Consider the following 144,179-nt stretch of genomic DNA (forward strand, 5'->3'; position numbering starts at 1 on the left):
TAGCCTGCAGTGTTTTACAGATGAGAGCGTCGCTATTAATCCTGGTTAATGTGTCGGCTTTTTGTCGCTATCGGAAGCCCTGAAGAAGTCTTGTTCTTGTCCTGTTGCATCTTTAGTGAGCCACTCTGCTGCCAACTCCACGCAATGTTACCAAGGGACTTTTAGGGGTGGCAGATGGTAGCACACTTTTACTCTGCAGATTTAAATGGGTCACTGATTGTGCTTGGATCGGGATCAGTGTTTCAGAAAATTATTAAAAAAACTACAATAAAGTTATGTGAATCTTTGTATTTTTTTATCTCCGCTATTGTGCAAGTTATGTAATCGAAAATAAAGCTTACTAACTAAAAAAGTAATTCCATTGATTTACTAATTACTCAACAGCAAGATATGAACTAAGTGAGGGCTTATACCCGGCAAGTTGTATGCTCCATGATTGTAATGGATGAGGCGGGGGCTAAGAATTACAACTATTACCATTACAAACATGGAAAGTACAACTTGTCGCACTGGAGTAAAAATGAGACATTGTTCGAGACATTAGCATGAGCAACCTGCTAACAGTTCAGAGCTATATTAACTGACTAGCTAGCTTAACATTAGCTCTGGTGACTAGAAGCAACTATCCAGAAGTCTTCACAATAACCACAGCTTCACTGTGAGAACGTGACTTTGTAAGAAGACACAAGGTGTAATTAAGACAGTTTTGTAGTTACTGAAGTCACATTATCCATCTTATGGTAGAGGCTAACTGCCTCCCCACACCTCCAGTCTCCAACAAGCTGCCTTACTGCACAGCACTGTCCATCAACGTTTCTCGGAGCAGTGTAAATATGTTTTACCCCCTTGATAGGGGCCCATCCCTATGTTCCCAGGGTCCTCATTGTAAGAGATTGGCATGGGCTAATCTTCGCAGTTTGAATAGCAAAATAATGAAGGGAGATGGCCTTTGTAAATGACGTTTGAATGGTAAAAATCCATTCAACCACGCAGGAGATACAGAAGTATTACATTTGTAGCCTAGGCCATAAGCTGTAGATGGGTTATTATTGCATGTTAATCCAGGGAAACAGACATTGAACATTTGACCTAGGGGGGAAAAAAGAAACATTGTTGAGAACCCTCTGGAAAGTCTCCTTAATGTGTCATATTGAGAGGATGTGGAGCTGGGGAACAGGACCCTGAAAACGTAGAAACACTCCCCTGACAGCTTGCTAGCTAGCTAACTACGTTGACGTAACTTCAGGGATCCGCTGTGGAAGTGCCGAAAAGTTGCTGTTGGCTTCGGGGGCCGGTGGTTGGCAGGTCTAAATATTCGGAGCATAAAAATGTCTACATTCATGCCATGAAAGAGACTTATCCAAGTACTGCTGCAGTGAGGGATTAAGTGCTCCAGGAGTGGCTTGTTTACTTCAGTTAAAGCAATTTTCAAAACATAACGCTTATATGGTTAGACCGTTCAGCCTCAGGGGGTCTGGACTGTCTCAAGGTATTATGTACAAAGCAAAAAGGGATATATGGTGAGCGATATAGATCTTAGTCAACATTTAACAGTAAATTCAGAGTACAATTAAAGCTGAATGTTTGATGTATTTCACACCCGTCGAAGTGGGAAGTGAAATGGGAGCTGTCACAACTCTATATCTCAAACCCCAAAGTCACTTAACTGCGATTCCAGTCGGCCCTGAAACAAGTCTAACCTTTCTTTAGCCCACAACACTGTAGCTGTTGCAGATGTTCCTGTGAATAGACTGCGTGTGAAGTATATCCTGGTATTATTTGAATAGATTACCATGTTCGCATCCTCACGGATCACAGAACTGCAAATTTTTCAGTTCGCTCGTGGCAAAGTCAATTTGAAACAGTGTTGTGCGGACTCATTTGTTCTACAAAGACAAGGAGGTGTTCTGTGCACAGTTACTGAGCCATTCTCGAAACATTAACAAAGCACCCGAGACCATGACATATTATCAAGAGAAATGCACCCATTTTCCAATTAATCAGCCTTTTAGATTTTCTCAATTCAAGAATTGTAGGGGTTGTTTTCCCTCCGTTACAGAATATAATGTGAAGAGAATCTAATGCAATTAAGCTGGCAGGCAATAGAAAAATAAATATTGTGGTGTTTTGCATTCCATACGTGTATATCATTGATATTACATCCTCCGTTAGTGTTAAACAGGGATTTTTGACTTAATGTAATCCCTGGTGATTAGACCCTGATTCAATTTGTTTTAATAACCAATTCATATTCTGGACACAACATTCTGAGTCCATTTAACTTTAATATATCCACGCTGCATTGCGATGTAGCTGGCAAGGATGTCCAGAAACCGCTAAATGAACTAGGTTGATGTATAACTGTGTAACAGAAATCACCTGTTGCTTATTTGATGTTCATGGTTTTCCGTGCTTTGAGTTTTACTGTCTGAAACCTGCTTCATTCCTTTACTCATATGTTCACACTAGCCATACATATCACATTACATATTCTGAACATACTGTACATTCAACCTTGAAATAAAACATTTTAAATGAATGCAATAAATATCTGCAGAGGGAGAAATATGTGTGGCTATGCAGAGCACATACACATAACATCCCTCCAAGTGATCTCCTGAAATGTAATAATTTTTAACCCATGATGGATGACATGTTCTCGACTTCAGTTTCTGCTCCTTAACTTTTGTTAATGGCAGAGTTGTGCTGGCCCCTCTCAGCATATTAATCATTTTTGAGTGTTGCTAGTACAGGGACCACTTTGGAACTGGTTTTAAACAAGCTCTAGTTCTGGCAGAGGAAGTGCAAATAAACTGAAATAAACTGAGAGGAATGATAATCTGATGGCGGAGGAGTCGGTTTTGGCTTCAATTAGCAGTCTATCTCACTGGAACAAAAGATTCTATAAACAAAAACTAAAATCTCAGCATCCACCATGATTTTTTTCTCAGCAAATCCAGATTTGCAGATGCCGGTAGTTTAATGGAAAGTTTGTGAGCATGTTTGTTGTACATTCCTCTTCGTCCATTCTGCTCTGGACTATTTCATTCCCATAAACACATACAGACAATGGAAAAATCTGGATGTGTGTCTGGATGTTGAGATGTATTTCCTGTTTTTTGAAATCCTTTTTCGTGCACATTTTCCACAATGGAGTATACTGTTTATCATCAACCATCCTTCCCTAACATTCAAGAAATACTAATAGTTCATAATTGAAATAATATCTTTGAATGAGAATATCTGACTTTTTTTTCAAGCATTTCTTTGTTTAACGGCCGATTTGGTCATCATCGGCCTCATTCTTTGTCACGATGCTCATGTCCCAAAACATAACAAATAATAAACGTGGTATTAATTATTGTCTTTACAAGAATTAACTGCCATTTCTTCATTTTTGTCCATATTTCAACAGCTGACTAAAGGACTACATTGCCTAGAAAATACATTTTTGTTTCCTGCTTTGAAGAATAAATACAGCATAATCTGTCTCATTAACTTTTAAAAGCTAATATACTTTCAGACGCGTTAAAGTGATTGAGTGCGTGCATCTCCACATTGAGAGTGCTGTTTACAGATGATCGGAGGGCCTCGGGCAACTGCAAATTAGAAGTTGTTTCTCTTTAATTGGCACAACTTAAATCCCCAATGGGGCAAAAGTGATATACCTATCTTTTAACCTTTTAACCAAATTACTCCATCAATCACTTTATGACCACTACTTTTTTTAGATGAAGATTACATCATTCTCATCGCCTCAGTCATACAATGCACACATTGATTCAATAAATAAATTAAAAAGGCATTTGAAAACAAATGCTCTTTAGAGGCTGAATGGGGAGAGCGCAGCAGGTCATTTTGGTTTTGTTCCATCTCGCCATATGTTTCCACTTTTTATTGTTTTGGTTTTGAAAAGCAAAGGCCGCTGTCAGAAAAAAAAGATAAGAGCCATCAAGCTGAGCAAGAAACCATGAATCAAACCTCTTGTTTTCCAGCGTATGACGAAGTATTGTATGAATCTGCGCACCACATGGTCGGTAAATTCTCGGACTGTACCTGGATGAAAAGGCTCGGCATGCATGCAGTCCCTGTCTTCTATCTGTCAGCTAGATGAAGGATGTAGAATAAGATTTGTTGCCTGACTATCTTGCAAATAACAACAAAAAAAGGACATTCTTTAATGCTGGTATACTTTTTTGATGGTAAGTTCTCGTTTTGTTCTGCAGCACACAAATTAGTGTTTGTGGATTTGTTCCAGGCTCTCTGCTGTGTTATTGGCCTTAAATGTCCTCTGGAGAGTTGTTTTCTTTCTTTCTATGATGCGATGAGTTGTGCACATGGGTCACTGTTCTCAAAGAACATTAACATACAGTACAACATGGGAGCTAATTATCCCCCTGAGGATGATGGAGGAGTCAGGACTCATTGCCAGTATTCAATTTGATTCTGCATCACAGCAAACCAAAGTACAACTATCTGCTATTGCGGTCTGTTTATTGCATAAACAAGTCTTGAAAAAATACCAGATTGAGAACAAAAAGATGTACAATGTTTGCCAGACTAAACATGCTTCTGCCATGTAGTGAAAATTAAATTTATATTTGAAAGCCAGACATCAATCACACTGGAAGAATGTTTGTGTTCTCGTAGCAGGGATGCTTACAGCAACACTAGCTCAACATTACAGAATCCCTATTGATTTTATCATGCCAACCATCCTTACAGACACACAATTAAAGGCCTAACTTTGGTTAGTGGGAGCTTTGAATACAGGAAAATGTTCAAAAAGACTCCTCGCGGCTCTAAAAGGCGCATTAACTATTATTTCGAGAACATACTCTTAAATTCGGGATATTGTGTTGCAGCTACCACGCATGAGTTGATCATTAACTAAGTTTCGGGGGCTTACAAGTTTGAAACCCAATGACTTTCAGATGGCAACGCTAAGGCGATGTGGCTTTTCGTGAAGTCCCCGGAGAAGGGAATGTTCGGCTGACTGTGACGCTCCTGTGGGCTCACCATGCATGTGACAAGCAGTTGTTGTCTAACTCAAGGCTGTCATTACCATCAGAGTAGATAATTTGAAGTCTGACTGCACGTTGTTGTGACAGACTGTAAACGTGTATGATCCCTGTTTCAGACATGGAGATTAGAAAGAGAGGAACAGTAACAATATCTGACCAACATGCAAATAGCAGTTTCAGTTGAAAATCTTTTTGGGAAGAATGCAAGTGTTTTTTTGTTACTCAGAATGTAGATCTGAGAAAAGATCCGATAAATATCGTGTTGCTGAACAGAACCTGATGATTCAGATGTTTGTCATCGTCACAGTGACATATAGCTGTCACTTTATCAATATACTCTCTGATAAACCAAGATCCGTAGGGTGTTTTTAACTTTGAGAAATGCTGTGGTTGCAGGTTTCCCTCAATTTAATGCTATAGACACACATCTATGAGTCTATAGTGCTTTGCTTGAGATTAGATTAAAAGATTAAAAATATATATATATACAAAATATTTTAATATAATGTACAGTATATGAGTAATCTCTTTTTTATGTATTGGATTCTTGTTTTTGTGGAAAGCATGCAGTTTTAAAGTAGATTTAATATGGCTGCCGTATTTGAAGATGTAAGTAAGTATATTTTTATCTTTTATTATTTGAATGTCCTGCTCAGTGATGAGGATGGAATGCATCAGTATCAAAGCAAAGAGGAAAATATGGATTCTTTCAAGTTTCCCTTATCTGTCATCTGTTTAAATCTCAAAGCCAAAGTCCAGTGTTATAATGGATCACATATGAACGTTTTTGGTTTTTTTATGTTCCATGGCTAAAGTTTACGATAAGGGGACTGTTACGTGTAAACAGCAAGATAGATGACGAGAGTGGTTGATATGTGTTACATGTGGGTGTGTGGTAAAATAAAACTTGGCTCAGGAGACGCCCATCGGCTGAACTCTCCGACAAACAGACACACAGGGTGAGAAGGTAAATCATGTCTGGGAGTCTGCTTTGCTTTCCAAATAATTCACATGAATGCAGTGTTCACATGCAGTGTGGAGCTGTGCACAAATGATCCCTAGCATCTTTTGTTTAGTTTTTTTCTATTCACTAAACATGTGGATGATTTCCTGGACGCCCGGCTTTCATCAGACTTTGAAACAAAAGATGTTTAGGAAAAAGAGAATAAACACACTATAAACCCCCTCAAGGCTGTTACTTTGCAACGGTTTGGTGTGAAATTAAAATCTCCTTTAAACACAGGAAATTGTACCATTTGATCTAGATTAAATAATACGCAGTTCTACTTGTGATGTATTGCACATACAGCTAATGAGCGAGGGGGCTACTTATTATGAGTCATTACTTTCTCTAGTGCGCAATCATCTGAGCTCTGATCCGTTTGTCATACATAGAATCTTATGTAAATGGCTGCAAAAATCCTCTGCTATAGTGAGTTTAAAAATTCTGATGGGTAATTATAGTCTACTGCCATAATGAATCTATTACAATCAGTTAAATAGGTGAAATAGGAGGTGAAATGATTTTGTAACTATGCACCATTTCCTCTAAAATCCCATCTGAAATTAGACAAATTGTCTCATGAATGTGATTTGACGTTAGCTCATGCATGCGATTTTGAAGGGCTTTAATTTTGAAATGCTACATCAGAATGTCCTGGTTCTCTCTGAGTGACACCTTGAGGTGGTCTGCTATCAACCTGAGGTGAAATGCTTTTGTAACTATGCACCATTTCCTCTAAAATCCCATCTGAAAAACAACAGAGACGTTTGTTACTACTACCAGGCTTCTTGAATATATATATATATCTATCTATCTATAGATAGATATATATATATATATATATATTATTGTAATGTTCCGGACCTTTGCCCGGGGCGATTTTCTCAATCTGGACCTTTTGGAATGTTAATTGAATACCCCTGATATAGGCGCTTTACAGACGTTCTTTTCAAAATAAGACTAGCATCTTTGAGCTTTCTTAACGAAAAAAATCCACTTTCTTTTTTTTCTTATTTCATGAAAATCTTCAGACTTACTTAAGTTTAACATCCGGACTGCTCAGAATTGAGAGCGAGTGATGGGATGACTCACATGTGTCGTCGGTGGTTGAAAACTTCAAGGCATATTTTTTCACGCTGAGGTTGAAAGGGATTTGTCTATATCCCATCCAGACCTTCCTGCCACAACGCATCGACACTGACATCCTCTTTCTATCGATAACAGCATTTAAGCCATGTGGTTCACCCCCAAAATGTCACTGTCGAGTTAAGGCTCCTTCAAACAACTGCTTTTGAAATGCAAAGCAGACTCTTTTCGTATCACTCACTGACACTGTCATATCGAAAGTTATTAAAACTGCTGACAGCAGCTCATTTTCTTTGTTGCTGTTTGCATCACTCGCTCACAATGCTGTCTGGTCAGTGTGTTAAATGAAGGTGCAGCTCTGTGTTTATGACAGCAAACAGCTGGCTTTAAAGCAAACACCTTACAATGCTTTAATTGTCTTAATTGATCTTGCTCCTGTGGATCAGCCTTAGGGCAGCCTTTGGGTTATTTTTTGTGTAGATCATTGCATCGTTTTTTCCTTATTTCTCAATTTTTTTTCTCGTATAGTTAAGCACTACATGCCGTGAGCTCATGACCTCCACAAATTGTAACTTTGTTTTGAAAGATACGATATAAATAACATTATTATATTGTATGTGTGTTTGTTTATTGAAAATCATACATTTACCATTTACCTTTCTCTCAGGTAATCTACTGCATGGCTTACATTCTGGCACATACTTGTGTGGCAGCATATGGTACTTTTAACCCATCGGTACTTTTCCTCAGGGCATCCACATTGTGGCAGATCCATGGTACATAACCACAGGGTATGTGACACATTAGCACAGCATTTACTCTTAATGAGCTACTGAAACATTGTACCACAGGAGGTTTTATGACTCTAAACGGGTCACAAATTAACTCGCTAACGTTAAGTTTCGTTAGCTACGAAACAGATAGACGTTGCAGTTAAAGGTGGAAAGTAGAAATTTGCTGACTCGGAGCCACGATGGCCTCCGGCCGTTCCTGTAATCCCACACCCATGTATCCTGGTCGATGAGTGCATGGGGAGCTGTGGGAGTGGGCTGTAATCGACTTGTCAAATGAGTGAGGGAAGAGATCAGGTCCTCAGAACTGTTCTGTATGGGGAGAAAATGCTGCGTGTCCTCGTGGGAGGCTACCACGCTGCATATCATTAATTAAACTGATTTACCGACCTTTTGTAAGACATAAACAGACACAACTGCTAAAGCAGAAACCCTTCCTTTCATTGTGGAGGATGAATTCTAATTATAATAGTAGAGCTTGAGACAAATTGTCATCAATCAGAAACACGTGAGCCCCATATTGTAGATTATTTAGTGTGATTTAGCTTGTTTATGGTGTGGGGGCTCCGGCAGTACTCTACCAGATGTTGTTCTTTGATTCCATGAAGTGATTATTAAAACATACGTTTCCACCAGGGTTTGGTGGCTGCTGTCAAAAATGTGTCTAATGAAACTGAGGATCTGGGTTGTGTTATTATTATTTATGTCATGAGGTTTATGTTTCCCACCGAGAACACATGATTATCTGCACCAACGGCTCTGAGGTATTGTAGCCCGGGGACAGGAACAGCCACTTATTTTTCATTCATGCATCTTAGAGTTATTTCATGTACGCAATTAACATCAACGTGTTATTGTCAGATACATTTCAGTTCAGCAGATGGGATACATTCACTACTGGTGTTGATTATTTTTCTTTGTTTGTGCAAATTTCGATTCTTTATTCCTCAAGTCCCTCGTAAACGTCTTTTCTGGTGAAAAAAGTCTGCGAGTAGCTGCTGTGATTTGACAGTTGTTTCCTTTTTCCGATGACAATTGGTTTTCACATAGACAGTGACATAACATTTACTGGACGGATTGACACTAAACTTGGTACAGATATTCATTGTTCCCAGATGATGAATTGATCCCCTGACTTTACCTCATAAACTTCACATATATTGGATGTATTGTCATGAATTTTGGTTCAGGCTTTCATGATTTATGACAACTTTTGTGATCTTCTAACTTTTAATCTAGGGCCGTCATCAGAATGAAAATACCTGCAAAATAAGTGATTTTCCCATCTGCCTCAACTGCACTTTGTGTTAAGTGCTAATTAGCGAATGGTAGCATGCTAACAACTGAGAGTAAAGTGTAAACATGGGTAACAATAAACCTGCTAATCATCAGTATTTTAGCATCAATTGTGAGTGTTTTCGCGGGCTGACAGCTCAAAGGACCGCTGTGCCTAAGTGCAACCTCGCAAAGCCTCTTGCATGGCTGTAGACTGAACATCTACATAAAAAGTCAGTCGTGAGCTGCGTGTAAACACTTCTGAAGCGTTCTTCTGACTCCCACCTCTATTCGGCCATCTCTGTTGTCAAAGCCAGCTTTATCTTTGCCAGCATAGCGCCGCCAGGCTGACTGGTATTAGAAATTTACTGAACAAAAGCCGTTTTCCAGTAGGCTGCAGGAGGATTTTACAGGGAGTAAACAGCATTGTTTTTTCATGATTCATTGATTTTATTTCTGTCTACAGTAAAACCAGCAAGTTCAAAGCCACACTGGGAGTCACACCTTGATCAATCATTAAACATACTGTGAATACATTCACAACACACACAGCAGGAGAGTCGTATGATTTACACAGCTGTCTGTGGAGATAACGCTTCACGGAGCACACCAGAGATTAAGAAAAATGAATCGACTCGGAGCGTTAAAAAGACTCCACGGTGTCCCGGGGTGACGTGCATCCCACAGGCATGTCTGGGAGTCATTGTGGATACATTGATAAAATGGAAGTGTATCCGTTCTATAAGACAGGCGAGTGACGGACATCAAAAACACTATCATGAGTACAATGTCACTCACGGTTTTGGCCCTTTAAACCACTTTCATGTGGCTCAGCAAAACCACCATAGGCTTTATCGTTTCTCATTTAGGTACAGTACATTCAGACCAGATTCGTTTTTTTGCAGGTCAGATCAGATGTTTCTCAATATGTACAGTATCTATCCTTCACTTTTACGGCTGATGGTCTCATGGATTTCATTGTGTGGAATTTCCTGGAGGCTAATGCATTAAAGATGGCTAAGCTGCAATAAATCAACTCCACAGCTGAAACTTTAATAGGCAGAACTTTTTCATGTTACAAAGGCAGAATCACGATTCATCAATTGCTGTTCCGACCTTTCACGATCCAATAAGGCTAAATATTCATGTTGGAGAGATATATTGATGGCTCATGGTTGTGACAAGACACAACAGCCACCTGCCATTTTTCTGAATACATAATGCAGCCAGACGCTTTTCCTGACTACAGCCTAAATCACGAGGGAACGGCACACATCACAAGCGAACCCATTACTGTTTAAAGCTTGCTGTTCTCCAGGCCACTATGACAGTGCCTCTGACACTAAGGGACTTCACTCTGTCACATAATAAACACGCTCACACCTGGGACATTGGTGTTTCCAAACCCGCTGTGAGGGAAGCTGAACCTCCCCTCGTGTATTGAAGTTCATACATTATCTCATATGCTCTTAGAAGGACATTCGATTGCTGTGTGGGAGTATGAGTGGTGAGTTATGGACATGATGCAATGCCACGGAGAGGCGATGGCTCCCACATGGCCTCTGATTTAAAGTCCCTCCTCAGCCTGCTGCATTGTTTGCATGTCCTCGGGACTGAGTTCTTGGCTACGAACCGTAGGTTGGTCTGAATAAAAGAAGTCGAGGAATGTTGATTCCGTCCCCCCAAGGCTTGAATCTTGTGAATCGGTCCATCACAAATAATGACAACGGAGCTGTTATTGATTTTCAGTGTGTATGGTTCTCTCTGGATAGATGTAACAACACCACAATGGGTCACTACTACTATAGATGTATCTTTCTGTAGCGGCAATAAAGCCTGACAGAAAGGAACTTCTTTGCACAGTGCAGCAAACCTTTCAAACACAGCTGAAATGTGTTTGTGATTTCTCTTTACTTCGTACTCAAGCACTGCACTTACTCACTACTGCTGTACTCAAGGCAGCTCCTTTATACTTCTACTCCACTACATTTCAGGAGGAATTGGTTTAGTTTCACTTAATTCATTTGAGAGCTTCAGTCACCATATCGTCATTATGACGATATGGTGAGGTTTGGGCTGCCTGTCACATTTCAGAAGTCTATGAGTTGTTCATGCGGTCTCATTTAAATGAGCGTTCACTGCCCAAAGAGGTCAATTCATCTATTATTTCCCCAAACAAAGCAGAAATTCTATCCAAAAAATGAATACAAATTTATTTACCAAAACTTGTTTTTTGCTTTTTTCCTCTCTCTATAATCATTCTATGACCTCAGATTTATCGTGTGACCCTTTGGAGGGGTCTTGACCCCCATGTTTGGAACCACTGGACTAAACTACCTTGCTGTGTATCAAGAAAGTTAAAACTATAGCTACTAGCTCTTTGACCCGCTGCAAATGAAGCTCTAGCGTAAGTTCAGACAGGAAGACTATAGTCTTGCATGCCTAAGCCCATAGTTACGCAACCCTCCACCTCCCCATCTCTGCCCAGTCTTCGCAGATTCATCAACTTCATCATTCTATCAACCTCATCAGCCACCATCACCACCAGTGGCTGGACTCCACGGGGGGATTTATATTGTTTGACGCTCAGGGCAATCACAACTCGATCACAAATCTCCTCGTCGAGTTCAAGCACCAAAGAATTTCTGTGTGACTCACTAACGCAGCATCTGTCATAGTAAATGTGAACTACTAATCATTCACTTGTCTCTCCTGATAGAACTGTGACTACGCTACCTACAGTACACACTGATGCGTCAGTATTAACAGCTGAGTATTGTCATACATCATCCCGCTCTCACTGCGTATGAATGACGCAACAATACATAAGTCAGTTTACATGCAATAAGAACATCTTTCTTACTTTTCACAGTTCATTTTGTACACCATGTAGTCTATGTTGACTGCAGTGTAAATGCATCCGTGTGAATATGCTATACTCTATGTTTGTGAGTTAAGTTGTTACTGTACATGTTTACTTAATTTACGCCCCTTATTTTTTAGTGTATCTTAAACCTAACTAAGTGGTTTTGTTGCCTTAACCTAACTACGGCCATAGCTTTGTTATTCATACGCCTTCCTTTTACTTTATAATTTATTTATAAATTATAAAGTAAATATTATTATTTATTTTTTGCCAGAACTTTACTATACTTAAGTAGGATTTCTCATGCACAGAACTTTTACTTTACATTGCCGTATTGGTACTTTTACGGATGTGAAGGATCAGAGTACTTCTTCCACCACTGCGAGCCAGGGAACACACTGGAGCATTTAACAGCTAAAGAGCCTCATGCACACACACACACACACACACACACACACACACACACACACACACACACACACACACACAGACATAAAGGAGAGGTGATACATCAGTCACTATAACATTCACATTAATTACAGAACCCATTGTAAAGGCGTATTTACTGCAGAGAAGACATTCATCTTTACGTGTCCTTTAAATGTCACTGCGTCTGTTCTGTCTGCGAGATACAACCTCGTACCTCAGGTGCTGAATCCTGAAGGTTTTGTTCCAAATGCGGATCAGCTCACTTCAGATGGGTACCATTTTGTCAGCGCATTAGCATATCATTTACATTCATTTACATCAGTGTTCATCATCCCCTGGGTCTCGTTGATCAATAGCGCTCTAATGACAATACTAGCGAATAACTAAAAGGGAAAAGGTGCACCTGTCCATCAAATGTGTCACATGACCTGTTGCTTGATTTTAATGAACAACATTAACATGCTTCCATTGTACAATTTTGTCTGTATTTTTGTGCTTTTCATTTTTGTCTTTCAAAGAGTCTGTTTATCCAAAATTACAAAAAAAAAGTCTCCCTTGTGCCTACAGGCTGTTTCTTAGATAGAAAGTAGTTCCAATGAAAGCTGTCTGATGTACTGCTTTTATTAATTGTGGTAAACTTTAAAAAGTGTGTTACCGTTCAACATTATGGCAATCAGTAATGAAGGATATTGAAAAAGTTACATATGAAGGATATATAGCAGTGTGATTGTTTTGATTCCTGTATATTTTTCACTCTAATTATTTAATTGAACACTTAAATCTCTTTTAAAACAGGTTGTTCGAAATGTGTTATTTTATGAATAATAATGATATTGTATTATAATGCTTTAAATAAATAGGCCTGATGTCATTTGACTTTGTTTGCAGATTAATGTGTGAATTTCTACGTTCTGCTAGAAACACTAAACAGTTTCTCCAGTTGCCCAGTTACACCATAGAGACCATTAATGTTTACTCTTATTGTAGATGTCCTAGAGACCGGAGAGGTCAGGTGAAAGTGAACGCCGAATGTTTTGTCCTTCACTGAGCACTGCAAAAACATCATGAAACAGCTTTTCGGTGCCCGCTCCAGCATCCCTACATCCATTTGTAACACTGTGGGCACCTTCTGATGTTCATCTGTTAACACAGCTCTGCTTTCACATAAACTCCTGTCTTCGATAGGTTTTTTTAAAAATGATTTATATGGCAGTTCAGAGGCTTTATTTTGAGCAACACTCTAACATTCCTGCATGTTTTTCCGTTTTGGTGTACCGCCAGGACCGGCACCTGTTGGCTTTACTTGACAATATGAAACATTGATCTGCGAAACCGTCAAAGTAAAATGCAGCTCGCTAGCAGGAGACTTTGAAACTGAGATAAGCGAATAGCTGCCTGACACACGTCAAGCTAAGCGTTCCTCAAACCCAAAAGCCATCGTCGAACCCGACTTACTGAGTCAAACTCTTCTTTGAAGCGTAGAAATGCGATGCTTGACTTTCCACTCTGAAGTCATCTCACTGTTTGCTGCACGAACCCTCCCCTCTGCTCCACTGTCTGCAGTGCACGTGGATGCATGTGTGCATTGTACATGTATCTTATAATGTAGAATGTCCATGTGTGTGCACAGATGAGCCTATGTTTGTACTGTGAGATAAACCGGAGTGATATCATTCTGAGTCTCTTGTACATGGGACTTGTGCGATTGAGGTCAATGCCTGTGAGAGGGAGTGTGAAGATGTGCTCCAGATGGCTGGATGGTGGAGATTTATGGACGAACGGTGGCTTTGTAATGTGAGCGTGTGGGACGGGGGAGAGATCTGAGATCTCAGTGCTGCTGCTTACACACTGCGACGAGTCTGTCTCCAGGTTTGCTCTGCCTGGGACTCCTTGTGATTGCCCGTCCCTAAGCTCTTCTCTGGGACACTGGGAGCAGGAAAAAGAAACACTTCTGGCAGTGATTATGAAGCCAGTGAGAAATAAATCCACCGTATTCTACAGCCTCGCTTCAGTTTTTGTGGAGTGAATTTTACTGTGGAGCACTTTTTTCTCTGCAGTCCTAATTCATCCATCCAAAACACTACACCTGCATTCACTCTCTTTTTCCTCACTACATTTCTCCTGCAGGAGGTGCTGTTTTCTATCTTCCAGAACAGCTCCTCCGCTATGTTCCTACCATAGTGCTTATCATCAAAAGGACTTAGCCAGAGGCTAATTGGTTTCTCACCGGCCTCGCTTCACACTTTCTGGGAATGCCGCATATGGGTGGAGTGTGTTGAGTCCAGCCGGCCCGCCACTTCTAAAGGAGAGCGGCTGCATGAGGAGAAAAAGAAATGAAGCCTTGATGAGATTAAGCGCTTCAAGATGTTCGCATGTTGGTTTAAAGCCGAGAAGGAGAGAGAGAGAGAGAGAGAGAGAGAGAGAGAGAGAGGGGGGGGGGGGGGGGGGGGGGGCACTTGGGGCATTGCATTGTCACACATCCTGTTGATTGTAGTGTTGTGCACTCTCCCGCTCTCCGATACTCACTCAAAGCATGCAGATATACAATGGCAACACTGTCTTCGTGTGAGTCTGGCAGTAGTAATCAATCTCCATCAATCTCCAGAGACATGAACGAAAGAAAAAGTATGAATATTGGAAGAGATGCACTTGACAACTTTAGCTGGGACCCTTTATGGGAAGTGGAAAGTGGGGAACTTATTGCACAAATAGAGTGGAAAATGTGTCCGATTGGCTGTCGGAGGAGGTCTTTAACAACTTAAACACATTAGCTACCTGCTCCAAAGACATAAAAAGTTTCCGTGTCATATTAGTACATGGCAGGATTTTCACATTCAGTCATGGTTTCAAAGCAAAGAGTCATAGTCCAAAACAAATGCGGTCGGGTGAGTTAATTTATAGGCACGCATAGCAGCGCACTGCACACATATTGACACAGCCTGAGGCGAGGCTTTGTGTCCTGATTTCTGTCCTGCCAAAGCTTTTTAAAATAGCATGCGTTTCGTTTCACTCTGCAAAAGTTCATTACCCCTCTTCGTTCCAGTAGAAGAAGGGGAACTAGAATGACTTCTTTGTGCTTGGCACTTGTGGCGTTATTGCATGCTGAGAGTGAAAATGACCGCTTTTAGAGCATGAGGCTCAGACGCACACACTTACAGAAGCCCAGGACAGCAACCACAGCTAACAGAGAGCTGGAAGCAGCAGTGATGAAAGGGCTTCTTTGCAAACACTATTCACTCATTATATACTATAAGGATTGTTATATTATTTACATAGCTTTTTAATATAATCTCTCAACTTTCTTTATGTTTGCTTTTATCCATTTCATTCCTATTATCTTATTTTAATAGGAGGAAAAGGGACTAGCCCAAACCATATACAAAAGTGTCTACATATCCTTGGCCAAATACTGTGTGTGTGTGTGTGTGTGTGTGTGTGTGTGTGTGTGTGTGTGTGTGTACTGAAAAGTACATATTGTCCAGTTTGAGTGGAAAAAAGTTTTCCATTTTTTTTTCTTCATTAAAGTTTGTCTTTTGTTCTTCTTCCATTATGAACACAATTTGTTAACCTGAACTTTGTGTAACCCGCTCTAAATTATTACAGCAAGGACAGAAAATTGCTTCGAAGATTTAATGTATAATCATCAATGAAAAATTCAAGGCTGATCCACCCACTGATCATCATCATTAACCTGATAATTCTTCCACGCATGCAAAGTCTGGATTTCCCAGCCTGCCATTAGTATTCATAGCATCAATCCCAGTGATGAATTGGTGACACTCCGACTTTAACAGCAAACTAAACCTGGCCAATTTCAAATGGAAAAAACATTAACAATCTACCTGTAAAGGGCAGCTTATACTAAATGACAATCAATATGACTGATACTAGTTCAATCTAATCAGGTGTGTCTGCTTTGTTGCTATTGGCTTAATGGTTTAGGTTGCATTCATCACCACTGTGACCTTTGTTACTAATCTGAATCACAGCCTCCAGGGTAGCTCTCAGAAACACTGGAGAGAATGTAATTGTCAGATCTTGAAGTTCAGTTAACCTATTCATGTGAAAGGGTTTTTTCCAATGATTTTGCATTGCACTTGCATAGAGTTGGGACAGAGAGACAGAAAAATGGTCCTGATATCCTGGCTGTTTGCCAGGATATCAACCACCTGACAGGCCATCAATGGAACTTTAAAAAAAAATACTTGGCAGGTGATTGGATGGATCATCTGTCAATCAAACTCTTACCAAAGCGAAAAAACCTCTGCTCTGGCTTCCTGGACACAAATGCATTATTGAAGCCTGACAAGATCGATTTTTGTTTGATATGTGAAACCCGCGATTCCCGTTTGATCTTGTGACATTGTGAGAATCCAGCTGCCGCGCAACCTAATACAATTTCCGTAATGCAACAAAATAGTGTCTTTCATTTAACCCTTGTGACATCATCAGAGCACATTTTTTAACACAATTCATATGCCATCAACGGCAACAGATGGTTAATGCGTGGCAAGTCATTGTCAGTGCATCAGTGTGTACTTATCGACAGACAAGCATCATCATAACACAGGGCATGAAAGCTAATTTTACATAGTGGTCAAACGGTCACATGATGCCATGGGGCCCAATATGACTTGCATCATAGACTTGCATTGGGAAAGAGACGTCTGTAACGCAGCGTACATTTTTTTTTATAGGTAAATCAATTTCCCAGTACGAACACATGAATAGCCCTTATTTAAATCATTAGATCCTAAAAGTTGTAAAATGCACTGCTAGCTGAATCCAGAGCTATTTTCCTTCCTCTGTTCAAGTCAATGAGTCCGAGAACGTAGCTGGACCGAGGGCTGGGAGGCGGGGTTAAAGGAAATGCTAGTGGGCATGCTCTATGGGCCCCAGAGATGCAGATGGTTGCCAGAAGGACTCGGTATTTTCATCTGAATTTCAGTCGGAAGTCAAACTTTTTTTGCTTCATGCGACAGTAAAGCCTCCAGAGGACAAATGGTAAAGAACTGTCAGAGGCTTAGAACATGTTATTGATCAACATATAGAGTTTTGACCCGACAAGGATCCATTGAAAATTGGTGCCTTTGAGTCTATAAGGGTGCTGGATGTATGATCCCCATTGTTACCTCAGTGGGCCATTCACTTAGGTGAGTCAAAATGTGCAATCAGGCTGCATGTTGATATTGTTTTCATGGAATGTAACCTTTAAAAGAAAGTTGTAAGGTGATGTTTGTGCGAACAAATCGCACATTTTATTGACCGCATTAAAACTCTGGAAAAAGTAGAACCAGTTGATCTCTGTACATAAAATTCTTCCTTGAATCACTTCCAGATGTCCAGGACAGAAACGAAGTCAAACAAACGCATAGACCTGCACAACCCAATCTCCTTCAAAATTGAAATGTTGCAGAAAATGTCCAAACATTATCAAGCCACTGTTTATCACCAGTCAAAATATTTTCCTCCACATCCTCCACATCTGTCCCCACCCATGGCTGCGCTGTTGAAAGGATGTGCAGATTAAAGAGCCCGTTAGAGCCTCAGTGACACCGTATCCTATATCACAGGGGAGTGCGGTGGAATTGCAGAGCAAAGGGTCTGCGTAATCCTAGTTGACGATACAAACAGTTTGAAATATCTCGGGCGCCCGAAGCGCAGCGAGGACAAAAGACATCATTATGCGTGTGGAGGAATTTCACTCACGGTCATTATTTGTGATATGAGGCTGCAGAGCTGTGGTATCAGAGCACTCTCTGTAATTTCATATGGGAGTTGGAACCATTTTTCTCTGCTCATTATCTCCCAGGCTTTGGCGATGGGGTAGTCTGTGTATGGCCTGTTTACTTTTAAACGCTCTCTCTCTCTCTCTTACAATGATACTGACTGTCACTGACTGTCACTGATTCAGTCCTGATTAACAATAATGGGCTACTGCACTTATCACACCAGTATGCTGGAAGTACACCACAAAACAGTCTAATATCTGCTCAAGGGGAACATACAAAGCAGATTTTAATTTTTAAACACTGGGCTCGAGATGGACTGCTTGCCGGCTTTGGGCACTGGGAGTAATGGCAATCAGTGGCAAACAGCATCTGCTGCACCCCATTCTTTTTCCCTGAAAACCAGAAATTATAATGGTGGAAAATAGCCTTCAGTGAGAGTCATGTGATTTGCCAAAATAGCAAGGGACTGAGTTGAAAAACTCGTTCTTAGTTTACTGAAAAAAAAACATAGATTAGGCTGAATCACATGATATCGAGTCCAAGTGCGTTGGGCACGTTTCTGTCCACGCAACATTTAAATCCAATTTCATTACATTTGACGGAAAATATGTAGAGACTGCTTGTGGTATTGTGGTATTCTGAGCGCTCAGGCTTTGTTTAGGATATGTCATCTCTTCTGCTCGCATTTTGTGAGCTGGTAAACATGACTGCACTGAGAACCCCATGTGCTGTTCTCAGTGTCCTCGGCTTGTTTTACAAAATGTTCCGTGGAACTCAGACTTGTCAGATAACATTTGATCACCTCACGTTGAAGACATCTTCAGTGAATGCAAACAGGCCTGGTTATATCCTGTTACATCTTTCAGCATTGATCTCATTTTCAGTCTCTCAAGATGCAAAGGTCACATTTCTTTTCATTCTGCTGTGGATTCTTAAAGTATGCATGTTAGAAGCCCAACACAACTCCACTGTGACTGAGACCTGTCATCATGGTCCACAAGAGATAAGTTCTAGTGGAGCGCTGTTATGTCACTTCCATTCAGTTCAATTTGGCTCTGCTATTTCCTTTGATCATTGAGCAACAAATTGAAATGGTATTACAGTGAGTTATGTTTGATCAGGGTCCTGAGTAGTGGCCGTAATAATGTACGTTCATGGCAACAAGGAAAGGACAAAATCATTGCAATATGTCGCTAAATCCCAGAATTAAAGCAATGACACATGAAACTTATTAAGTATTTAGGAAAACAGCTGACTTTTGAAAAGGTTTCTGCTTGATGTGTTTTATCCCACTTGTTTGTCTCTGATGGCACTGGTCTCTGTTCTGTCATACGTGTAATGACATTATTACCAGTGTAAATGATGTGGGTTCCCTCTGATGTATAATAACACATAATCACCTAGACCACATTATATGGACAAATTGCAGCCTGAGTGCAGTGTCTGTTCGCCCCCCAAACTGAGTTTACTGTGTGTCTCCTCCATATCTCTCCAGTCTGAAACCCTGGTGTGTGGCTCCACTTCAACACTGAGGCACCATGCGAATATATTGGCACAGAACACGACTGCAGCTGAGGGGAAAAGAAAGCAGGAGGAGAACAAAGGAAAAATTTGGAGCCCGCTTGCTTTTCCTTGCTTGCGTGTTGTCTTCAACCCCTGAAACTGTTCCACTACGTAGAAAGCACGAGAGCGGCCCAACAACAATTTGTCAACTGAGTGTTGTGTCCCTAGAGAGAGCGGAAATGTAAGTCAGAGCGACAGCAAGAGGAGGAGAGCGGGCACAAAAAAAAGAGAAAAGGCAAAGAAAGAAAGAAATAGTGCGAGAAGTGTGTTGGCAAAGGCGAGAGGGGGAAGACATTTGTATGCAGGGCTTAACTTTGGCACATTAGCATTCAGTGACTAGTCACTCTCCACCATGTGCTCACCCCACTATAAATCAAACAGCATGTTTACTGCGTAGGAGTGCACCGACGGAGGAGTTATTGCTGATGCAAGGCACACCATGAGAACACTCTGAGCGCTTCACATTTGATTTTGATTTTATGTGCAAAGCCTGCAGTCTAAGCTGGTTTCTCTATGCAAATTACATTCAGCAGAACATCTTGATAAAAATTGATTTGACTGAAAATTGGCATCCGACAGACAATAAAACCTCCTTTTGCCAGGAACGACTTCCAGTAATTTATGCAATTCAATCAACTTTCTGGGAGTTCTCTGCGATAGCATCTATGGCTGCTCTTAGCAAATATCAACTCATTCACAAGTTTAACAGGATCTCACTGTTCGTCACGCAGGGCTCCCAGTCTGTCCCACTGTCCCTTTAAGCCACTGAGTGGATTTTAACAGAACATCGGAGAGTCATTGATCATAGTTGGATTTCCAAAGTAGCATTAGCTGGCCCGAGGTGTGGTGAATGACTATATGATGTGCTAACTCAATAGAATACCTAAACCTGCAATAACCTTCTCTTGGGGTCGTGGAAAGAAGCTGTTATCACAACAAACTTCTCCAGACTTCAGCTACTTCAGCAGGAGTAGTGTTTCTGGTTGAATATTTACTCTGTTTTTAGTCTCCACCAACTCCTGAGGGAAATACCTGTCTCTTTAGCTGCTAAACGCTCCACTATGTTCACCAGCTAGACCCCAACTGTGTCTGTATGCTGCTCGGTATTGAGCAGATAGTGTACATTGGGTTTTTAGAGTTTATTTGTTTTTTATTGAAAACATCTGTGGATGAAAAAGGACGCTATGAGAGCAGTGAGAATGAACCAAAACCGCGAAGTTGAGGGTCAGAAAATCTAAACTAAGAGCTGAAAGACGCTATAAAACTCTGTAAAGCTTTGGTGAAACCACACAGGTGTTTCCACTTAATTTGACTGACTGCACCTCCTCAGAACGTCGTGGATGTGAAGAGACTTTGCAACTGTTATTGGTGAATTTGGCGACTTCGACCAACTTCAACCTGAGCAGAAGTCTAATCAGCCAAAGTCATTCAAAACACCTGTGTGCATTACATGTGCAGGACCTTAAACACGTTTCAGAAATGACTAATTGTCTTTCTCATGGAAGATAGTTTACTGAACTATGTCACAGTAGGTACAAGTAATATGATAGCAGCATTCTATTGAGCTGCTTTAGTTTCAGGGTGCTGGTGTTGTGCTTGCTCACTCTCACACTGTCATGACTGGGAGACGTCGTTAATGTCATTAGTAACACCTGGGCTTTTCCCGCTACGACAAGTCAAAATGTCTGCTGTAAAAAAAAACAGGCCTGTCGTAAAAAAAATGTTATTTTTTCCTTGATGGTAATTTCAGTAACTGGTAATTCATGAACATGTTCCCTCATTTCCTTCCTCTGGATGTCTATCTATGTCATCTTCAGAAAATACGGCTCCTTCAAACATCTGCCAAACTGCAGCTGAGCCAAGAGACCGGCGACCATGTAATTCTGTCTAACTCCGTCTCGAGACATGACATCAAAAAATACACAATTCCTTAACATCAATGAAACCTTTATTTGTAGTCAGCCCTCCTCTGGTGTGCACTTACCAGAAGGAGTGCAGGCCGAGAGCAAGAGGAGCAGGCGGAGGAGACCTGAGCTGACGTCTAAAGGATCCCTGGACTCGGCTCTCCTCGCCAATCCTCTGCAGAACACATTAAGTCCAGATCAGCTGCGGTTCTCATCAGAGACGGGCTGAGGACCAAATGTCGCACATCAAAAATGACTGGGATGGACGTATAAACACACACACACGCTGGTTCATGTGTGTGTGCAAAACAGACGCACACAACCTGTCTTCCTAGCGCACACCGCACCGTATTCCAGCTCTTTTAAACACACACTCACACAGCTGCAGCTCTGGGAATCACAGCCTGCTCAAGTTGCAGGAACAGATTCGGCGAGTGTTCATTAAAGTGGTTGTAAACATCATCTCATTGAACACATTCATGGTGTTTAGGAGAGAGATGCGCTAGCCCGTTGGGTCCCATTAAAATGATCATTTATGTTGCAGGTTGTTGCTAAAGATCAACTTTTTACAGATAATCATCGTTTACTCTCATTTCGTGTATCACTGGAAATCTTCCTTTATTGCTTGTGTTTCGGCAATTTCTCTGATTTATTTCACTTATTCACACAGCGAGGCACAATATAATCGACTCTTAGAGCATAAAATGGGAAGTCTACTACCAAGAAAAGCCTCGTGTGTGACTGCATCCAATATCTGCAGGATATGTTGAAGGAAAAACAAATGTCACTGCAGCAGAAAGAGGGTAAGATAAACGTCCCTTTGTCCGAGAAGTGTCCTTCTCGTTGTTCTATAAAGGTTACACAAGGATCTAATGTGAAGGGGAGAGGCAGAGGTTAGGAATAACAGAGATTTCAGCGATTGTCTCTGGAGTGGGTAGCTTGATTCATCCGTGGAAAGACCTTGCTCCGGGTAATTTCATTATGCAGATGACTATGAGTGCTCCTGTGTCCGTGACCGCGCCGAAAAGGACACGGGCGGCGTGCGGCTGGCAGGAACACGAATGGGCTGGCAGAGTTATCCATACACCACAGTGATCGCCTGATCAGTTGCAGTTATCCCCTTACCTTGATTTAACGAGGGGGGGAATGGCATTCTGAAAAAAAGAAAGCCACAGCATTCCTCTGACAATGCCTATGTCTGTATAGCATAAACAGATGGGAGCTCTTGGCTTTGCTGAGCCCCCGCTTAACTTTAACTCTAAGATCTATTGTTGTCATTTATTGCAGGCTGCTGCTGTGTTGGCATTTTCATCCTGTGGAGACTTTGGTGCTCAATCAAAAAGAATTGGAAGGAACTGAGACCTTCGTTGCTAATGATAACAAAAATGAAAGTGGACGTTTAATATAACAGGTTTCATACGACGCGTTGAAATGCACCATGGAAACTTTTCATTTTGTTGATTATTGGTTGGTTTTCTGTTCTTGCAGGCAGTTTTTATTGTTCTCTTTCCTTTTTTGTCTTTGTGTCATAAATAATCACCCTCCTCCCTCTTGCTATTAAATCTTTTGTGCCGCTGTGAAATGTGTGCACTGATCCTTCTGAGCTTTCCTTTGCATGTGTTTGGTTAACTGCGCAAACGTATGCTGAATTCTCTCCTACTCATCAGTTGAAGTGGCGGGTGATGTGTGGGTAAAATAAGGTGAAAAATCAAAGTCAGTCGTCTGTGGCTTACCCACTCCAGCTTGCTTTCGTTTGGGTTAATAGCAAGAATCCGAGAACTTATGACTTAAAATAGAAGAGCAGGGTTGGTTCCCTTCCACGCCAGAGATCAAGACTTTCCCTCTCTGCTTCGACTGGTGAGACGGACAGCAGCGAGGCTCAAAGCAAGACGCAGACTGTGCTGATGGACTCCTAAAAAGGTGGTGGTTACTTGAAGAGAAGGAGAAAAAAAAGCAGTGCAGCCAGAGAGCCTTGAACTGATTTAGACAATATAATAGAAGATTCTCCTTTGTGGAGAAGCTCAGTTTTACCGATCTCTCGGTTAAACAGCCCTAGATAGTAGCAAGCTGCAGTTGGGCGCTTCGATGACACAGTTGATTCTTTGATTTAATTGCTTTTTAAATTGGAAGTGTAGTTCTCAACGCACCATCGCACACTGATGTGGGAAGATAAATGTGTGAGAGTGCACGTGTTGGCACGTTATCTCCATATATATTTAGAGGGACCAGGTTCAATCTAGTCTCCCTAACGCCACACCACCAGGCAGTTTGAATCTCCTTTCTCCCAACAGCAGAAGTCCATCAAAGTCTCGTCACAGTTAATGGACCTGCCACGCGGATAGACTCGCATGCTCTCTAATGAAAAGGAGACAAATTATATTAATGGAAATGCCCACAGCGTCCTGTTTGACGGACACACGCTCAGCGCTACGTTTTCTCCGACTGCGTCATCAACTCAGGAGTGGAAAGTAATTTACTGATGATGGTTTAGTGCTGAGTAAGCTGCGTCGAGATGAATATACGGAGCCTCAAACTAACGATCTTGTGTTTTTTCCTGGTTGCTGAAGTGTCTCTTTTGCAGTAGCCTAATGGTTGAAAAGCAGAAGTGAGAGCGGACTCACATCACATCTCACTTGATATTCTGCTGAATGGCTGTCCCTCCGAATCGCCCACAAAGTCGATTAAGCCTCATGGCTTCGTGCGAAGCCGTACTTAAGAGAGCCTGCGTTAAGCATCACTTTCTGTTTTACCACACTCGCGTTTCTTCTTCTTCGTTTTTTTTTTTTTTTTACCCATGCAGAAGTGATTTGGCCCTCAGACGCGGGTTTGAACCTGTAATTATCTAACAGCCAGAGCAGTGTCCCTGTAATTCTTTCAAACCGTCCAGGATCCCAAGACATTCAGGGAGGTCTTCCTCTGTCACACACATCAGGCTAAAGGCCCCCAGCGCCCACTCTTCACCCACCCACACCCACACACACACACACACACACACACACACACACACACACACACACGTGTTTTCACTTTGGTCGACACTTTACATGCGTGAAGCTGTGAACTTATCGTCATAAAGTACAGTCACCGGGATTCCTGCACACAGAAGCTCCAGTATGAATACCTTTTACGATACTTTAATCTAACGGATGTATATTTAACACAGTTAACACAAGGATCCAGGTGAAAGTAGTGTAAAAAGTATTCAGATTGTTTATCTAAGTAAAAGTAGCAATCACATAATGTAAATATGATATATATTACACCTTCTGAATATCCTAAGTAAAAGTATTATTGTGCAGCACAAAGGGTGTTATTATAATATATATTATATTTTTGCAAATGCATCAACATGTAGGCAGCATTTTAATGTAGTAGTTAATCAAGGTGGACCTAATATTAAAAATAAGTACTTTACTTCATACATGATTATTGCCACATTGACTCCCACAGTTCAGAAATATTCCACTACATTTATTTGACAGCCGTTGTTACTTTTTAGATTACGGTTTTACAAAACAAATGATGAGCTTGTTGAGTGTTATGGTCATATGATATTCATGAAAGATTGGCTGATTAATCCGTTTGTTGATTGACAGAAAACACATCAGCTATCATAACTGGATGAGTTTGTTTTATTTTTCATTCAACATTTCATGGTTCCAGCCTCTCAAATGTCAGGATGTGCTGCTGACTGGAATGAATCGGACTTTTGTTTGGACAACAGCAGCGCAAATGCATCAGTAAGAATAATCGAATGAGATCATATTTAATAATATAACAGTGACTAAATCCATGTTGGCAACCAGTACTTTCTACGCTTCAAGTACATTGTTCTAATACTACATCACATAATTTTACTTGAGTAAGATTTTTAATGCAAGTGCATGTGGTATTTTTTACTTAAGTAAAGTATCTGAATTCTTCCTCCACGACTGACGTGTTTTAAGCTCATGTTTTTAATGTGACGTCTAAAGTATAGGACTGCAACAGACACTTATTTTCATTATTGATTATGTTCATTTTCAATCAAATAATAAAAAAAAAAAGATTTATTGCTCAATGAACTGTTTGTTGTATGAAATGTAAAAAAACTAAACAAAGGCCAGATATATTTATTTCACCATCACACATGACAAAGATAAGATGAAACCATCGAATATTTTGCTTGGAAAATGACTTAAATGAAGAATTGATTATCAGAAGAGTCGCCATTTTTCTGAATGAATGTGGTGGAATGTCCCTCAGAAATGGATTGGAGAAATAAAGATACTCAAGCAAAGTAAAGCCTACACGTCCCTCTAAATGATACTTCGGTGCAGTGCTGGATTAAATGTATTTAAGTTACTTGCCACCTCTGCCACTGGTAGATAATAAAGCACAAAAACAATGTTTCGCAGCGTAAAACAGTGAGACAGCGTAGCACCTGTGCACATGCTTTGAACCTGCAGGGTGGGGTCGTTCATGTTTGGATATCTAATCAGTCTAGTGAATCGTAGACCAGAAGCAAAAACCTGGTGCCGGTCGCTCTGATCAGTCTAATTAATTCCTGAAATGTGTTCCATCGTAGTGTCCTGCTGCTGTCCTGCTGAAAGGCTGCATTGAGGTCTGCTCCGACAGATGGGGTCGGCCTATTGAAACAAGTCTGAATCAATATGCAGTGGGTCAGGCGACATGCTTTGTCTGTGGAACACTTTTACTATTATTCTTTTTTTTTTTCCTTCTTTGCTGCTGTCCTCTTACCTCTTTATATGCAATATGGAAGCCAGTCAAAGACCATTTCAACAGTCGTGAACAGTGGAACACTTTGATTTTAATATACGATGTATTGCTTTTTGGAAATCCAAACAGGCTGTTCCTGCTGAAATTGATGAAACAAGATCCAATCTAGAAAAGTGTAACAGGCCTACTAACCAGACAGCGAAGCTACACATCATATGAATGAACACTCACTACTGTTATTTTACTCCATCAGTGTTTTAAATGGGTCATTTTGGAACAATGAGAAATCATTGTTTTTATGTTTGTTTTTTTATTGAAGGATAATGCATGTAGTTTTACGACAGGGACTGTAGTATTAAGTATTTTAGTTGTACTGTCTCCCCTCAGACATCATGCACTGTGAGCCCTCTACTGGTCACACAGCTTCTCATTGTAAGCCTGGTCACACCTAAAGCAATAAAAAGCAATTACTGGAATGACTTTGACAAGACGTTTAGTGGCCAGTGTGATAAACATGTCACATATTCTTCACATCAGCTAAAGGGAAAGTCCCCCCCCCCCCCACATTATGATTTAATCAGACAACCAGTCGTTTTGATCGAGTGGTCTCTATACTCAGACAGAATCTAGTCAGTGGACTGACATAAGTCCAACGACAAAACTGATGATGATTTGAATTATTTAAAAAAAACTAAAAACAGACTATTAAGTAGCTTTAGATAAGCAATTGAGAATCTTCCACCTTTTTACAGATGCCACATCACTTACAATGTTCTTTTCATATTTGTTTTCTGCAGCTGTGATCATGTAGTTTATTGAAGCAAGATCAGTGTTAGAATAAAATACTAAAATCATTTTACAACACTTTTATAGCTGTTGCTGTTGTATTTTACATAACCTCAGTGCTTTTTCTTATTCATATAATTCAATACAGATCATTTCGATAATTACCTATATCTTAATTCACTCATTAGACGGTGTATGGTAGATGAGAAGAGTGACACCTCTGATGGAGATACTATTCCATTCATTCAGGTGGTAAGCCTCAGGGAATAAAATGAAAGTCGAATGAAATGAAATATTCATGATTATACTCTGAGAATTCATGGAACCCACCTGCAATAACTCCTAGATGTCCCAGAACGTCACTCCGAGGACCACCTCCCTATTATTGACTACTGTTAGCGCTAGGAAATGACCCTTACCAACGGGTCTCGGTATCATGTAGTGTGATTTATTCCCGTCTCCGGAGCAGGGGCAGTGCGCATGCGCTCGAGTTCTCCCAACCACATGCGTTTGAATAACGCCTGCGTCAATTTACCAGAGACACGAGGAGAAGGAGCGGAAGTGAAGCAGATTTATCTCAGTATTAAGGCATGGGATCGATTATGGAATAAGAGACCAGTACTATATATGTAGAAGCTATAGTATAAATATATTTATATGAATAATCTTTAATCTATGTGCTTTGGCCCAAACTGTTTTAGGTGAGAATAAAACGACATGACACACATCAACGACCAGATAATGCCGAAATGGATGATTGGCTGAAAATGGGCAGCAACGTGATGCATTCAGGTACAAATGGCATGAATAAGTCCAGTCACAAGTAATTGAAAAAATACATGCTGTCATTGCATGCAACGTGGGCAAGTACCACTCTCTTTATTCTTAATTTTGTGTCCAAAAAAAAAGGCTCCATGTTATTCATGTTAAAGCTTACAGTGAGCAGAACACTTCCTCATATATCATTTCTGATATGCACTTATATACGGTCTATTATTGCGCGTGAACGATAACGCTAATCAGCGAGCTTTATTTTGGAAAGCCTAACCGGAATTCGTATGTGACGTTGCGGCTGACTTGAGAGCGGTCCGTCCAGCATCGGCCGCCGAGCATCAGAGCGCTGATCCTCTGCTCTGTGTCGGGGAGGCGTGCAGCAGACGCTGTCAAGAGATCCACTGAACGCGCTGCTCGTATTTTATTTCCTGCCCAACTCTCAGCCGGAGATATATAAAGCTCTCCAGCTCGGCCCCAACATGGGTTAGAGGGAAAGCGACCTATGGATTAGCCACTTTGTGCACTTCGCCGAGGATGATGGGGGGGGGGAAAGAGACTTGTTTTCGCTGAGACATCCTGACAAAGACGCAGACTGAGAGGGAACACAGATCGGGATTTCGCTGCTCCTCTCTGTCTCGCTTTGCATCTTTGTCTTCTTTTGATTTTCCTGTTTTTGCATTTTTTTGTAATTTTATTTCATTTTATTTATTTCATTTTTTTTCCCGCGTGTGTGCGAGGCAGAGCAATGTTTGCAGAATTGCTGTGCGGCGCCGTGGCTCTGGTCCTGTATGTCAACACTCTGGACGCCGATTTCTGCTACGATGACAGGTACTTTGGGTGAATGAATGAATGACGTGCCGCTAACCTCTCCTGTCTCCGCTGCTCTCCTCTCCTGTACCTTTTTCATCGATTCTGGATATGAATGAAGGGGCTTCATTCATCATGTTTGCAATAACTCCGAATGAGCAGTAGGCTATGTCACTGCAGCAGCAGCAGCAGCACTGGCAGTTGACCCGTGTGAGCTTTTTCATTAACACGAGCAGTCTGCCCTCAGGAAAGTATCACTTCATCAATAGAGTGTGGTGCTTTACCCATCTGTAGTAGCTACAGTGTGTACGGAACTTTTAAATCAGTGTAGCATTCCAACAGACACGTGTGTGTGTGTGTGTTTAGGGATCATGATCATACAGTATTCCCCCCCCCCCCCGTCATATCCCTGCAGCAGCTATCTTTCTAGGATGAACACGGTGAAACCGGGACTAAACAGGCAGTGTGCTCGGATGACTCAGTGCAAAGTGTTGCAGTCTCCAGAGTCTGGACTTGCTCTTAAGTCTTGAGTTGTGCTGAAGAAATAATTGATCTCAGGAGGACAACTGTGTCTCCTCACACCCCGGCAGCAGAATCCCCCCCCTGAAAACAGATCCGACTGTGCAGCCTTACTGAAACTTTGAGCAAAGTATCTTTTTTTAATCTTTTATATTGAATTTATCTAGGAGTTAGTCGTCACCCTGCACTCGGGAACCATCAGTTGGAGGAGGCGAGCGCGGTGCTCTGTTCAATGCGGAGTAATGCATTACTCATAGCTGGCCATTTGGTATTTGACGGCTGAATGGTTGTCGGTGCCTCAGGCTCATTTGTGCAGCATCCACGCTCGCATGTAGGTCAGAGGCACCGTCGTAGTCCTGCCCCCCCCCCATGCTGCGTCTTGCTGTCGTACATGTTTGTTCATAATGAGCTCACGTTTATAGATATCAGGAGTGAGTAGACCTCTTCTCATTAGAACATTGTGCAGTTTGTGATCTTATGTATGTGCCTTGCCCCCCCCTTCCCCCCCCCCCCCCCCCCCCCCCCCCCTATGTTTGTGTCTGTAAAACAGGTGCAGCTTTTCAAAGCGCACCCAGAGGATACATCTCAGTGAACCAGCACTACGTTAACACCCTCCACATCAGCCGGTGGTGCATTTCCTTTACAGCTTAGCTCTGTACATGGAACACTTCCTGCTCAGCACGTCCCCCAAAGGCCTCTTTAAAACTTATTTCACTGAAAGTCTGATACTTTTCTTGTGTTAAAGTCGCTTTTGTGTCTTTGCACTTTGTGTTATGGTCAGGTGGTTCAGGGGCAAAGAGGGATGGTGTTCCGTGTCCATAAAGCTGTCAGGGAGTGGCCGTGCTGTGCAGAGGTGAGAGGTCACCTACCGCCGCCGCCGCTGTCAGCCGCTGTGTGGCTGCTGGAGAGCCTCGAGCCTCCGAGCTTTAATGCAAGACAGAAAGCCTAACCCTGAATTCTGTGAAGAGATGTTAAAACATAGTGTTATTTATTACCGCTTGACTTTTTTTTTGGCCCAAGTCACTGCAGGCTTCCTATGAAACAGATGAGTCCTCCAGTCCAGGCTCTCTGACGTGTTCCGTCCCTGACATGCTTTTTCATTGAGGCCTATATATCTCGTCCGGCGTTATCTGTTTTTAACACCATGTGTTTGGTTCGGGCTTGCAATTAGCAGCCGTCTCCTGTCCCCTTGGGCTCCACTGAGGGAGGGAGGGAGGTTTGCGACAGCGATAATATTGCGAGGGGGGGGGGGGAGCAGCCCTGGACACACAGACTGATCTAACTTGCTAATGCTGCGTTCTCGTGTAGGAAATGCTGAATGTGTGAGAGACGATAAATCAAACCGCACGCTTGCCATCACCCCGACGCCCTGCAGCTCGTATCGGCGGGATTTATTTTAACTGCGAGTCCGGCGGTAATTTATGGATTGTTCAGATAATGTTTTTCAAAGGACGTCAGTATTACAGAATGTAAAGGCCTCTAGCTCCAAAATAACGCCCGGTGGTTGATGTTTTCTTCGTTGTGCATTTAAAAGTGAAAGTAAACTCCTCTTTTGGAGTGTTCGTGATGAATAGCTGCAGAAGTGTTAAATATGGATGTTTTGTCTCAGTGCAACATTGATTCTTCTCTGTGAGAAGACAGATTGTGCTACTTTTTTCTTTTTGCTCCTGGCTGTGAAACCAATGCTTTGACTTAACTCGGCGAGTGATTAAAAGTTAGGATCCAGAATTGTGGAGTGTGTGTGTGTGTGTGTGTGTGTGTGTGTGTGTGTGTGTGTGTGTGTGTGTGTGTGTGTGTGTGTGTGTGTGTGTGTGTGTGTGTGTGTGTTTGTTTGGGTGCGTGTAAAATGACTAAGAGCCACAGAGCCTCAGAAGAGACATCTGAGGATTTTTGCCATCGATTGGCTGGTAGTCTCGAACGGCGGCGGAATACGTAATGTCTCCTTCTCTTTGTGTATTCTTCTCATGGTGAAAGGAGTGTTTGAGAAACATAAAACTGTTAAGGGCTTCTTATCACTGACTCGGCTGGTCACACATTCATTTGAGCAAACAGTCGGCCACGAGGAGGTCACAGTTAAAGGTAATTAAAGTTTACGTGTGTTACAAGAAATGCCCTCCAAGCTGTTAAAAAAAAAAAAAAAGAAAAAGAAATCTCATGTGTGACAGTTTCTTGACCCTGCAGCCTGCGCTTGGAAAATGGGAATCATACGTCACGCAGTTCATATCTCTGCAGCTATATAATCCACAGTTAGGGCCGAGTGAAGGAATGGGAGAGCCCAGATGAATGTCAGAGGAGAAATACTGCCGCAATAGTGTGTGACTGGTCGTGAGCCTGCACACCTGCGGCACAACAGCGAAAAACCTCGGTGAAGGCATCGGGCCGTTATTTGCTTGATTGCAGGTGGCGGAATTTATGTCGCAGCCCTTTTAGAGTTTAATGGTGAAGCTTCCTGTGCCTCAGGTTAACCAAGGGGAACAAGGAACGAGTAGTGAAGTAAAAAAAAAAAAAAAAAAAAAAAAAAAAAGGCCACTTTTTCCATTGAACAGCAGAAAACATTGAGCTGTTTTCAAGGTATCTTTCAGCCTACACACACACACACACACACACACACACACACACACCGGCTCTATGGATTATCGTTCCCTGTCAGGAGCTTTGACGGATGTGGTGAACTGCGCCCCGCCCCGCTGTGATGTCTTCAGGTTTCAACTGTGTGAGGATGTGTGAAGGTTGCGGAGGGTCGCGCCGAAGGACGCAGCCTCCCTGGCCATGGGCGATGATTTATAATGCTCTGACAGTCGGTGAGAAGGCGAGCTGCCGCTTCTGCTCCGTGCCCCGAGAGCTTTATTTAGAGAAGTCGTGAATCGGGGGCACAACCGAACGCTTCGCGCTGATGCGGTTTGATGTGAGCTTCGAGTCGATGACTGCAAAGAAGCCACACAGCGCTCTGGGAAGTGACTCATGTTGCTTTAATGATCTACCAACCGGGTTATGGAAAAAAAAACAACAGTAGGGGATCTTTATTAATGTATTTTTGGTACTTTTTTTCCCATTTTTTTCCATTTCTGCTTCTTTTTATTCCATATTCTATCATAGCGGTTTCCTCAAAGATGCGCACACAAACAAAAGTAGGCCGGATACTTAAACTTATAAGAAGGTCTTTGCAGGATCTTCCTATAGGGCTCTGTGTGGTCCTGCCGGCCAGTTGACCTACCTGGTCTTGACGTGGACTGTGCCCATGGCCGCCTCCTCCTCCTCCTCCTCCTCCTCCTCCTCCTCCTTGGCGCTGTGTGTCAGTGCACTGATCTGGAACCCTTCTCTCGTGGCCTATACTGTAGGATGGGCTGTCTGCGGTCATGTTGAGGGCCCAAGGGCGGCAACCCAGCAGTTTGAGTATCTCCGCTTTTTTCCCCCCTCCCATTCAGGCTCTCTCTGTCTGCTCCCTGTAATTACCGTCCTGCCTGCAGAGAGGGACTCACGGCATGGTTTGGTAGACGTAGCTGCTCCGCTCTCTCCCCCTCTCTCTCCCTCTCCCTCTCCCTCCCAAAACCTTTTAGTCCTCCAGCTCCCATCATCCAGCGACTGCCTCCAGATGGTCCCGTTTGGTAAGCAGTTCAGGGTTTTTCTCCCTTCTGCAGTTTGACGGGGACGGTTTTGAAATGGATTCAAATGGAGGATGTCGTGTTTGCTTGTAGTTGCCAGGGTGCACACATCAAAGTGCCCAACGACACAGACGGTGCGTTACGGAGCCAGTGAAGAGGGCCTCATGGCAAAATCACATGCAGCCATATTGTCGGATGTCAAAGGAGCAATGAGTAGTATGAAAGGGGTCACTCATAATAGACGAAGAAGAAACTACGGAGAATTCGCTTTTTTATCATCTTTCACCTAATTGGTTTTTAGACCAGCATGGTTCACGCTCACCTCTCTCATAGCGTTTTTAGGCCACAACAAGTAGGTGTTTTCAGTGAAGTACCCACTGTACACTACCTTCCCTGCACCAAACGCCTACTACTCCAATGAATGCTAGTGTCGCTCTGTATCTGCTTAATGTGTTAACAAGTTAGCCTTAGCAACTAATAAGGCGATACTGTAGCTAGTGTTTGATAGCTTGTTTCTGCACGCAAGCGGCTAATTGAATCAAGGTCCGCGGATTAATTTAATATTAATTATCAAATACAAATGCCAACAAATTATGAAAATGACTGATGACCAGTGTGGTGGTAGTGGCTATTTTTAAAGTGCAATGGATTTGTTGTCTTGAGGAGGAAACTTTGGAGTTCCTGCATTTCCTTCCCTTAAATCACCCGGGAGTACGATCTGTTGGCAGGAGAGGAAGGAGTCTGATAGAGTCTGTCAGATGAGGGGGAAGACGGGGTTTGTGGAATTCCAAACACCCAAATTCCATTCGCCAACTTTAGACTGTTCACATACCAGGCACACTAGTAGATTTAAAAAGTTCTTTTCATCCCAGTTCCTTTTTAATTTTTCTCTCAATATGATTAAATGTCACAGAAACAATAACTAATCTCCGGCCATCCAGTCATTCACAGAAATGGATTCATCTCTTTTAATGTGCCGCCACTGTGACCATCTTTAGTTTAGCTCCAGCAGCCCGGAAAGATCGGCTCAGTGTCTAACCACAGACGGATCGGATCTTCTTTTTTCCTAAGCTCTCATCCTCCAACAGACAGCCGATGAGGGTAGAAATTGTTATTTTCACCCTTGCCACCAATGCAAGATAAGCTGTCCTGGCAGAATTTCATTTGTTTCTAAAAATACCATTAATGAGGGGTTCTGATATGTTTGTGAGTCGCTTCCCTTGCCCCCAAAACCCTACAGAATTACTTAAGCATCTGAGTCTTGGGTAGAGCGAGTTCATATTTAGGTCAATAGGAAACAGCTGACTAGATATGATGCTCCCTTTTCTCCCTCACTGTCATCAGACCCAGAATAGGGCTTCATTAAACTATATCTTAGTTGTTGAATTTTCCTTCATAAAGTTCATTAAAATGCTGGCCTTTTTGTACTGCGTTCCTTGTGGTGTGGCCAAAAAAGGAAAAGTACCTGCAAATTTGGAAAATGTGCAATAGCGATTCAATTTGAGAAAGTGTTTTATTGGTGCACTTCTAACAGGTAAAAACGTGTGGAAACACACGCATTGCAGCAGAACACTGAAATCCTGTTGCCTGACTGTGGACTTCCTTTTCCCCACCTTTACCTTTCCGTTCTGGGTCGCCACAGGTTTCTCAGTGATTGTCAAAACAGTGAAATTAGCTCCTCAGACTGCTGTGGGGCCGCAGCCTCCACTGTGTGAGTATTGGCGGGTGTGACTTTCTCCTTCCAGCACCTCTCTCTATGTCAAGGCTTGAACTTTTTCTTCTTTTTTTTATTTTTTTTTATTTATTTTTTTTATACAAGAAACTGAAAAAATATGTTGGTTTGCAATGCTTGCAATATTTTGTATCACATTCTGTGATTCAGCTGGGCCAATATCTTGGCAATTATATAGCTGCTGTACAGAAATGCTTGAGATACGTTTAAATAAACAATAAGAAAGACGAGGGCGGGATCTTATAGTAATGGAACACAAAGCAGGTGCTTCTGATGCGGAGGCATAATACTGTCCCTAAAGGGAATAGAGACACCAAAGAGCACTGAAGCTACACCGAAGTAGAGCAATTATAATCTTTATGATCACGATTACATGATGAAACAAGGCTAATGCATATTCATCCATACTAACGACACTTTTACTCTAACAAGGTTATTAGCCTCGCTAGCAGCATGGCTCTACGGCAGGTTCAGTAGGTCAGTTCAGCACTTTAGTCCAGACACGCCCACCGATGGATTTCCATTAAGCTTTGTACAGACATTCATGGTCCCCATAGGATGAATACTACTTGCTTTGACTTTTCCTCTAATGTCATTATCAGGTAAAAATGGAACTTTTGCCAATGGTTTGGTTTATGGCCAAATACCTGCAGAAATAATGATATTACCAACACCTGAAAACTGTAAAGTGCCCCCATTTGGTCACGATTTTGATGATAAATAAGTTATGTTGTGCATTTAAGTAAAAAAGAAATCTGTCAGGCTAACAGGAAAACTCTTAACAAATCTGCCAAACCTTTTCACAGGGTTCAATTCCAAGTTCAAAAGCCCTCATCCATAAATCGTGAGAAGAGTGAATTTGTGTTGGTAAATGAAAGTTCCTGATCATTAATGTTATTAGTAGGCTTCAGTTACCAGGTGGTTAAAAGGTTTAGCAAAATCTGCAAATACATTTGGTGACTTTAATAAAATCTCCTGGGCCCCTCCAGTGGGTCCTGACCCAGTCTTTGGGAATGACTGATATGGTTTATATACACTAGGCTGCAACTGAAAGACACGTTTTAAACAACTGCATTCAAATCTGATTAGCGTGTGAACAGAAGCAGGTTGAACAAAGTAGCACCACTAAGCCGCAGTTCAAGTTTTTCACCTCGTCACAGTAATCCTGAATGAGACTTTACAAAAGTAAACACACCACCGGACACCCATAATCTCCAGGTCCAGAGGATTTCTAGACTCTTTGACTACTGGCAGTTGATTGAAACTGAATATGTGCTGAATCTCTCCGCTGATTGCCCGCTTCGGCTGATTGTCATTTGTGATACTCCGCTGCGTAGGTCACTTTTCTCACTGTGGGATTGAGAGCTGCTTCATGGTTTTATGAAAGCCCTCGCTGTGCTCCAGCCTGGCCAAGGCAAGCTGCTTCAAAGCTGCATTAATCAGGCTCTAATGCTTTATAATCACCCGACTGGTATGCGGTGGGATGAGAAATGTAGCCATATGTAGATGTCGGGTTGGCTGCCTGGTGGTGGATTGAAGCATTAGAGATTGTCTTCGCTGCCCTGCACAAGACGTTGACCTTAGTCCTATTTGGTATTCTCAGTGCTGCTTGCCTGGCCATTTAATTAAAAGCCAGCAGATTATCTCTTCTAATACATCATGCGGTTATAGCAGCACACGCACATACAGTATAAAGCACACAGACAGACAGACAGACAGGACAATAATCGCCTTAAAATGGGAATGATGTTTAATACCGGACTGAATCAACCAATAAGAAAATCCCTCACATGGTCAGTATTGCGTGGCAGACGTTCAACACAGCTACTCAATAATTTGAGAAAGGCGTTTGAAGCTGCCAAGGAACGCACCAAGTCAAAATGATGGATCAAATGTGCCGTTGGACCAACCGAACGAGATTAGTGGGATTTAGAATCAAATAACATGATGCATCTGGTGTGTGAAAACAATGTTTTGATCGTGTGCGATGATGGGTAAATGCTCGCTGTAGGTTATGCTCCCATCATTAGACGTGGGTCTCAAATGATTTGACTCTGCCAGGCTAAATTCTTAATGGGTCTAGACAAGGGTTTGGATTTCGAGGGCTAATGCTGGCTGATGGCTCTTAAGCCATGGCCATTCTCAGGCTCTTGGCCCTCTTCATATTAATGGGATTAACAGGACTGTGGATGAGAGGGGGCACGACGTGTAAGCAGAGAACCCCAAGCCACTAGAAACAAAAACTCTCCTGTCCCCCATATCCAACAGGGATGCTATAGTTCCCCCTTTTCAGTAAGGAAGAGGAGAAGACTACCCCTCTTCCCCGGGCCTCTCCATCTCGGTGGCCTTATTCTCTGACAAGGAGCACTGGCTCGTTTCGATAGGGTTATGACACAAGTTGGCCAGTTCGGGGGCAATGCCTTTGTCCATTGTGAGAAGAAGGGGGGCTGTGTGGTCCCTCTGTTCTCCCTGGACCCAATGAAGGGGGCCATTTGTCCCTAAATAGAGGGGAATTAAGCCCTGGTTGTGTTGCTCTGTTGTTTATGAAGGACAAAGAAGCAAGACCTCAGTGTTCCCTGTTTGGACAGGGAGACGAAAACTGCTTACAAACCAAACCTGTCAGAACCAATCGGGTGAACTCATTACGGTCGTACGCGCTCTGGTTGGGGTTTTTCAAGTGGCAAGACAGAAGACAGCGGGCAAAGGATTCCCAGTTGGTGAGCTAAACAGAGGCTTCTTTGTGTTATGAATATGCCAGCTCAACTTGTTAGCTTTGGGTGGCATGGATGGAAAGATGATGCGACGGTCCATGCACTTGGAGAAATGCGGCACAACAACTTTTAGGAGCTGGTTGTCCAGCTGGAAAGCAGCCATCAGCTTTTGTTTGCCAAAGCTGCCAGAATGGTTGCCATATTTAATTTAGGATTGGAGTAATTAAATTGCTTTTTAATTAAACGCCATATTTTAATCATGAAAAAGTGAAATCAAGAATGCTTAAACCTATTTTACGTAACCCCAAAACCACTTGTTGGTGCTCTCACTGTGAATGGTTTTGGTGTTTTGGAGAACGGATTTAACGGTTGTGAAGCTTTTGTGAAAAAGCTGACTTGCCGCATTCATATTCATAAGCACGGTCGTGCACTGCTGCCTCTCAGTATTTGAGGTTGTTTCTCTTTCATTCAGCTGCTGACAGTACTGGCTTATGGGTTAAATCAGTGCAACAGCAGCACTCACTCGCCTCTTTGGAAAATTCCCCACAGAGGGCTTTTGAGACTGTCCTCCCAAGAAGAATGACAGAAAAACTTGTTTCAGCAAGTTCCCCCTTAACCTTAACCATATTTTTTTTTATTGTAACATGACAACGAAGCTCCCCTAACCGTAGTTTTTGTGCCAAATCCTTCAACCATGATTTTTTTTTTTCATGCTGTCCTGCTGATATTGGGCATCACATCAGAAAACGACACAACTATGTGTCTTACTAAAGGACAGTTACACACAACGTATTTCGTTGCTTCATTTGGAGGACTTATTTGGACTTTATTTACCAAAGTAGCAGTGGCACCCAAACCAAATGGCTAAACGTGGCATTCGTTCAAAAAAACGTACAACTCAGTCTTGTAGCGCTGTATAGCGGGCCATCACTGAATATACAGTGTGTTGTGCTACATCTTCTATTAATTTGACAATATCATCTGGTAGGACTTTTTCCTCTTTCTTCTGAGGTTCAGGTTCAATCCTTAAAGGACACAAGTGTTGGAATGTCTCTGACTTGTGTTATTATTGTGGTTAAAGCGGTTTTCAAGTATGATTACAGTATCTGGTGTTTCCTAAGTGTGGTAAGTGAGTCAAATGCAGCACAGAAGGGCCTGTGGTCTGCACAGTTTAGCCACTGTGGCTAACCTGTTGCTCCCCTCAGGCTTGTAACACCAGGACACAAGAAGACTTGTGCCCCTTGTGGCCTTTATTCTGATGCAGAGTGCTCTCTCAAGTCACCGAGTTGATGTGTCTTTAGAGAGGGAACAATATTGTACACTTCAGATGAGAGAAACAGGTGTGTTGTAGTACAGTTGTCTTTATTTGTGGACTTGTGAACAGAGCGAACTGGAAGACTGAAATCTTGTGGACCCCAACGGTCCCAGCTATAGGACACGCCTCCTCCCTCTCTCCCCCCTCACTTCCTACCTCTGACCAGACCACAGCAACGGAGGAAGCACATCTTTTTCACAAGCTGCCTCTAATTGATACTGTCGAGCCCTGGGAACCCAGTGTGTGGTTTTAATACTTTGCAAAATGCGTGCAAAGCACAACAGCCTGCAGTATGCCACCCTCTGGGACACCACAGGTTATTTACAACCAGACGACCGGTCTGGCCCAGGTCTTCGCATAGTTTCATTTAAGTAAGTTTAAAAAACAAAAATACCCACCGCACTTGGATGTGACCCTTGCCAAGCCTTTCATCAAATAGCTACACTGAGAGAGGGTAAGAGTTGAATCCAATCCAGAGCTGTAATTTCAGCCTTAGGGGGCTTTTCACTAAATGGCTGTGTGGGTTATGAACGATTGAAACCAGTTCTATCTGTAGGTTAAGTTCCTACTGTTGGTGCTGACTTTATGCTGCTGTCTCCGTTAGTACTTTTGCGTTTCCTTACCAGCTACACCTGCAGAGCTCTTAATATCAAATGATTTTACTTCTAGTTAGTGATGCAGAAGTAAGGGCCATATATTTTGTTAGTGTTTTGATACATTCATGTGGCTTTACCAAATTCAATCAAATGGGGTGTAAATTCACTAGTTCTAATGTAGCTTTTCATGGCTCGGTGAGACAGACGTGTCTGACATCTCTCCAGATGGAGAACAGCTTGTGTTGTATTGTGTTTCACAGACGGAGCCAAATCTCCCGTTCGCTCTCTTTCTCCCTCTCTCTCTCTCTCTCTCTCTCTCTCTGTCTCTCTCTCTCTCTCTCTCTCTCTCTGTCTCTGTCTCTGTCTCTCTCTCTCTCTCTCTCTCTCTCTCTCTCTCTCTGTCTCTCTGTCTCTCTCTCTCTCCGTCACCATGAATAAAATCACGCTGGCGACAGATTGATGGAATCATGACGGTTTACAGGGTTGATTTCATGGTTTATTTTGGCTGAGCGCTGACCCTCAGTATCTCTGGCCGAGGTGTTTCCCCTCATCTTTGACCTTCTGGATGTTTTGCCGAGGGAGGTCTTCCTCTATGGCTGGAGATGGACACACACAATTGGAGTTTATTTTTGATCCGAGGAGGAAGTTTGGATTAGGAGAAAAGTGTGCGCAACTGTTTTCCCGTTACCAACCGCTGAGGTTTGAGGATCTGGAGAGAAGCACTCAGACAGAATAACGAGTCTCCTTTAAGGCGCTCTCAAGAAAAATACATTTATAATCTGAGAGGGATTGAGGTTTTGCAACAAAAAAAGAGAAAAGAGCAGAGCTGGCAAGAACGAATGACTGATGGAGCATTATGGAATTAGATGGAAGGTCTGATCCTCGATTGTTTAAGTGTGACTGTGAAGGCCTCGGGGCTGATCTCTTTCATTCTGCGGTGAGCACGTGTTGTCCTGACTGTGAACTCCGGACGCTTTTGGGGTCTTACAGCATCTACCTGATGAGATGTTAAGGGGGCTCAAAACCACACCGGGTCCCCCAGGCGGCCCGTCCAAACGTGTCCGGCCTGTAGTAGACGCATATCTCCGTATCACATGGTGGAAACATCAGCGGCTGCTTTAATTACATAGCAGTTCAAGGGAAATCCGTCCACGGCCTTGCTGGCTCACAAGCTTTGTTTTCATACGTGTGAGTGACTGCCGGGTTCCCCGATGAAGACCCTAACCTTCAGACACAAGAGGCTCACGACTGTTCAAACAAGCTGTCACTCAAGCCTGCTTTTTCAGCCAAAACAGTGTTGGGCTTAGCAAGTGTCTTAGCCTCATGCTCAGGCTTAATGTTTTATTTTATGAAAACAAGCACCATTATTTTGGAAAAAAGACGCCGTGAGGAGAATGACACTTTTTTTCCCCCAAGAAACATCTAGAGGCGGGTCGATTTCTGTGTATGAAGGGGTGAAATGACGTTAGCCTGCTGGCGGATTTCCATTGCTTGTGTAAAGAAAAAGATCAGCACTATAAACCCAAGATTAAAGGACTTGCTCTCCCTGCCTCCGCTTCTCCTTTAGCGCTACCCAGTCTGAAACATTTGCTAACGCAGTGCGCCCATCACTCCACCTGATTGATGGAGCTGATGGCTCTCCCCCACGGCAGCCGACGCAGAGCAGAGCAGGCCTGGGTAGGGGGGGGGCTGCCATGTGGGCTCCTACGGTCCCCGGGGACCCGGCCCTTTTGTTGGGAGACGATGGACCTTGATTGCCGCTGTGATTATGGCACCTCCTAAACCACATGTCCCACAGCTCATATTCTCATTCTCCCCAGTAGCTAGCAAACTAACACCGGCAGCTCATTCAGAGGTTATTGATTTCTAGCGATGGAACAATCCACCATCGTTTCCCCGTGAACACGCAGCTGGCTGGACCTTATTAGGTGAATAAGAATTTCATTAAGTTCTTCCTGCAGCTGTTGCAAAGCCCATTCATTCAATGAAATATGAATCAATACAGGGAAAAAAAAGAATGACTTGTGTGTCTATTGCCTGCAGCAGTTTCACAGCAGTATACATTTTTATGTAAAATATATTCTCTCTTGGGTTAAGTTTAGTATTGAGTCGTAGTAACGCGAGGAAGTAAAAAGCGTGCATGTGGCCAACGAGTACAGTTCAGATTTATGTGGGAGATTATGGTGCATCTCACACTCCACCGGTGGAGGCGTTTGGCTGTAAGTCATGTGGACGAGTGATGGATATGGGTTGTCACAATGAACAGATGAGTTGTCAGGACGCACGCTGGCATGTTTGCCTGCTCAATGAGCTTTTAATTTGCGGTAACAACATGACGTAAGCGTAGGAATGAAAATCTGACTAGGACATGTTTCTAAGATGCACCTGTTTTCCAGATGATCTGAGCTGCACACATTATGACTTTTTGGAAGAAAGGCACAGAAACGGTGTTTCGTGGGACTTTTCATGCAAAGTACAGACATTACAGAGGGAATGTTCAACAGAAGAGTGTTTTAGCTGCATTTGGGAGAAAGCTCTTTGGCACAAGGCATAAGTGAAATGATCCTTTTGTCTGTTGTGCCAGTGTTGTGAAACCCTTTGACTTATGTCAAGACAATTTGCAGTTGCACCCATGGCTACTTTATTAATATTTAACACACAAATGATCGCTCAGTTCTCAGTTTGGCTTTTGGTCACTAGTTTGCTGTCATTCAGCTATGCTTGGTCTCCACAACCTGCTCAACACAAGGCCTCCTGTAGTTAGTCAAAAGTCCGTTTTAGAAATGGAATTAATAATATTAAATGTAAAAATTTGAAATGATGTGTTGTAAAGCACTTCCTCAATCTTTCCGATTTGTGTCTTGAGAGTCTGCGTAATACCAAAGCCTAATAGTTTTACAATACACCGTCTGACAGAGTATATTGTTGGAAAGGACACTATTGTAGCTTTGCCATAAACACATAATCATCATTATGAATGATCTCATGGCAATTAGACCAGCTAAGCTCCCATCATGTCCAGCATCTGATCGACGGAGGCAATTGCTTAATGAAATATAGCTTATTACATCTTGGAAGCCATCGGTGGTCATGTTTTTCCCAGTGTTCAACCTAGCCGACATGTCTCCATTCAAATGTCCTTGATCATTATGAGCAGGGGAATCCTTGGCCTGGGAATGAATGGCAGTGAGTGGGAACCTGAGCAGAGCTGAAGAAGAGCCGCGGGTCTTTTTAACTGCTGGTTTTTATATGTGTCCTGCACAATAATCAAAAACAGACCCCCACACATAATACTGTTATTAGCAAAGTACCTTAAACAATTTAACAGATGGATACTGCATGGTTTTTCTCACCCAAACTGCTGCATCCTCAAAAAAAAGATTTAGAATGAATTAATTAATAAAACAGAGGATTCTCCCAAAAGCTTTAATTACTTGCAGATTTGTCTGATTTTGGAGGCTTTTCTGTGTAACCGTCAGTGGACTCCCAAGGGTGAGTCAGCTGCTGCAGACCATGCCTATAGTCTAAACCAGATTAAGGATTTAAACCTTTGAGTCCCCTGTCGAGAGGATGCTAAACGTGACTTAATTGAAGTCCATTCCTTTTCTTTCTGCATGCAAAAGTTAACATAATGGTTACTAGATGATTCATGACTGAACTGAAAGGTGTCAAAAGATGAAAAAAGAAGAACTTTGAAGGCGATGTGCATTTGATCTTGATCAGAGAATTCGTGAAAAAAAAAGAAGGAAGATTACTCAGATGAAAGTGCATCAAAACTGGTCAAACACCTTGATCTTATTTCAAACGTTGGTCAAAGAATCAACGTGTTGCAGATAAAACCCAGTTCTCCCCCGCGAGTGCGTGCACAATGTTTTCACCTCAGCACTTTTACACTTTCTGACAGCTCTAAACCTTGAAGCGAGAGGTCACTTGCATATTCATAAACCCTGTGCCGTTGACTTGACGTCTACCGGGATGCTCGTCTCTAAACATTCTCTCATGTCTGCAGATAATGCAGTGCGGTTGTTGCGTTGCTGAGGACAAACTGCTCTCTACTTATAAATGTATACATCCTGCTGCTGTACATTGTGCGCCATAATGAGTCCGGAGCTGTAGGTCTCGGCACACTAAGTAAACTCTGAATGACAAGGCCCTGATGTAAAATGTGGAGCAGCTAAGCGTTTTGACCTCGTTGATCCAATAAAGCCACTGTGATGCAAGTTTAGCTGTGTGCGGTGCAACCTTTGGCTGATCTAAGAGTCCCTCTCCCTGCCAGCTTTGTGCAGTAGCCAACATCAGCTTTACTGGAACAATGTTGAGCGGCCTTCCTCATTTTCTTGCACTTTTATTTCTTTTTAAGGAATACAAATGCTCTTTTGCTAAAGCCCTCATTAGCAAATACTCTGAAGGTCAACCACACGTTATTCCCAGAGAAATGAAATATGAAATAACACCTGATGCCTTACGGTGTTTACTGCAAATGATGCAGGATAATGAGGCAGTCCAGCAATGCCAAATCAACATGTACTGACTCTTATATAAATCATTCATAACTGGATCCTGTGCAATGGACAAACATCCTGGCATATCTCCAGCATCAGTCGACCAAAAGGCAGAAGTAAACACGGTTTCCTCATTCTGTATACGTCTGCTAGGATTGACAGCATGTACTTTCATTATTTTCAGCAGCTTCGGTTTGGGTTATTACCTCCATTGCGGATGTGTTTATGGCTGCTGGAGCTGTGTTTATTTGAGCAGGATTTAAGGCTGTTTATTTGGGACCAGCTTCTGCAGTGTACAGTAGGCCCAGTCAGATAATTGTGAGACTTATGAGCTGAATACAACACCAGCTCAGTGTTCAGCAGTGTTTACCTCAATAGTTTCGGTACAGCTAAAACATCTGCTACCTTTATGGAAAACCATGAGATGATTATGCCTGGTTCAGAATGAACAGAAAGTACCTGCTGATTTTTCCCTGAATGATCTCTGATTGTGAGGAACTGCAAGTGTGGCTGACTTAGTGCAGAGTAATTATCCTGCAGCTTTTTTAACCCAGCTTGCTCTGTAAAAAGATTGAAACTGAACAAATATATGTGCAATATCATGCATTTTTTTAAATAAAATTGCCCAAGGTGTTCTTCATGTTGCATTCCAAGCATCCACATTAATGCCTTACTTACTTTTGCATCCATTGAAGTCCTAAACATGATCCACATTATCTTTTTAAGCGTTTATAGTCGTATCCCTGATCCTTATGATATAATTAAGAATAAGGAAACCCTGTGGCACTCAGCCCTAAGTCCATTCTTTATTTCTGTAGACGTACATCTTAAAAAGTGGTCACAAATATACCCTTTTTATTTACCTCATTAAACAGCTGAGCATAGTTTCTAGTAAGTTACCTAAGCACGAGTAAATAGGGCTCTTTTTGATGACTACTTTCAGTCGAGGATTAATATGCATTTGTGCTGCTCTAGCGAGCGTCAACGCCAGCTGGACGATGTACGTGTAATTGAAACTAAACTACAGTGCCGAGTCGACACTAATGGTGATGATGGAACGTGTCACCCAGTGCAACGGTGTGGCTCATTTACGTGTTTTTAATAGCGTTTGGACAACGACAGCATTCTATGGCACAGAGAAGTAATCTATATCTGGCTTTGACTACACAGACAATACTTGTCTGCTGCATCAATTCATTATTGGTTTTGGTCTGTTGGTGGGATTTGGGAGAACAATATCGTTGCCTGCCTCGTTCTGAGATGAGATAATATGAACTGTAAAAAGTATTTTGGCAGCCAGCACTGGTGGAGTTCCATGGGTTTGAATGACTCAAACATAGAGCAGTATTGGCTGGTAGAACATTGTGTTTTGCCCAAAAACCAGAGGCCGGTGGTAACCAGCGTTAGACTGGTAATTGATTTGTTTCAGCCCCCCTACTGGCCTGCTGAAATGAGATGGCAAGTACAGTCCTGAGGCGTAGCTGCGTGGGGAGGGAGGGATGAGGGGGGGGGAAGAGGTCCATGACCCACAGGGAGATCAATACTACATGATGAGGCCATGGAAATGGTGCCGCAGCCTTTTGTTCTCATCCAGGCCTTGGCTATAAACCAACCATTTTGCCACACTACACTGATGTTATTAGAAAAAAACATATCTAAGTGACACAGGCCATTTGTTTTTACTGGCCATATGTTTGACCATGTGTGTTTTCCACGCTGCAGGCAGAGAATAATTCTTTTTAACTGCCTATCATTGTAAGCGATATCAAGGACATAAAATGCAATGTGAATCCCAGATAAAAGGCTCTTGGTATCCCATAGTCCCACTACAAAGGAATGGACACATCACTCACTTACTTATGCTGTGTTTCGTGTTTCAAATCCCACATTTGAAGACGTTGCAAAGATTAATAACCACAGTACTGCTCTTTTGGAAAAAGATGAGCTCACGTCTTTGGGATGTGCTTGATTGCAGCGTACGATGCCTGCCTGATGTGTGGGGGAAAATGGTCTCCATTAATCCCACCAAATACTGGCATTTGCTCGGGGCAAGGCCTAAATAATTTGTTGGTATAACATCAATAATGCAATCGGAGGACACTACTGCAGAGATGATGTGAGCCTGGTTCTTCTTCCTGGGTTGTGGATCTGACTTTGAAACCAGCTGTAGTGCTTCATCCATCTGTTTGCATTTACAGTATAGAGTCCATGCAGTGCAGCATTTGGCGGCATTGCCTTTCCCCAGCCAAAAGAGGGGATAGGTCAATTGCAAGTACACTTTTCGAGTCATAAAAATCCATATACAAGTATTTTTCTTTGGGGTTTAGACAGAATTCATCGCCCTCAGGAAAGACGGCTGAAGGGTTGGAGGGAATAATAGCTCACTTTGCACCTCGTAAAAAAAACCTGTGAGCGCACCTCGAGTGCTGCTGCTGCTGAAGGCCCCTTGCTGAAAGTCCCAAGCTTGTAGTCCTCAAAGCGGTCCCTGAGGATAATAGAAGTGATGGGGAGCGCAGTGGAGAGGAGAGGATGATATCTGCCTTCACACCACTGACGTATGTGTTTAGCCCTCTTCCCACCATCCCTCACCATAAACCACCAAGTGTCGCACAAGAATGACAGGGCATCATGAATACCTTCTTGGCTTCACTTTTTTTTTTTTTTTTTTGTAGTTGAGCAGCTTTTTATGCCCCCGCTGGCTCCTCTGGACGGCCACAGCTTCCAGTCGACACTCCAAAGTGCTGAAAGTGTGTTTCTTTGCCACAAGATGCAAGAGTCTGGCCTGAACCCTTGGCTGTTGAGCTGTGCTAAATGTGTGCACTATGTGGCGTTTTAACCCAGTTTGCGTGACTTGAATTTTTAATATCTGCTAAGCTCCAGGAATGCACTCTGTGGCGCTGGCATGGCAGAGAGCGGCAGGTCTCCATTGCATCCACTACTTTTGGGCAACGATAGGAGACTGAGCTGGAACTGAACCGCAGTGGATGAATTACAAGAGGATGAACGGACAGATATGTACCTGCTGTATTGGCCCTAGCTGTGCGGTCGGAGTCATTTTATTACACTGGCAGAAATAGTTGTCAGAGGACAATGGTCATATTGATTATCTGTGCTCTGATGAACAAAACCAAGAAATGACATTTGATTCTTTGTACTGAAACATAAAAGACCACAACTAGCACAGATGTGTGAGCTCTGATGGCAGTGGCTTGGTGTCATTGTAGTGAAGTAGTTTGCCTTCATTGCTACAATAATAAGTCATTTTATTGGTTAATTGATTGGCGAAAATGTTGAAAGCTAACCTTTTTAAACATAGAGTAATTTATTAAGCAACCAGACTAAGAGTCTACAGCCATGCTAGCAACTCTGTGAAGCTGTCATTAGCAGCAGTGCTATGAGCTGAATGCTAACTGCAGTGTGCTAACATGCTCACAGTGACAATGCTAATCATTTTATGATATTATTAATCTAAGTCACCTTAATCTCAGTCTAGCCTGTTAGCATGCTAGCGTTTGCTAACCAGCACCTTGTGCTGAGGCTGAAGGGCTATAGTTGTGCTTGTTTAATGGCAAAGGGTGGAAAGTTTGGGAGAACCACTAAAGTCTCAGCATTAATCCTCTAGGGACTTTGGATATTTGTAGCAGTTATCATTGCAACCCATCCAGTCATAGATCAGGGGAGCAGAAAAATCAGTTGTAGGAGTCATCCACTGGGGACCATGCATGTCTGTACAAAATGTCATAGCAACCCACTGATTTGTTATACTTCAGTCTGGACCAAAGTGGCAGACGACCAAGAAACATTGCCATCCATCGAGCCAAACCGCTATAGCGTGGCAAATAAAAGATTGTAATATTGTTAAGATGAATGTATTGCTCTGCAGCTGAGCCGTAAATAATCAAAAGCTAAAGGGGAGATGGACTAGGGTATGCAGTACGTAGCCAAAAATGTTTGACTGAACAGTAATTCTGGATTGTATTTGGCTCACTAGGTAGGAGTCTGAAATGAATCCTGACTCCCACTCTTAATTCACAGACTTCTTCTAGGTCAAACAGGGCGGTAAATCTCTCCTCTGAGAAGGCCCGTCCTCCTCTGAACTCTGTTATCTGGGATCCGACATGCTAGCAGGTTCTTGTAATTAAAGCCCGCTGCTTTGCTCACATCTGCATGCAGCTGTGTCTCACATGATCCGTCTTTGTCTCTCTTTCGCCTCAACACGTTTTGGCCTCCCTTGTGTCCCTCGTTCGCTCATAATTAAGCACATCAGTGAATTGAGGGCTCACCGGTGCTGATTTGTTTTCGGGGGTGCGCTGGAGATGTGTCGCACGCTCATGCACGGATATGTAAACACAAACCCACGCCAACCCATGCAGCTTTCTGAGGCTGATTAAACTGATGGCCTAGGATTTAGGAGAGCACCTGAGCAGCAGGTGTTCTCGAAGAATTCATGTCACATTTATCTATTATGACTGTTTTGTAAGGACAAAGCCGTGTTTACCAGTTAGTTATTATTTTTCTTTGTTGCTAGTCTGAATTTCATTATTTACCTTTTCAGTGTTTTGGTGGAATTCACCTGATTTCTGTCATTTCTTTTGCTGATTGCACTTCTTAAGCGAGAGGCTTGAATCACCATGTTTTATGCTGTTCTGCATTTAGCTCCTTACAAATCAATTGCTCTGATGCTTTTTGGCCGTGCTAACCTCATGACTCTGTGGATATCGAAGTCCGTCGGTCCACCACTTTGGTCCAGACTGAAATAACGCAACAACTATTGGATAATTTGCTTTTTAAATTCGGTACAGAAATTCAGCTTCCCCTCAGGCTGAAAGGTAGTCATTTCTATGATCCTTTGACTTTTCTCTTAGCCCCAAACACCTTATCTTGTGCATTGTGTTGCTTTTGTTGACTATCAGCTACTACATCAGGTGAATAGGGTTGGCAGTTTATTCACAGTAGTCTTGTACATTTTTTCCTCATTACTAATCTGCCCCTGTGAGTCAGAGGATTGCAAATCGAGGCCAATGTAATTCATCGCCACCTCGCTGTTTTTGGTCATCGCCACAGAACTAGTAAGAAGCTGAACACACCTTCTGTCAACATGTAATTTTTTTTTTTTGAGATTATGGCTTCCTTGCTCCCTCATGAGGAAATTGGGTTGACACAGTGAAATTCTTTCCATTTAAGCAGCCTTAATACTTAATGCTGTTTTGTCTGCCCCTGGGGCCCGCTGAGTGCGCTTTGCACTTTTCTGGGCTGGCACAGATTCTCATTACCTCTGGAAAAACTTCCTGTGTTCATGTAAAACAGTGTAACCTGATATCCCGAGACTGGAAATAGTTTGCGGGAGACACGATGTGGTGGAGGCGATGCTGGCTCCCAAGACGAGTCACACAAATAGAAAACGGTAGCGCAGGCGATGTAAAGAAACAGTGTGTGCTTGTTTAACACCTATAAATACCTGAGGCGAGGTAAGCATTATCTGTTCGCTCTAGTGAGAGGAATTAGGGGTAATTAAAAAAAGACAAAGGGGTTTGCAGAGTGATGCTATCTCAGCTATTTTTATTTGTGCTCTTTCTTACACTGTAATGTCTTTAATTGGAGTTAAATCTTGTGGGGTATGGCATGACTTATGGTGGTTAAAAAAAACCTGACATCTTTAGAAGTTATGTCTTTGGTTTATAGATTTCTGTCTGATGGATGTGTTCCCACACAGTCGTACAGTTACTGTAGTGCTGGAAACCAGTAAACGCTGACAACATCTACTCCATCAGAAGAATGGGATCGCTAAATGTCTACAAGACGTCATCTGTTTTGTGCCGGAGGACATTATTTCTTACTCCCCGGCGAGATGGTCTATTTTCACCAGCAACTTTCCACACCGGAGCCACCCGAAGAGAAAATCAAATCCCAACCCGCTGGATAATGATTCTTTGAGTCCTTCAGGACTGTTGATAGTGATTGCCTCTGCATTCATTGGAACGCAACTCAAATTCTGCAATGCGTGTTTGTTTGGGACGTCGGGGCTGTGTGTGTGTGTGTGTGCGTGTGCGTGTGCGTGTGTGTGTGTGTGTGTGTGTGTGTGTGTGTGTGTGTGTGTGTGTGTGTGAGAGTGAGCTTGTGTGAGTGAGCTTGTGTGGGTAAACGCTTGTCTCTGTGTGTGTGTGTGTGTGTGTGTGTGTGTGTGAGTGAGCTTGTGTGAGTGAGCTTGTGTGGGTAAACGCTTGTCTCTGTGTGTGTGTGTGTGTGTGTGTGTGTGTGTGTGTGTGTGTGTGTGTGTGTGTGTGTGTGTGTGTGTCTTTTTATGAGCTTGTCTGAGTGATTTCCCAGTGAGAGTGCGTTTAACAGCCGGATTCCTCCAGGATGAGTCTGACTGTTTGATAGAAAAGCCCCATGGTGGCCTCCCAGTATCCTGCCTAATGAGCATCGCGTCTAACAGGTGGTCCATCAGAGCACTGAGAACAAGAGGAATTAGGCTGTTTGCATGTAAGTTGCTTTATTTTACACCGGTAGTGCTACTCTTTTCTCCATCCAGAGAGGAAATTGAATTCTAAACACTTTCCTTGGATCAGCGATTGGCAGCCTGAGATACTCTGTGGTTTGTGGTTGTAAATGACCAAACAATGTCAGAAAAGCTGTGAGTTCATCCCAGTTTATTGAATGGTTTCAGGATGATGTCTGAGTCGTACTGTGAAAAAGCTGCTTTGTTTTATGATCCTGAACTTATAAAACGGGGGCACAATTTAAACAGCCGGAATGAAAATAGCTGTAATAGTGTTAATTGTTTCCAGTTGCACTTCCAGGTTATGTTATATACACTACATGGGTTTATTATATACTTTGTGAAAGTCATTCGCATGATATTAAGCAGTAGTTGCCGAACGAAATTCTTCCGAAACCCAGTGGTCTATAAGTGAAGCCTGTACATTATTGGCAGCCATCCATTGTACTTGTATGTACATTTTTTTTTTTACTTTTAATGGCAATTTTACTAACATACAGAAAGCTGAATTTCTTACAATTGTAATGTGCTACAACCAGACTAGCTTCCCTTTTACTGTTAATGAAAGTCACAATAATATAACTATACTTTTGAAGTGCTTAACTAGCTGAGTTTACAAAGTCATTTTATCTGCTAGCAACGTGGGCGTGTCAATGTTGGTCGATCCATCACTTTGGTCCAGAGTGAAATGCAATGGGGTTTTAGTACAGACATTCCTGTTCCCCAGAGGATGAATCCTAATGTCTTCCGAAATCCCCTGACTTATTTCTGGCACCACTACAAGGTTCATATTTGTAGTTGTGAATGTAACATCTAGTGCTATCAACAGGTCACAATTTAATTTTGTCCGATACACAAAAGGTGCTTCTCTCCATTACATGTCCATGACTAAAATGCATGAGACAGAAAATGTTATTTTCTACCATTTGACACATTTAAATGTTTCTTTCTTTCAATGTTCTTGCTGAATTCATTAAGTTTCTAGAATTACAAATCTTGAAAGGATATGAAAAAGATGACAGGAGGTTTAGCTCCACTCCCAGCTGTATTTACTGCTTTGGGAAATGTCTCATTCATGATGAATCATTTTATTCTTCATTAGCCTTCACCACAGTCTACTGATTCATCTGCTTTATGTGCAACTGTGGGGTTTTTTTCAGCAAGGTCCTTATCTCAAATTACACTCATTACACAGTATTAATTGGGTTTAGTTAGGTTAATTACTTATATCATACGTACATCTAATCATAATAAGATCTATTTTTATGCTAATTACTCAGCCAGAAGGAAAGTGAATATGGTAGAAAGAAAAATATCACGTCATCTGCCATTAATGCTAATGTTTTTTGCTGCTACAACTTTTCTGATTCCCCTTTTTATTGATTTATATTTGTATCTGTGTTGTTCTCCCTCCACTGGATGAACAATGTACAGTTATTCTGGAAACAAAGCAGCATCGTTTAGCATGACCCCCCCCCCCCCCCCTTTCTCCTGCTTTGCTGCTGCAGCTGACTTTTAATGAAATCTGATTTAAAAGCTTGTGAATAATTCCTGTGGGGTTGTGGTTTGTAGGTCATTGTGCCATTATGGTTTGTTCCTGGTCTGTCTGAGGGAATATATATATATATATATATATATATATATATATATATATATATATATATATATATATATATATATATATATATATATATATATGCATGTGTGTGTGTGTGTGTGTGTGTGTGTGTTGGTGGGGGAGGGGGAGCGAGACACGGAGGCTTGTCTTCTGCTTGTCTGGTTGAAGCATCCTAGCTTCTCTCCCCACACTGCTGTAGATGGTCACAGACTGAATCCATCCACCCCCTTCAGGCTTCCCCCACAAATCCCTTCCTCTGGGCAACAAAAGGGATTATGGGAAAAATAGACAAATCTACTTCTGCGTATTTACTTATGCAAAGTGTTTGCCACACAAGCCCTGACATCAGCCTGATCTGGGAAATCAACAAAAAAATTCAAGAACATTTAATTACATTTTTTTTTTTTATTACTTAATCATCCAAAGCTGCACTTTTTCTATTTTATGCTTTCTGTGCAGAGCAAAGAAAGAAAGCGCTGCATTTCCAATCTGAGAGCCTTTTGTTTTCTTTATTTGGGATACTTGAGAAGGAACACTGGGCTCATAAGGGGCCACCTGCGATAACAAATGACTCCCCAGTGTGTAGGAGAAACATCCAAAAGCCGCAGTCTGGATGATTTTTTTTGTTTTTTTGATTTATTGATATACTGCATATGCCTGAGGGTTGTGCCTGAAATATAGCTGGAGGTGTTGCGAGATGAAAAATACGACTTTGCGAAGGGCTTTCCAGCCAGTCGCATTCAGTAGCACATACCAGAAATGACAGTTTGGTACCTGGACAAATGCTTGGAGAGCAACTTTCACCTCCGAATGGTATTTCTGGCCCGGATCAACTCCAAACATCTTTGATCTCCTCCCTTCGGTTTATATCTGGATGTCGTGTCTTTATCTGCCGGCGAGGTGGGAGTGGAGTGGAGAAGGCTGAATGAGGATGAACTTATCACCTTTGTGTGAAGGATTTCACCATAGCTGGTTCTGTTTCACATGTTTAAATGTTCCTGTCTTGATGGTGTGATACGGCGTATCTCAGGATAATTCAAACAGTCCGGGGAGAAATAAGCCGAGGGATTTTCTGCAGTGAAGGTTTGATCGCTGGAGTGGCTGGAAGCAGATAGAGTAAAAGCTTTTTGGCAGTGATCGCATTATAGTCCCACCTCAGACTTCCCTAGATGTTCTGAAATTAGCCTTTATGTTTGCACATTCTGTAAAACGATTGTTTCCCTGCCACATTTGGCCCGGCAATGAAAAGAGCGTGTGATATTCTTTGTTGGGCGATATTTATCTTAGAAGGAAGAGCTTTGATTTTTTGCACCACAGGAAGAACATGTGGGTTAGTCTTTGTTTTGCACAGCGCTGGACTGTGTTTGACTCATTTCCAGACTCGATCCCAGATGCTGGACCTGGGTGGTCACACCCATCGCGATGTTGCACAATGCCTGTTTGCTGCCTTTTGTTTGCTAACCAACCGTTGTCTCTGCGTGTCCATGGGTCTTGGAAAAATCAGCCCCACCCATCAGAGGCGTTTAACTGGTTGACCAAACCGTTTAACAGGCAAAGCCACTCAACTGTCAAAATGATGTTTCCTTTACAGATGTTCTCATGATAGTCTCATCAGCTCTCACCACCTCTGTGTGTTCACAATGTGAGCCAGATGGGGTTGCTCTCTTCTGAGGGTGGAGCTGGTCCAGCCGCATTGGATGTGGGGACACCCTGTGTTATTATACTGGCCAGAATATGAAACGATTTTTGATTATAAGACATCACCGCTTTTCCAACTCATGTTTTTGACGATTAGACTCCTCTTGGAAGTTTCCCTGAGATATAGTTAAACACTGTTAAATACCTCCTAAGCAGGACCTAAATCTGCATGTGTGTTCTTGTCTGTAAGACGAACTATAAACAGACTTGAAGAAACTAGCTGGCAACAGTGCGTAAACGTCCTCAAATATAATATGAGGAAAAACACCTTTTTAAAATAAGGAGAGCATGAAAATCTGTTTGCCGTTAATGGTCGATGTCCTTGAAAGTTTCCGACGTGGCGACTTCTCTCAGCCTGCCAGGCTTCTCGCACAAGCTTCAGTTTCGCTTCTCTCTCGGCTCCCTGTAAGTAATAAATGGCCCTCTGGTGACTTGTTGATCTTGTTACTCACTGTGTGATCGCACGGTTAGACTGACTTGTTCATTTTATCACTTAAAAGCTACCATGGGAGCAGCCTGGTTCCCCCCCCCCCCCCTCTAAAAAAATCTTGCTTTTACAGCTTCGTAACATTAACTATCATATTTCACAACAGTGAGACACGCCACTCTGTCCGGGAGCGAAAAGCATATTCTGTATTGCAGCTCATTTAACCTTATCTGAGCTGATTACTAAACATGGCCCGTTGCGTGGAAACAAGAGCACATCGCGGCCGCTCCCAGGCATCCATCACAGGCTGTAACGAGCTGCAGAGTGCCGTGCGTGTTTATCTGCCATACGTGCTCGGCGCTGACGGATATGCAGTGACAGCTGTGAGGTATGGCCTGCTGGACATCCAGGACAGGGATCGTGGTGTCTGATCTCTCTGAACCCTCCTCCTTCTCATCTGCTGTTAGCAGCGGATAATGCAGCTCTAAAGCCTCTTGTGTAAGGGACCTGGTCACCGAAGACGGGGGCGGGAGGGGGACAGGGATTGACGTAAGTGTCCTCCCGTTCTCCCTTCCTTTCTCCACCTCGATCTCTGATCCTGAGTTCTGGGGAGGTCAGCGGAAGCAGAGCCACTGACCCTAATTCCTTAAGGAAAGGTTTCCTGAGAAAAGTCGCCGCCTGCTCCCCTGATCCCTTCTGGTGGCTGACCTGGAAAAGGCGCAAAAGGCGACTGACGCAGACGGAGGCTGCGTGTTTGTAGAGGCTTCAAACAAGACCCTGAAGGGCCTGAACTGCCTCCCTGGCTTCTTTTTTTTGATCTGATGAAGGACACGGCTCCATCTGTTTCCTGCTCCCAAGGGCTGCGGCATTCGCATCGGATGAAAACAAATGAACAAACGGGAAGGATGAGTCACGGCTTTTTTTTCCCCCGTGTTATGACAAGCACTTCTGCTTGAGTGCCTGAGCCTGGAAATATTGGCATGTTTGTTAAATGACTGCGAGGTTGGTCAGGGATCAGGCGATAAGCAGATGAGCACGAACAGTAGACGGTTCCGCTGACAACGCTTCGGTCTCTAGCTGTTTACCAATTCAACATCGGCACGTTTACTCGGCAAGCTTCCATTGTTCGCTCCGTCAATAAACAAGCCAACTCAAGATGTAGGACATAAATGCTCGTTGTGCGCTCCACAGGAAGCCAGTGTCTCCCCTTCATCCACCACCACACTCAAACCCACCAGTCTCCTTTCTCTGTGCTCCGTCCTCTTGTCTGTCTTCCTCCAGCACCTGTCAGCTCCATTGTCCTCCCCTGAAGACGAGTAAACCCATCCAGGCATGCTCCTGCGACCTTTTTCAATGGCTCTCTCCCAACGGGGCCGGTGCCTTTTGTTCCTGGAGCCTTTTTTTACCAGGTTTTGGGGGCAATCAGCGAGGGCATCCGTCTTCCCATTGAGGGAGGCGTGGTGCTTGCTGGTTGCGATAATGGACCACACATGGTCGTGCTCCAGCGGCTCACCAAGACCCACGGCCTCGGTGCGTGGGCACAGGCCCCCGGCTCCGCGGCCTCTCCCTCCAGCCGGCCCATAAAGCACTCTTCTTCTCAACCTTTTGTCAGGGCCCTTTTCACTTAGCCTGAGCTCTGCCTTTGTCCTCCTATCTGGGGGCCCGGTGCCTCAGCGTCCACTCCCTCCGCTTTGTTCACTCCACCTACAATATGCCACCAACAAGTATTCCAGAAATGCAATGAATGCAAGTCTTTCTGTCAGTGTGAATGTGCCTAAGTAAAGACCGAGAAAGGGTTTTTTGATTTCATGTTGCTCAGGAGGATTCGCTGACGATTTGGGCATTTTATTGAGCTGATGATGTGGATAAATTCATTGGGGGGGGGGGGGGGGGGGGGGGGGATCCTTGCATGCTTTTTCTATTTCCCTATTGTAATAGAAAATTAAACGAGATTCTTGCTTTTAAGGAGTTAATTCACATTTTTCCTATATGAGCTGTTTACGTGGTACAGTTTCTAGGATTTAGAGTGGTATCAGTGAATTAAAGCCTCATGTACGGTTTTAATGGCAGTGAACTCAGCAATACAGAGCAGACCGCAGTCCCAGGAGTCCCCAACGGTTGAGTTACCACCATCACAGACCACATGAATCCCAGAAAGGGCTTTTTTTGATCAGACCTGAAGACATATTTATCATACTTGACCGAATTACAGAGCCAAAAAGCCGGGCGTCAGAAGTCTGGATACCACACTAAAAACTTAATATATGTCCCTCTGTCTCCACGTCCACCAACGGGTCTGACTTTGCATCAATAAATCTTTATATGCGGGGCTTATTAAGTTTCCTTTTTATCTGTAGAATGGAGCTTTTTGATGTTTGACACACATGTCAGGGAGGTTCCTTTCTTCTTTCTTTCATTATACTGGAGGCCTCGCTAATTTAGAAAACTTCTGTCAAGGCCCGTGGCGACGGTACCACCCTGACACTTTATTAACATGGGGCACGTCAGATGGTAATGATGCAAATTTAATGAAATCCCCATCCTTCTTGGATTAGGATTTCATAGTCACCATTTTAAACTATAAACGGGATGTCATTTTATATACCTCATGAATTCACTCGGCTCTGGTTTACCAGACGGATGGCATTGATTTGTTGGTGCTGCGTGCACAGATCTGCAAGACCGAAGCGTAACGTTCAGTTGTTAATGCCGGTCCGCTCAAGTAATAAGTCCTCTGCACCACATGGTCCTTTGTTGTTTTGCTGCTAACCAGGAAAACAGTATGGGGAAACATCAAAGGGAAACCGCTACCTCTTGGGTAGCCTTACCAGAGGCCTTGAATTATTATTTTTTCCCCTGTTTCACTCATTCAGGTCAGCGTACTGCCTGTAGTATTTAAAATAGTTATTTCAGTCCAAGTTTTTGAGGTATCGCTGGGTTGAAAAGTTTCCATCTGCAGAGCTGGCTTGGATTCTTTTCATAATATCTATGTGACCCGTGTAAAATTTTCAACCGTCTTTACTGAGCGTCATTTTACTGCCACTAACTCTCTGTAACATCAGATCTCAGCCGTGCCAAACTTTTACAACCCTTCATCAAAAAAATACGAGCTTCAAAACCTCTGAGGCCAGTGTTGCTGCCCATGCTTCCACATTTGAATTTTAAACAATGTGTTTGCTACTCACAGCACCGGCTAAATTTGAAATGTCAGCGTGCGCTCGGTATCACCACCTGGGACTGTTTCTCACTTTCAACACCAGCCTCTCAGGGAAATATAGAAATTGAGCTGCTCTCCCTGTGGAGTCACATGACCGTGATCATTTAGGCCCGGCCAGTTAGGAACGAGAAAACAAGCAGCTGTCTGTTTAACAACCAGGACTGCCCTCAGGACCCAGAAACTATGGATCGCTGCTGTTGTGTGATACCAACTCTCAGACGAGGAGACTCGACCGAACGCATCGATCGCCGCCCACTTTATCCAATTGATTCTGTTCACCTCATCCTACAGTAGTTCAAAGCTGATGCTACAGCCTCATCAACATGTACAGTTCATCTGAATGTTGTTATTATTTGATTTCTTGCATTGTGTATAGTGTACAATGTGTCATTTTGTGAGCCCAGAATGGTATTAGAAAAATCCAATAGTGCTGACTGTTGCAGTACATGTTGTGTCTTAGTTTGGAATTCAATTTAGCTCCACAATGGGAACCTTAGGAAATTGCCTCCGTCTCTGAGTCAATAACAGTCAGAGATTAGCTTGGGGGAAGTCTTTTGTGGTGCACTGACGTCGCTGACAATACAATAGAGAGAAGACATGAAGACACAGGAGGAAACATGTTCCTCCTGTGTCTCCATTTTTCCATTTTTGACCATTTCAGGGCACAAAGACTTATTGGATGCAATACGAGCTGAGTAAAATGACTGATTTCTATGCATTTTTTTCAGATTGGTGTTGTAGTTTTTCTTTCTCTTTGTCATCAGTTCACTTTGCTGAATACTTGAATATTCTGTTCATACCGTATGTGTTACAGTTGGGTTGAACAGTTTTGCTCTCATCTGAAATGGAGGGCAAAGAGTTTGCGTGACGTAAAAGAGGAGCTGTGTGTGAAGATAGCGAGCACTTAAAAAGCTCTCTGGTAATTATTTGGACACATGGAATCAACTTCTGTGTTTACGTGTGTTAGTTTATGTATTTCAGAGATTCTACACTTTCTAAATGGAAAACTAGGAGAGCAAATCCAGAGAAAAGAGCACAGGCACTGGTTACGGAGGAGGTGCGGTTTAGTGCGATTTGGCGGCCATAAACTTTCAAATGCGTAAATGAACTCCTTCTCAAAAATATAAATTGACACCATGTGGAAGACGAGGCATTTAAAAACACGTAATAGGCTATTTGGGTTCCTCTTGGACATGTTTATAGGTCTACAAGTCAGTGTCTCACGCAAGGATATTTAAGGTTCTTTCACTTTAATAGTAGGCTCATTGTTACTCTCCTTTTCTTGGATCGTCTGTTCAAAGTTCAACTTTTTCAGTTGCACATTTAAACACTGTGTTCCAAAGGGTAGCCGGAAGTAAAGATGATCTTTCATCTCATTTTGTAATATATAAGCATCAACCCCCTAAAGCCTTGTTTTCCGGTTCCAGTTTAAGGTAAAATGAATGCCTGATTAGCATCGCGCCTTAGCCTGATTTCCTCTCTGTGTACCAGCTCACATTGGCCCTGACTATCTGAGATCAAGCAAAAGGTAATGAGGCGGCAACATCAGCTATCGGAGGTGCATCAGTCCAGTTTGTCACGGAACAACCTCGCTGATCCCCCGAGGGAGCGCCGACCCCCCCCCCCTTCTCGTCCTTCCACTGACGACCACCACACACCCACGTGGCTGTCGATGGGGGCCCTCGATCTCTGTGTGAGCAGACTACATGTGCCTTCAATTAGGGCCTGGAACTGGAGCCCAAATGGGAGAGCGAAAAAGAAAAAGAAAAAGGCCGGGCTGAGAGCCGTGTGAGAACACTGGCCTGTTGTGATAGCATCTAATGAGATCACTCAGAGCTGCATCCTTGAACGCTGCCATTCATTAATGTAATGATTCTCTATGTATGCGCGCGTGTCCCAATTCATCCAAGGGGTCTTTCATGCTGTGTTGTGGTTGCTGCCTTGTGGTGAGCAGAGAGAAGCAACAATAAGCCTGCATTAGAGGTTTATATTTAGCTAATGACGATAGGATCCGAGCAAAGTAATCAATTGATCTCTTTTTTCCTGGTCTCCATCTGCCTCTCTCCTGTGCCGTTAGTGCCTGTAGCTCTCATACTTGTTTGTTTGATTGATTGCACAGTGCTTCTAGAAAATAGCCACTAATCGCACCGCCTGTAGGGAGATGAGCTCCTGGAGTCCTCCTGCACTCCGGCAGCATCTTCATATTTAAACAGAAGAGCCTCAAAGCTGTGAGGAGAACTGAGACGACACACAGCTGTTTCAAATGCTGCAGATATAAGATGGTCGGGGCACTAAAGATGTCTTCTCCTTTCTGCACCACTGGCATTCTCAAAGGCTCTTCCTGCACTTAAGCCCCCATGCAATAAACATCAGTGAGCGGAGGCCTCTGCGTTGACTTGCCATGATTCAGGCTCATCCTTCAGGGCTGCTGTGCCTCGTAAAGCCCCTCCATGCAGAAAGATTTGGGAAGAAAGATGGCAAAGTGTTGGGCGATCCTGTTCGCTCATTCGTCGAGCTCTGGCTCGCGAAAAGATGTTTCCATCTCACTCTGCCGGTCCTCTCTATCTGGCGAGGGTCTCGCCGAACCGCTCCATGGGTCAACATCTTCCGAGCCCAAATCCGAAACGCTTAAACGGCCCAGTGGTTGGCCAGGCCGGATGGGTCTTGCGTGCTACATGGCCACAAGCCCAGGAAGGGTAGCCTCCCCCTGCATTGATCTCCCACTCCATGTGGAAGAGAAGCACTCTAAAGAGGAGAGGAGGAACAAATCAAACACATTTATTACCACATGGCTGAAAAGGTCAGAGCGTGACAAAAGCCCCCCTGTTGTGAGGATGAGTGCTGTGGAGTGGCCCCCTCCGAGCAGAGCCTGGTGACCGCCGCGGCATTAGCCATGGGTCAGGCTGAGGGGAAACACGGAGGTACAACTAGCTAGAGAACAAAGACCTTGTTCTTCATTCCTGTTGAGTTGTGACGTTCATTTAATAACAACCTGTGTGGTTACATTTTCCACTTAAGTGTTAAAGCGGATAAAAACACACAAATTAAATCAATCAATTTGGTGACCATAATTTGACCATTTTGAGAAATTCAACAAATAGTAAACGGGTAAGAATATTTAAGTTTGTAAGAAATGTAGTGCTATGTTATTGTAATAAAGCGTTCTCAAGTGATTACTTTTCATCAGGTTGGCAGATCCTTATTTAATAGCATATATAGCTTTTATTCTAGGAATTATCAAAAGGGGATTTGGCAGTTCTGTTTCCTTTATTTTTAATCAAACTTTTTTTCGTTGGCTACAGTGCCTATGTGTGGGTCGGATTTTCCCCCTCTTTTAGTTCAGACTGAGATATCTCAAAAAAAGTTTGGATTAATTGCTTCGAAAGCATACAGGCGCGTACTTGCGTGCATGAAATATGTGCAGGTGCAGGGCTTCCATTAATATTTCACCTAACTCTTGTGATAATCATTTGATTAAAAGTTCTGAACTCTGACTGCTCACCACACTTTCCCAACGAGGCAGCCTGTTGAAGATGGAAGTAGTGACAGATACAAAAGACAGAAGAAAAGCGAAGAGTTAGTGCCCGAGAAAGAGGTGTGTGTGTGTGTGTGTGCGTGTGTGTGTGTGTGTGTGTGTGTGTGTGTGTGTGTGTGTGTGTGCGTGTGCGTGTGCGTGTGTGTGTATGTGTGAGAGAGAGAGGCCTACAGGAGTGACCAGCAGCCCCGCACATGCTGACAGATTTACTGGATACAATAATCTGAGTATATCACCCTGCTGTGCGGTGCACATGCAGCTCCTGTAATTGGCTCTTACAGCTGGAATGGCCCATAAACATCAGACGCCTTTACACTTCGACATGTGTGTGATTTGCTCACAACACTCCTGGTTTGGACTGTGATCAACAGGCTTTTCTCAAAGTTTGCTTTAACATGGGGAGCCTTAATAACATTTTCGATTGTTGAAATATAGTTTAAGGATTCTTTATCCTTTTCAAAATGTTATTTAAGTGTTGGTGAGTTGTTTTGATGTCTGGTTGGTCAGGAAGTAATGGAAACAGACCTCCAGACAGCTTCATCAAAGAGAGCAGTGGCCCTCAGGCCTTTTTGCTGGACATCAGAGGTTTGAGCAGGACTCATTCGCGCCCCTGGCAACTTTACACCGTGCGATTCAATGCCGGGCTGCCAGGATTCCTGCTCTGCCAGCCCGGGGTTGGCTGGATAGAAGTGTGGCTCACTGGTTGGTTGGTTCGTCGGCTGGCTGGTTAGCTCTCGGGGATCAGCATTCAGGTCGTGCCCTACTGTGCCCATCCCGCGCCGCACAAAAGGCTGATCAGGGATGCTAGACAGCAGGCACGGGCATTCACCGAGCTAATGCACACTGCGGTGCTGGACGGGCCGGCCCCCCGCTCCAGACTCCGAGTCTCAGTGTCGCAGTGTTTGCTTGTCTACTGTGCCTTGAAATGGAGCGAGTGTGTATGACTGTGCCAGTGGAGCAATGCAAATACCCTCCCTGAGGGGAAGACTTATTCCACTTAGTTAGGGAACGCTGCTGGATGAATTGGACACGGTGTTGCATGTTGCTCTCTGAACGAAACACTTTGATCCTTTTTTACTCTTTAGAGTCTTTAGTGAGATCCCTTGTTGTGCATTTTATGCGGCAGCAGGTTTGCAATATGGTAATGATGCTCAACACTTCAAATAATGTTTTATTGTTAGGAAGTGTGTTTATCTTGATTGAATGGACGAGTTACAACCTGAGAAAAAGGTGCACCCATACACAATCAAGCATGTTTAACATAGTGTACAGACTACTTATTATTTTAGTATTTTCATTCTGTAAAAGTCGCCAGAATGCAGGAAACAAAGTCTCTGAAACTTTTTTTTTTGAGAGATCCTGCTTTGTTTTCAACATTTTTGAGGTCTCAAGATTGGCAGTTTTGCCTGACCACGCTACACCACATCGTACTGTATAAAGATACACATTTAAAAGAAGAAGGTAGAGGAAAACCTGCTGCTGTGCACACACAAACGAGCTGTCTATAATGCAGCAATGACAAAAAGATTTTGAAGAATATTGAAGTGAAGAATTGTTCCATTCGGAGTACAGAATAAATTCAGTGTAGATCCACAATTAATTAATGACCTTTATCCTGATTGTCCATCGCAACGAGCTCATCCGTCTTTACTCTGCTGCCTTTCATCAATTACAATGATGGAGGGGAGGCGTCACACAGCCAGGGGTAATATTGTAACAGCCTCCGCTTCATTTGCTCTAAGGAAAGGTGAAGAGGATATTTGATTTTTTTTTTCTCCTTGTACTGTAAATTAATATAACATTGGTTTGTCTGACGGGTAAAAAACATAAATGTTATATTTCTCACTCAGACATTTGCAGAACAGGTTATATTTAGGATAGTAAATTAAGATGTAATAGCATGAGATATTTCCTCTGCCTAGCAAATTGTAAATTGTAAAAGAAAAATATGCTCTTCGACGCTTCCCTGAGGCCGTTTTCTTTTATTAAGAGCTTTTATTATAGGCTTACTAATCACATGTCAAAAGGAAGAAAGCAGCCATTAATTCTTGACAATAGGGATTTTACGGCGGCCTCAGTGGTGGTGTGGTGGCTACAGTGAGCGACCCCACAACCACTTTCTCTCTTTGTCCTCTCTAGCCTCCCTCATCTTTCATTCACTGCTTGCCCTCTTGTTCAAGCCAGGGTGTCAAAACATTCAGTGACGCTGTGCTGCTGGAGTTATTAATCACATTTTAGCTGGAAAATACAAAAACAGATAGTTTTGAATACAAGCCTAAAAATAATGTTCACTTTTTCTCCATGTTGAATGGGACCCAGGTCCTTTTTTTCCTCCCTGGCGGAGCTAGTCTTAAAATGTTAACGCTTGATTACATTTTATCTTGCTTGGCGTCCATCGCCGTTGGCTGGTGGGACTCATCCATATCCCCGAGCTTTAGCAGGCTATTAGTAACAATGCCCCAAAATAGTCATGTTTCCTTTTCTCTCATATCAACCCATCTTTGTCCATTTCATCTTCATCACCCTCTGCATTAATAATATGTATTAAAATGAGCTTATTGAGAGTTGGGTTGCTTTTCCGATGACATTGAACACATAAATCACAGCAGCCTTATTTATCTTTCATTTCCTGAAAAGACAATATTTCGTTAAATAAGCTGTTACAATTTTGTTAAGACATTATTTTAACTGTATTTCCTTAGTTGTACAACTTTTTAGGAAAGAAAACCGATTGAATATATGCTCTTAGGCATAGGAAAAAACTTTTTTTAATTTATTAGGTACCATATAAGTGCGGTGGAGGTATGCCATTAATGGACTGCTAGCACGCCCATGGGAAGAAACATTAGACAAAAGAGCTTGCCGGAAACACTGAGCGGACTACCCCGGTGTCTCTGTGGGTAGACTAAAAATACTACTGTGCCTCTTTCAGATATTGAAGCCAGGCGATGACATATAGTTGGCAGACCTTCGATCACTTTCTCCCAAACTCCCACCAGAGTTGATTTTCTTTTCATACGCTGTCACAAATGGAAATCTTCATATGGCGTGTGTTTTAAAGGGCTGACTTTCTCCTCAGCGTTTCAATATCCAAACAAGTTAGTCTCGTACCACTGTGTGATTTGCGGATAGACGCCCCCAGCATCTGCATTCTTTGTTGAGAATAGTTTGCCTATTCTTTTGGAAGGATCTCTGAAATGTGTTATTCTGGTCATGGGTCCATTTCACTCACAGCTTCATCTCAAATTCATGGAGTAGTTGTGTCGGGGAGAATCCTGAAGACAATGTCCTTGGTTTTCAATCTCCGTTCTAATATCCCATCTCATCTCCTGTGTGTGTGTGTGTGTGTGTGTGTGTGTGTGTGTGTGTGTGTGTGTGTGTGTGTGTGTGTGTGTGTGCGCACCCACTGCATAGACGCCGATCAATCTCCAATTTTAGATGGCCTCTTCTTTCCGTGGGATCCTGTAGTCTTTGCGTTTCTCTCCGCCCTGCTGGTGCATTCACATTATACATGAATCTGTTCCAGGGGGTGAAGAGGTTGCCTCTCACGTGATTATTCCTAATCTAAGGAGATAAGGAGGTAGCGGGGAGCATTTTTCATGGAAATGCTTTTGAACTCCGCAAAAAGGGTTCAAGGTACGCCCACTCAGGAAATTGTTTTACTCTGGCTTTATGATTACATGGTCGACAGCTCTGCGTGAGCAATTGTCCCTCATTAGAGACTCATTTATGCAAATACTTTCATCGCAGAGTATTCAAAGCAAGGCTTTCTTATAAAGCGAGGCATGGCAATGTTTTGATACAAAAAAATATAATAATTTTATCCCGAACAAAGAATTTACACGTGACAGTAAAAACAGTAGGAGGAATGGGAGATTTTCAGTGTGCTTGCTTTCTGAAGAGGCGTTAGAGCAAAAGTGATCTGTTTTGTGAAGTTAGTCAGGCCTCTGATATGAGCAACAGACACCATGTTGCCTTTGTTGCCTCTGTACTCATGTCTAGGGTCTCTGGGGTTATTCCAATTAGTGGTATTGTCTACGGTGTAATGCATGGGCACAGAAGGCTAACTTAGCATTATGCTCCTTGCATATTCCATTCGGTATCTACATAAGTAAATAAGCCTTTACTTGTATTATTTCAAACAAGGGTAAAACTTTAGCTTGTGATTCCAACCCCCCCCAGTTTCAGTCCACATCGTGACAGATTGAGATCCAGACGAGCTGTGGAGGAATAGAGGCCGGCAGCAAGAGGTAGATGGTTTTCAGGGGCTCCTCTCTTGTTAGCGGCCACACGATTCCCCTCGCTCCCCTGGGAGTCGGCGTACGGGCGCGCGGCCGGGGAAGGAATGTGCTCCCGGCCTGGAAAAGGTTTTTCAGTGCACAGAGAGGTCCTCCTCTGCTGAGAAATGGGCCCGGCCAGCCGCAGAAACTCAATCCACCACTCCTGGCCCCTTAGCTGGGTCCGATGACGGCGATCGAGACCTGCAGTGGATTAATGATTTGCCATAGATTGGGAAGATTGCCCACGACCCGTTGGACTACGACGCAAATGTGTTAATTCACTTGTGGGTGTTTCCCATTCAACCGCTCTGAGCAGTTGTCGCAGAGCGATTAAGAGGTTGCACCCCCCCGCACACACACACACACACACACACACACACACTCTTTTTCTGCATCCCTCCATTGTCTGCTTGTCAAACCCCGGTGCGGGACATATAGGCAGGAGACCATCTGAGAGGTGAACCTCGTGCACGGCGACTTAGGGAACCACGGCTGTAAACGCAGAGGGCCTCTGAGTGAGTGGCACTGGCTTTTGTCTGTGCTTCGCTGCCAGAAAACCCTTGTGTGGTTTTGAAGGCAATATATAATGTATCTGCCCTCGCTGGCTGTGTGTGTGCGCAGTGGAAAAAGAGCGCACTTGTCTCCAAAACGGCTTTTGAGACGTAATTGAACCATAATGCCTCTTATGTGAGCATCTTGCAGCGCAATGAAGATCTCGCTTGACAAATGGGCCAGAGAAAACAAACCGGCATGTCTGAGTCATGAAGTGGAGAGTTGGGCTACCGACTCTTAAGCCGGGCTGGTGGAGAGCTGGAGCCTCCGTCAGTCTGACCAGAGACGCTGTAGAGAAACCCAATCATCTGTGCGCTGACATCCAAGGCATTTCTATGATGTCCCAGCTGACTGTTTGTCTTCCAACATCCCGAGGCCAGGTAGTATTTATTTCCCTTAGATCCATCATAATATGGGCTATTTCTGCTCACCTTTTTATGGCAGTGCCAGCACCTCTGCGCTGCTATTGCAAACCACCGTGGCTCATTCCGTTGCCCTCAAATCATCAACACGCCCCGGTTTAACGGCCTGACGCCTCAGATCGTGAGGCGTCAGAAGGGAAAAACATTTTAACATTTAGGGACTTGAAACACGCCTCCTCTTTTGCCCCTCCCTTGACCCCTGTTGTCCGTCCCCCTCAGCCACTGACACGCACAGCTTGTGGCTGATGTAGCGGCATTAGGTTAGGTCACGCAGGTTCATCCCTGACAGAGAGGAGGTCAAACTGGCCTCTTACTTAGTGGCCATTCCTGCCAAGAAAGCCTGGTAGTACACATTTGTAAATGGTTTTAACAATGGACATGGCTCTCTGTTTCTACCACTGCTGCTTCTTCCCCAGACAGATTCTGAGCTGCCATGTCGATTGTCACCACCGGTCACCTTCTCTCCAAGCTGCATTTTGTCAACATGGCGTTTCCCCCTATTGCGTGCCCGTTGTTGTTTGGGGCTCAGGGTGTGGTGCTCTTGCTTAAGCCCCACAGATTCCGCAGCTGTAAGAGCTGCGGTGGCAAAGCTGCCCAGAGCTTGAAGCTCGCCCTCTGATTTCCTGTTAGTGAATGCCACATGACCACACTCTGGGGGTAAAGCTGTGAGCAAATGCAAAGTTTCATTTCGCAGCAAGTATTTTGTGCTTAGTCCGCACTGGTGAAGAATAGCTATACGTCCTCAGGGAAGCAGCAGTGCGTTGCCAGTGGAAATACTGTATACCATAAACACTGTATTCACACGTAGTAATTTTATTGAATGTGGCAGGGCGGTGGTGGTCAGGCAGTGAAGCAGTGTGACAGTAATTGAATTGACATAAATTCAGCAAAGTATCCAAAAGTCCTTTTCTAACCGTTTTTTTTTTTTTTTCTCTCTCTCTTTCCAGCCGTGCAATCAAGACCAATCAGGATCTGCTTCCAGAGACCCCTTGGACAAATATCTTCTACGATGACTTTTGGGGTACTTTACTCACACACAGTGGCAGCCACAAGTCCTACAGGCCCCTCTGCACCCTCTCCTTCCGCCTCAACCATGCTGTGGGTGGGCTGGAGCCCTGGGGTTACCACCTGGTCAACGTGGCCCTCCACGGGGCCGTGACGGGCCTGTTTACCTCCCTGGCTCGCCTGCTGCTCGGAGGAGGCCTGTGGAGCCTGCTCGCCGGCCTGCTCTTCGCCTCTCACCCCATCCACACCGAGGCGGTGGCGGGCGTCGTGGGCCGGGCCGACGAAGGGGCCGCCCTGTTCTTCTTGCTGTCCCTGCTGTGCTACATGCGTCACTGCGAGCTGCGCGGCCACGCCGGGCCCTGCCGACTCGTGGCCTGGTTCCTGGGCAGCCTGGGCTGCGCTGCGTGCAGCATGCTGTGGAAGGAGCTCGGGGTGACCGTCCTGGCTGTGTCGGCGCTGTACGACGTCTGCGTTTTCCACAAGCTCAAGTTGAGACAGGTCATCATGCTCCTCTACAAGGTAAACAGTTTGCTCTCGCCCCCCCGTGGTGCTGCTTTTCCCACTTCTATCATTTCCTGCAAGAATATGACAAACAGCAGTGGAAAGTTGTGTATATATAGGTGTGTGTGTGCGCCTGTGTGGGCACTACATGTGTTTTTTTTATGTGTTTTTTTGTTCACTTTTCATCACAATATGATTTGAAAAACATTTGCGAGTGTATGCACAGCTGTGACATTCAGGTCCGATTATTGTGTTTCTCATTAAGTACAAGGAAACACATTTGAGACAGGAAAGCGACCAGAACAGAGAGAACAACCACTACTGCTGTTTTATAGCCATGCCCATGTGTATTTAATTATGCATATAGGTAATCTGAGAGGAATCTCATTGATCATTATCATCATGGAAAATCATTATAGCAGTCGGTAGGAGGGAGTTTATTGCTTAAATTTAAAAATGCATAATCTTAATCTGTTCAGCCTCAGGACTAAAGGCAAACCCGTGTGTGTGTGTGTGTGTGTGTGTGTGTGTGTGTGTGTGTGTGTGTGCATTTGCTTGTATATTCACACTGCACACTGCTAAAGAAAGCAAGAAAACAAGCTGAGATAGCAAAAAGTGATGGTCATTTTATATTTTCTTGTTGCTTTTGAAGCATTCAGCTATTAAGTAGCCTTTCCCCCCCCCCAACAGCTCCTGTCACAAGTCTTTACTGTTTGCTGTCTAGTCAATATGACATCCACACTCTCCACCCATCAAAACAAATTCAACAAGACGTGTGCACCAACGTGACAAAAGGGCTCCAGAGCAGCCAATGAGAGGGTGGCTATCCGGCACGCCCCGGCAAAGAACAGCACTTTGAGATATGTTGTGTGGCGGGTGGGGTGGTGGTGGTGGGGGAGGCTAAAACCAAGAGGGACACACACAGAGATGGAAACAAAGAGAAAATGGTTTAATTGAAGAGCAAATCCAGGCCGTCCCTTTCTTTGCTCAGCATAGTGTGGAAATGAAGAGTGAGGTCTTCTCTACACTGTCCTCTCTTGATTCAAGCCTTATCTGACTCCCTGTGTCCTCTGGGACCAGGCCCATCCACTGCTGCAGGCAGACAGGCCTTCTAATGGCTTGTCAGGCATGGCTAGACTAAAGAGGAAACAGGCCCAAAAAGGGCCGAGGGAGATGACGCCTCATAGCTGACAGTTTTTCAACTTTTTGATCAAAATTCCACAAAGTTTGCTGATCCAAATGTTTTTTTGGGGGAACCAAACGGACTGGCAGATAGTTACACTTCTGGCGTGGAGCAAGCCGTACAGTTTTCTCTCATGGCTTGCCATCGTGGTTAACTGAATTGGTAAGTTCAGTTTCAGTAAAATTAGTGAGGCAACAAGACACTACATAAAAGCAAGATTCAAAAGTCTAAATGTAAAGGAATTTTTTGCAGTTGCATGTGAAATGTTACTTAGTCAGTTCACTAAGTAAACCGTTTCGAGCTGGTTAACTTGTAAGCTACGGTGAAAAGATTTTGTCACTCCAAAGTGATTTGTAAGATGAACAATGTCGATGATTTAATTGTTAATGTGGAAGCATTACAAAAAAAAGAAGTATGAAGGTGAACCTTTCACAAAACCCCCGAAAGTGGCAGTTTTACTTAAACAAAATGTTACATTCAGCATAACATAGAAGGCTGAAGGTACATTTCCAACACTGCACACTGCAACTGTCAAATATTTATATTTGCACACTTAAATCTCAAAGAAAAATGAAAAAGCCAATATCACGTTCCAACGAGTTTTAAGTGAATTGGCCACAATCCCTGGTGTACTGACACATTCAATTCAATTCTAACACACTAGATAGAGTCTAGGAAAAGAGGAAGAGGAAAACACACAATGGGTTTCTGTACTTTGCATTGAGAAGACAAATATGGAACTGCGTGGTTTGCCAGGCACTTTTTTCTTTCTGTGGAGAGAAGACAGTAAAGCAGGATATTTTCTCACTGGAAGAGAGACTGCCGTATATGGCACCATATTACACATGTGACTTTAATCTGACAATTGTCTTTTTCCTAGCGTGTCATTTACTCGCACCACAGACGACATGAAAGGCAGCACAAACGGAGAGCTGTCATCATCGCGTCAGTCATGTTTACTTGGGAGGTTTCTTGCGGTGTGATGGCGCTCTGTCATCATAGATCCGTGTGTGTGAGAGTGGTGAGACCTGATCTGTTATCGTCATCGGTAAACAGTCCTCTTCGGCAGCGTGCACATTCGTCTCCCTTTTTGTCTCCATTGAGGGAGGCGGTCACTTTGACTGACGGTAAGCAGAGGGAGTTATTCCTGCAGGCCGAGTTGAGCCTTCGACGGCCTGCATGAACAATTAGTCGTGTGGGAAGCTGAAAACGATCACAGTGAAAATAAATGCAGTTCCCTCCCTTTAGGTTCGGGTTTGAGATCCATCTGGTGCTGAAAAAACATTGTTCATGAATGGGAAAGCAGCATAAGAGGGAGACGCATGAAAGCCGTGTCCAGCCTTTCCTTTGTTGGAGTACATAAAACCCATTGTTCAGACGGACTAATGAGCCCGGCTTGTTGCATGATTGACGGGCCACAGTGGGGGGCCGGCGCAACGTTTTTTATCACCGGGCTCTCCACTCAGCCGCAGGCATTTGACATTTAACATTGGAAACGGTGAAATGGGGGCCTGCTTATCTGATCGTGGCGCACAGTCAATTACATTACAGTTTTATATCTGCTGCAAATCTCCCGTTGTGTCATTACGGCTTCTGTGTGCGGTTTGAAGGAGACTGGGAGCTTCAATGTAATTCCATGTCGGTTCATAACTCATTTCATCAAGACTTTAAGTGTAGGCTCTCTGCATGCAAATTTGAGGGAGGAGGTAATGCATGGATATTATCTGGATTTATTGGTTATAACGGATCTTGGAACAGGAGAAGCACTCGCTACAATTAATCATATGCAGAAATAAACCGAGGAACTAATAGCTTTTAAAGAGCAAAATCAAAGGTTACGTGCTGTATTTGAAGTAGGTCACTGTGAATAGGCTGTCATTTGTTTGTGTACTGTGCACGAGTCTCCACTCGCAGGCTTTTGTCTGTGTGATGCCAGCTTCAGAGCTGACATGGATCCAATTCATCCTTTCATCAAATTTAATAGTCACTGGGTAATATACAATTCTGAAAAGGATTAGACAAATGCATGTCAACTTTATATTCTCCAATAGATTATACAATGCATTCAGCTAATACAAGTTTAGGGCTGCTTCTGCTCTGGCTCATGTTAGTGGTACAGGATCCTCTCTAGCTGAGAGAATTAAAGAGAGGCGGTGAGAGGGAAACAATGGTGCCCGGGCAGTAAGTGAATAAGCACACGTTGGGTTTACGGGTGGCGCTGGAGTCAAAGCTCTTGACATCCTCTGACATCTCCGGGGAAAGCTTTTATTAAGAGATCTGGTGCAACCTTTGCATGCTCGAATAACCTTTCTAAGAAAAACATAGTGCCCTTTAGATAAATCCATGTCAGCCATCTGCACGTTTTAGATGATGTTTTTATGAATACATACACATAAAACACCTGGTTCTTACAGAATCTGCCTGCACTAACTTGCAACTTAACTTTTTATGACCTCTAATCTCCTATATACCTTTCAACAATCATTACCCCCTTCCCTTTTTCCTTCCTCCAGTCTGTATGTTTAGCATTGAGCCCAGCACATACAGTGCTGATAACCAGTGTAAGTCTACAGCTACAGTCATGTGCTGTCTTCAAATGTGGAGGAAAAACAAGCATCATTAAATTGTTTACTCAAGCTGACCTTTGCAGCGGTGATATTCTCAAGTTGCCTTTGCGTCTGATTAAAGCATTTATGGCCATGTGTTCTACTCCTAAGCGATGAGTTTACGACATACAAATGTGACATAGTTGGCGATGGTGAGGGTGCGGCGTTACCGCGATTAATGTGGAAAAAACATGCTTTTTACAAGACCGTTTCCTGCACAGTAATAGCCTCGTTTTCAATAAGAGATACCGCAACACAGTTAGAGCTCCTAATTTAGGATAGGAAGGAATGCTTTTTAATAAGATCTCACAGTGTTTATTCCATAGCATGCTGCAATAAACTGTCTGTCCTGAGGACTGAGGTGTTCTTTCTATTGTTAGTTTCTCATTAAAATAAATGTTTGGACAGTTGAAGACAGTGTAATTGGCCTGAACACAGACTCTAGCGATGGGAAAAACAAGACCTGTTTGGGCCTAAACTTCAACGTAAACATTTTCACCCCATCTTGACCACATAATGCTACTCTCCGTGTCCATATTTTTACCCAGAGAGAGAAAATGTCGGCGAGTTCTTTTCACACTGCAGAGACAATGCTGTGAACGTACAGGTGCCGTGTGACACGCAGTCCCAAAGGGGCTGACATGACGATGACGAGTACGACCCTTTGAAAACACAATGCAGAAATCTGATGCTTTGAAAGTGTAAACTGGACACGGAGGAATAATCTCGGTGATGTAACGCCAAGGCTGTACATCCATCAGTACACAAGGGCTCAGATGTGTCTTCAGAGAAACTTGAGGTGATCACTCTTTGTTCACGTCCGGTGACGCTGCCGCTGGAAAATGATTTCCGAATCTGGGACAGGACCCAGCTGGCCCTTGGTGAATGTCAAGCTTACACAGTTTATCTTTTCACACCTCCCATTTTCTGTTCACACTTTGGCTATTAGTGCAAGGTCACTGCTTTTGACGTGTGTGTGTGTGTGTGTGTGTGTGTGTGTGTGTGTGTGTGTGTGTGTGTGTGTGTGTCTGGAGGGTGAGAGAGCTCAGGTGTCGTGGAGCTGGTGAGGCCGGCGAGTTCTGAACTCAGGGAGGGAAGATGTGAGAAGTGAGTTCCCTCAGAACATACGTATGTGTGCCAGTGCTAGGTTACACTCCAAGGTGTGTTTGTGTGTGTGTGTGTGTGTGTGTGTGTGTGTGTGTGTGTGTGTGTGTGTGAGAGAGAGAGAGAGAGATATGCACCCTGCATACGTAATATGACGCCCATACATACCCTTGCTGTGTATTAGATGAGGTAAAAGGAAACGCAGTTCTTACCTGGGGCTCCACAGATGCTCCTCCGTGCTCTAATGGCTCCCGTCACCGTGTGATGGATTGGGCCTGGTGGGCTCAGCTTGTGCCCCCTGCCCTCACCCACCTGCCTCTCACATGGGGATACACACCACCGCTTCTGGTTTGGACATGGAAATAGGCGGTGGGAGGCATGCATAATGGAACGACATTCATAGGAAAACAAAAAGGTCACGCAGGTCGATGTTTAGGTTGTATAACTTTAGGGAATAGCAAGCAGTTGTATAACTTTAGGGAATAGTAAGCAGTTTGCTTAGCGCAAAGAATGGAAACGGGGGGGGGGGATAGCTAGCCTGGTGTCTTGTATTCACTGTGAGCTTGAAAAGAAACCAGCGGAGAGCGTCCGGGACAAAACTACAACGTTTTTTTATTCTTAGGTTATTGTACGGATAAAACAAAAGAGATATGACTTCTTTATTGAGCTTTAGAGTCACTGGGATGCAGATGTTGGTACCTTTTGGACTGGGCAAGGGTTAGCTGTTTCCAGTCGTTTTGCTAAGCTAACCATGTCAAGCATCAGCTGCACATTTAGCAGACAGCCGTTCGAGTTGTACCGATCTCCTCATCTTCCACACATCATTCCAAAATGTCCAAAAGTACTCCCTTAAATATGTTTTGAAACTCACTTCACGTCTCTCATTCTGAAGAACATCACGCACAGAAGCAGGCCCATAGTGAAGACATTCCAAACACAGATGATTGGGCAGGTCTTTTTTTCGACCCCTGAATGTCTACGCTGTGGGGTAAAATGAGGCAAGTGCAACCGCGGTGATAGAAAGTGACTCGAGCTGGGTTCGCTCCGGCCGACCGCTCGTCATGTCTAAGTGAACCTGACAGGCAGGGTGCCAGCGACAGCCAGCACAGTGACCCTGACTTTGCCTGCTGTGAGACGATGGAAGCGGAGAGAAAGAATGAAAAATCCCTGAAACAAAGCCTCACGTCGGTATCAGAAACAAACGTGAAATACAGCACACGGCCTGAATATATGTAGCACGGTGCCCTTGCTTCGCTTCCCGCTGAAAATGAGTGCACTCCCCGTTCTTTTTATAGCCAGCGTGTCTGTGAATCTATAGTGGCATGTTGCGTAAGATGTCGGTCCAGGAAAGGAACGTCCCACAGCACCGCTGTCCTGCAGCATCGGGGTTGTCTTAATGGAGACGCGTATAGATTTGCTGGTTTTCCCTGAATCATTAAGCTTTCACAAGGGATAATCGATTCACCCAGAGGTATTACAGTAAATAACACACTCGCAGAGAAGAAAACCCACTCATTTTAATTACTGAGACATGCTGCCAGTGTGTTTTTTATTCTTTAGTCTTGATCCACATTGGACCAACTCTTCCATAGAAATTTTACATTTCAAGATTTGCAAACTATAGTTTAGAGCTTCAACACAAGTGAAATATAATGTGGGCCTTTGTTTCCGTTGCTGAGCGTAGTTCCTATTTATGGCTCCTATTGTATGGTCTCAGCAAAGAAACATGTAAAATCATTCAGCCAGAACTGCATTGATTAAGACTTCCAGCGACTGTACCAGTGTAAAAAAAAAAAAAAAAAAAAAAAAAAAAGGACCAGTGAATGCCTTTGTTAGGCCCCGTGTGGACATGTCGTGTAATTTCTAATTAAATCTGTTTAATTTTCTTTCTTTTTTATGTAGTTTTCTTACTCTAATTAGTATTTATTTTGTCTTGTTTTAATACCTAATTGTACACACAGTGCAAAATCACAAACTCATTTTGTTTTTAGATGTTTTGTGAGTTACTGTTATGTCAACAAAAAGATGCAAATGAAAACTGGAACAGCTGAAAGCCATATGACAGGTTTACAGAACTCTTGGGAATCCTCTCATGCTCGTTGTTTGTCTTTTTAGAACAGTAAATATGTCTTTTAGGAATCCTTTTCAAAGCAAACATAACCAGACAGCCAATAAACTATAAACTGCTGGCAAAACCTTCCTGATTGATAAGAGAACTGAAATCATTCACATGTGGACTGGGCAAACTGCCACTTTCAACAAACAAAGTCAAGGGAACCAAATGCAAATTCTCTCCTGCATCATCTCATCGCGTCCTGTATTCACGAAGGCTCCTGAAGGCAGAGCGCTCCAGTCTGTTACCCGAATAAGTCGAGTCCCAGCAGACATCCCCCTTGTGCGTGCTGCTACAAAGGACCGCTGCGTTTTCCAGCAGAGGTCCTGTCATCGCCGTGGGCGCCCCCACCTCAGAGGGCGAGAACTGAGGAGGGATGGTCTATGTGTCTATGTCTATGAGACGCCGCAAGAATGTGTTGAAGAGGAGGAACGTTAATGGATGAGGGTCCCAGGGACAGACAGACAGGGAGAGAGTCTGCTGTAGACCTTTTCAGTGTGATCACATGATCCATGATCACATGGCCTGTTAGTCACCGGATGCTCTATTTTAGGATATACAGACAGGGAATGGAATGGTCTCTGAGCACCCGTGGAAGTTTTTACTGATTTATTTGTTCCGACATTAATTCTTTGTTGAAGTGTAGTGTATAAAATGTTATGGTATGTTGAAGAGGCGTACAAAATTGGGAAAATATATACATATGTATATGAAAATGGTATTTCAAAAGAGTAAATATACTGATTATAGGCCTGTAATATTAATAGAAAGTTAGTTTTGGTATTGATGTCTGTCATGTTCCCCATCTGTGTTCAATATGCATTCACGAGGAACACCTCAACCTAAGAATTAAACAAAGGCAAGTTGCTGTGACAAAAAAAAGTCACATGATGTAGTCTTAAAGAAGACAAATTCAGGACACTGTCCAGGGATTATTGAAAGTCAGCAACCACTTTGGTGCCTGTGGCTGGTAGGGACATGTTGTTCTGTATTTAATGGCTATTTTATTCACTATATCCAGACATGATGTTATGATCAAGAATGTGTTTCTTCTCTGAGATGAACACAAAGAAGCCACTGTGAATCTTGAATAACTAAGCGGTGAAGCAAACTTTTCCAAAATTCTCTTCCAGTCAAAATTCTTAACTTGTCTATTTCTTTTTTTTCTCCCAATTTCTCAACCCATAGCGCATGCGAGCCATGAAAGACAGAGTGCCGCTCTTCAGCTATTTTCCCCTCATTTCTGCTCCTACAGTACTTTTTAATTGTTTTCAAATGCCTTCTTGTTTTGCTGCTGAGTTGCAGTTTTTGTCTTCAAACATTCAGTCGACCGTGTGGACTAAATAGACTCTGGCCCACGCCCAACTCTAATTTCTCCTTTGTGACACATTGGAGCAATTATCACAGCGGTAAAGCGAAGCCACACGGGACGATCTACCGGTTGTAAACATGGATGCCAAATTGTGGAAAGAATCCGTCTCAACAATAGGATCTGTAAAAGTAAATTCAGTCGTACTGAGAGTCGTTACGTGTGACCAGGTCTTGGCTTTGTGAGCAATAACATATTAATTTAGCCCAAAGGACACATAATATAACTAATATTCACAGAAATTCACAGTTTGTTTTACCTCAGGATTAACAATGAATTAATATTCTGCCTGTGAAAACCTGTCACCGTCATGTCACAGAAGGATTGAGTGTTGCACATAAAGGAGACATGCAGGTGCTTGATTTCTGCATCAGCACATCTGGGAGATTCTCCTCTCGATCCCCAGATTCATTGGTAATCTCAGGGCGCACCGGTGTAGAATTGAGTTATCGCTCTCTCTCTCTCTCTCTCTCTCTCTCTCTCTCTCTCTCGCTCTCGCTCTCTCGCTATTTTTGATTTACCGTCTGTGCTGAAAACTACAAATTAAAGTAATCTCATGACTTTTATGATTCTATGATGATTTTATGAGTTTGATCCATGGCTCCATCCCTAAACAATTCAAGCCGTGCCCTTTTGGTATTCAAAGTGAATTCTACCTGGTGGATATTCTGTGAAAGCTTCATGTTTTTAATTGGATTTGGGATAAAGAACAGCACCACCTGTATGTGCGTATTCTCTTTATTTCTGTCTGAACAGGTAGTGTACTGTGGGGTTTTGAGGCATTTCTGCCTCACGCAATGAGAAAGGTGAAAGTGAAACAAAACAGTAAAGTTAGGTGCCGGACAGCTAAACAATGAAGCTGTAACTCTCTTTAAAAAGCTCTGTAAAGCTGAGCGGAGCTAGGATGTGAGTAGCATTACAAATGAACCCTTTCACGTCGTAACTTTCCCATTTTGGCATTGTTATAGTAAAAATGTGGATTACAGCAGCTTTGCAGCCTTGTGGCTTGTTTCTCACAGAGACGCTCCCTCTGTCTTTAGATTGCTTTTCAATTATCCGTGAAAAAACATTCAAGGTTCCAATGGTAAAAAAATTTGGAACGCTATCATGTGATGATGAATCTCGAACCTGACTGCTTTATGGTTGACGGCTGTTTCTGCAGTTTGTCATTATCCCACACCACAAGTCATCTTTTTTAACGTTTCCTGAGTCCCCATCGTGCTTGTTACTAGCCAGTATAAACATCAACAACAAAAAGGGCATGCTGTCACTGAGACGTGGTGGTCAACGTAATGTGACACACCAGAGAGCTATTTTCAAAAAGCGGTTCGGAGGAAATATGCAATCGGAGCAATTCTTCTACTTCCAGCTTCTGACATTTCTCTGACAGTTCATCCGCTTAGTTTTGGACTCTGGCTTTGTGCGTCTCATTCATGCATGCTCCGCAGTAGCTTACCGCCTCTCTAAACCCTGCAAATACAATGGCTCTGATCTCCCAAATGCACAGTAATGACTGTGAATCCATGCATGGACAGGACTAATCTAGTTTGGTTACAACTGGCAAAATGCTTCAGAAAAGCTACAGAGTCCGTGAGCAGCACGGAGCATAAAGCGCATCTCTCCAGCCCACATTTCATCCCCCTCCGTAGAGCCTGAATCAGCATCGTGTCACAGCGAATTTGCAGTAGTGGTCACGCAGTGTAGTTGGCCCTCTCAGTCCAAATAAATACGGGGAACGAAAGACCCGATATAAGGAACACTCGGTTTATTTTTCAAACCATTACTGTGGTTTCTCTCAATAAATACGTTTTATGAAATGTTAAGGGTTTTCAGTTGACTTTGGTTTTTCCATTGTCATTATGTCCTTATTGTTTGGTCTGCCTTTCCCAAATGTGACAGTTTGTGTTGAGTGCTAATGAAGATGGATTTAGAGTCGTTTCATCTTCCGGACTTTTCAGTTCCTCGGCTAAATCGCGATGCATGACCTTGATGAGGCCGTGTGAGCTGGCAAACGCACTTTGAAAAATAACAGAAAACAAAATGGCACGTGCTTTTTTTTTTTTTTTTTTTTACGGCTCAAGTTGGAGCTTGAGTTGAATTTGGAGAGGGCAAACCGGAAAATATAGTGCAAAGTTTTGTTGCTTTTCTATACATTTGATCAACTCAAGTCTCGGCAACCGCTGAGAACTTGGCAAAGTGTAAGAATTTCCATTGATTAGCTGTTTATGTTCCTTGCCTCAGGCCCTCCTTCATCTTCCTCCTGCCTACCTATAACACACTTCTCCATTTAAACTCAACCAGAAGTTTGGATTTCATCCCCTGAAGAGGCACCCTCTGGTTGACAGAATGAGATATGTTTTTCCTGTGCCGTTATGAATCTATAGATGCCTGATTGCCACTGATGACAAAATAAATGTACTCCGATTATGGCATCGGGAGAGGGAGACCCTTTCTGACCCCTAAACAAGGATCATCTGGCTTCAGCATGAAACGAAGAGCATTTTGCAGCGTGATTGGGACATCTTAAATAAGTGTGTGTTAAAGTGAGACGGGGTGAGACGAGCTGGAATGTCGAGTGAAGGTTTAAAAAGACGAGCTGGAATGTCGAGTGAAGGTTTAAAAAGAAATGGATCCCGTGTTGGTTCAATGATTATGGTTAATAAAAGCTGACCAAGAGAGCATGAGCTGGCGTGTTTTTACGGCGTTTTGATCGGAAATGTTCTTGCTTCGATTTATTTGCTTTTGCCATGCACGTTTGAATTCCAACTTTCTTCTTTTTTTTTCACAGTCGGCCTTTGGAGAAATGTTGCTCTTTTTCACATTGAGCACAGAAACGTAACCTGTCACTGGCTTTCATCCAGCACCACACAATGTTGTGCGTTGCTCTTCTCGCTCTCTTTCCCACTTTCTCCGACCTCCTTGTAGTCCCACACCTATATCTCCCTCACCACTGGTTTTTAAGTTCTCCTATCGTTAATGCTTCACAGTCAATAAAAGTCTGTTTCTTATCTCCAACGGATTCCTTCATTGGGCTTTTTTTTTCTTTCCGGGGCTTTGCTGTTTCTGAGACAGATCCTCTCCCTCTCCCGTCTTTGTGCTCCGTCTATCTGCCAGACCAGCTGACTCTGTGGGTTTTCCGATGGGTTCACACGGGTTAAAAGCTTTGATCATGAGCAGTGTGAGGCAGGTCCGCTGTGGGGTTTGACTCCATGACCTTTCGCACCATGCGGACCGAGACCCAGCAGTTGTCCTCTTGCCTTTTAAGTAAACTATATACTCCACCCACACACAGTCATTTAGAGAGGGTTATCTATCCTAAAGTGATGACAGCAAAGATGTAGCTTATCTTAGCTGCGTGACAAATTGAGGAATGGGAACTTAAAACATGTTTTTTGAGATGACTCGAGGTCTGATTTGCTCCACTCCTTACCTCTGTTCATAAAGCAGATTGTGAAAAGAAATAAAAATAAAAATAAACACTTCTTGGGTCAAACTCTCTGAGTCAAGTGAGTGCACCTGTCGCCCTTTTAGCTTTAAATTCATCAAAACTCTGTGTTACTTATTCAAATGAATAGTTACACATTTTGGGAAATACACTTATTCACTTACTTGCTTGGTGTTAGTTAGCTTAGCCTAGCTAGAGGCTCCACTCGCCCAGCCAAGAAATAACACTAATAAACCACTTGTTTTTACACTTCATATTTTGCACAGATTAAACAAATGAGATACAGCATGTTACATTATGAGCTTTAGACTTGTTGGTCGGCTGGTTTTCTTACTTTCTTAAAGAGCCAGGCTAGCTGTTTCCCCCGCGTCTTTATGCTAAGCTAACTGGCTGCTGGCTTTGGTTTCACTACCATCTTACTCCTCTCATCTAACTCACTAAAAAACAGCAAAGTGCATTTTTCAGTCATTATATTGAGCCAGAAATGTTACCCAATTCATTTCTGTTATTGTGACATAAATGGCTATGAAATGGGCCAAAACTAAATGAGGCAGCTTACACGTTCTGTGCGTGGGAGTAAATTGTCAGGCATCAGCTTAATCACATTTTGAAAACATGAGCCAGCTGTTGGTAATCCATAACACGTTGTTAGGAAGTGCAATAGTCGGGTTCTTATCTTGTCTTGCCTGCTAACAATCAGGATTTTACAACCAAAGGTTCTTTACTGTCTCATAGGAGGGGATCACAACAGCTGTAGCGGATAAGGAGAAAAGATCGGTGGTTCATCAACCACAAGCTCGATTAGTTGGTCCAGCGGTCAAGGAACAAGGACACAGAGTGTATATCCATCCATCAAACCCGTAGAAAGATTTATGCAGAATGTTTAAGGGGATCCAGTGTTCATATCAAATTTGAGCTTTCTGTATGTGTGAGTGTGAAGGCTTTGAAGGTGGTTATTCTCTCTGATTGGTACCCGGAGCTCATTTTCACTTCCATTACAAGTCCATCAATGTGAGCCGGATCTTGATGAAAAGCCCTCTGCAGACAATTGATCTCAGTAATGATGAAGAGGAGGGGATAGGTCAGACATGCCACTTCTTCTTTCACAGGATTCTCTCGGAGGAGCTCGCTGGAGTGTGATGAGCCAGTCACAGCGTTTCAGTTTGATGGGCTAGTTAGATGTGTCGTGTGATGGATTGTTCTTAAAATGCTCTTGAAAAATGGTATGGTGTGCATCAGCCAATTATGCAAAAAAAGCCTGTGTGTAGGGAGTACTTTCTCCAAAATAATTAATTAACTTTGTCTCTGAGCTCTTTTGTACTTTATTTTCCTACAAACCTTTTTTCACATCACTCTAGCGGATGCAAAAAAAAAAGAAGAAGAAGAAAAAGAAACGGTTTAGATTGAGTTTTCTTCTCAGTCAATTCAACTTAATGTCTATTTGTGGGAAAAAGGCAGGCGCAGGCACAAATAGGGATTCCGTAATTGGCCTGTTTTGCATTTCATCTCCAAGGATATTTTATTCACATGCCTGGTTTATAAAAGCTAAATTGTTTCAATTCTGGACTGATTGCGCCTGAAACACAAAAGGGAAGGGAAAAAAAAACACCCACCTCAAGCCTCCTACGGGTTTGTGCTAAACCACTTATTTCAAACTAAACTGGATTATAGACAAAAGACAGAGCTGGAATCCCCTGGTTTTCCCTTCATAAGAGAGCTACAGCAACCAGGGAGCCGTTGCCCGGCTAGTAATTGAACTTGTGCTTTTGAATGGTAGACATTTTAACCGCAGGCGCATTAGGGAGGATGCACGTTTGTTCATTCAAGAGATAATAGACACGAGGTTCATGTTGTCACAGCAGTAATGTGTCCTCCAGATCATCTCTAGAGCACTTCCTGTTTGCTTGCTGCCTGTATACGTCTTTGCGTTCACATTTTTTGTCCTTAGGAAGTCAGAGCAGTTGGAAAAGTAGGCCAAGAGGAGGAGCAGTGGGGTTACAAATGTGTGCTGAGGTGCAATCAAAGCATTGTTTTGTTTTTTTGTTCTCAATACCACCCATAGACTTTATTCTGCATGGAGAAAGGGGGAATCTGAATGTGGAAGTGCAGCACAAGAATGCAAATGAAACAGCGGCTCAGCCCTCAGCATCGACACATGGATGTGGTTAAGGTGGTGGCGTCTGGGAAGAGTCAGGGTGACATATCTTTTTGTCTCAGGGCCAGGTATGAGCATGTACGGGAGCCGTGCCAGGTTGTCGTCACCACTTTAAGAGGTGTGTACACAAAAACATGAAACACACATGTCACCTCGTTGCCCTTTGGACGGTGGTCTCGTTGCAGCAGGAACAAAGCTGCTCTGCAGAATCAAAGGTACTGCACGGATCGGCCGTGAACGGCAAATAAATTGGCTCATAGAATGTTTTCTGGTTGGGAACCTGGCACGGTGCCCCATGCATATCGCACCCAATTTTGCATGACTGGTCTGCTCTAAAAATAGAGGAAGCTTTTAGTTCAGTCTCTCCTGCTCTAAGATAACTTTGAGGGGGTGTCTCGTGAGCAGGCGCTTCGGCCAGAGAGGCGACTTGAGAGCTTATAGAAGAGCCTCATAAATCCAAGCTGGATCTCCCTGAAGCAGTGATTGAGATGTATTAACCCTGCTCAGCAAGCCTCGCTGGCAAAGTCTGCACAAAGTACAGCCCCTGGGCCTCACAGACCACATCAGCCTCCTTCATTTCTTTGAAGAATGTATGCTCACCTGCTTAGATAACAAAAAAACAAAAAAAAAGTGGCCACAGGACCTCTGTTTTTGCCACTCCAGTGATTTTAGGGATTGACTCAAAGTGTACATTGAAACCTGGTGTTTGAGATTTGAAGAGGATAATCTGCATCCATCCATCCATCCATACCAAGAGTTCATATGGAGTTTGGATGACGGATTTTCAGTGTGGGCTGCACTTTGTACAGTTACACATTTGAAGGCCATGGGGATAATAATATGCCATTAATATTCTTGGAGTATCACATCAGTTTATTTCAAAGTTCAATTCAATTATTATTTTAGACCTCATGACATGAACGGGACGTCTAGCTGGAGAGAAGACAAATCAAGACGATAACATCTTGTAAAGTATTGGAGCAGTGGGACATTTTGTGGGTAAAGTGTCTCACAGATAGTTAGATAAGGAGATTGACACCAGTCTCAGGATGAATACGAAGCTACAGCTAGCCGCCGGTAGCTCTTAGCACCAATGATGAAAACGGGGAAACGGCTAGCTTGGCTCTGTCGAAAAACACATTTCACCACCATTATATCTTCTTTGTTTACTCTGTGCAAAACCCAAAATATACAAAAAGGCATTCTCTTGACTTGAAAGGATCTATGTCATCCTGTCTTTATGGATGCATTTATATTAGTTTAAGCCGGCCTCAGTGGTTAGTCCCGCAATCAGCAGGAACATAGACGCTGCATTCTTTTGTGTCACCGTATGCTAATTAAAATGATACATAGCCATGCTGTTATTTCGAGTTCAACAGGAAATGGGGGTTATTTATTTTATTTTCTACTAGAACATTTCAATATAATTTGCATCATGACCCATGTGCTTTCTGTTCTAGCCTTCTCTTGAACTGGCACAGTTTCAGTCAGTCACAACTGATAACAACTGATAACTTGCACCAAGTTATCAGTTGTATCTGAATATAGCAACATATGTTAGTACTTCTCCTGTTTTTAGTCTTTAATAGCATTGAGATCATTGCAATTATTTCTTATTGACTCCATTGTTTTGTATTCAGTTGCTTAGCTGTGTTTTTTTTGGTTTTTATGCTTTATCATTTCATTACGGCTTGAAATGTTGAAATAGTTCACCCTTCACAGAGCCTTGATTTTCATTTTCTTACTTTAATATTCATGAACTCTGTCTGATAACATTTCTCATCATTCTAGCCTTCTATTTATTCCTACTACATACGATATATTACTTTACTTTCTCCTGTCTTCCCATTGAATTCACAGCGAGCTGACTGTAACACCTTTGGCTCATATTCATGAGAAATGGTGATGTGGATTGAAACAGTGACCTTTTGTTGCCAAGCAACCAAATAACGTCTTCAGCAGTGGCCGATCATCATGAAACACTGCTCTCCGGGTTGTTGTCAGGCCACCACCGAAGAGTTTGACAAAGTTGACCTTATACATGTAGGTTTTTTTTTTTATGTCTCTGATATTCTCAAAAACGTTGCAAATATTTAGCGCCACAGTGTTGTGCTTTAACCACACAAGTGCACCTGGTGCTCTACCGAGCACTTAAGAGGTTGGTATGACCGAAACATTTTGACGAGGAGTTCTGCTGTCACCCGTCAGTAGACACACCAAACATACAATCGTGTTGTGTTTGATTGCGTTGTATTTTCCGGCTGTTGTGTTCACCTCCTCCGCTGCGCTACAGCAAATATTGTAATGAGCTGTCATGGTGTTGTCATGGTGTTGTCTCCTGTGTTTCCATTCTCATTTCTTGTTGCCTGAGTGTTGAGCTGCAGCTCGTGATCATTAGCAGACAACGAAGCTTTGGCCCTGCAGTCGGATGTCCCCGGAGGTTATTGAAGCATCTCTTCACAGATGCAATCTGCAAATAACAAGCGACAGGCGAGGGAATCAATAGTACACCCCCAAAGCAGATATGAAGATTATGATCACAGATGAGACATGTTTGTGCCCTTTGGTATTTAGAGATGAAGAAAGATCACATCCACTGGAATAAAAGTAATGTGGGGTTAGCTTGTGGGGTTTAATTGTAAGTAATGAAAAGCAATTCATCTGAGAAAAAAATGGACGACTGTGATGCCCTGAGATTTAGATTTCGACGCCTGAGACTAATGAAACCATCTATTGCTGCATAGTTCTTAGTTCCAGAGGACACGAGTGGACATTACTGTGCATGCTCCAGCTGCTGATTGGAGGAAAAGCAAAAAAAAAATGATTTGGGTTTCCAAGATAAGCACAATAAGAAAGGTCAGTTGGTCCTAACTTGAAAAAAAACTTGGACCGTGCTTGCTGGGAAACGTGTCCAGTCATTTTTCAATGCTTTGACGGCAAAGTATTAAACAACCAAACACACTATATATATTTTTCATGGGCTTTCCAACACAGCAGTTGGAAAAGTGTTTAATATCGAGTCTGTACTATGATGAATGGAGTTCAAGTAGTTGTTTGTTTTGATATGTCTATGGAGGAAAAAAATGTGTGCATGAATGGAAACTTCTGATGTAGAGTCATCATATTTCTAAAAAAAATTGATTAATTGACATGTTCTGGCTTAAATGAAAAGTCAGCGAGCAGTTTTTTTTCCCCCTCTCGGATGAGCACAGCAGCCAGAACAGAACAAAAACAGAAATGTATCAAAGCCACTCTGCTTAATCAACACTTTCTAAATTGTCTTGGACACTCATTGTGTTCCAGATGGCAGCTGATTATGCAGCTGTATCATTGTGACAATGTAGTAGCTATTTTTTTTATTTTTAAGAGTGGAAGTAAATCAGGCTTTCCTTTCATCAATTTCCAATCCATAGCCCCGGTTCATAGTAAACGTAAAGGTCCAAGAGTCATAAATATTACAACCACCCAGAAAACTAGGTTTAGCTCGATGCTTCCACATGTGCGGTATATTTTCTGCAACAGTCGTTCCTCTCCTATCCTGTGGATTGAGGTTTTGATTACTGTTTCTGTGTTTTCTTTGTCCTTCAGAGAAAGAACGTCCACCTGCTGCTGAATGTGTTTTTGCTGGCAGCCTGGGGAGCCGTCCTGTTGGCCGGCCGCTTCTACTGGATGGGCAACAAACCCCCCAACTTCTCCAACTCCGACAACCCGGCAGCCGACTCGCCCTCTCTCCTCACCAGGACGCTAACCTTTTCCTACCTGCCTGCCGTCAACTCGTGGCTTCTCCTTTGCCCGAACACGCTCAGCTTTGATTGGTCAATGGACGCCCTGCCTTTGATCAGGAGCCTTGCCGATTGGAGGAACATTCACACTGTAGTCTTCTACCTTGGGTTGCTCTCGCTGGCTTGGTTCAGCCTGTGGACGCACCAGATGGCTAAAGGCAAGGAGACCAATGGCAAAGCACATCATTACACCAATGGCAGAAATGGGAACAGCAATGGGCACAGTTACCAGCATAACAATCATGAACATTTGAACAACTCCCACACAGACGCTCACATTAATAGTGCCCAGAATGGTACCAAAAGGCACTATGAGAGCAGGACTCCACTGCCCACCACTGAAAATGTTGTGGTGTTCTCGCTAGGCCTGTTGGCTATCCCTTTCCTCCCTGCCACAAACTTGTTTTTCTACGTGGGCTTTGTGATAGCAGAGAGAGTACTGTACATCCCCAGCATGGGCTTTTGCTTGCTGGTGGCGGTGGGGATGAGGTCTCTGTACGTCCGTCTGCGACGCAGGTCCTCCAGGGCGCTGTTGGTGTACTGCAGCGCTGCCGTCGTTCTTCTTTTCGGTGTCAAAACTGTGTTGAGGAACCGCGACTGGCAGAACGAGGAGATGCTCTACAAGTCTGGGATTTATGTCAATCCTGCTAAAGGTAAGGAGGCCCTTTCATTCAAATCAGCAACCGCTCTCGCATGTGCACATACACACTTTTATGCACTTTTATACACATTTCAAGCACCAAAAACCTCTTTCACCCAACATATTTTGTTGAATAGTGAGCGAGCTCTCAGGCACAGTTTTGAATTTGATAATGTGTGCTGCTGTCTCTCTACTATTGCCACCCTGAATAATTCAAAGTCAAGCTGCTTCAAAATGTCTTCTCTTCATCATTCAGCCTTACCACAGAATATACAAGTGCTCACAAGGCAGTGCCCAAAAAGCCAAATGACACTGTTACTACAGTACTACTCAAGGCTTCTTTCTTGATTTTTCTTTTCCAAGGCCTACAACAGAGTTGTACCTCTTTATCATACATCTTCTTATACCCAGCATGTGATCTGTTTAGTGACACCAGACGCCCTGTTTAACTTGGAAGGACAAAATCACCCGTCTCTCATTGGCACCTGTAACAGAGGAGGAAATATTCAGTAGCCTCCACATTCAAAGGTCATCGGACACAGATTTCTATCCGAAGCAAAGTTCTCAGAGCTGCGGAGGAGGGAAGCTGAGCAGGGTACTCGCAAGGCAACAGCGGGACATGTTGTGTTAGCTAATTTCCCTCTCAGATTCTGAGTGGAGCTGAGGCGTGACAGCTGTTTGTTTTGGCAGGCCATCCGCCCGAACAGAGCAGCAGCAATGTCCCCAACTCACATTGGTTATTGCTAATATGAGAGTTGAACAGAACCCAACCTCAAACACGGACACACTCGTTGGATTGTTTGAACTGTGAAATTTCAGAGTGCACAAAGCTTTCCTGTGAAAGACTCTTCATGAGTTCATCTGTGCACGACTGAGCGCAGTGGAATGAAGGACGCTTGGGTTGTTTTTCTGCTTTTCTCTGTTTATACTGAATATTCTTCTGGGATCCCATGGATGTTTGGATTTGCTTAAAGGCACCCTGTATATTTTAGCACTTTAAATGCATGTCAACAAAAGCAGAAAGAGCCAAGATTTTATCTTCTTATTCAATAATACTTTCTGGAGATGAAAGAAGAAACCGTATAATGTAACACCATCGATGCACAATGACTTCATTAGGCCTATTCTCCCTCTATTTTAATGACATTCATTCTGTTGAATCATAGTCACTCAAGTTGAGTTTGTGCAGACTATAAAGTAACCTTAAAAGCAGATGAAAGATTATATTGTGTTACATAGCCATTGACATTTGCTACTATTTTACATCCATTGATTTTTTTTTCTGCTCTCCTATACATTTTTTTTTTTACGCTCCATGGTTGCTGCACAAAATGTTTAAAAGCTCTTAGCAACTTTATTCCACCTGTCAGTTGCTGAACTCTGCCGTTCAGACCCCAATGCCATTAGCTGTGCAATAGCTCTGTGCTGGTCTTCTTTTCATACCCGCCGACATAGGATTGACTGGTGCTTTTGGCTCAAACCTCCCCCGTCTGTCTTTGCCCATAATGTCTTTCTCTTTACAGCTAAAAAAAAAAAAAAAAACCTGAACCCATAAAAAAAAATGAGTACCTGCCACAGAAATGTCCTCTCCTGATGCTTTAAATCGAAAAGCTTTTAAAGATTCTGAAAAACAGTTATTTCAGAAGGTGGCCACAAATGTTCTTTTTCACTCTGTCTGATTAACCTTTTCTATTGTAACCTGTCAGCATGGGGCAACCTTGGAAATGTCCTGAAGAGCCAGGGCGAGATGGAGGAGGCTGAACAGGCGTACAGAAATGCCCTCTATTACCGCAGCAACATGGCTGACATGCTGTATAACCTGTGAGTTTGTGTTTTATCATACTACTGTGTTGTAAGATAAACCGTGGCTAAGTGGAGAGCAGGGCCGCCTTTCAGTCGGAGGGTCGGTGGTTCGATCCCTGGCTCCTGCTTCACTAGTCTCATGTCAATGTGTCCTTGAGCAAGACACTTAATCCTATAGCTGTGCCTACGGTGTCGATAGATACTGAATTGTAAGTCGCTTTGGATAAAGGCGTCTGCTAAATGACTGTAATGTATATTATCCTCAATGCTCACGTCGATGTCATGGTGTGCTTTCTGCACTTGATTTTCTTTGTGTCTCCTCTCCCGGCCGTTTCGATGACTTGGGAGTGTGTGCGAACAAATGGGCATGTTCTCATTTTACATGCGTGGGTCCATTGATCAGAGCTGTTCTCTCAGAGGAAGTGTCGTCTTGTCTTGTTTTCCCCAGAGGGCTGTCTGTCTGACAGGGTTATTAATGACGCTGTCTTAGCCTGAGGGCGAAACACAAAACATCCACAGCCAACACTCAATGTGTGCTCAAATGTCTGTGGTCTGTTGAGATCTAAATCTTCCTCTTCACTTGTAGCGGCTGCTTTTGGTCTTGTCTCATCCTTACAGAGGCCTTTTAACTTTCAAACATCTCCTCTTTTGAGTTCTTTAAAGCTCTAAACGGCCTGTACTGTCTTTCCTTTTGTCTGTTTCAGCGGTTTGCTGCTACAGGAGAGCAACAAGTTCTCAGAGGCACTCCACTACTATAAGCTGGCCATTGGGAGCCGGCCAACTCTGGCTTGTAAGTACAGCTCTTTATTTATTTTTTTTATTGACAATCTCCAGCTCTTGTGGTTGTGGCTGCGCTGTGTCCAGGCAACAGCGAACAACGGCTGTGGCTATGCGAGGGGAGAGGAATAGGTGGCAAAGGGCAGTGGGTGTGCGACTGAATTCAACATTCAACACAGTCGTCTGACTGGCTTTCAAAGCCAAGTCGTGTCAACGGATCAAGCAACTGCATGATGTCATTTAACATGAATTCAGGCCGTTACTCTCTCATTTCACTTCGTCCCTCCCACGATCACTGCGTCGACTATGTTCTCTCAGTTTTCTCCTTCGTCTTTGCTCCTCGCTCTTCCTCTCCGCCCCGTGAAAATGTTCCCCAGCTTTTGCTGGAGTTACGTTTTTTCATACGCTGTCACCTTCAGCAGGTTGATTAGAACAAATCGCTCACAATCTTACCTGATCATGCAATAAATTAGCTCCCCATTGTTCCAGGCGTCAGTCAGTGACAGATGAACAGACAATCTTAAAACGTCTCCTTCTTTCTTCCCTGGATTAATTATCCACCTAATCAAGATCGCGGTAAGACTAGAAAATTTCCATTCAGCGTGCAATTATCCAATCTGTTATAGCCGATAACGAGCTTAATTAGTTACCTCAAGCTGCAGACATGTTCAAGGCAGGAATTTAATGTGACGGTTAAAAGCGTTTCTCAAGGTTGAACCATTACTCACTGACTAATTGGGAGCTAACCAGTGAAAACTGTAGCGTTTTTTATTGACTATTCAGAGCGAGGCTGTTTTGTGATAAAGTGCTATTGATTTGTGACACATTTGTTTTGGACAGAAAATCAGTTTAATCAGTTTAAAAGAGCAAATTCCTAATTTCTTTTGTCAATCTGTAGTTTTTCTTATCTGTTCTGCTTTCATTGCAAATCCATGAAAAAATAAAAAAAGCCTTTATCTATATTTTGATCATCTAATGCAACACCAGGTAGCAACGATAAGACTGTGAGGTGTAAGGATGTGGAAATAAAACAATGTGAGCTTTTAAGATAACAAATTCCAAAGACAGAAGAGGAAGAAGACCACTTGTTTGATCGTTCTGATCTGTTTGGTTCTCAGCCAACCCCCTTTAAACTTGATTACACGTCAACACCCGACAGAAGATCCCTCCAGATTGATCTTCTGTATCAAGTTAATTTATTCCAACAACCAGACTTGACAGGGAGTTGTTTAGAGAGGCAGGTCCACAGAGATTAATTAATCTCCCGCTGCGTATTGATTATTAGTGTCTGACCGCTCAAGGAAAAAAGTTTAACAAGCATCCAAAGTATCCCACAGGATGCACGCAAAGGCCAAATATACAGTGAAGCATTAAAAAGAGCAACAGTGGTTTATTGTTCCACCTCAAATGTGTAATGTAGAAATGACAATTACTCAACTTTTCAGCACCATTGATCTCTGAGGATTCAGGTCAGTGAGAGACACTTATGAGAAGGAAATGACCATTTGGGGGAAAATGGTTATATTGTTAGATTTGGCGGAACAGGTTCTTCTCTTTGAGGAAGCTCTCGATAAGTCAAAGCAGCAAGGTTTCTACTTAAAAAACACATAAATAATGTCTAGTTAAATCAACAATACAACAAATGGATAGCATGGAGGTGGTTGGGGTTGTGGAGGAAGCTGCAGTAGTGGAAGTTGTAGACGTGAAGTCAGTTTTTAGTGTACGCCTCCATGAATCTGGTTGGACGTCACCAGTCGGCTTGAGCATTAAGGAAGCAGCGGATCTAATCAGCTGATTCAAGCTGAAGTGCTCAGCCAGAACTCACGGGACTCATTGTCCATGTTTTGTTTTCCCAACAGCGGCCTACTTGAACACCGGCATCATCCTGATGAATCAGGGTCGCCTAGATGAGTCCAAGCGCACCTTCCTGACCTGCGCTGACATCCCCGATGAAAACCTGAAGGACCCCCACGCCCACAAGAGCTCAGTCACCAGCTGCTTGTACAACCTGGGCAAGCTGCTCCACGAACAGGGACACCAGGAGGTAAGCATCCATTTCACATTTGTATATTTCAAAATATTTCAGCGTGCTGGGCACTTCCTTGGCAGGCGTAGTACTGTTGAAGGGACTGTGATCATTTTAAGTAACAGTTTACTACTGAGATATACACATGTCAGACCTAGCTATGTGCTGAGTTAGACTCGTTTCCTTAACATACATATTTATTTTTAGTAAGTTCAGATAGGATGAGTCACTCAATATGTTATTTGTCGGTGATGGACCCAAAGCTCACCACAATATGAAATCAAATGTAGTTTACATGCACAAACATGCTCTGTCCAACAAACCTTTACATGCTGGGAAATGTAAAACCATAGTGAATTGAGATACGATGCAGGCTTTTGCCCAAAGAGCTTTTGGGACACTGAGAAAATGCTCAGTTTTAAATGGACGTGATCCAGAATTGCTTGCATCATAGGAGACACAGAGTTTTACGCAGACAATCCTCAGGCTGTTTCTAACAAATCCACTCTCTCTCATTCCCCTAAAGACCTACAGCGCTGGCTAAAGCAACTGGTTTTCCAACGCTGCACATTTATACTGTACATAAGCACCGACGCTGCCGATTCAATCAGGATCGAAGCAACTGCAGATTCAATAAGGGCTTTCATAAATTGTTGGCGTGCCGGAGGAAGACAGCAGTCCCACTTCCTCCGGTCTTTAACCGCAACATTTGCTTCAGCAATAAAGTAGTTCCAGCTCCTTCTACCATTTAAATTCGGAGGGACTCTGAGGTGAATCGCTGGACCTACACTCTATACATCCCAGAGTCAATGTGTGACACCGCTCTAGTCGTCTTAACAGCCGTGACTCCGAGGATAGACCCTTTCTGCTCGACTCTGTATGAACCAGCCTCCCAGCGACCCCCAATTCCACGCTGTGCATTCACGGTGTCAGGGCCCCGGCTGCAGGGGAGGGACGACTAGTTACCACAGCGCCAGTTTCTCTGGCTGGGTCTCTCCACTCTAATGCAAACATCCCCCACCTTCTCTTTTTTTTTATTTCTTTTTTTTTATTTCTTTCATTCACAGGAGGCCCTCACAGTGTTTAAAGAAGCAATACAGAAAATGCCAAGACAATTTGCACCACAGAGCCTCTACAACATGATGGGTAAGAGCTGCTTTTGTTTTACAATCACAAGCATAAAAGCTGTTGTTTTTAAGTCCACGAAATATATCAGTCAGTAGTATTTAGGAGTAAAAGTTTATTTTGGAGTATTATGGAACAATTGGCTGCTATACCTCATTCATTTTTGTTTGACTTTGTTGTCCCTTTTTCTTCCGGACAGGCAGCGTTTCAACTGAACCAAACTATTAATTAGCATTAATGGATTACTAATTACAAGTAAGACCACTGCTTACAGCCCCATTAGCTGTTTTACACTTGCAGCTTTGAATGTGGGGTAGCATTAGGCTCACTAACACCCTCTGTGGAGCAGGGATGTCCCACACTTTTGGGAATTTTCCCCAAGATCGCAAGTTAAAATCAGTTGGATAAGTGAACACAAAACCAATAGAATGGTTGTTGTTTGTGGTTCTAGATTTCTTTGTCCGTTAATGATTAAATATTCTCAAGAAGTCAAACACTCGTCACGCCGCTAGTGCTGTGAGAATTCTAGAAGATGTTCACCCCAGGTTCACATTCCCAGTTGTAAATATGAAGCCTGGGGCTTAGCTTAAGCCCTTTCTTATTAGATATGAAGATGAAAACTAGGTTAAGGTCACTCTAGCTTTCTGCAGCCTAGTGTTTAGGTTAAGCTCAGGGAACAAGTTTCAATGAGTGCTAGAATAAAGCAGATCGTCAAAATAAATCAGACATCAAACAAACAACCATTTATTTCAGTGAAGTCGTTCTTTAAGAAATCAAACCCGAGTTAATGCTGTTAAACAGCGTTCTGAGACAGTAGTCAGCTCTATAATAGCATGTTAAACAGAGTTAATTTGCTTTTCACTGTAATATAACAAGCCAGCTTGTTATATTACAGCTGTTGAACAGCTGCTTTCAGGCTCATTATATCTGCTTTCTCCTTGCTTTTTTAACTTTTTTTTTTTTCTCTGTCTCCCTCCTGCTTTTTTTCTCTCTCACTCACACACATGCAGCTGCTTACACACACACACACACACACACACACACACACACATACATACACTCAAAACCTGGGATGTCTGTAATCTAGACTTGGTAGTGCCACGGGTTCGCTTATATGTTGGCAAAATGCATTTTGACAGAGCTGCCGAGATTATGTCAAAATGTTGTTGAAAGCTCCAGTCAGCGTTAAGGAGCAGCGCTGCGTCTGTAATGGAGGCACTGAGCCAGAGATCTGTGATTTCTGCAGCATAGCCTTGTTTCTTCGCTGAACTGATTTGCACATTTGGCACACCTGCTCATACATGTCTCCAGCTTTTGATCGCTGCGCTGCTCTCATGCTGTTTGTCAGACGCCAAGCAGCAGAAGCTTTCATCAGAGGCAGACCTGGGTGGTAATCTGCACCCCGCTGGTCTCGCTCCAACACTCTCTGGTGGGCCGAGGAATGTTCCACTCCGAGGAGCTGCTTTTCAGCTCCTCGGATTCAATGTCACTTCTAATTGCACGTTGATATTTGTGCTAATCTCATACAGACGTCTGCTGCCGTGAGCGCGGGGCAAGTCATTCTGCCACGTTTAAACCCATGAACTAATGAAGCGGTCAATACAGGCCTGTAAATCCATTTTTTTGAGAATAGCTCGGTGCCCTGGGTTGGTGGTAAACCTCTAAAATCCAGATAATCCTGTCCATCAAACACAGTGATGATTCATTAAACTGAAGTTATTCAGTATTTTTAGTATAAATGTCACGTTGGAGCACAGGGGGGACAAACTGGCCATTGGAATATAGGAAGCTTAAAAATAAATCTCTATTTTACGACGATATGGAGATCCTCTAATCCATCCTGTTGCTCTGTTTGATGTTAGCTGGTGACAAGGACATTTGCGATAATGTAGCTACAATTCTATGGATTTCCAACATTTAAATCTACAACCTTAGGCTGTACTGATGGATATCATCTTGAAAGTATATTCTCATGCATCGCTTTACATCTCGGAGGGGGGGGGGGGGGGGGGGTGGATACACACTTGTGTGTTAAGAGGTATTAATACTCAGCAGCATTGCTCATTCGCAGGAAAAGGAGAATGTGTGTTTTCAAATCATTAAAAGGGTCCCAGAGTTGTGATTAGGCGTGGGACACCTGTTGCTTATCACAGTTTCCTATCAGGGAAGAGATTAGACCTAATCCTCTCAGAATTAAAGTGTCGGTGCACTCTAGTCCAAACAACTTGTCTACTCAAGTTCTAGTGAAATTTTAACAACTGGGATACGTTCAGTTTCTTTCCCTAAATATGTTATGATGTTGATGTTAACTGTGTTGTGTTCAATTACCAGCCGCTGTTGTCACATTCCTGCAATAATGCACGTGTTATTGGATGGCTGTGAAAGAGAGGGTATTGTTTTCTCAGGTGCAGGCAGAGGGTCAGATGTGGCGGTGGGGGAGGTATCACATGATGTCTGACAGATCAGGGAGAGTGAGGGAGTGTGTTATAGGCCCAATATTCTCCTACACTGAACTTTGCTCATTTCACTTTTTAAGAACTAAAAACACTGACGGTGACTGAGGTATTCATTACTGACTGGGTCTAAAACAAAGGCATCTGTATTCTTTCCCCTTAGTGCCAGGCATCATTCAAGTGAACATATAATTTGATGAAAATAAAACATGGGGTGAGAGGCCCTCTGGGTTGAGCTTTGGTCTCGCTGCTGCAGCGCTCAGCTGAACAATGGGAAGATGTGTGCCGTCTTAACCTTTCGCCGGCTTGACCCCTGACTCGACGCTCGCTTTGCTCCCACAGGAGAGGCCTACATTAGGCTGAACAAGCTGACCGAGGCTGAACACTGGTACAGAGAATCCCTGCGAGCCAAGCCGGACCACATTCCTGCACATCTCACCTATGGCAAACTACTGGCTATGACGGTGAGACTTTAAATTCCGTCCTCGCTCGTTCTACCTTTTAAAGCGAGACACTTTTTTTCCCTTTGAAAGAAGAAATGAAATATTCTTTTTCCCTTGCAAGTTGAATTCACAGATTTTTTTTGCCGGCCGACTGTATCAAAGCGGTGACATTGTCTCAACTTTTTGTTTCCCCAAACCGCTTCTCATTCTCTGCCTGTGCTCACTCTCCTTTTTATTACACTCTCTTTCATCTCCCCTGGCTTTTCATCAGTCCTCTCCAGCTCTTTACTGATGGTTCGTAATGTCCTTCTCAAGTCTCTACAGTTAATCAATAGTGTGTGGGTGAGAGAGAGGGAAAAGATTGGAAGATAGTGAGCATGAGAGAGAAGGTTGTCACGTTGTGTTTCTCAAGTTTCTCCTGTCTAAGATGGGAATAGGACTTCCTGATTAAATACCTTGTCCTAGCAGCCTGTTTTTTTGGTCCTTGTAATTTGTTACTAGGATTTTTTAAAGGTGGCTAAAAAAGCTGCATTCACAACTTTGAACTAACAGCTAAACAGATATCAGACATTTGGCATGCTCGTAACGTTGCTCTGCAAAATAACGAATTGAAACAAATCAGCATCTGAGCGGCATTTTCCAAGACAGAGATAATATCCTGTCAGGGTCGCACAGCTGACCTGTGTTTCAATAACCAAAGAAAGTGGCGTCCATGCGGGAAGGTCTCGGGGGCAGAAGCGGTTTCCAGTGTCGCCGGGTTTACGAGGAGGCGGTCATGCGGTCGGGTCATACAGTCATCCGATAAAGATCGCAGCTAGATAGGTGTATTTGGAGTAGATGCTGACCGAGGGGAGCAGTTAGAGCTGAGAGAGACCGTCAGAAGAGAAATAAACAAATTAGAAGAAGAGTTGCACAGAAGGTCAAAAGAAGGGTGGAGGCCTTCAGCTCTTGCGTCTCTCTCACACAGTCTGGGCCCTAATGAAAAGACGTCAATGTGTTCGATAGCCTGCGGCGGGATCTGGAATTCCACAGAGAGGCTGGAGTCTTCCTGGCCCCGTCGCTTTTCATTTCCCTTATGGAAACAGAGTCTTCTTTTTATTTATCGTCTTTCCAAAATGATGAGTTTTGTGTTTCACAACCGATATGCGTGGAAGAATTTTGCTCGCACATCAGTTACCGAAAGTGTCTGGAAAATCCATGATTTAACAATTTTTGTCAGTTTTTGTATCGGAGCTTTATTTTAAGCCCATAGGAAGGAATAGTGTGACGTTTTAGGAAATATGCGTGTTTTCTTTCCTGCCGAGAGCTAGATGAGAAGATTAATACCGCTCTCATATCTGCACATCTAATATGAAGCTACGGCCAGCAGCTGGTTAGCTCTTAGCTTAAGGATTGGCTCTGTCTTTAACGAAAATCCACCACAAGCACCTCCAAAGCTCAGAAATGAACACGTTGTATCTCATTCATTTAATGTGTAGAAAAAACGATGATTAAAAGTGACACTTTGTGGTTTTACAGGTTTTCTTTTTGCAAGACTACTTCTTGGCAAGGATTGGCAAGTGACTTCTGGCTACAACACGTAAAATATATGCTTAAAAAAAAGACATTTAGAGGAATGTACTTGTTCATGTGATAAAAAGTGTGATATTTCACTTTGTAGCAGAGAGTTAGATGAAGATTGATACCACTCTCATATTTGTACAGTAAATATGAAGCTACCTCCAGCAACATTAGCCTAGCTTAGCATTAAGACTGGAAAGAAGAGAAAACATTTAATCTGACTCTGTCCAGCAAAATCTTCACTTATTAACACGTTAAGTCTTGTTTGTTAAATCCACACAAAGGTGTAAACAAATAGGCAGGTTGTGTTATCTTTGGAGAGGCTAGTTTTACAGTCTTTATGCTAAGCTAAGCTAATGTTGCTAGTAGCTTTATATACACTGCACATACAGGAGAGTGGTATAAATTGTTTCATCCAACTCTCTGCAAAACTGAAATATCAAACTTATCATGTCATTTGATAATTGTGTAGATTCTTCCTCATGCTCAATAATTTCATTACATAGTGTATCCTCTGTGATGAAGTGTTACTGTTGTAGTGTAGATCATTGTGTGTCTAAATTAAATTGAGCTCCAGCACCATACTAGATTGATTTTCTCATCCGTAGACAGACTAATGGTCAGCTTTGAAGAATAGTTCTTCTGACACCACAGACAAAAGTCGCTTGTTAAACTGACATGAGTTCCGCTCTGTATATAAAAGCCATTGGATATCAAAAACTATCTGAACCCCAACGCTGTCAGTGAGGAACAACACAATTCTTTAGAGGAGAGTGTTTAGACTTGGTGAAGTGGACTAAGGGAAGGATGCATTGGGCCGTTAAGAGAAACTCATTTCATATAAGAAAGTGTTATTGATTTTGGAGGAAAGTAGAGCTCAAAGCTGCAGGGATGAATCTCTGTAAATCTCTGAGCATGATGAATGGTACAGAGGTTTTGAGCCCTCGTGATTCTGTGAGTGCAAACAATGTCAAGGGAACTTAGTTGTTTGCACAAGCTTAAGAGCGTCTTTATCCATAACAAAAATATGAAAGAAAGGAGTTGTTGTTTTTTTTTATTGAAATGCTTTGGAAAGTTTCTACAAATGAATTCAAAGTTAGGGTACCACTCCATGTATTCTCTTCCTGTTGTAGCTATGGCCTCTGTGCCTGATGACAACATCATTTAAGTGTGATCAAAACCAGCGCAGGATGTTGACCTGCCCAACAGCCCCCTCTCCTTTCATCCCCTACCTCCGCACTCATTGTGGCACCACTGTGAGTGATGAAGAAACTTTAGATACTGTCGGGTTTTTTTTTTTGAGGTTCAGATCCCCGTGGGGAAGGTGGAGAGACTTCGAGATGGGGTTTGGCAGCAGGGTCAGAGAAAGGGTGAGAGGTGGAGCTGAGATGGTCGCTGAGGCACAGAGAGTAACAAGTTGCTGTGATTTGTGGATGAGGGGAGGCAGGGAGAGTTAATAACCCAGATCAGTATCGTCCTCCCCCCCGCTTCGCTGACCCCTCCACACCTCCGCTGACACCCCGGAGATCAGGATGTGATTCGGACCCACGGGTCAGAGATGGACACGGCCACCCTGATGCTTGCAATATTGGTTTCAGTCATCTACTTGTCATTTCCTCAGCTAATACGATGCAGGCGTCATTCATAATCACCTCGGCGTCCGCAGAGCCCCGGCTGCATCTGCAGTTTATCTGATGTTATCAGGAGGTTTGAGGCTGTAAGGCACGCACCAATATTCTCAGCATGTGTGTGACAGAAGGGAGGATATTGTATCCACACAGCGAGCTGACTAGAATGAGAAGTGGATATATTTAATGGAAAGTGTGGTTTGAAGGGTGGTTGGTATTTTGTTATTGACTTCCCATATTATTTTTTGTGTTTTCCACCCCCCCTCCGCAAGCTAGTGGCCTCAAGGTGCTTTTAATTAAAAAAAGAGGGAGGGTCAAGTCACGAGATGTGGAAAGTACCTGATGGGTACAACCAAATTTAAGACCAGACCCAAGATCCTGAACTTGTTTTTGCTTCAATATATTATTTTTATTATGTGCAACACATTGGCTATTCATGTTTTCCTTTTTCCCAAATGGATATCTTGCTTCAACGAACAACACACACTGTATGGACATGGAAGTTTGGCACAGTCAGAGAAAGAAAGAGAGACATTTCAGATAAATTACATTTGAACCTGATCCTGATCCTGATCCTGATCCTGATCCTGATCCTGATCCAAGCAGAAAACAGCTGCAGAAAACGCAGCAGTTGAGTGGCACAAAGAATAAGAGAAACTTAATTTCTGTCCGTGTCCCACGCAGTTTTTCATCCCTTAGATGATAAGTGGAGGAGTAATTAACTCACATCGGGTTGGAAGCACTGGCGTGATTGACTTTGCTCAGAAAAACAATAACAAGAAAATTGAGCATCAGTGCTGGTTGGGTTTCTTGATTTTTAATGGAGACATACAGATGAGCCAAATGCGTTACAATCCAATAAATTGAAGATGAAATACAATGCCATTGGCTGTGTTTAAAAAAACAATGATACAACAGCAACTGTAACAAATTGCCTCTCTAGGGATTAATAAAAACTGGATGAGATTTGAGGTCCTAACTGCCATATATCTCACTCTGGGCATGATATGCTTTAATAAACTTAGACGTGTCATAGTATAAATCCGCCAACCACTTACAACTGCTCAACTCATTTCAATGTGTGAAAGCTTTATTCTGAGGTTTAATAAACAGACGAAGGCCTCTGTTATTATAAAACCAGCTGGCCCTCAAACTTACACATTCCTACATCTGTGAATACGAGTATAAAAATACACAGAGAGGATGCTTTTCAGACTGGAACTGTGATCGCTACTTGGACACCATCAACTCCATTAAACATATACTTAGCACAGGCTTGATTTTCCGCAGCATCAAGGGAAACCCCACTCGTATATTTACATTCGAAAATTATGTATTTATTGAATCTACAGCCCACTGAAAAGGTATACGCTTGACTAAGTGTGTGTCATTATTGCTACTCTGTACTGATTGGATTTGAGCCCATTCTTTCTAGTAAAACCGAAGCATTTGCTGTGTTTCACACTGAGTTTATATACATTGTTTCTCCTGGCTTATGCAGTCTTTTTTTTTTAATCCTCCATCATTTTTGACGATTTTGAATTTTCCCTTGAGCCTTTATAGACTTGACACAACTCCAATTTAACAATATACTTCATGTTTTATTCATGCAAAGGCATCCTCTTGTAGTGAAACACACACTAATGGCTGCGTTGTTAATGCTAAAACATCAGCCTTTAGAGATGAGTGTGCATTGTTAATTGTTGATCAGATGGCATCTGGTGCCCAACTGAGAGCAGGGATGTGTCAAAGTCCCAGCTGGCACCACTATTGGCCAGCTGCTTTGTTCCGTTTGAGCTATGATTGGTTACGTGTCACAGTCTGAAGGACCTGAGGGAGCTCTTCAGGTCCTCGGGGCTTCAGTGATGCTTCTCTTCATCATGCTATGCTCACCCTCCATTCTTTTATCCGCCTAAAAGCTGGTGCAACACACAGATACAAAAAAACGTGTGTGTGTGTGTGTGTGTGTGTGTGTGTGTGTGTGTGTGTGTGTGTGTGTGTGTGTGTGTGTGTGTGTGTGTGTGTGCGCGTGTGCGCGTGTGTGTGCGCGCGCCATGCACCTCTGTGTGCTTGTGTGAACATAAAGATCCCTATAGATATATGATCGCCCTCAGCGTTTCTGTCTCTTTCCTCTCCTCTCGCCCCATTTCCATCCGCTGCCCTCTGCCTTGCTTCATAGCAGTCAGGCCACACACTGGCAATCTGTGGTTATGCTGTGGAAGTGTTATTTGCACAGATAAAAGTGTGTAATGAATCAGCCTTTGCTCTGCCTGGTCTGCTGTGCCGAGCGTGACAGCGTGCACTTTGACCGGACGACACGTGAGCTTGAAAGAAAAACACTTGCGGTGCGTGTGTTTCATGTCCATTTATTAAGATTTATTGTGAAAGTAGGTCTGCGGCTTGGAGAGGGACATTAGGTATACTAAAAGATATTTTTGCTGTTGAGTAGAGTGCAGTATTTTTATAGTGAGTAGTTTTGAGGAGCAGTTGAAACAATAATGACGCCGTTTCATCTGTCTCTCTCAGGGGCAGAAAACAGAAGCGGAGAGGTACTTCCTGAAGGCCATCCAACTCGATCCTGCAAAAGGCAACTGCTACATGCATTATGGTAAGTTTTTTTTTTGTTTACCTTTTTAATTTGTCATATCCTGCCTTTATTTTTAAATCCTCAAATATATTATTTGACAATTCAACACACATACATGATGCACTCGAGCACAAAGGCAGGAACTTCCACAGCTTGGCAGGTTGTTAAGACAACAGTGTTGGCTGACCCCTTTGCCATCTCTTCCCCTAATCAGTCACTGTGTCAGTCTGTACGTGGTCAGTAGTAGAACCCGTCGGTAGAGGATGACTTCCTCAGATTGTTCTCTTTGATTTGATGAAAATGTGGAACGTGAGAATTTCAGCATCTCTCTTTGTCTTGCATTATTTCCCCATGACTTGAAGTTGCAGCGTTACCTCTTCGATTTAATTACTGCAACAGTAACATTGATTTTGAATGAGCCGACAAGTTAAATACCTCCGTCAATTAAAAGCCTGTAAAACCTTGTCTGTCTGAAACAGCATTTTATGATGAACATAAGCTTGCATGTGACATTTAAAGACATCTAAGTTGTCACCTTTAAAGGTTAATGACTCATTTCAGAGGCAAAGAACGGAATATAGATAGACATGCAATTGATAAATGATTAAAGGTGGAGCGTCCCCATTATGCAAACTGATTTCTTATTGGCTCAGACACAAACCATCCATTTTTACAGTGCCTTATTTGTACAGATTGATATATTAACAGTTTACCACTCAAGAAAACATCAAATGGTCTTATGTACTGCCGGTTATTCATAACTGTTCCCCACTGTACTGTACTGTAACTGGTTCTGTACTGTACTGTTACTGGTTCTGTGTTCAGAACTACATCTTCCAATATTCCCTTAAAAGTCCCGCTGTTACATGATGAACAAGGATTACAGTATCAAAGTCTGTATATATAGCTTTGCAAAATATAAAAAAATGTATTGATGCAGTGTCCGTCTTTCCTTTATTGCTCATAGATTCGCTTTGATACATCATAAACCCTCCATAACTGTAGAGGTGTTTGTAACCTGGAGCTATTTTACACTCTGAAGACTCACTTTACAGCCGTCTCTCACCTTAGGCCTGTACTCATGGCTTCAATTTCATCCGCTGTTATTAAGGAAAATATGCTTAGGTTCACATAGTGGTTTAGCATCCTGGTACAGTAGTGGGGCTAACCAAAGTCAACAGGGTATTAATTCCTCTCTAAACCTGGCCCTTACCAAGCGGGGCCCGACCTCTGTTCATAGCCCTGCCGGGCTTCCACATCTCATTCTGCGGGTCCACAGAGGTCGACTCCAAACGCAGCCGCACCCATAATAAGGCACAAACCTTCCGCAAGGAACAGTTTCATCTTAAAGAAACAGATCTATCAAGGTCGGCTAAGCTGAACAAATGAGTCTGAGAGATGGCCTAGGAGTGATGGTATGTTGCACTCGTATCTGGTGTCGGCGTATTATTTCAGGGGCAGACCAGGCTGTTCCTCTACCAGGGCCAAAGGCAACACTTGCAGACTGTGTATCCCTCTGTGCCTCCGTGGGGATCCCTCAGCGTTTTTTAACAGTAGTGCTGTTCTCTCCTGCCGTGCCAGGTCAGTTTTTGTTGGAAGAGTCGCGGCTGCTGGAGGCCGCAGAGATGGCAGAGAAAGCCGCGCGCCTCGACAGCAGCGAGTTTGACGTGGTCTTCAGTGCAGCCCACATGCTCAGGTGAGTGTTTGAGGGGAATGATTCTGTTTTTGATGATTTTCAAAGCCCCCCCCACCCCCCCGAGCACATGTACTGTAATTCATTCTTTGTCGATGAGATGGCTGGGCCACAGTTTTCCATGGTTGAGTAGAAAGGAGGTTGTGTGTGTGTGTGTGTGTGTGTGTGTGTGTGTGTGTGTGTGTGTGTGTGTGTGTGTGTGTGTGTGTGTGTGTGTGTGTGTGTGTGTGAGAGAGAGGGAGTTCTACTGTCTGCACGGTTTATCCAGGGGCTTACACTGCTCCTCAGCCAGTGTGATTTACTTGGCTGTACTTTGTAATCCTCTTTTCTCGCCGCACCACCAGCCGGAGAGCTGCCGGTTTGTCTTAGCATGCTGTGCAGCTCTGTTTCTTCGCGTGCTCGCTCTCACTCTCGCTGTAACCCTCTCTCACTCCGTCTCACTCTTTCCCCGCTCGCCCTGGCTCATGCTTGAACGTCAGCTTCCAAATCAGCGCAGGGTTCAGCTGATGAGCCTCAGCGGCAAAGCTTTAGCAGCCCCACAAGCTGTTGTGTTTCTGAACACAAGCCATGAGTGGAAATTTGTAAATACAGAGATGTGCCAACTTAGAGTCTGCTGCCCTACTGACTGAATAAATCTACAAAATGATGATTTCCTCCTTCAAGCTCCATCGAAGACAATTCAAGGCAAATAATAGTTATCTTTCAAGGAATAGTATAACATTTTGGGACACTCTTTTTAGGTGGGAAATTTGATACCGCTCTCAAATTTACCAACTTGTACGTGGATGTCCAATCAGTGCTGACGGCAAATATAGTCTTCTGGAGAAATAAATCCCCAGTGCGTGCTGTATTGTCAGAGAAAGCTGATTTCTCCTGCTGAGAAGCCGTGCCGGCTGTGCCTACATGTACCAGGACTCATTGCGTGCAAGTGGCGAGTTTGCTACGTCTGATAAATAAACATTTTTACACCGAACAAATAAAGGCTTAATTGCCTTGTTAACACATTGTAAAACACTTCAAATTGGACTGGAAAAAAAAAAAAAAAACTCAGCAAAACTATTAGTCTGTTAGTCTTTCCACTTTTCCAACAATCAGCAACTCTGAAATATATCCTTAATTCACAGAATGAGATGTGAAAATATGCCGGCCCTACACGCTGCCAGCTGAGCAGCGGCCCGTTGGCGACTCTCACTCCGTCTTTGCTGGCAAATTACAGCCAATTTAGGCAACATAAATGATGGAACGATTTGAATATTGCATGAACACTCTGAAGTTGGAATAGATGATTATCTTTTTCTACTCATTCTATTGATATCGTATGGCAATAAGCAGCTGCCTGTAAAACATAATGTGTCATATTTACACTTCTCGATTTTGGTTCAGATTAAACAAATGAGATACAACATGTTAATTAGGGAGCTTTAAAGGTGCTGGTGGGTGGCTTCATATTTAGGATACAGTCAAGAGTGCGACTTTATCAATCTTCACATTACTAAAATAGGTAGGTAGATAGATAGATAGATAGATAGATAGATAGATAGATAGATAGATAGATAGATAGATAGATAGATAGATAGATAGATAGATAGATAGATAGACTTTATTTCAGACTCGGGGTCCAGAGAGACAAATACATAAAATGACATACACAAACAAACTAAAATGTCTAACTATTCCTTTAAGACCATGAACCCGTGTCTTGAACCACCAGAGTTTGGTGTCTCTTTACCCGAGACTCTTGCTCGGCTGCTTTGTGCACGGCTCTCCCCCCACCAGTCCTCACCAGCAACAGCTTTCAGCATTGAGAGCCTCTTCCACGGCCCAGACCCCTGGCAGCTAAAAAGAGCTTCAAGCAATGCTCGGCCTGAACTATTCTCTGCCTGCTTGGCATGGGGTCTCACTCCTCCACAGCTCATGTTCTTTATGTGTTTGTCTTGGAAGCAGACATGGAAAGGCCCTCGGTCGGTGGGGACACAAGTGTATGTACGCGGGGGAAGCTAAGAGATTAAAAGGAGAGGCAGACGCTCTCAGACGTACAAATGTCTTTTATTGCTCTCCTGGGCCACTCAGTCTTTTGACCATTCCAAACTAATAATTTCCTCCTGCCTCCTTTGAACAATGTTGTTTTTTTTTCTTGTTTATAGTTGGTCAGGAAAGGTCGATTAGTGGTGAGGCCAATGGAGATGTGTTTATACTTCCCTTTAATGTGTCAAATGTCAGTGAAAGCCAAAAACGACACTGTGACATCATATAGTAACATTAAATCTGTATATTCACAGACAGCCGGGGGGAAATCAATCTCTAAAAGACACACTCGAGCAGGTTATGCACTCATAGTTCACGTCCTGGATTCCTATTCAAACCACATGTCTAACATAATAATATAATAGACCATATCTAAGAGATTACTCTATGTTACTGGCATGTCATGATGTTAGGTATGCCAATTTGTGCATTTTTAGCCGTCACAATTTCCAAAAAAAGTGTATAAATTGTTAACCTTATAATGGCAATAAAAGGATTACATTTGTAGCAAGTTACATTACACTACACATACAGTACTACCAGTAGGGAGGATGTTTGTGTTCAGTGTAGCATCTGAGAGAATCGTACTAAAATATAAAAATATAACTCTGCACCCACAAACAGATGGGACGGCTGCGGTTTAAGCACAAATATCTGGCTGTTGTTGAAAATCTGTTCACTTACTCATTAGTATCCAACAATGTCACGCTTATAAGCAGTACTGTCAGTGCTTTGATTTGTGCACGTCTGGGGTTAATAGACCATCTCTAAATAACAAGATGTCAGACTAAAAGGATCAGTGCTGAGTTGCTGATTTGAAATATGGTCAAGAGTTTTTTTCTTCGCTGATTTTTTTAATTTATTCCTACTCCATTTCCAGTTCTCTTCTCTATTCCTGTGCTCTTGCAGCCTTACACTGTCTCTTCCTCGGTTTTAGAGCCAGGCAGTGGTTTACATACTTGGCCTCCATTGTCTGGCCTCCCAGAACCCGCAGACAGCCCTAGGAGGTCCCGCCGCCCCTTTAGTCATGGTGTGGCAGCTCTCCAGTCCTCCTCTGATAATGTGATAATGATATTATACAATTTGATTTTTTTTTCTTTTTTTCTCAGAAGGTTGCACCTTTAAATATTATACTGGCAAACAAACATATGGTTGTGGTTGGACGTGAAACCCACATTTATAATCGCAGGACAAATTCAGCAACTCGAACTTTGGAATGTAAAATGCTTTTTTGGACCGGAGCTGGAAAAATAAAGAGCGGTGGCATATTTGTCTGTATTTCTGAAGCATGCAACATGATAACATGCAGGATAACTTCTTCAAGATCAATGTCGCACAAAAGAAATTGTGTTTTAGTCATGGCAGCATAATAAGGGATCGCCGTGTCAGTTGGTCCAACACATTGCTTACAGACTGAAATTTCGCAGCAACTATCCGAATGATTACCATGGAGCAGCCGTTCATGGTTTCCAGAGGCTGAATCCTACTGACTTTGGTGATTCCCAGCATGTTAGCCTTGTCATTGTGAGCATGTTAGCATGCTGGTGGAAGCATTTAGCCCTAAACACTGCTGTACCCGACTCTCACATGGTGGCTTTTATTTCTCACTCACCATAATAACTGTGCTCTCCTGTTTAAAGATACTGGAGTTATATCAAGGTGCTTTTATTGGTCGCCATTGGTTTTAAATGTCAGTTTCTAGGTTCACCACTGGACTCACAGCTCTTGGTAAATTAAAAAGTAATTATTTTTGTCAATATATTTAACTTTTAAATAAGAAGATATGTTACATCTTACTGAAGGAAACATTACTGTCTACTCATTGATCAGTGACGAATAGTGAAAAATATTAGTGTAAAAAATGTTAGAACACATTTGACAGTGTCTTTAAAACATAAATACCATGTATTTACTTTGGCCACTGATCTGTTAATCCTGAAATAAAAGCTTTGCCTTTTATCTGGAACCATATGGATGATCCTGTAATAGACCACGACAGCCTAAATGAAACTGTGGTTCCAACGGCCTCGCTTCCTTTGATCATTACGACTTGAGGGGCTCCACGGCCGGCCGTCGTCGACTCTGCCCTTGACTTCGTCAAAGTGAAATTGTTTGCAATGAGACAATTGTTGCCATCAGTGAAAAGCATGCAGCTGTGGACCATGAAGGTGATTTCTGAGATACCAGAGCATTAATAACAGGAAAGGCCTCGTGACAGAGGAGCCACAGGTTTGTGTATAACAGTAGGCAGAGCAGGGGGCTTATGAAAGAAGGTAAAAAAAGCATAATATAGGACATCCTGTCTCGACTGCAGGTTTTATGTCCTCAGGAACAAAATATTTCTGGTTCCAGGGACTCATGCCGATAAGCCATCTGGCCCAGGAATCCTTTTCGTCGCAGTGTGGCATATGCAGCGCGTTTTGGTGCATCTGCGCCATCTACTCTGCTGTCCAGGTTGTTATGACAGTATGATTAAATTACTTTGTCTTTCCACACTGTTTGCATTCCATCACTGTCTCAGTATCCAGCCAGCATGTCAATCCACGATCTCCCCCACCAGCTTCAACAGAATTGTACAGCGATTATTATTGCCAGATCAGACTCTGTTTGATAATGAGTTTTCTTCAAGTTCCCAATAAGCCAAATGTCCCAACATCAATGTTCAATTAAAGCAGAAAGTGCTTGCTGTGCGCTGCTCAGCACAGATGTTATCAAGTGAACGATGCTATCGAAGGAGAGCAGGCGATTGGATTGGATTGGCTTTCCTTATTCCTCGTGCTCTTCCCTCCTGTTATTTTCTCAGTGACCCCTGAGAGCCAGTAAACATGCAGAGTTCGAGGCCTCATCCGAAGCCAGGAGCAATAAAGATGAGTAATGACTGCCTCTCTCTCTTTTCCCTTCACAGACAAGCCAGCCTAAACGAGGCAGCCGAGAAGTATTACGGACAAGCGGCGAGCCTGAGACCCAATGTGAGTAAAACCACAGCTAATCATCCCCATTACTATTTACCCTGATGGACACGTGTGCAATCACGGTCTGGGTGGCTTTCCAATATTATTACTGCCCGGTCTGCGTCGTCACAACGGCCTTCATTGTCAGTGAGGTTTTTACTGAGCTCAGAGGTTTGTTTGTGTAGCATCCATCACCGGCTTCAAAGGACAGGCCAGGGTAAGTAGATTGAAAAGAATAATGACAACAACCCTCAGTCAGGAGACTCTGACATCTTGAAAATGAATGGGGTCCAGTCTTTGAGAGCTTTGGCAGGAGGGGTCGAGTTGTTTAGGTGAGGGCCGCAGAGGGAGCAAAATATGTTTGCCATGTGGTCAGCCTGTTTGTTCCTGTGTCATGATTAGAAGAAATCACTTCAGGATTAATGATCTGAATATATCTGGATAATGTTATAGAGAAAATAAAGTTTAGTTCTGCAAGTTTACAAGCCCCAGTATAATATATACAAACAAAAAGACAAATGAAAAGTTGTAACAAAGGGATACAATTTAAGATTTCCACTGAAACCATGAAATTGAGCTGCTATCACGTCTCTGTTGTTCTCTGTGTCAATGTAGCGTATTATTTAACATTTAACTAAACCCAGATGCATTTTTTTTCAAACATGAATGATGTAAGACAACCATAACTTTTAAGGTGAATTGTGTGAGTGTTGCCACAGATTATCTGTTAATAAATTGCGCTGTGGGGACGCTCTCACATCACTGCTCACTTTTTTTTTCTCCGTTTATCGAAGTCCGTAGAACCTGTGGAGTTAAAGAATGGTTTGGAAATCCTAAAGGATATTTTCTTCAAAACTTGGAAATCACCTTGACAAAGAGTGGAGTTATTGTGAGGAAACAGAATGGGCCACCTGATGGATATGCACTTCTGTAACAACGGGCTGAGGATGTTGGTGTTCCTTACGGTTCTATTTCTGGGCCAGATGCGTGAAATTTTCTCTTGACTGTTTCTTGGCATCTGTAATTGTACAAACACGCATTAGATGGCCACATCCACACTCGGAGGCACTTTTTTTGCCCCTACTTGGTCACTTTTGCTTGGATGCCTTTTGTCATGTGTATTGCTTACAGCTGAATTTAGCATCTTCATCCATCTTCTTTACCATTATCCTTTGTTCTCTCCGATGTAACATGACTTAAGCCATGTACCCTGTCCATCTTCATTTGTCGTGTCTTGACTCTTCACTCTCCAAAAGCACTGGTGTTTTATATTAAGCACAGATTTTTGCTTGCTCTGAGTGAGAGGACAATTCCCTCCATTCGAAGGATTTACCCCCTAAATCCGACAATTCCTTCTATATAGACGAGTTAAATCCCAGCGGGTGCTTGGTTTGCTTTGGCCGATCTCTGCACCCTATGACATGTAGATATTCTTAACCCAAATGTCAATCTTAAGTCATTATTATCAGGTCATTCCCCAACCTCTCCTCACTTTTTACTCTCACAGCCTTCACAGCATATGTTTCTTTATGGTCTAGGCTAAAATGCTCCACATCTGGCCATGCCTCTGCTGCTACATGCCATGGGAAGGGTAGGCAGGCAGAGAGGTTGCAGAGCAGCAGGAAATGAGGAAAAAATGAAAGCTTTTGACAAGGGAACGTTTAGCAGAGAGTTGCGAGTGTTGCAAGGGTGAGGAAGAATGCAGGAGTGAGGTTATAAATCACAAAAGTCTTCGCTATATAAAGTAGAGGTAGAAAGGCTTGGGTGAGGAATGGTGGGAGCCTACAGGGGAGAGTGGGGAAGGAAACTTAACTCAGGAATTGATAAGTCCCGCATGGGCGGAGAAGAAAAGATCTTTTGAGCTGCACTGAGAGGAAAACCAGGAGTCAGTTAACTTTCTATCCAGGGATCAGAAGCCCATTTCAGAGTTGTGGGCACACATCTTCACCGACCTCTCATCCACCCAAAACGTACTCTTTTCTTGACAAACTTGATCTTGTTAAAAGCTTGCTTCCCATTGGCCTTTCAAACCGTGTCGTCTCTAAGGTAAATCTCTCAATCTATTGAATCGATTAGTTGGGTTCATGCACGCACTCTGATAACGTCTCCGTTGGGGGCAGTAAACCAGCCGGCTAACATGATGAATAACAGGAAATGACGCAGACTCCTTTGTCTCTGGAGTAAACATTTTGTTTAAATTGCACAGGCAGAGACTAATGATATAGCAGTAAAAAGTGCAGCGGTAAACGCAAGATTATAGGTTCTAATTTAAAAACAAATGTAATGGAGAGAAACTCCTTCCGTCTGTTCCCTACTCTCGATAGACCAGTGAAGTCTGTCCCTGGTAAAGCAATCTTAAAACTAACGCTTGATAAAGCTTAGCTACATTGCTCCGCTACAAAACGGTGTCAAAAACAGAAGGAAGACACCGGGACCGTCACGCTTTTAATCAAGCTGATCGTTGAACATTTGTTCGTGGCGGCAGATTTAGTCAAAGCTAATTAGCTTAAATTAGGGTCGAGACACTGATTATAGCTTAATATTAAAGGGTTAACTTGTATTTGATAAAACAGTGTGATAATGACCCTGATCTTCTAGTGATCTTGCACATTTATGTAATGTTTTCTTTAACCCCGCCTCCTAGCTGCACGGGCTCATTCAAATATACGGCAGCACCAAATTAACTCTGGATATGTGCCGTTTGCAACTTTTAGGACGTTTTCGTACTGAGAAGTTGATTTAGCTAAAAATTCTAGAACAGCCGCAGACTTACAGACATCTCTTTCCCAATGTAAGTCTATGGGGAAAAGTCTTTTTGGGCCCAATGGCATCAAGTTACTGACCTGGAAGTTATAATTCCACTGTTTAATCACTACAAAAATGTGCTTCAAAGCGCGTTTCTCTTCCTGGGGGCTTGTGCTGAATAAAATCCTCCAACTCTTCAGCATTTGGATAAAAAAAAAATATTTTTTGTTTTCTTTACAGATATTTCTCCTAAAAAGATCCTCACACTAATATAATAATAATAATCTAACTAGCATAATTTATTTTGTTATTAATTTATTATGATCAATAATAAGTTAATCATGACTCCCCCCGACTTCAGAAACCAAACCTGCCCCCCTGACTGAGGATAAGGGATTAATTGGAATTCACCTAACATTGGATCCTCACGAGCGCCACAAAATGACGTTAACACCAGAGTCCCAATTTACACCTACTTGTCACATGTGTTGTGGATACAGAAGTAGTGTGTGGCCCCTTAACTGTCACTTCCAGCTATGTCCATATGTATAAACAGTTATATATTTTGGCTAGCATCATTCTGAGTTGTAAAAAGCCCTGAACTTGCAAATGGATCCCTCAGCGTTATTTTGTGGTTTGACTTTCAAATGGCGGGTCAAACAGAAGGTAATTTACTGCACAAACAGCCCTAGAATTACCTCCACTATTAAAGTCGAGAACTCTGGCTGCTCCTGTGAACAATAATTGAAACACAGAGAGAACATTTTGTTTTGCTAGGGGATTAATGTAATTGCTCAATATGTAGCGAGTTTAGTGAACTAGTATCTAGTAACTTTCTAATACACGCCAGCCTTTACTTTGGCCCAGGCGTTAGTAGCATGTTTTATATGTGTGGAGTGGAAAAGTGGACAACAGGATTATTCTCTCTGATTTATTCATCAATTTAAGTCTCCCTATGAGAAAAGAAGCACTATTGGACATATTGTTCCCATTGAAATTCTCATGCATGGAGCATCACTCATCCAACTGGAAAAACAGAGAGATGTTTTCAGAGTTTTGCGAGACAAGAGTGAAACAGTCCGGCAAAGGAGGGCAGTTCACACAACCTGCAGAGAGGACAAAGCAAGATGAATGGCCGTATGATGATATGATGAGAGTGTTTGGTAACCTCTCTGAAAAGGTTCCCTATGCATGGATAACTAAACCATATGCAGAGAATAAACTGGTCACCTTTGGCTTTTTAAATCCGATAAAAGTTTTTGTGTCATATTTTTAATTTTTATAGAAATAAAACATTAGCGGGATTGGATCTGAATCTTTTTTTTAATGAGTCATGCAGTTACGCTTTTTACATGTTTTTTTTACTTCTGTGTATTTTTTGCCATCAAGTAGCTTTGGTCACCACTGATATATCTCAACACATATTGGATGGATTGCCATGAAATTTGTACAGATATTCATGGTCACTGGAGGATGATGTTGATCAGCCGTGGTGATTCCTGTAGCCTCACTAGATGTCACCTATCTTGCTCACATCTAATGGATGAATCGACGCAATATTTGGTACTGACAATAATGGTTCCAAGAGAATAAACCCTTTAACTTTAGTGATGCCATGACTTGTTCTTTTGAATGGATTGCCATGAAATCCGGAACACACGTTCTGTTCCACTCGAGATGAATTGTGATAACTAATGAACATTCTCTTCATCGAGTCCAACTTTGATTTACATTACATTACAGTCATTTAGCAGACGCTTTTATCCAAAGTGACTTACAATTCAGTATCTAGCTACACACCATAGATGCAGCTACGGGAGCAATTTTGCTCAAGGACACATTGACATGAGACTAGTGGAGCAGGAACCGGGGACCGACCCGCCGACCCTCTGATTGAAAGGCGGCCCTGCTCTCCACTTAGCCACGGTCACCCACAGTGAAATGCCTGCACGACTAGTGACATTCCCATCCACCTCAGCTGTACTCTTTTGTTGAGCTAATTAGCAAATGTTAGCATGCTAAAACACTGAGCTAAGATGGCGAACATTGCCTGCTAATCATCAGCATGTTAACAGTGTCACTGTGACGTTACCATTAAGCTCAAAGCACCACCTCACAGAGCCACCAGCACCCTATAGACCTATAGTCTTGTGGGTAAGGTCTTACTGTTTTTCTGCAGCACTGCTGTTGTTTTGAATGGTTCACATTTCCACGCATTTCTCATAACATTCCACACATTTCCCATAACATTTATAGAAAAACACTATTCTCTCGTGCAAGACTGTTGCTCTAGGAATTACTCTTGATTATTTAATAGGCCATGAGAAAGAAATGAAGGCTTGTGGTGGAGCACTCAGTACATGTCAAGATGCCATAATCATGTGCCATTCCATGTGACAATGATGTCTGGGCAGACAATTATAAGAAAAGCTCACAAACTCTGCAATTACAGCACCATTTTTGCTAAGACTGTTTAATTTGAACGTTCCTTGTTTCCTAGAAATGGCAATTACAGAATTGCGATAGTCTGGAGCAGTAAAACAGTAGCCTTGCTACAGGATTAGACATCTTTTCCACACTTCTAACTGAAATGGAGATCAGATGTTGCCCCTCCCTTGGCCTAGATACTTCACGGTCTTGCCGTGATTGCACCCTGGACACTTTTCCTGTACTTACGTCCTCGTGACTCACCCGCCCGTCGCACTACCCCTTGCAATTTGGTGTATATTCATCTAGACCCACTTCAAAGTGGTGGTTGATCCCTCTGACATCTGTGGCCCCAAACAAGACAGAGGAACACGCAAAGCAGCATGGTTACCAAACTCCAAACACTGCACCGCAGTCTGTGTGATCTGACAAACGTACCAATAACGTGTTAGGGTCTGCTGTATAGCTTCACAAGATGACCAAATGTTCTTTTACAGTTTTATTTAAAAGGACGACATAACTGTTTATTCTACAATTTATTGTTGTCATCGACCGTCATTTTTCACTGGTCTTGCCATGAGATTGATATTTGAAAGTGTTTAAAGCTCTAACTTTCAGAAATAACATCCGGTCAATGCTTGTGTGTGTGTAGTCCAGTGCCCTGATAACTATTCACTGGATGTGGCTCAGTGATGTAAAACATTTCTGGTCAAATTCATAAATTATGGATACCCCCAAAGTGTGAATAGTTATACTTCATTTGCATTATTCATCGTATCCATTCATGCCCTATGATGTTGTAAAATTTGAATTTTTCATTTAATGAATTCTCTAAACACACCATTAGTAGCGAGTAAATAAGCCTTATTATCCCTAAGTCCGCTCACTCTGGCTATCTCTTAGAAGATGACTCACTGTGTTTATACTCTGTGCGCCGGATCATTCTCTTCATTTTATTTGTTGATAGTGCAATACAAGTGAGCAACATGAAACACACATATAAGTTATATGACACAGCACAAGACAAGCCAGTCTAACTCAAATGCAAACTACACTCAAACCTACTGAAACAGAAGAGTAAGCAACCATATGGGCAGCAGCAACAACAACAACAACAACAAGAAAAAAAGGCTAAAAACCAAAAAGCAAACAAAAAATAATAAAGATTTGAATTTGAAACCATTGTGCCTTCTTCTAAATAACAGGTTATGAGTCCTGCGTTGCTATTCTCGAACAGAAAAGACAATGCTACTTTGGAACAAAGCTTTAAGCTGCCCTGAGCTGTTGCTACTTATGAAACTGATCTTGTACTAAACTTTTTTCTTTTCTTTTTTTCTTTTAGTATCCTGCCGCCTTGATGAACCTGGGGGCGATCCTCCACCTCAATGGGAAGCTGCAAGAAGCTGAAGCCAATTACCTCCGAGCACTTCAACTGAAACCGGATGACACCATCACCCAGTCCAACTTGCGTAAGCTGTGGAACATAATGGAGAAACAGGGCCTGCGGACCATGAGCCCCTGAGCTCACCCTGCCCGCCTACCTGCCATCTGTACGCCAGACCTGGGGAAAGGGACGGCCTGCACGCCGCTCATTCTCTCTTCTCGTCCAGGAAAGATGGAAGAGACTCAGGGAGGATGTTTGCTCAGAGAGGCCATGACTGTGCCGCACAGCCCTTCTAATAACTCCTGAGCTCTGCATACACCTCAGGCCAGCAGCTCTGAAGCATTGCTCACAGTTTGGCAGGCGCTGCGTGGTATTTGGACTCTTTAGAACTTTCTTCAAATTAGTGCCCTCACAGGAACCACTTCTTTGTTTGTTTTTTCTTTTAGAACTAGAGCACTTGGACTTGGAAGTAAGACCATACAGTGGGTCCATCCTTCAACATTTGGGGGGGGGGGGGGGGGGGGGGTAAAAAAAAGACTTGTAGTTCAGAGATTTGAAATTTGCCTCGGAGCAGCGTGAGATAAGATATTAAAAAAAACATCTCAGACCGCTGCACTGAGGGCATTTTCCATCACAATTTATTAAAGTTCTTTGTTTGATCTCATTTTCCATCTTGATAATGAAAACAATGAATACACAGAAGATATGAAAATTAGAACCATCACTTCAAACCATTTGTAGCAGATGTCCTAATATTTGGTGAAAACTTGAAAAAGGGAATTTAATTTGGTAGCGAGTACAGCACAACAATAGCCTCGAAGAGCTCCACCAAGGCTGGACTTTTGCCAAATACAGTATGTTTTGGCAAGAAAACTGTGACTCTGTTCACAATGGAATGCCTTATAATAAAAGGCGTGAATCTTCTACAGCAGTGTACACGAGCATACAGGTGGCAATTTTACCACTACTGCCTCTTGTTCTGCACTGGCAAGGAAGCCAAGTCACCATGGTAACTCGTTTTTTCGGCAACAGTAAAACGCTATGAATGGAAATAACAAAGAGGCTGGCGCAGTAGTTTGGTACACGTCTCCTCACACGTCTTACAAACGAGCGTGAGGAGCTGAAACTGATGAAAGAGTTATTCTAACCAAATACAAAAGCTATGCCGATGCACACCTTTTCATCACTGAACAGTACACAGACATTGCACGTCTGAGGGAAATGTTTTAATGCGTATGTTTTTGTTGGAATAAAATTAATTTCATTGTGTTTGTATAAATGAATCCTAATATATACCTACATTGTCTACAGTATACAGAAAATCTTGCAGCATAAAAGTAGCCAGACTACTCAGATACTGAGCAAGTTTGGTCCGTTACATGAAGTATTTCCCATATTGTCAAAACTCAGTCTTAAAGTCTCATTTTGTATATAATCAGTGTTATTAACATCTATTTGTTTGTTTGTTGTTGTCAGCATAAAGTAAGAAACGGCACCTTGCGGGAAGTATGAATATGTACAGTATTTGTTATCATTGTTTGTCATTGGCCACAAACCTTTCCGTGTCCTTAGTCTAAGCATTGATAGTTATTGCTGTGTGTTAGCAGCAGAACCAGCTGGCACTGTGTTTTTACATGCAACATGAAGGAAGTTAGCGGATGTGGTCATTCCTGAGAAAAATCTCCAAATACAGTTGAGTGGCTCATTATTGGTGAATACAGATTAACGCCTACAGTTGAGGATAGAAATATATGAATATATATATATATATGTGTCACGTGTTGCAGTCACACTGGTCTGTTTTTGACTGATGGTCACCAGTGATCTGTTCAGTAAGATAATCACACCTCACGTTCACCTCACACACCCCTTTGTCAAAGAGCTCGCTAAGTTTACCCCGTGTACATAAAGTGTTTATGAACACTGATAATTGTTATTGCTTGAGTGAAGATGTAAAAAAAAAAAGAAAAAAAAGTGTTTCTGTGTCTCTGCTCAGGGATCTCAAGCGGTGGGTTTTTGCAGAAACTTGTTCACAGAGCGTTTACTAAATTAAAGATTTATTTTTGGAAGTTGTCGTATTTGTATAAATTATCGAGATTTGTAGCCTTTTTCTCCTTTTTGTAATATAAAGATGAACAATGTGCCAGAAAAGACTCTTTTTTTTTTCTTTCTTCACAATGTTTCTTCTTTTTCCACAATAAATTGATTGTGTTCTCCTTTTGTTTTGGGTCCTGTGCAGCTGTTATTTTACACTACAGGTTTTTAACATTCACTGCCATACTAAAATACCCATTCCCTTCACACTCTGTAGCAACGTGTACAGTACTAAGTCAGATGTCCTTTGTATTCATGTGGGCTAGCAGACTTAATGGGGTGGTCTTGCATGCTGTGGAACAGGTTTTACAGGGCATTTAAAGTCCCCCCCTGCAAATTTGCTAAAATGTGTCATAAAATCAACTCAAACGAATCTCCTTCCTCCTCTTTGATCTTTTAACAACAGAGAAGACACATAAATAATCCCATATGGAAGGGGTAGCACAGTGTCTACATATGGCTGGTGTGTTTTGATTACGACTGCCCCCACAATTCAAACCCCAGCTGACAAGCAAAAGGCCCTTCCCTGAGAAGGAAGCGGTCTGCCTTGTGATGTTTCTCACGTGTCTACATGGAAGGTAGCTCACTATGGTGCCCGGCTTTCCTTATTGGCCTGGAATGCACAGAGGCTGTCTAGTCCAGTTTGAATCTTCTTCTCATAACACAGGTGCGCCTCACTTATCTTGACAAATAATGAAATAGTGAAGCTTGCTGGTTTGTTGGATTGTGGAGTCACGCTACGAAGGCAATGCGCTTTCATTTCTTGCTGTAGGCCTCGGGAGGCATTTGGGCTTCTTCCCATATGTTGTTAAACAGACCGCTGACTTTGAAGTTATATCACACTGCAACAGCAGCAGAGGATACTCTTTTAGGCATTATCCAAAAATCTTGCCAGAGAGAGAGAGAAAGCGTGCACGCATTGGCGATCCAGAGAAGAGAGAGGAAGCATTTGGACAAACAGAGATGTGAAACTTAATCCATATCTGATAATTCTTGAATGAACTAGACTACAGACCTGAGTCCCAAAGAGAAGCAGGGTGATGGCTGTCCCTGATGGGTCAATCACCGGTCCAAAATCTGTTCAGTATACTTACATCATACGCATGTCTTTTATCTGAATGGGGAGTGAAGCTACACCACAACTGTTCAAATTCTTTCTGCGCAAATCTAGCTATGATATGTAACTGCAGCCATTACTCACAGGCTAGCTTTCCTAAAATGAACTCAGCATGTTGAGCTTATGAGTTTATTTGGATCTCAATGCCAGTGGCCTAAACAAATAGTGATGTTTCCAGGATTTTTTTTTTCCCAGGTTCTTTCGTCCTCATTTGCCTTTAAAACTCTCAACACTTTGTTTTTGAGTGTTTATGCAAGCATATCATTTCGTCAGCTCTTATTTGTACCGCACAGCTCAAATTAGAGTGGTAATGATAAATTAAGTAATGGGTCCTTTCCCATTGACACCATCATTATGTGCAGCAGAGAGCCGGCAAATTAAATCATCTAAAGAAATACAATTTGACCCAAAGAGATAAAGTACTCATTCAAGTTCATATTTTATCGTGAAAGATACATTTCTTTCATAATAGATAGTCAGAAATGTGACGAGTTAGTGAAATGAGAAAATACACATCTCATCCAACTTGATTTCCTGTTCTGATATTAAAATATTCACATTTCTCTCGTGGCATTTGATAAAGCCTGGATTCCCTGTGTCCAGCACCTCTCGCATCCAGAACAGTTCAAACTGGTTGAAAGAAAATTTGTCTTATAATGCTCTGATCTGACAAACCTGCCCGCTGTTATCGAGCAGATATTTTGTGGTATGTGCTGATGAACTATCACCACTTTGATCTGAAGTGCCTGAGCCAGCTTCTGTCGAGTGGACGGCTGTGCGTGATGCTGAGAAGTCTTCCCCTCTGGACCCAATATCCACTGTTATTACTAGATAGAAGAAGCATTAGGATGAGACTGCTTCACATTATTGAAGTGTTTTGATGTCCAGAAAGGAAATTGTCTTTCTTTGGCGTTATGTTGCAATGCAATATCTACTACTAGCCCAATGTTACAGAAGCTAATGCTTTTAAATACAAAGTGTTCATTAGAACATTGCAAAGTTCACAAGGAGGTGGATTCTTGAGCCTTTTCTTGTGTCAGATTTCTCAGTATATTGTAGGTAAATACTCTGACATGTATTCGTAAGCCACACACTATTTTGGAGTTATCATGTAAAAAGAAACCCATGTTGCTGATATTGAGTCAGCCTATCGTACAACTATCAAAATAAGATGTAATGTGAAGTCATTTCTTTGTGAGGAATGCTTTTCTTGATGCTTTTCTTGACAGATTTATTTGGATAATTTCCATGCTGACCTCAAAACCCAGTGGGTAATTCAGCTAATTAGTTTAAGCTAGTTTACAAGCATAGCAACGATAGTCTGTTGATTGGTGCACACATTTTGGCCAGACTGAACTATCTCCCATCGCCATATTCAATCCTATTCAATCATATGTGGTAACACAGGAAATTAACATTCTCCTCACATACTTTGGGAAACAATTGTATATGCATATACATTATGCATATACTAATGGCATTAAAGAGTCGTGATAAAAGCTTAACACAGTCCAAGCACCTTCTCATGAATCCCGGCCACAGTAAGTTTAGGAAAGTAAAATGACAACAGATTCATAGAAATGACACTGTCACATCATTTGCTTTCAGGACTACTTATACATGTAGATATGCAGTGTAATAGCACCCGACTGAAATGAGATTTTGATATTATCATTGAAATGAGTGTGTGTGTGTGTGTGTGTGTGTGTGTGTGTGTGTGTGTGTGTATAGAGTGAGTGAGAGAGAGCGCTCTGGCACACCACAGGAAATGAACACATTGGGCGGTTCGCTGTCATCCATGCCATAAATCTTCTCTTCAACACTACAGCATTCTACATTTGGTTTTTAGCCTCCACACCAAATTACTGACAAGAGAACATAGTGTAATATGTGTTTGGTTTTGGAAGTTTTGAAACTAAAGTCGCTGATGCATGTGATTCCCAGAACTCAAATTAAAAGTTTCAGTGCCAATGCTCTCCCAAATGTCAGTGGAGACATGTAGGAATCCTCTAAAACCCATTATTTGGCTCTGACTAGTTGTTGACAAAGGACTACTCTGTTTTATATCCGACTTTATTCCCACGTATAGCAGCTACTACCACAGTCATGTGTGTGATCTTGTCTGGGCGGTCACGTGTGGTTGTGCAGGTGTACAATGTTAGCATGAAAAAGGAGTCAGAGACACAATCCAGATCCCCATCTTCCCAACATGGCCACCCCTGAGGATTTACAGAGCGCTATTAACAGCCAAACTCTTGAGACCTTCTGAACACACCGTTTTGTTGGGTTTTTTGGGCAGCTGGGACCTATACACATCTCAGGAAATGGCTCCATATTTTTTCTTACGTCTATACCGACAGAATGTACTTTGTCTTCCTTCTGCCCGGTAGAGAGAGTACTGCAGTGGTCTCTGAGCGTGTGTGTAGAATTGTGTGTATGCAAGATTGTGCATACGCCGTATGTGTGTATGGTAGCCGGAGAGGGGGCGCAGGTGCGGCCTGTGCGTGTCGCGGCGTCAGGATTGATTAGTTCCAGAGACAGAGACAAGATGTGAAGATCCAGCAGCATACTGTCAAAACATCAGGCTCCTCTCCAGACAGCTGGACTTTCATTCAGACCATCACATGGACAACATGCTGGCTTAGGGGTGACGGACTCTCTGGGATACTATTCATAGGGAAGTTGTGTGCAAGTTTGGGTTCTTTTGGGTTATACTTTCTGCCGCCAGAAGATCAATGACTTGCAATACAACGTTAGCGAAGAATTATTCATTTGACCTACAGAGAGGTGATTCCAGTTGATTTAACACACACTGACAACCATAAAGGAGGTCCTCAGCTGTATGAGCAGCAACGCCGATGAACAGATTGCACATTTGAATGTACAACTTGGTTTCATCAAACTACTTAAACATGTGTGGTTCATTTTTTATGTTGTTTTGACAGCAAATTTATCAGATTTCATCACTTATCAAATATCACAATGTGGGGGGTGGGGGGTGGTAAAATAAGTGCAGCTGCACCATGTTTATTCCAACGTACCAACTGTATGTTAGCTGTGAGCTAGCTATGAGCTAGACACACCAACTGTGTATGTGTTCAGCTCAGCTTCTCACTGAACTCACCAAAAACGTCTGATTTTTAGGATTATTTCCCTCCAGTCTCTTGCCTCTTTTCTTCTCGTCTGTATATTTATGAAGCAAATGTATAAAGCCGTGGAATACGCTCAAATTATTTATTCATATTCATATCTTCGCTGTAGCTTCACATCAATCTGTGACACTGGACAGTTTTGAGTCCAATCGCGTCTTTCGGTGGACTTAGTTTGCGTTCACACCATATATAAAAAAAAACGTTGCATTCTGTCTGAGCACACAGTGGGGTGACTAGATGATTCACAGGACAGGAAGCATATTTTTGCTCGACAAAATTGTAGATTTTTTTAGAAAAGTGTCTGTTTTTCTCAATCAGACACTATTTTTTGAGGATGTGAGGAGGATTAAGTAGATATTTAGAGGTTTATTTACTTATAACATTCTAATTGCATTTTTCTGATATTATTGAAAACACTGACTTTTACTGATAGTCAGCTTAGTATCCCCCCTCTCTGTTTGCACTGTGTTTCATTACGCTGCATATATTGTCAGATAGGTGAGTGTTGCAGTGTGTTCTGCTCTTTCGGACACCATTCTGAAGTATATTCAATAACCACTCTACTCCCTTAGTTCTGAGAGCAACTTACTTCAGCTGCAGCTGCTGCCAGAAGCTTCTGATTCAGCCTCCACCTGCTTTAGCTCCGCTCTGTTTGTATGCAACTTGGTTCCACTTAGTACCACCGGTGGATTTATTTATCATGTGTCGTGTTTTCACACTGTTCTGCCGCGTTGCTGCAGCAGGCTCCTCACCAAGTCAGATTTTATTGTCATCCCCACTTGCCATGTTCTGTAAGTGTTTCTGACAGAACTGAATTGACCCACAGCCGCGTCACAACAATCATTTCTGTCATCGGTCTTGTTGTCAGACTGTTCTCTTGAAAAAAAATGGTAATGTGGTCCAAACAGAAGGGGTGAGAGAAATACGTATGCACGATGCAGACATGGCTGGAAACAGTTACTGGCATTGAAATATTTTGGTGAAAAGTGTGGACACAGTGTAAAATTCAGTGAGGAACATCAGCGTCACATAGCTGTCCACAACGCTAATCTGCATTTGTGCTTGTTTTATGAAATTGTGTGGCCTTTTTACATTTTTGGATGCAACCAATTTTTTATCAGAACCTCCCTTATGGCACCAGTGGCCAGGAGATTTATGACGCAAGCTGCAGAGCCTCTACATCTGGGCAGGTTTCCCATCTGTCCAGTCCTCCGTCCATGTTGATGGAGTACAGTCAAGCCCCCCCCCCCCCCATAACACAGACTGCACTGCTCTGCCCAATCTGTATAAACCTCCAGCCCAAAAATGGATCAGTGAGCCAAACATGACAAAATAAGCTCAACATCTGAATGCCAATGACCATCAGTTTCCATCAGGAGCGGCTGACATGAAGGCAGGATGACTGAAATCAATAAAGCATCTAGAATTTTCAGAAAAGCTTTTTTTATTACATCTCATTTGGAAATCATCTCATATGTTGCATTCCACCTGATGACCTTTGACTTCATCCGAGCGTGATAGAGAGTGGAGGCAGAGTGCGTGTCTGAAGAAATTTAAATTATGGTTCGTGCACCGCTGAAAATCCCTTCACACACAGTGGCTGTTGGAGTCCGTCTAGCTTATTGTTACAGGAACTGTTACTAAACAGAAAATTGTCATCCCACAAAGAAGTTATATTTACAATAATTACTGTTTACAATTGAATTGCAATTTACGGTTCATCTCCTGGAGCTTCTTTGATTTCTTAAACACAGCTTGAATTTGACATTTTCCAACATTGCTCTTCTGGTTGCATTATTTACATCAGCTAAAAGGAGAAACTTTGTAATACAGTATAATCTCTACAGACTGACATGACGTGAGTAGGAAGTTGTATATACTGCAGTAGTTTTGACTGTATTCCAACTTTAAAGTACACTCTGTATATTGTATTTCTCAGTTTTAGCTCATACGAGTTCATGAGCCATGCTGGCCAGTGGATGCTGGCTACTCTGCTCCCCTTCTTTGCTGTATTCAACCATCTGCTGCAGAACATTTTTTAAACACTCAATCAACACATTCTTGACAGCTGCTGCCATGTATTTCAAGTAGCCACATCCATGCTCTCGTCCGTAATCATGTAAATGTACTAATCTCGCTCCATAAGAGCATATCAGAAACCTGGATGGCAGCGTGTCTGGCTGTTTAAAAATACGCTTTCTACTGAGGGCTCTTGACAGTTTCATTCTTTGTACCCAGGCCAGTTTCCATTGAACATGAGCGGACTGCAGTGGAGCTCTTCTCACATATAGTATGACTTTGCTGTGCGAGCTGACATCGAGCCTGTATATGTGGTTTGACCAAGAACCGTCACACCTTACACTCTTACACCCTTACCACAGATAGATGCCTCGTGAGTGCACACATATTGATTCACACAGTTGGATGAATTTTCAGAGTATGTGTCTCAGTTTCTCAGCCTTCACTCATGATTAAGCTCATTATCTTGCAAAAGGGATCTCTTGCTATTTTTTGATAAGAGTGCCATCAGTCAGCTCTTTCTTGGTCGGAACCCCCCCCTGCAGCAGAGTTGTCCGGCTTGTTATTTATCCTTAGCGCTGCAGGAATGGCTGATTAAGTTCCTCGGAGACCCATTAGAGCAGGCAACCTGTCCCTCTCAGCCGCTGCCACCATCCATCATGCAAATCTAGAACAGGAACACCATGCTCAGCTCTACCTCAGTCTGCTTTACTATACCCTCATGTCAAAAACCAGTAAAAAGTCTGCCGCTAACAACTCTGGACACTTCCTTTAAAAAAAACTCCCATAATAATAGAAATGGGACACCGATGCGTGAGCAGAGAAGGAGCAACAGGTCTCGTATCAGTTGGGTTTGGTTAGCCAGGTTTGACACCCCCCCATCCCCCTTGGTCCTGCTCCATATCGCTTCTCCCTGCGGTAGCTGACCCAGGTAGCTGGGTCTTGGACAGACAGCAGGCTGCTGTGTGTTTTTCTCCCCTCGACTCTGGTGAAGGAGGTAATTTTCAAATAGGCTTTAGGACGCTCAGCACCAGGGTTTGAGCCTAGAGGCCCCCTGACAGGTCCGATACGAATTCCAATGGAAAGTCTCTCAAAGCTGCGGTTTGGACATCTACCAGTGGGCCTGACTGAGCTCCAGAAGAATCCTGGGGCTGTTTATTCTGATAAAAGCAGTGTGTTACCCCTTTTTGATAATTTTGGAAAAGTGAAATTAGAGTTTACGATGAGAACACTAATCCGTCCTTTGACATCAAAAGATTAAAAAGGCATCCGAGGCAATGAAATGCAGTTATGCTATTTATTGCTTTTACAGCTAAAATCAGTCTTCCATGCATTCGTTTTTACCATCAACATTTTTCTCTTGGACTCAGATCATATGACATACTCTTGATAATGCTTTTGGATCTGGCTCCTCTGAGGTATGAGCATGCACAATCCATTTAATGCAAAAAATTCTAGCTGATGAATTAGAATAGCGGCCTAAGTTTTAGCTTGTTGCAATGATGAAGTGTTTGTTTGGCTGAAATATATTCAGTGCTGTTAGAATAATTAACAGGCACGACCACATTGCGATTCTGTTTTTCATCTGTTTAAGCAACCTAAATGCAGCCTCACACACATGTGGAGTCTCTCCACTCACACGCAAACGTGTCTCCTGTCGAAAAATCCCCTTTTTTCTCTTAAGGCAAAGTTGCAAATCAGCACTTTTTCAAACAATGCCAATAGCCCCATTACACGCCTGATTGTAATTGATGCCTTTGATTGTGTCAAGCTCTGCCATACACAGCCACGCTGCTAGCTTGAGGCCATAGACCTTCGCCATGCGAGGAGAAATCTCAAAAAACAGCACGCACAACTGCTTCTGTTGTGTATCATGAACCAGACAGTGGAGAGAACGAACAAAGTCTCCATTGAGACCAGCAGCAAAAATGTTGTTCATTTACAGCAGCGTGTAAGACTAATGAGGAAAAGCCTTGTAAACACCCCCCAGGTTTGTGACAAATGTATGCAGTATAATGGATGTGTGCATAACAGTCTGAAATGTAATCCTAAAGCAAAATGTGAGGTACATTTTCAACTTATTTCCAAACAAAGCACACATATTGAATCGGTTATTCCTCTAAAATAAAAAAACAAAACTGATTTACTTTATATCAGATTCAAGCGTTTTGATTCTGCTGCTTTACTGATTACATATTTTTCTGTCACCAACCCAGAGGTACCGATCGGTAACCACTTTTTGTCCATCATATCATCCGTCAACTGAGTGGATTTGGCGTGTTATTCCACTCTACTGGGAAGAGCAAAAAGGAGCTCTGGAAGTAATCAGAAGATGTTTATAAATTTGGCAAAACGATATTCACTTTATGTTGAGTATAAAAAGGAACTAAGGCAGCTGGTGGTTAACTGCTTGCTATCGCAGCCATTAGGCTGTCAGTTTTAACCAAGTCATATTTCTTCATTAACGTACACCACAGTGTTTCTCTGGGCTTTGAAGGCTTTTAATGATGAGAGGCTATGTGTTGGCGAATATGTACACCATGACCGGCCTAAGTCTTTATTACCAGCCATGACAACTTGTGGCTGGTGTTGTTTTCTTCTTTTGACTGTGTGTGTGTCTGTGTGTGTCATCACAGCAAAATGTGGTCCTGGAGACAGCTACTGTAGCAGTAACTACTACAGAAGCCATTTTGAGTACTTTGCCAGGTGTTTATATGTCTGTGGCCAGATTTTGTCATCTCGATAGCATCACAAAAGTTTACAGTGTGTAGTTGAGATCAAAATAAAAGTTGGTTTTGAGGATGGCTGTAGTGGGGTAGGAAATGGGTACTTTATGGCCACTTTAGGCCCTTAGCTAAATTTGACGTTCCAGCTGTTGTGATCCCATCGTAAGATGGTCTTTAACAGTCTTGGAAATTTAAGCATTTACTTTAGTGTGGATTTGTGTTTGTGTTTGTTCTTCGTTTTTGGAAATCCTCCGTTTGTGTGTTGTGAACAGAACCCTATGCTAGCTTGCTTACAGTTATCTGGAGAGCTGTTTCTGCGGCTTCTATATTTGTTAGTTGTATGAAATCCTTTCTGCCTTTTTAGCAGACGGGATACAAAAGACACAGTCACTTTGACTCTGTGGAGATAATGTTATGTTTTTTGCTAATGTTCTTCATCAGAACTCTCCAGCATAATCTACAGTGTTTTCTCATCCAAAAGACTTATTATGTTTCTATTATTTTCACATTTAAGCTGCAACATCCATTACAGGAGAAAATGTACACAGAAGGTACTTTTGACAAAGCAAACTGTTTTCTGTTATTTCTTCTCAGATAACACGAGAAGCTTAGTAATGGGAGTGTTTCAATCACAGCTGACAAGGACAGCACAAGTTTTAAAAAGTGAAGAAGGATATTTCTAAAGGAAAAGTTAGACATTTAAATTTTCACATCACAACCATTGGAAGTTATTTATTTAACATACAAAGGGAGAAAATAAAGCCTTTGGGTAACAGGACCACCCAAGTTATATTTAGAATGACATGAAGTATAAAGAAACAAATGGAATCAGAATTCCAATGATCACTCAGTAAACTAAGGTTAAATATCAAGCTGAATACAGATCCTATTAAGTATCCACTGATTGGCTGTTTGTCCAAGCAGATGTGAGTGTGTGAGCTGGAAATGTTCAGGAAATTCATTAGAGGGATTTAGATTAATTCAACCTCCCCAAGGGCACATAAAGCCAAATCGTTACTGGTCACACAGATGGGAGTGGATTTCCTCTCGATTTGCAAAATAAACAGAGAAATTACCTGGTTCAGGTCACACAAGAGGCAGATATGACTTGTGTTAAACCTCCATTATTGCCTTCTGTTTTGCGTTGTGAAGATAAAATTTTAATTGTAGATTAGTTACTATTTTTTTCTCTGCATAGTTTGTACACATAAAAGTTCTGTTTTCTGTTTTGAACCACTCAACAAGGTCTTGAAATCAAGACTGAATGCTGTTTTAATATGAGTCTTACAGGAGCAGATTAGTTTCAGACCTTCTGACGGCTGGGCCTAAATTGAAGACTTTCAAAAGAAAGAAATTGGTTCAGCTCATACATGAATTACTTTCAACCCAAAGGGCTCCGTTAGTTAGAAACATACAGTAACTGTTTGGACCTCAGCGGGATCCACTCAGCTTGTCCACTGCAACGAACCAGCCTTAGGAAAGAAGCATAATGTATTAATAACAGCAATGTGTATCAAAGATGAATCTTTTTAGGCTCTCTGTTCCCATATAGTGCCACAAACACTACACCATCTTTGATATCAAAATGCAAGTTGTGGAGTAACCTCTTACAAGTATTGTCATACTTTTACATTGGAATTCAACATTGAGCTGTCACTTGGTCAAGCAAGCAAGCACAGAGTCTTTGCAGCACCACACTTAATCAAAAAGTGCATCAAGACTGCTGCTACTGTGGATACTGCATGTATCCTGGTGTTTTTTTTTCTCCACAGGAAACTCAGATGGCCTGCTGAATTTAAGCAGTGAAATTCAGAGTGATCCTTAAGTCATTTGAACTTTTTTTTCAAATGCACCAAAACATGCGGCACCTGGACAAAGAGTTTCATTGTGGGAGTGCTGCTTTGTAATGACTCCAGGTATGGTTTGACTCACAGAGCAGCTCTTTGTGTGATCGACACCTGGAGGAAATAGCGAGGAAGGATGGAGGTGGTGCAGAGGCAGGACTGCTCTGTGGTTCAAAGACTCCACTTCTCCCTCTTTTTCTGTATGATTTACTGTGTGATTCATGTCCCTGCTTGGACTGAATGAGCTACTGGACGATATGTAAACAATAATGATATGAAACTCCACTGGTCACTCCAATCAATTAAGATTATATCGATAAGAAATCAAAGCTATGGCATCACAGGCATCCAACAATCTTTTTCTGACTTAAGTTCCACTCTGTTTGCCAGACCTCTGACCGGACAACAATGTCCAGTGACCTGCGAGGTGCTTAAAATGTTTCCCTGCAATTACATGTTCACCACAATTTCCTGGAATTCCCAGGAGGTCATAAATCACTGTTGGGTCAGTCAACTAAACACTTGTGTTAATACAACATCAACAGCAAATGACCCTTCAAATGAACATCTGGGGGCCATATTGGGCACACTCCCCTATTAGATCTCAGTGCAGGAGAACACATGTGAAAGGTGCTGGTGATTCACAACTGAATAAACAAAAAGGTACAGGTGCGTTAAAAAAAAGCAGGGAGCAGGCTGACCTGACTGCCTCAAGGGTGTTGCTATAATAGTTGATGAAACAAAGAATAGACAGACCTGTTTGAGTCGCTAGCCCTTCTTCCTGTTAGTTGAGGGATTTGATGTGGTGACTTTTTCACCCTCCAGTTTTGTAACCTTAGAGCTTCCACCACTACCATACAGTACAGTCAGCCAAGGAATGTAGCATATGTTCATAGATTACATTTTGCATCTAGGCTCTGACCTGGAGTGACGATAATGATTAACGTAGACTTAAATCCTGCAGGTGTTGTGGGATGCTAGGGTGGGTGGGTCTACACTGATTCATTTTCTTAAGGGCCGAATTTAGATTTAAAAGGTTTAAAGGGAGTAAAATGCAGTTATTCACATATCGAAAGTTTGCTAGATAAACAGTTTTTTTCTCGTTTTTATACTTTTGGAGATATCTATCAAAGTACAGTATGTTGAAATAAGTCATAATGATATTTTTATGACATTTCTATGACATAAAATATGTCTGATATTTGTATTGCATACTATAGTTGATTTGATGGCTACTAAATGTTTGTGCCACGTGCTTAAGTTCTGGCCTCCTCCGGGGTCTTCAAGTCACTTTGTTCATTCAGTCTTGACAGAAAGCAGAGAGATTTACACCAACATTTACAAAACATAGAACGTCTCTCCTGCTCCAACAACAGACCTCTTAAACCGACTTTTTGCATCACTTTTCATGGAAAATAGATCAAAAATATTAGAAAACAGATAAAAAATATAGATATATAAAATATATATAAAATCATACATTGATAATCTGATCATGTAATCACATGTGCCTTGTGTAATGATGACAATCAGGTAAAAAGTAACTTACGTTTAATAATTTTGAATGCCCTTTAATTCACAAAATGACAATGATTGAATTGACCTCTGCTGTATGTCAGTTGAGAAATTTGGTAACAGAGTTAACAAATAATACATTTAAATCCAAATAAAAATAAATAATACATGCATGTCTACGTAAGCAAGTGGTATTGATACATACTATGTAACTGCCCTGGTTCCATTCTACATTTTCTGCAATCAATGAAAAATGGCTAAAATGCCAGATAAATGTCTATAAAACAAATCTGAAACAATCGAGTATAAAGAGGATAATTTGCTTCACTGGTGTTTCATCTCTCTGTTAGTTGGTCCAGCATCAATCTCGTCTTGGATGCAGCTGAGATGCTTCTGACGAGCCTCCCTGTGGTTCTCTAGCTGCTCCTCCAACAGTATAAATCATGTCATTTGACTGTTGCAGTTTCCAGCCGTGTACAGACGGTGTGTTTTTCAGTTCCACCTCTCCTGACCTCGATGTCCTCGTCTCTATCCAGTCTGCTGCTCTAACCACAAAACCTTTTTCGTCTTTTCTCTGAGAACTAACAAAGAAGACAAATGAGCTCCATAAATGGGCTGTATTTCCACATTCAGGTATTCTGAAGTTCTGGTCATCAGAGACAATGACATACTCGGGAAATGTAAATTACTGAATGAAGTCTGAACGTCAGTGTCTACTACAGACCAGTTTCTATGATTTCATGAATTTTTCAAGAAGTTCTTAAAGAAGCTCAAGAGGACACTAAATTTAAACGCAGCTGGTAATGAGAAAAATATGTTACCTCAGAGCTCTAGCAGAGAGATGTTGTATCAGTTAGTCTGTATAAGGCTCCTCTTCTACCCAGATGTCATCCATTGAGACTGCATATCTACAATTGTGTGACAAATAAAAGCACCTGTCACATTAAAGACATACCTTTGCTGCTATACCACAGATAAACAGTTATGTGTTTTTGCACATCAAGACTATTTGATTCAGCAGCTGTAGACCAATAACTGGCTTAAACAGGCTGCGCGAGTCTGCTTTGTTTTTGGCCGACAGTCACGTTTTGGCTTGACAGGGACAGCTGTCCCTGCTGAGTTACAAACAATAAATTATTTCCAAAAAGTGAGTCTGAAGACATCACTCACATTCATTTTATGACAAAAATGTCATAATAGTAGATTGGGGGGGTTTAGTCATTGCTAACATTTCTGTTTATTTTCTACAGAGCTGCTGGCTGGCTGTTTGAATCGGTTTGAATGACAGCTCTTGAGGAGAGAGGGGGGAGAGTTGGAAGGGGACTTGGAGCTTGAGCGGCTGCTGTTTCTCCTGTCTTTCTTTTGTATAACGTTAGTTTCGCACTGTAAAACTTTGAGGGCTCCAATACTGCCTTCTGAAAAAGTGGAAGGGACGTGTCCCTGTGTACCCTTTGCAAATGATGCTCTTGCACTTGAGTCAGCATCAGTTTGGGCTGAAGACTTCAAGTTTGAAAATAAAAAAATGTGGTGATGTGGAGTTATAATTAGTGAGCTTACCAGACTTTAGACTGTAGCCCTCTCCTCAGCTCTACTTCGAGTCTACATAAGCCGCTATTAGCATACCACACTCCAATCTCAAATTTTTGTCTGTCAGCAGTCAAGTTGCATTGTGGGTAACATAGGCAGAGGAAAGAATAATACATGGAATAAAAAGACATGTCTCTTCTAATACATTGATTTTTATCTCTTTTTGTTTTATTTCTGTCGAGACGATATATTTGTGCAATGCATAATTGGTGGAGTACTCTTTTAACCTTGGCTATTATATGTAACCATAGAGACAATTTTAAAAACATCTATTGGACATTGAAAACCTTGTCAGAGAATGGATTCCACGGTTTTGCAGAATCATACAAGTTTGATATGAGAGTAACAATGGACTCAAGTTGATTGCCTGAACTCACAGACCTTGTTCTATAAACATCATGCACTGTATGCAAATGATATGTGTCCATATTGTTTGCTTTTATGGAAACAAAACACTGCAATCAGTAAAACATGATCCAAACCATCTTATGTTCACAATCCAACTCAAATGGTTCAAATTTAGATTATAGTGTAAATCTGTATGGTAAACACAAACATTCTGCAGTGCCTGCTGCCGCTGTGATTGGCACGTGAGCTGAAGGGGGGAGCAGTTGGGCAGATGAAGGAAAGAAAGACTGGCTGAAGGTGTCTAAGAGAGAAAGAGGTTGCTTTTTTATCATTTAATGACACGTTGAATGACTTTTTCTGATATTGTTTTCAAGGTTTGCTCTCTACCATCCATCTACTTACAGCCACAATGTCGACCTCCGCCGCTGGGTCTTTACATGTACTTGAGGTTATCGGAGGACACAATTAACCGATCACAACAAGGTTATCCAACATGTGAGCAAAGTGAGCCTTGAAAAAACATCCAACGTCTGAGAAGCTTTTGTTTTGGTCGACTTAAGAAGCATGAGTTTGTTTGAAACTTCAGCACGGAGCCAGAATGGATCGCTGCTGGTGTGCAGACCTATCCAAGATGATTATAGATTTTCACCATGTAATCAGCTCTTCTAATCACAAGATAGGCCTCTCTACTCTAGGCATCATACTTAAACGCAATTACATTTACTTTCTGGCCAAATGTTGAATTCTTGAGAGCTTGTTTATACACAAGAAATGTGAGCTCAGGTTCTGTTTATGTATTGTAGAGGCTTTACATTTTGCCAAATAGACGAGTGTTCTGAGCTCAAGGCAGGGAGGTAAATATTGCTACAGGATGGCGGTGGTTTTGGGACTGCTGTTTACGAGAAGGACGAAGGTAAAAACAGAAAGCATTTATTTTAAAAGGTTAAACATATTTAAGTGGAATGATCCTTGTTGGAAGCAAACAAAGATGGAGATGGCAATAACACATTTTTTCCTCCAACCCAAGCAGTGAGTCTTAGATCTAAATACTTTCACGCAAGTACTTTTTATTATCATACTTTCTGACAAAAAGTGTGGCAACCTCCCGGTCTTAAAAGTGAAGCCAATGTTGAAGTGCTTTAAATGTGCATTCTTTCTAATGGCCAGCAGGGGGCGACTCTTCTGGTTGCAAAAGAAGTTTGATTATATAGAAGTCTATGAGAAAATGACCCTACTTCTCTCTTGATTTATTACCTCAGTACACATTGTAAACATAACGTTATGGTCTCCATCGCCAAGTCTTATTCAATGCAGCATGATGTTCTTTTATTAAATTATGGTTCCATTTACAGTAAAAAGGATGATAACGCAGGGTATGCTTTAGGGCGTGGCTACCTTGTGATTGACAGGTCAACCGTGGCATTGCTCGGTCTGGGAGTTGTCTGTTTTCACACCCTTGTTTGCACTACTAACTGATTTGATCAAGAATCTGATGCTTCACCATCTGTTTTTTATCATGAGCATCCCATCCCTGGATGGCTCCTTTCACTGCTCATAATTTTTTCGATAAACAATCCCAAAGGTTGACATGGGGAGGAAATAACAGGTCTGGTTTTATAATCAGCTTGGACAGATGTCCACGGCTTTCCACCAAGAAAGAAAAGCATTTGAGAAATAAATGCAGCTTATCACTTAAAAGGCTCCCACTGGGCAGGATGCTCCATTTGTTCTAAACATGAAAAAGTAGAACTGATTTTCATTGCTGAGAAGCACTCATCCATCATGCCATGGTATGACACTGGAGACAGTGGACAAATATGCTGATGTGATGGATCTTCCTGTTTTCTTCACTGTGCTGTTTGCCAGGGTGGTGAGTGGATTAGTGAGTGGATCAGCTACTTTTAAACACAGCTTGTTTTCATGTGTCTCTGTGGCGAACGTTGCTTAGTAGTGGAGTAAAACGTCCAAATAACAGTGATATTCACTGGTTGAAACATATTAAAAATTATGCTCGTGACATTAACCTGACACACTTTAGATGGAAAAAATGTGCTTTGGCAATGAACTTGTTTGCTGTTTTCTGCCTATAACCGAGCATGGAACACTTCATAATAGTAAAATTACAACATGTCTAAAAATGAAAGAGCTGTATCTTGCATTGACCTTGTCTCCTTAAAAGCACGAGCCACTTGCATGACTGTGGACTATCAGTCTTGTCACAGCAACCATCCACTCCAGTTATTTAATGCTCAGAACATGCGACGCTACATGTTGACTCTAAAACATTGAATTCATCTGGGGAAAGAGATACCTAATATAATATTGATTACCTTTTTAATCTTTGGCTCTCTGTTGCAAGCACATTTGTTTCATTCATGAGGACCTTTTCAAAATGAATTGAAAATGATTGCCATAATGATAAGTATGGTGAGGTTCCAATATATACCACAGAATATAAACTCAACATAAAATACAATTGCTGTGAAGCAGAATAATGTGATATTAAAAATTCATATTAAGTCATAGTAAATACTGCCAACTATTTCCCCTTTCAACAAGGGTGTGCTGTGGCTGAAGCACCACAAATCCAAAATTCCAAAGTGCCTGTAATGTAGGTTATTATGGCTCGGAAGGTATATTAACACATTGATGCAAAACAAAGCAGACTATTTAAAGAATTCATATTATCTATTAAGCATTAGACATTTACAGAAATTACGGATTTAACCAAACCATGCAGTGTGTTGACTCTTTACCTGACAAAAATGTAAACATTAAAAACAAATGTAATCTTTAAAAAAGAACAGAACAGGACTTACTGAACACAATCATAGCATTTCTAGACATTTTTCAGGGATCTTTCTTTTCTCACAAACCTGGGTGGTAACAAACTGGCAAAAATCATAATTCTCTCGTCATTCAACACAGACTTCACCATCCAACAAAGGCACAGCCAAACCATTTAGTGTGTTTGGTTTCCCATGAATTTGAGACCACACATTGCCACGTGGGCATTGTTCATTATGAACAGATTTGTGCATTTCAAGTCTCTCGTCTGTCTCGCGTTTGATACGTTGCAGAAGGCTATTTAATTTCCTCATCAACAAGAAGAGTCAGAAACATTTTCACCGAAAAACTGAAAGCTACATTATTATATAAAAAATGCATACTGTGTGAAATCCTTCATGTTCCACTAAAAACACACTGCGGTGCATCTGACCCATTGAGATACTTGTTGAATTATTTATCATTCATGAATAATGAACCGAACATCACAACAACCCTGAACATCCCTGTGAGATATCAGATAAAAATGTGAACAGTTCATTTTAGGGCAGCAGGAGGATTATTAATTGGTCTTTGTGTTGCTGCTTTCAAAAACACAAACTGCTGGAAAATAAAGACTTCAATGCTGTAATTGAAAGCTGAAAATTATTTAAATATTCAAGTCTATTCTTGTTCAAGTGAGTCTTATTGCATGTAACTTTGCCATTTTTGACACTGCTGCTGAGTAATTGTTCAACCATACAGGCTGAGGAAATGTACCCAGTAATTGTTTTTGAAAGAGACCATTTTCAAACAAGTTACATTCATACTTTTGGCTTGTTTTAATCTGGGAGACATTTTAGGGTGTGGACTGTTCAGCAGCTTGTCCATGATAATTAGCTACTGCATTTCCCTCATTTAATTGGAGTGATCATTTAGCCAAGAAAGGAAATGGGAGAGTGAAAACATCCCAACAAATCCAAACGGTGCTTTTGGAAATGCTGTTTTATAATTTTTCTTCCCAACACTGTTTGAAAACATTGTCTGAAAAGTAACATCTTGTTGAAGGAAAAGTTTTATATTTGCTTTTCTGCAGAGAGATAGATGAGAAGGTTGATACCACTGTCAAGTTTGTTTGGTAAATTTAAAACTACAGCCAGCAGCCGGTTGGTTTAGCTTAACATTGTCCCTAATAACCCTGTAAAACCTTGTAAAACTAATTTGTACACTTCCAAAAAAAAGACCAAAAACATATAGCGTGGTAACGATGCTTTAAAGGCTTTGTTACCATCGAAACATTGTCAGGCTAGCTGTTTCCTACTGTTTTTAGCCTTCATGGTATGGTCCAATACAAGCACTGAATTTCCATTAATTAGACAAAGAATAAACTGAGGTAGTTTCATGAACTCATGAACTCAGACCTGAATGTCAACAGCCACATCAAGACATTTACAAAGTCAGCCTATATCACCTTATGAATATATCATCAGTTAAAGGACTTACGTCTCAGCAGGATTTGGAAAGACTTGTCCATGCAGTTAGGGTTAGGTATCTTCAGTAGACTTGACTACCGTAATGGTGTCTTTACCGGTCTCCTAAAAAATGTATTAGACAGCTGAAGCTGATTTAGAACGCTGCCGCTCGAGACCAAGGAAGTGGATCATACCACTCCGGTTCTGGTGTTTTTACACTGGCTTCCTGTCAAAGATTGAAAACACTAGTTGGTTTAGTTAATGGTTTAGGGCCAAAATACCTTTCTGATCTTGTGCTACATTATGAACCTTCCAGACCTTTCAGGTCATCTGGGACGGGTCTGCTTTCTGTCCACAGAGTCAAACCCAAACCCAAAGAAGCAGCGTTCAGTGTTTATGCACTATAAATCTGGAACAAACTCCCAGAAAACTGTAGGTCGGCTGCAACTCTCAGTTCTTTTAAATCAAGACTTTTTTGTTTGTTCTTTCCTTTCATTAAATCAAAGAATTATTACTTTCTTACACTGCACTGCTACTTTACTTGTATGCTTATATTTTAATTATGTTAAATTGTCTATTCTTTTGAGTCTTGGCTCTAATTCGTGTTTTTAATTGTACTAAATAGTTTACATAATTCTATTTAAATAAACTTGCCTTGGCCTAAGCTAGCCACCTGCTGGCTTTATCTGTGTATTTACAGTACAAACATGAGCCTGGTGTCAGTCTTCTTCTGTCTCAACTAAGACTTAAAATGGGGAGACAGACAGCTAGCCAGGCTCTCTCCAACCCCAACATAACCCATCTACTAGCACCTCTAAAGCTTAACAATTAACATGTTGTCACTCTTTTGTTTCATCCATATGAAGTGTAAAAGCAACAATTCACCGTTGTATGGGCTGTCATGTGCCAGACAAATTTGTATCCCATTTCCAGTCTTTATATGAAGTAAACCAGCTGCTGGCTTTAGCTTCGTGGAGATCGTAAGAGTGGCATTGAGCCCCTCATCTAACTCTTGGCAACAAACCGATTATGCATTTTTGGCTGAATTCCAAACTATTCCTTTAATTGCACTTAGTGTCAATCAGAACAATCTCACAAGCATCATACTGTAGTAAAGTGAAAAAGCTTTAATAGCGTGCATTTTACACATTGTACTTTGTGTCTTGAATGCAGTTGACGCTGCCTGTTGTGAATCATGTTCTGCCCACTCACTAGGTTTCTCTCTGTGCTAAAATAAAGAGCCGGCTTTCACACTTGTCATTCCTTTGCTAATTCAAGATCGGCCTTACACTCCTAATTACTCACTCATTCATCCTCTTCACACAGTCTTTCTTCCATTCTGCTTCACAGCACCAGCAGGCAGGAATGCTGGGAGAGCGTCCTCATTATGAAGGAGACACCAGTTTGGAATAGTTCTTCAAACACAAGTTTGGTAGCGGCTTTACTTGGGAGAGATACAATCGACCTTGGAGTGTCCCTGTGGGGAAAACAGTAAAGCTGAGTTATGCGGCTGAGTGTGGGAAGAAAAGTGTAATAACTTTCACCTGAATGCCTCCACTCTACCCAACACCATGGGTTTGTCATTCACAGGCGTCAGACCCCCCTGTATATAGAGAAGGGGGCCTGTAGGGATCTAGCACTAATGAGGCAGCAGGCATTTCTCTGGCTCGTAACTACCCGCTGTGTGTGGAGCCTTTCTCTTGACTAGAAGCTGCACCCAGTACCAGCAACTATTTCTCAGAGTGAAAGGGATTCACAATTAATGATGCAATTATGCTAATGGTGTTGCCAAGCTGCTCGTTTGCCTCCCCTCCTACTAAGTATCAATCCTGTTGAAGAATGCGACAGTGAAAGCATCACTGCGCAGATTCAGAGCGTACATTTGTCCATGAATCTTTCTTGAGAAATGGCAGGCAGTGCAAAGTTGATGACAACAATTGGCTTAGAAATAACAGAACTCTTGTTTATTGTCACTGCACTTTTCTTGCCTTTGTGGAGTGTAGGATTGGCAGGCAAGCCTGGAGTATCTTCTGGAGATCCAATTAAGTTGTTGGCGACATAGTGATTCATTTAATATTGACATCATGTATGTTGCTGCAGAAACGGAGCATGGTATGAGCTATTCTGGCATGAAGGTGCATTTTCCTTCTGTCCAATGAGGTCCAACATTTTCCATCCACCTTTAAGTGGTATTTGCCAAATCTGATGGTCTGATTGAGTCCATGTTCCTGTCATTAATGTATTGAAACACTCATACTGTAGGCCTGTGTAATTCTTAGCAGGCAATACGATCGCACCTTGACATTTGCCTGGCGATAGACAGACGAAAAAGTTCCTGTAAAGACATTTGCCAGCACGAAAACAATTTTTCTCCATAGTGAAAAATGGCAATTTAATGAAAAGAGTGATGTAATTGTGCTTGAAAATGCCAAAATAGTGGCCACATTGGAAAACCAAAGGAGGAACCCATATTTTCACTGGCACTTCTACTATCATGTAATACAGATTGGTGTATTTCTTATGTTTCCATCCGAAACCAATTCCTAATTTCATTCAGTGTTTAGTTAACCTTTGAAATAGCACCAGAAGGAGTACTTGAAATATTCCTCAAATTTAACCTATTTATCATTGTCCACTGAGTACGTGAACTGTAGACACTTCCAGTGTCTCAGGTGAGTCTACCAACCTCCACTGTTACGGCAAGCTGTTGATGCTTTTAAGCTTTTGAACATTTTGTTAAAACATCTGTATGTAACATCTTTATGGTTCATGCATTCAGCAAAACGACTTGCTTTTTTAAAAAGCCATTTCTAACCCTTTTGTTGCCTTATTTGTTCTTCTTCTATTCTGTGTACCTTTCCTCCTTTCCTGGTCTTAAAGGGGAGCTCCACCGTCATATTAAAGTCTGTTTACAGTTCTTTAGGAGTACTGCTGCATATGGGAAATAGTTGTATTAAGCCCTTTGTGGCTCTAGAGTGAAGCTTTATAACTTGATGCAGCGCCAGTTGGAGCAGAAGACTTGAAATGAGAAAAATATGGGGGTGGAGTCAGAATTTTGTGAGCTCTCTGCTGGAGGCTAGCAGCTCGCTACCAACATTACCCACAGCTAGCATGACACACTGAATCCCCAACCGATTGCTGTGTTGCATCATGGGTAATGTAGGCGCTAGGGTTGACAAGGTAGAAGAATGCGTGGAATAAAAATAATACTTTAGTATTCTTTTATCCTTTTGAGGATGTAATAACACCATATTATTAAACCAGATGAAGAGCAACTGTGCTGTCATCATCATATTGCAAACATTTTGCAGGAAAAATAAAAAAGCAAAACATTTTCAACATCTTTTCTATCAGTACCTAATTTTACAATAGTTTGCGCTGAGTGTGTAACTATTACAATAGTTTTTCACTGGTGTTTATTGAAAATATCACAATATAACACCGTATTCAGAAAGAGAGAATGTGGTAGCAATTGTTTTGTCTGCTTTTGTTTGCAAGTGCTCAGCATCATTAGCATAAGCTGCAGTCAGTTGCTATTGTTTGTCTTGGCTTTGGAATCATTTCAAATCTTTGATTGCCAAAATACTCACAGCTTGGATTATGCTCCTAATGCCAAGCTGGAAATCCCACCTTATCAACAGGCAAATCAAATCAACAAATTCATGAAAACACCTAAACTGAAATGCTTGTTTTGTTATTGCTATCTGGACTGGATTTGGTGTAGAATGACTGATTTAAATATTAATTCAACATTGACAGACAATGATTATTCAAGCATCTTTGGCTGTGTACCACCCAGAATAAGAACAACACACAGTGCAGCCAACTCTCTAAACTACAATTCATAAACATGTAGACGGTGATGCTCTAGGGTGGTTGTGATTTGATTAAACCTAGAGCAGCAGTAATTGGAAATGTTACACCTGCGAGTCCCTACTTAATCACATTACTTCCCATGTCAGGATCTTTCCATTCCTCCTCATTTCATCAGAGAGAAACTGTATCTGTGAGCATGAAGCCAAATACGTGATTGTTTTGCTCCAATGTGCTTTGGCTTGCACGGATGAGTAAAGGTTAATTATATAAGCAGTGCACGGAGGAGTCCTGTGTGTCAGCTGCAGATAAAGTGTTAAATTAAAGGGCTATTTTGGTTCCTTGTGGTATTTGCATTTAGCACATAATTTTATTACAGTTTGATAGAAAATCGTATTTTATTTCCTCCTTAGCAAGCAAATTGACTGCAGTCAGCTTCATTAACAATAACTGTCACATTACACAACATCTAAAACCACACTACACAACCTGAACAATGGCAACCCGGAGCCCGACAATCAGTCAGTGGAAGAAATGAATACTAACTAACGGTAGACAATCCTGCCTGTGTCTGCAAGGGCTTGTAAATGTGTGTGTGTGTGTGTGTGTGTGTGTGTGTGTGTGTGTGTGTGGGGGGGGGGGGGGGGGGGGGGGGGGCTGAGGGTTCCCAGGAGATTTCCCTCCCATGAACAATACCGTGGCGGCCCAAGTGTTTGCTCTTGTCATTCACCTGCCAGATGACGCCAGAGACGAAGCAGCCAACAACATCTTGAGTCAACTCCAGACTATGATGAGAGAACTGAGCTGCGTCCTTCTTCCCCCAGCTGCTTCCAACTCTCTGTGAAGTCAAAGTAAGTTACGTGTTACAAAAGCAAAACTACTTCTTTGTGGATGAGATGCTTTTGCAATATCACGCAGATAATCATTAGATGCACATTTCAAATGTCTTAGTTTGTTGCAGTTTCTATAATAAATCATGCTAACCTTTGTTTTTCTCATGTTGAAAGCATAATTAATGAAATGAAAACAACCTTGTTGAAATCATAATAGCCATACTATTTTGCTTAGCGGACTGCAACACCACAGAGCACATTGCAGAAAGTGTTCTTGACATTCAGACCTCACAGAGTCTCCCTGTTTCCTTACAGAGAGACATTTCATATGTGTGATATATTGGAGGTAGAAGGTGAAACTCAAAACACTTGCAAAGACAATTAATGTTGTAAGTGAAATGTACAACATGTGGGTAAGCCTCCACAGATGGAAAGAGTTGACAGGGAAACAAGTTGATGGAATTTATGTTAGACTGGATCATTATTCTAAGAAAAAGCAGAAAACACATTCAACAACATGACCTTTTTTCACAAGTGAATATATATATATATATATATATATATATATATATATATATATATATATATATGGGCTGTTAAACCATTGATATCATATTTATACATGTATTTTACACATTTCAATAAGAAAATAGATATACGACACAAATTAAACCAAAAGATACAAACACAAATGTCATTTCCACACGATGCAGATATATTTTGTTTAGCTATTGTTACATACAATATCATATCAAATAAATCAATAAATAAACATCCAATAAATTAGTCAAACATGTTTAATTCCAACAACAAGATTAAGAGTCTGAAGCCATGCTAGAGGTGAGGCTGTACTTAGGAACAGCAGTTCTTTAAGCTAAATGCTAATGTTCAGGATGTTTACCATGTGGTCACCTTCGTAGTTCAGTAAGCCTTGGCATGCTAGCATTTGCTAATGAGCACTAAACACAAAGTTCAGCATAAAGCTGGTGGGAATGTTGCTAGTTTTATATACAAAGGCAATTTTAAAAGTTCTACCTGACGATGGCGTTACATAAAAAGTGAATATAATGCATACAATAGTTGTTGAGACATTTCACTTGAAGCCACTAACGTCAAACTCATGATGGTAGAGGTACAGTTGGAGGATCTCCAAAGTCATTAGGATTCATCCTCTGGGGACCATGACTGTCTGTACAAAAACACATGGAAAAACATCAAATAGTTCTTGAGATATTTGGACTAAAGTGGTGGACCAATCAACTACAGACCAACATTACCATCTCTGGAGCCATGCCATTGACATGTAGCTGCTCTTATGCAACAGAGAACTCCTTCACTCATGCACAAAAATCCCATTTTCTTCACTTTAATGTGCCCATCGCTCTATCATGTAGGCACCATGCCAGACACTGACATGGCCGGCTAAAAAATTCAGTCCAAAAAAATCAGTCAAAAATTCATTACAACCCTTCAACTCAGTAGCTTATCATCTAAATCCCACCAGCTTTATACGAGGCCTACCAATGTATAAAATATGCATTTTAAATCTATATTTAGATAATTTCGTGATGAAGTATCCCACAGGAGCTCTGCTCTCCATAGCAACAGAACAATACATTTGGAAACAAGTTCTTTTTTTCACTTAGTGTCTCTCCTTTTCTCATTTTCATATTTCTACCATAACAGGGTTATTTTTTAACCGCCAAATTTACATTATAGCGGCAGTTCTAGTGGCTAGACTAACAAGAAGCCTTCAAAGCCTTTGCCCAGGGCTTCTATTCACATGTGGTCCACAGTTTAAAAGATCAAACACTGGTCAATCCCTAGTTCATTTCCATTTTCTATTGTAGTGAAGTATGCGGGTTCTGGCAGCTGCTGAGTGATGAGCGAGCTGTCTCCAGGTCTGTCATAGCTTCACAGGGCACCGCTCATATTTAGAGTCACAAAGCATCGACAGGAGGACTGTTTCATTCATGAGGAAAGAACTGTTCTTGTAATCAGAAAACTTGAAATCCTTACTGTAAACCAGTGTTTAAAGGAGCAAAAAAAGTATTTTAAAAATCTGATATTTCATATTACATTCCAATGCACAGAAATGTGCAAACAAAATTCTGTGAATACCTCTGGAAATGTTTATCTTGAAGCCAAATCAAGCCAGTAGCAACAGGTGTATCCATGAACAGGGTTAAAGAGCCCGCTCAGTGCGGCTTATCACCATGTGTCCAAAGTAAATGAGCGTCCCCTGCCCATCCTGTCACATCCTTTCCTGTCCTCCTCAGACTGTGACATTTCAGTCATGTCCCCCATAACAGAATGCCAACCTGGATGCTGTATCCTGGGCCATTAATCTCCCTAATTGAATAAAGATGAAGAGAAACCACTGTGATGAGAAAGGGCAGAAGAGAGTCTGGGGTGTGATTTAATGGCCCAGGTGATTTATGGCAGAGGATAACACCCTGCTTAGGACTGTGTGGGTGGCGTGTCAGAGGACAGCTTGCAAAAAATGCCCTTTCCGTGGTTCTCCCTTTAGTACGCAGGGCAAACACCCCTGCTGCACCTCAGCATCGTAAATTTCAAGCCAAAAGAGAAGCCAGTGAAAGAAGGAACGTTTACTTCGTTTGAGGAATACATAAGTAGCTAAACCTGGAGGCGAAGGAAAGGAAATAACAAGAAGGATGATGGAAAAGGACAGGAACTTAACATGAAAATAAAGTAAAAGGCACAGGAAAAGAATGCAAAGGAAAAGTAAATGCAGACAGAGGAAGGAAAGGAAAGGGCTGTAGGTTGCCAGGCCAGTCGTTACGGGGCCTGTTCTGCTGAATGCAGCATTAACTTGACAAATTAAAGGCAAACCTATGTGGAATATGGTCTCTTTCAAGGCTCATTAGTGTACAATCACAATGTGTTTCATATTCTGTAAGTTATATGGCTGCTGAAGTGGCTACTGTAAATATACTCTGATTTAGACTTCAGAAACAGTGCACCATTCGTGGATCTGGCTCTGTCCTTTGATTGATTTCATGTGAATTACGAAAATGACCGGCACGCTGCAGTCTCTAGTTTAAAAACCATACAGGAGTTGAAGGAAGCAAACGTGCACACACCTGCTTTTGAAAAGAGAAGCCTCCTTCCTTCTTATTCCCTCACATGTTTCAAAGGGAGGTTAATGGCATTCACAGACGCAGTGTGATTACATGGCATGTTAACGCTCCTGAAGACAAAGTCCTGTCTCAGGCCGAGAGGGGAAATTCATTTTACAGCAGGGGCAGCCTGACGCAGATGTTAACAGAATCACTGCCATCTGCCTCGAGGTGGCCACTCCGCACGCCCCTGCTGGTAAGCCATGCCATGTTTGTGCAAAGTCACACTGCGCCATCAGCTGTCAAGTCATTCACAATGAAGCAAAGGGTTAAATGTGAAATGTTAGATTCTCAAATAGAGCAGAAACTGCTGCCATGGGTGTCTTGCTGTGTGGGCTTGTTTCAATATCTGTGAATTTGCTTTTAATTAATTATTGTTCCCATTATTTAAACCTCAAGACATCTGGAGAAGCTGGAGAAGCATCTGGGGAAGCTGAATATACAATAATACTGTATGTTGAAATAGATTCAACATATTAGTTCCCAAATGTGCACAAAAAATATTTTTGAGTAAATGTGGGCAGCCTCCCCATAGTGACTCTATGCCAGCAAAGGATGAAAAACGGAGGATGCAGCAGAGGTTTGTTGATGTAGCGAAGCTGGCAAAGTCCTTAAAAAAAGAGGAAATCAGCAACAGCTGTGACATTATAGCAAAGCACAAGGCACTCTCTGCCTCAGGAAGTCGTCCCTGGACCGTCTTCAAATAGCTGACCAGGACTTTAAAGTCATGAGGACAGAAGTCGGAGCTGGGGGAAACACCCGAGTCGACTGCATTCCAGTAAGTGAGACAACTTCATGGGGTTTGCTCCAGGGTCACCATTGTTACAGCACTAACGATACCAGCTGATAACAATGGAATATGCCACTATTCTATGCTTACAATCGCCGTAGCAACAGTCCACAGATAGAATTTGGACAGTACTGCATGTATGTCAACAAGACAAAAATAAGACAGAAGTGCTAACTAACTGCTTATTACGACAGATTTTTACTGTTGATGTGTACATTTTGGATTTTGAGTTTGTGGTTGGTGGGGTTCGCCTGACTTCCCGGATTGGAAACCTCACTTCAGGCAATGTTCCAGTTGAGTACTGGGAACTCGGAAATTCTGACCAGGTGAAACGGACACAGCATTAGCTGTTCCTCGCACTCGACTTAAAACAACAGGTAATCAGGCCTCTGAAGTTGTGACACTTTGGAACACCCTTCTTCAGATATTCGCCTCAGACGCCTTTAAAATCAGCTGGCCTTTGTGTCGCCTCGTGCTGTCAAATGTTTGTAATTTGGAGTGTTTTTAAGGCCCGTTGTTTTATTGTTGGTTTCTTTTTACTGTTTTTTTTATTTATTGATAATAACAATGGTTCTTTTGTGAAGCACTCTCTGACCTTGCTCTGTGAAAGGTGCTAAATAAACTTTACTGACTTACTATTCTTGGATGACACTAAAAGCAAAGTCAGCTTATGTTGGATGTTAGAAAGAAGAGAGGGGAGCTGGGATTTCAAGGTTCAGTGAAAGCTGATGTAATGAATACAGAACAAGACGACTGAACGGAAACAAATGAAGCAAACCACCTGTGTCTTAATGTCTGCCTCATTATATCCACGACAAAAAAACAACGAGAAGCCAGAAGTCGGCGAGTCGCCACATTCACAAGTTTTTACTGGAACTTGTTTGATGTCTCATCAAACATCTCGAGGCCTGACTGAAGTCAAAGCGCTGAAGCTCTCCAGCAGAGTAATTGCACCTCAGTGGCAGCTCTTGCCTGCAGCTGCAGACTCTGCAAGTTCACATGTATTTGGTCCCCTCATTGCCACGTTTACAAAAGAGGAACAGAAGAAGGCCAGACTGTGGTTGAGCAGACAGTGACAGAAAGACGAGGGCACACCAGATGATTTAATGCATTCACTGAAGCATGTTAATGCAGAAAGCACACAGAGCTCGCATTATTTTTACATAATGTCTTAAAGGGTGATTCATGTATTCACGTCCTGCGTAAATATTGAATTACGCTATCTATCAGGCATAATTGAGATGGCATATTCATGCTAGCGACAGGACAAGGCTGCATGCTCTCCAAGTCCATTACTAAGTAAGTCCGTGAAATGCTGGAATAGGAGCAGTTGAGCCAAAGATTTATAGCAGAGCTTATTGTCGTATCTGAGCTTATAATTTAAAATATTATCAATTCAGAGCAGGTGTGTGACATCAACATTCTTTGCACCATGAATCTAAAAGTAAA

The 144,179-nt window shown here is 42.3% G+C and overlaps 1 protein-coding gene across 1 annotated transcript; it reads left to right on the top strand.

Moving 5' to 3' along the window:
* The first annotated feature begins 28,323 nt into the window (after nt 1-28,323).
* tmtc2b (transmembrane O-mannosyltransferase targeting cadherins 2b) lies at nt 28,324-114,013 on the top strand. Its single transcript, XM_068723766.1, has 12 exons — nt 28,324-28,780; nt 66,932-67,508; nt 85,054-85,900; nt 87,594-87,708; nt 88,395-88,480; nt 90,327-90,511; nt 91,561-91,639; nt 94,414-94,535; nt 100,229-100,310; nt 101,871-101,985; nt 106,913-106,976; nt 113,473-114,013. Exons 1-12 carry the CDS (start codon nt 28,698-28,700, stop codon nt 113,650-113,652), a joined length of 2,535 nt encoding a protein of 844 aa, XP_068579867.1. The 5' UTR covers nt 28,324-28,697; the 3' UTR covers nt 113,653-114,013.
* Nucleotides 114,014-144,179: the final 30,166 nt, after the last annotated feature.

Source organism: Cebidichthys violaceus, unplaced genomic scaffold (genome assembly GCF_023349555.1).
Source record: "Cebidichthys violaceus isolate CVI_PGR_0920_01 unplaced genomic scaffold, fCebVio1.0.p SCAF_3, whole genome shotgun sequence".
Classification (NCBI taxonomy): Eukaryota; Metazoa; Chordata; class Actinopteri; order Perciformes; family Stichaeidae; genus Cebidichthys; species Cebidichthys violaceus.

Excerpts from the sequence above, each read along its gene's own strand:
- tmtc2b (XM_068723766.1), top strand. The coding sequence starts at position 28,698 with ATGTTTGCAGAATTGCTGTGCGGCGCCGTGGCTCTGGTCCTGTATGTC. Across the intron at positions 67,509-85,053 it reads TCATCATGCTCCTCTACAAG|AGAAAGAACGTCCACCTGCT; the intron begins GTAAACAGTTTG and ends TTTGTCCTTCAG. Across the intron at positions 91,640-94,413 it reads GAGCCTCTACAACATGATGG|GAGAGGCCTACATTAGGCTG; the intron begins GTAAGAGCTGCT and ends TTGCTCCCACAG.